General features: G+C 37.2%; 2 protein-coding genes across 4 annotated transcripts; both read right to left on the reverse strand.

Moving 5' to 3' along the window:
• Positions 1-37,846: 37,846 nt before the first annotated feature.
• On the reverse strand, positions 37,847-90,333 carry LOC132103414 (eukaryotic translation initiation factor 3 subunit H-A-like). Its single transcript, XM_059508493.1, has 8 exons — positions 90,178-90,333; positions 80,176-80,332; positions 61,486-61,653; positions 57,487-57,586; positions 51,848-51,997; positions 45,761-45,881; positions 40,130-40,262; positions 37,847-38,093 (listed from the first exon to the last, which is right to left on the reverse strand). The coding sequence occupies exons 1-8, from the start codon at positions 90,289-90,291 to the stop codon at positions 37,996-37,998; spliced, it is 1,041 nt and encodes a 346-aa protein (XP_059364476.1). The 5' UTR covers positions 90,292-90,333; the 3' UTR covers positions 37,847-37,995.
• Positions 90,334-93,093: 2,760 nt separating this feature from the next.
• On the reverse strand, positions 93,094-107,977 carry LOC132103415 (double-strand-break repair protein rad21 homolog A-like). Of its 3 annotated transcripts, none has more exons than XM_059508495.1 (14): positions 107,822-107,977; positions 106,136-106,324; positions 105,920-106,049; positions 105,723-105,822; positions 105,387-105,493; positions 102,705-102,902; positions 102,523-102,627; positions 101,781-101,912; positions 101,419-101,642; positions 99,898-100,051; positions 95,760-95,905; positions 95,504-95,686; positions 93,876-93,959; positions 93,094-93,789 (listed from the first exon to the last, which is right to left on the reverse strand). In XM_059508495.1, exons 2-14 carry the CDS (start codon positions 106,277-106,279, stop codon positions 93,598-93,600), a joined length of 1,899 nt encoding a protein of 632 aa, XP_059364478.1. In that variant the 5' UTR covers positions 106,280-106,324; positions 107,822-107,977; the 3' UTR covers positions 93,094-93,597. The 3 variants fall into 3 exon arrangements, with proteins under 3 accessions (XP_059364478.1, XP_059364480.1, XP_059364479.1); XM_059508497.1 differs by having other exon boundaries at positions 105,723-105,819; positions 105,917-106,049; XM_059508496.1 differs by lacking the exon at positions 107,822-107,977 and adding an exon at positions 107,651-107,669.
• Between the last annotated feature and the right edge of the window lie 9,436 nt (positions 107,978-117,413).

Raw genomic sequence — 117,413 nt, forward strand, 5'->3', positions numbered from 1 at the left:
TCTTTTAAGACAGTATAGCATGTGATGACTATCCATGGAGACCACCAGCACCACTGCTAATAAGACTCTGGATATAAACGCTCAAATATTGTATCTCGCTAGGGCACAAGATCAACGTTACGATTTCTCTTTGTCCGTTCGTCACTGAAGAGCATTTTCTTTACAGTATATTACTACACTTAAAGGTGAAGTGTGCCATGTTTTTCAATGTTAGATGCTTTTTTCTAGTATAATGGAGATTGGCTCTTGCCTAGTGGGCTAAGTGCTTGGGGAACCTATAAACTTAAAAACAGTAGCTGCATTAGAGTGAACTTCTCAGGGTATGCAGTACATTGAAGTACATTGTGATGAAGTGTACATCAATTCCACAGGAAATGGACAGGGAAATGTACACATCGGCCATTACACTAACAACATAAGACAAATAACAGACACATTAACCAATTCACATCTATTTTCATATTAAAGACAACAATAGATATGCATTACCAAATTGGTTTTCAGCTGTGAGTTACAAAACTACAAAAATATTGTTCATGCATTTTTTGTAATTATATTCTTAAAATGTGTACATAACACTAATGCATTAATAACAGTCAATATAAGTATATTAATAATTAAAAGCAATTACATTTATAATGTAAAAAATATATATTTTCATAGTAAACAATTTATGTATTACCAATTGTATGGGTTTCAAGTATGATGAATTATATCATAACAAAAGGTAATTAACAATTACATAATTAACATTAATTTACTAATTACATTGTCATCATATCCAATACGCCTATTCTATGTGCCTCATACAGTCTCTGTTTTATAATGTTGCAGATGTTCAAAATAAGCAATACTTCTCCTGCTGATTGTTTAGGGAGCTAAGAGCACTATGTAGGGACCCTTGAATCAGAATGCAACGACATAATTAGCTTGAGTCATCAGCAGAAGGTCATTCAACAAAACGACTGATTGCTCAATCGAAATGTTGAAATGCATCTACAGGCATGTGTCCTGGAGAAATGGACTTCATTCTGTGTTCACCTGAACTTACAACTGAGCGGACAGTAGCCTTAATCAATCCAGAAGCAGCTTTCAGCATTCATCACTGCGTCCTCCAGACTTATCAGCAGACAGATCAGTGTCACACACTATGACACATCTGCCCTGCAATACTTAGTCTAACCTCCCTGAATTTCTCCATATTAGTCCATATACAGATGCACTGGCCACAAATAGCATCCATTCTTCTTCTACGCATCCACACACATGCATGAGTTAGGATTTCTTTATTGCCATTCAGAAGCGTTAAACAGTAGACCCAACCTTATACTCTACTACACAATTAAAAGTACAATCCGTACATGTTCACATATGAAAAAAAAAACTTTAAAGAAAAAGAATAGTCATTTTAATCATTACTCCCCATCGGTGAACTCTGACCACATTGGCCAGTATGACCAAAACATTGAGTGTACCTTTAAATTAAGTTTTTAAAAAATATATTAATTAGAAAATGGAATTAAAATGTAAAAGATTTACCAGAATTCAGGTTGTGCTTCCACATGTGCTGCCACTAAACAAAGCATGACACAAACTCAGATTAGATTTTTTGATAAATTCCCTCTAATTTAAAAATGTACTTCCATATTTTAAATATGGATGCAAATGAATAAATAACATGTAAATCGCACGTTCAAGTGTTAAAGATGCAAATAAATAATAAGCATAGTGTTCAATAATTTTAAAATGGATGCAAGCAAATGTAAAAAAATAAACACATCAGACTTCCATGCTTGCATATCAGTTTTGAAAAAAATACAAAATAAAATAAAATCTTGAGTAGACTTCAATTTGGCATATTTTATAAAAGGAATGCTTACAATACAATTAAGTTGTGACAAAGTATTGTGCTGTGTTTTAAACTAAGCCGAATAAAAAGCAATAATGATGATGATAATTTATATTTGTTATTTTAAGTAAAATCAGAATCAGAACCAGAATCATTACATTCGTTCTGATCCTCAATGCAAACGGACTGCGATTAGAATTGCAGCTGTAATTTTGTGTCTTGGTGACATGTGAAATGCATACTTAAAGCAAGGTAATTAAGAGGCGGGCTGCAAGCATTAGTGAGGTATCAGCCAGACTAATGTAATTTACCTGTGTGCAGCCACTGTGACAGAACTCCAGTCCTGAAGGAAAGCTGTTGCTTCAGAGAGTGCTTCAGTGTGGCCATCTGTCTGCCTAATGGGCTATCTGCACTGTAAACAGAAACTACAGAAACACATTTGAACTTTACTTATGCCCTGAACCAGTGCCAAAGTACATTAGGATGTTTTAGTCCAAAGTAAATTCATGTTCCAGCTCCATTTGATGTTAAACAATATCTGAGTTAAAGGCTTATGGAAAACCATTTTGCTTGTGCTATCAATAGACAACCAATGCAATAATATAGATGTGCTAACACTGTACAATAAGGCTCTATTTATTGAAGATTTATTTATTTTTTCTTGCATGTCATGTGCAGGGCTCCGCAGAAGTCAAAGAGAACCGGAAACTGTTTGGTTACCACATTCTTCAAAACATCATAGTTTGTATTCAGCAGCAGAAAGAGGTTTATACAGGTTTGGAACAGGTTCAGAGGGAGTAAATGGTGACAATTTAAATTTTCAGGCCAGCAAATTTGTAGGTATAATCATTATTTAACTAGCTCACTTAAAGACACAATTTCAGGTTTATTTCAGGTTCAGATATGATCAGAAGTGATCCAAGTGGGTGAGTTGTTTACATATAATTAGTCTGTCCATTTTCACATATTTGATTTGATCTGCAGACCATTTAGGAACACAGAAGCAGACATCATCGTAACTGAGGTGTAATCAGCCAATCATAATGATCAGCCTTATATACGAGCAACATTACAACATTCAGCACTGTTATGTGTTCTGCACAGCAGGATAGATGTGAAAATAACAGGTATGTATAATCAAATGATCTATATAGTGGCTTAAAGTAAATCAGTGGGCTAATAATTTTACTAAAGGAGCTTCAAGATAGATAATAACATCAGATTAAACCCAGGCTGCATATTAATTTTGGAGACAAGGGAGCCAGACGGTAATTTCAGTGGGCGAAATGAATCACAATATAGTTCAATCAATTTTAAGCAGAAGCTACAGGATTCAGCGTTGCGCTCCCAGGTGGTGACGGGGCTGGGATGGGAGAGAATGGCAGGATTCCAATTAAATCCCCAGATATTGGACAGCAATTTTGTACCCTTGGGCAGAGCATTCAAGAGGGTGCTAAAGCACAAAGAACCCAATAACCTTCCTTTTTTTTACTTCCTCTGGTATTTACTGGGAAAAACAGACACGAGGAATCTGTTAAGTGATGTAAACATTCTGCCATATGGTATTATGGTATTATATGATATGGTATTAAATCATAATACTATAGTACTTTTTGAATGTTAGAAAAGACATTATGGGAATGTTATATTTCTGAATATTCTCTGAGCCAACCAAAACAAGGAGTAAGTATTAACAGTTATAATAATAAAAATATAAATATAATAATACTACTACTACTTATAATAATAATAATAATAATAATAATAATAATAATAATAATAATAAAAACTTATGCTAATGTCCTACAAAAAGTTCCAGAAAAAACATTCCATGAATGATGTATAAACAACATTTTTGTTCGTAACATTTTGGAAACTGTCATTAAAGACCAGACAGCTTTGGTTGGAAGAACGTTTAAACCCCTTTTGAGAGAGTGTTGCCAGAATGTTTGCCAAAGTTCTGAGAATGTTCCTTGTTAGTTGGAACAACTGAAAAATTCTGAAAGTGGTACTTGATCGTCATGTAGATATCACTGTGCTGAGTGCTATGGCATAATGTGGTTGTACCATGGTAATATTGTTGTTGTTGAAAACATACCATGTATAAACTGTGGTATTTACATGTATTTAAGGACACTTTCAAAATATACTGTGGTACTAATGGTACTGTGCATGTCCAAAATACTATGGTATATACATTTCGGTACCATGATATATCTCAGTGCTATGGTATATTGTAATTTTTTTCCATATGGTACAGCAATGATAATAGAATAAAATACTATGGTACTTTGATATAAAACAGGCTATTCCAAGGTAGTTCCAAAAATGCCACTGTATTAATTATTAGATGATTTTATTAAGTGAGTCACATACCATGGTATTCACATGCCTCTTGTTACCATGGTACTAAAATTCACATAACATAGTTTATACTGTACATGCGAAAGTACCAGAGTAATACCTTTACTGCACAATGGCCATATACTATGGTATTTAATATAGAAAATCTTTTGAAAATACCATAGTTCTACTATGGTAAATGTCCCTAAAAAATTAAGCGGCAACTTGATTTCTAGTGATTTCATGTATGCTTTTATTACCATGTATTTTGCTTGGTAGAATCTTGGTAAAGTGATTTTATGTAATATAGACAGATATACTAAAATGTGCCATGGTATTTACGTGGTACTTTTGTGTTCCATTTGAAACCATTATAGCTCCACTGTAATTTTTTGTATTCTTTTTAAAAGAATACCATGGTTCATGTAGACCATGGCCGCACTATTGTGTTTAGAAGTGAGTGTGGGTTTCTGTTCTGTGCTAAAATCTAACAGAATAACAGCAGTCCACTTCTCTGAGCCGTGAGCGAGCAGAGGCCATGACCAGCGGCTCATTCTCAAATATGTGGCGACACAATCATATTACTCGTCATCTCCATGGAGACCCTCACAGGTCCCTTTACCGCACGGAGCGGTGGGCCGCCCCACAGGCTGGACTGGGACGTATGGGGAATTAGACAGGCCGATTAGATTTTTCACCCCTTGTTTTTTTTTGTTGTTTTTTTCTCTCCCTCCCACCTGTTTTCTCCACATTGTCAGGGCACAGCGAATCTCCCAAGACCACTAGCATCAGATGCACATTCAGCTGGTTTAGTGCAGCGTCGCTGGCACCATAGCAACGCTGTCAATTAATTTAGTCGACCAGCCTTGAACTCTACAATTACTCCTGCTGCACCAGCAGATGTTCCTGCTGAGACTGAACACAGTATGAGTGACAAATGGAAGGGCTCGCCAGTCATGGCGGGCATTAGAGGAAACGCAGCACTCTTAAATCACCTCTTTTACACAACACTTACTTGACACAGAGGACAGGGGGGTCATGACCCCCGCACTTTTGAAAAGACAGCAATTGCCCCTCACGATTTTGATAAGGGAAAATGATGGGGTTATTTTACTAACAATAGCGATTTTTGTGTCCACTCCCGCCAACATTCTGGACCACTGTAAGCCTTAGCTGTGTTTATGATCGATGTGCATAAAAGTGACTGTAAAATATGTGTTTTAGGTATGGAAATGACATATTTTGAGTTTTACAATTTGGGATATGGTCATTGCACTACTATGAGCTGTTTTTGACTGGTCACTGGGCCAGTATATATATATATATATTTACATTTACATTTGTTCATTTAGCAGACACTTTTATCCAAAGCGACTTACAGATGAGGACAGTGAAAGCAATCAAAAACAACAAAAAGAGGAATGATATATAAGTGCTATAACAAGTCTCAGTTAGGTTAACACAGTACACGTAGCATGGGCTTTTAAATAATATAATATAAAGAAAACGGATAGAATAAAAAAAAGAATAGAGCAAGCTAGTGTTTAGAGGTCTTTACACATACACACACACACACACACACACATATACAATTGCATAATTAATGAAAATAAAATAGAATATAAAAAGATTAGAAAGGTAGTTAGATTTTTTTAAAGAATAGAATTAGAATAGTGAGTGTTAAAGTTAGAGGGTCAATTATAGATGGAAGAGATGTGTTTTAAGCCGATTCTTGAAGATGGATAAGGACTCAGCTGTCCGGATAGAGTTGGGGAGGTCATTCCACCAGGAGGGAACATTTAATTTAAAAGTCCGTAAAAGTTACTTTGTGCTTCTTTGGGATGGCACAATCAAGCGACGTTCACTTGCAGAACGCAAGCTTCTAGAGGGCACATAAGTCTGAAGTAACAAATTTAGGTAAATGGGTGCAGAGCCAGTGGTAGTTTTGTAGGCAAACATCAATGCCTTGAATTTTATGCGAGCAGCTATTGGAAGCCAGTGCAAATTGATAAACATATATATATATACACACACACAGTACTGTGCAAAGTAGTATTTTCACCAACCAAAAGAAAAATGGTTTTAAATCTTTTTTTTTTTTTGCTGAACATGAAGAAACAGAACAAACCGAAAAAGACTCAATCCAGAAGAACTGTGGCAATGTCTCCAAAATGCTTTAATACCTCTGTGTGGAGCACTGGCTGCTGTCAGACGCCTTGCGCAAACAAGAATCCCACTGGATTATTACATTGGCAGAAATAATGTTTGAAATGTAAACTGATATTTTCTACTAACACACTACAGCAAAACATAGAAATAACTGACTAAAAAGAATTAAAGGTAAATGTAAAACCACCGGCTCCCAGAAGATTTCCCTTGGGTCCCGCGGGGGCCCAATCCCAATGCAGCCTTCTACTGCACGCCATTTTCTGGTGCAAATTATGCAAAAACTGTGGTTATAATCACTGAGGCCGCAAAATTAATCTAATCAGGGTCTACATTGTATCTGACTAATCTAAACACTAAACTGAAAGGCGTTTTCAGCACTGACTTGAATGCCTCTGATTGGCTTTTGCATTCATAAGCTCAACAGAAACGTGTGGTTATAATGAGCAGCACTGCGCAAAAAAACCCCCCCAAAAAACAAACCCCGGTTATTAGATCTGACCCGCAGATCAGATCTAGGCTAAATGTAATTCCCCAAATTGACACTTCATTCATTTTTACATTAATCGTGACAGGAGATTTAAAATTATTTAATCACGCAGGGACAGTTTTTGACCACTTATCTTGAATTTGTGGGCATTTATGTTTATTTTGGTGGCATGTTATCCCTGTTCATTTTCGACCCTGAGTACTACCATTGTATCTTTGCAATGTCAATAAAATTGTGTATTTCAAATCCCTATATTGTTGCCATCCCTGTACCATGGCACTGTCATAGTTTTTTATGATCCACTGTTTGTCAAAAGCCGAAGTGGGACTAGAGCAGCGCAGCGGTGCTCAGCGGGCTCTCAGCACTGTTAGCAAAATGTCAGAGTAAAAACATTCAATAACATTTAGATTTTTTTTTTTTAAATCAAGGGAGGGGAAAGTCCCACAATCACCTCACAATCAGCACTAATAACTATAGACAAGCATACAGTGAGCACAGCTTGCAAACCAGAGAGCTTGGTTTACGTTCTGTCATGCACTGTAAATGACTGGTTGGGGGGGGGGTGTAACCCACAGTCTGTGCTTTTGCAGATTGAGTCTTCCTGACAGGTGAAGGCGCCCTAGCAACAGAGCAGCACTGAGTCTTTCTGTAAAGGTTTGCAAGTTTAATAATTAATTTGCAGTGCCTTTATTCTCATGAATAAATTTATTCTCATTTACACTTACATGTATACAGACTTCGTTTAACTTGACTTGCACTGAAGGATTTTGTTGTAATTATATTAATTATAATTATATCCCTTAATTTAGATTTCGCTATAGGCTACTGTGCAACATATATTTGTGCTTCAAATGGACCTCATCCGATCACAAAGTAGGATCTTTTTTTTTCTTCAAATATTTTAGTCTTGTTTTTGAACTATTTTTTGCACACTAATGTTAGATATTTTGTTTTGCGTCCTTTACAAATATAAATGTCATTTGTAAAGTAATAAAAAAAATATATATATTAAAACAATTTTCACTAAAATTTTATATAAATAACTCAAATAACTTAAAACACTGTGTAACACTGAATTGAAGATTACATTTAATTAAATCTTTTTTTTCAGAGTAAACAAAACTATTTCATTCAGAGAAGGATTATCCAAAAACAGAATTTAAGTTACAATTAATATAGTAATAGTAATTTCATAATTGTATAATATTATACACAATATTGGGGCCAGTAAGATTTTTTTTAAACTAATTAATACTTCCAGCTAAATCGATCAAAAGCAACAGTAAAGAAATTTACATTGTTACAAAAACTTTCTATTTCAAATAAATGCTGTTCTTTAGAATTTTCTATTCAAAGAAGTTTGAAAAAAAAAAAAACTTTCCCACAAAAATGTGAAGCAGCACGGCAGTTTTCAACATTGATAATATTCAGAAATGTTTCTTGAGCAACAAATCAGTATATGAGAGTGATTTCTGAAGATCATGTGACACTGAAGACTGGAGGAATGATGCTGAAAATACAGCTTTGCATCACAGAAATAAATGACATTTTAAAATACGGTATATTTACATTTTAATTATATTTCACAATATTAATGTTTTTATTAATGTATTTTAGGTGAGTATTTAAAAGACTTCAAAAGTATACCATACCGACCCCAAACTTTTAATGATGGTGTGTGTGGATATATATATATATATATATATATAGAGAGAGAGAGAGAGAGAGAGAGAGAGAGCGCATTAATCCAAAATGAAATTACTTACACCATTATAAATGATTTTGATACCACCCACATGCTAATGTGACTACATATTTTTCTTTTTCTCTATTAACTGGAGTGAGAGATGGAAAAAAAATTCTGCAGGAGGGGAAACTTTTTCATTACAGTGTCAATGATAAGTCTAAAGCTGCACTTCATATTCCTGACTAATCTGGACCATTTAGACCTATGTAGGACAAGATGTAGTCAGCAGTTTACCAGGACAATGCAGACCAGCTCTCCTTTTTTCCACTTTTTCCTTCATATGTAATGCATAGAGCACTGAATTTGTTGGCCTCTGCGTTAATATTTCTTCCCTTTTCCCTTCTCAAGTCTGAGTTAAGCCGGGTGCAGACTGGGCACTCCATTATGCCATCTAATGCAATTTTCAGGAATAATGTTTTTTTCCACTGGCAGTCTTACTGTGACATGCTCTCTGTGATGGCCGAGGACGTGGCCACACCAAAGGGGCAGTAACTGAGAACCCATGCACACATGCATCCCTCTTTCTGGGTTGTTTACACAATTATTTTAGATTATGTTTAGTATTTCATGACACATTTGTTACAGATACCTTGGTTATAGATCACGCTATTCGCATATTTCATAATAATGACAGACACAGATTTAGTTTACGTTCATTGTTTTATTTTCAAATTTGTTTTCTGCCATAAATTTCTAGTTTGGGTGCACACTTTCTAGTTGTTACTGGCATGTTAACATTTATTTCTTTTGAGTTTAAGTTCTTACGTGGAAAGAGTGGAGGGTTGGTGCTGTCTGGGACGTAGCGCTTCGGTGGAGGTCCGTTCCGATAAAGGACCGGCTGGCGTCAGTGGCTGCCATTTTGTTCTGTTGGATTAAACCATGTTGCTAATTAGCTGGGGTGCCAGATTAATTATATCTGTTTATTTGGTTATTATAATTCTATGTATATTTTGTTGAGTATGATTCTTTGGCTATATTACTTTGTGGATGACCCATTTATTCATGTTTCTGAATTTATTACTTTATTTATTTGAATTGTGTTAAGTAATGTTGGTGTTATTCCCTGTGTATGTGTAATGGACTAGTCCTTTGTGTATATAAGTTCCCCATGTGTGTCATTTGAGGGGTCATGTTTCTTTTTGTCTAGTTTGGTTTTGATTACTGTTAAGTTTGGTTCTGTTCAGTTGACCCTGTTTTTGGGCCTAGACCTGACTTTGTTTTGTTCAGTTTTCAAGTAATTTAATTTGTAATTTTGTTTGGCATTTAATAAATCATTTTCTTGTTTTTGGAAATCCTGCATTCTTTGCCCTTGACTGCTTGGTCCCTCACACTCTCCAACAGCTAATTAATTGCCTTCACGATGAATCTCACTGTCCAAAGGATCTGACAGCTTTGGTCAGCAGTCCAGCAGTATGATGACCATCTAATAAAGAGCCAATAAGAAAACAGTGATTTATGACATGCATTCAAGGAAAAGTGAATAAATAATTAAATAAACTGAGAACATATGCATCAAATGAACCCTAACCCTAAAAAAAAACCTATAAACTATTTAAAATAAACTTTTTTAATTTACTTACTCATTTGAAGTGTTTTTACTTATTTCTACTTTATAATTTAAATAAAAAAGTTTAATGATAAAGTGATACAATAATGTTAATAATAATAACAGAAAAATTAAGTGGAAAGGATAAAAAAAAATACAATACATAAATACATGAATAAAAATAAAGAAAGAAAATTAAAACACATAAAACACATAAAAATAAGTAAATGTATAACACTGCAAAAAAAAAAAAAATTGCAAAGCCTCAAGGCAAATTTTAATTTTATTTTTAATTTTAATTTTATTTGAATAAATCAATGAGGATGACAGAACATTATATGATTGATATAATGTAAAATGGCCAGGCAACATTGTCAAATTATGACTATTTTCAAATTTTAAAATAGCCTATGTATGAACTCCAATACACAATGAGGAAAAAGAAAAGACTACAAAAGAAAGGACCAAAATTAGCTCATGCAATATGATCTCATGTGATTAAGTGTGTCATTGCCATTGCTTTTGGTCCCATTTTAGGTCGTCAGATTGATAATTATTAACAATGTGCAATTATTTGGGCTTCTTTGGCTCTGATTACCGGAACGGAGAGTCAGATATCCATGCAGGAGAGTAAATAAATTCAAGATGAAGTGGTGTAGTAATCGAAAGCGGTTTATCACAGCTCTCAGATTTCTTTGTCAGAGTGAGTTCTGTTGAGCTTTGATCCCCACAATTATCATTGAGATATGTCATCTTTAAAGTGCAGTCAGCGACGTGCCGCTGCTTTGCTCTCCCTCCCAACTCCAGATCGGCTTCACATTAGAGTCAAAGCTCAGCGCAGACCTGATGAGTTCAGACTTGGCTTTGGGAGCTCCAGTCTCCAAGGACTTTCTGCCATCTCACTGCATTCATACCAGTGCTGGAAAAGCTACAAACTATTCAGAATTAAAGAAGGAGAACATACAGTAAGGCATTATCTTGGTTATCACCTTGGTGATGGGGTCCTGGATCATCTTCAAGGGGTTAATTTTGTGGTCATGACCATCTGACTGTGCATTATCCTGCTTAATGCTTGCAACAAGTAGTCATGAAATATTGATTTGCGTTAACACCACAGCTATGGAAATCAGTCATATTTATTTCTATTTAAGTAGTGTTATATACACACACACACACACACACACACATATACATATATATACATATATATATACACATATATATACACACACATATATATATATACACATATATATACACATATATATACATACATATTAGGGGTGCTCCGATCACGATCGGCCGATCGTTAATGTGCATCTCGTCAGTAAAGCCGGTTCTCTAAACAGCGGTTAATTCCATCAGGTGCGTGATTTCACATAGAGCAGCTGTTACTACACAGAGCCGTTGTTAACTGAGAAGATGCGCCAATAAACGCTGAAAATGAACGTGGATTTTCTTCTCAGTTAACAATGGCTCTGTGTAGTAACAGCTGCTCTATGTGAAATCATGCACCTGATGGAATTAACCAAGTTAATTATCTTATTGTAAGTTATATATATGGACCCATGGGTCTGAAATAAAGAAAGAATTAATAACCGCTGATTAGAGAACCGGCTTTACTGACGAGATATATATATATATATAGCACAAACACAAAATTTCAGTTAAGGTTACAGCATCAAATGTATTGATAATATATATTTACACACATAATTTGACTGCAAATGCTGCAACAGACCAATCTGTATTTAAAGATAGGATCTTTAAAAAAATAAAATAAAATATTAATAATAATAAAATAAATTTTTTATAAATAACCATTTAATGTATTGCAATATTCACACTTTTTATTGCACATTTTATAAAATAATAATAATAATATTAATAAAATACAAATTTAATAAATAAGCATTAAATGTATTGCAATTTTCAATTTTTTTGCACATTTTATATGTATCAAATTAACCCTAATCTTGCAACAATGCTGAATAAAACAAGTAAATAACATTTGAATTTACTTACTTTTTAATTTAAAATAGTTTTTAATGTTAAATCATTAAAATGTACTTGCAAATATAAATAAATAAATACTTTTTATGCCACTAAAAGAGTATCTCAATCAATGTTACTGTATTAAAAGTATTTTTTTAAATAGGATTCACCCAATTTCATTTGCAATTTTTATGATTTTGGAACACATCCAATATTCAACAAACTAACCTTGCAAACTTGCTACAACGGAAAAAAACTGACTGACTTTGTCAGACTTTGTCAAACTAACATGCATAATTTCTAAATATATTTCAACCATATTTCAACAAATTTTGAAACTGATTTTCTTTTCAAATAGACAACATAAATTTGCAAGACTGAGCAACTGTACAGCTGCCACACACAATGACTTTAACAGTATAAGGCTACCCATCAACAAGTCATCTAATCACAAACTGCTAGTTTTCTGTAAACTAATGAACTCCAGACACAGAGTAACTCCAGAAGATACTAAACATGACAGAATCAACAAACATACAACCTTATTCATTATTCATGCTTTGCTTGATTATTGTTTTGGTTCCCTCGGCTGTAGAGCTGCGTCTATACAATATAATGGGATATAAAACCGTAAAGTTGCATCACTACCTTCACCCGCAGAAGTGAGTCCCAAGAACACGTAACCTTCATAGAAACTCACCCGTGTTGCATTATCAGGTATGACAGCACAGGAGCATGCAGCATTTCTGCTTCTATTCGGTCTCCAGCCATGACTGCAGATGTCTGATTTTCTGCTAGTCTGGTTGTGTGGATGTGGCATCTGTGAACAACAAACAAACAAGCTGTGTTCAGAAAATCATCTCACCAACCTCACAACTAAAATTGTCCATATTGCGATCTGATTGCAGAATATGTGAAATACATCTGATGTCATTTTTAATTTGTATTAAACACGGTTTAAACACTGAATCCAATATTCTATATAAATGTATGCATTGACAATTCAGTTGAATATCCGAAAAACAAATAAATCAAATAACAGAGTCAAAGAGATACATCTGAATTACACCATGCAATTCTTTACACATCAATGTTATTTTAGTATAAATGATGTACTATTTTAGCTTTTATTAATATTTTCTATCAGCATTCATTTTTTATTTTCAGTTTTCTTTGTTTAAAGATGGTTTTGATGTGCTTTGTGATGTGTAGTTTTTGAGATGAATTTTTATGCCAGTTTTAGTTATTTTAGTGCATCAAGTTTAACCAAACGAAGTTGAGAAATATATTGGCAACTAGATTAAATAATTTCAGTTTATGGTTTGTATATTTTATTTTAAAATTTATTTTAAGTGATGTAAATGTTTTTATGGTTTTAGTTAGCTATAATTAGCCCAGACATGTGTCTATATTTTTAATTTAAGGAATGTCATAACAAAATATGAATTCATGTTGAAACATTCCTCTCAGATTGTGAAATAAGAATGTAAAATACTTCTGAAGTGACTTTTAATAAATGTTTAAAAGGTGAATCATATATTAAGTGTATACAAAAACAATTCAAATAAAACCAAAGTCTATGACATGCATCTAAAATACACGACCTAATTCTATAAAATTATACAGAGGCCTATTTTTTTATTGAAGGGATATCATTATAGTAATGTAATTATGAATTACACTATTTTTGATTGAGCCATAAAATGTGACTCCACTCAGCTTCTAGGTTATGATATTTGACATGAATAATGAAGATGTCTGACATGCAATTCATGGAAGTATAACTCCAGAAATTATAATTATTGAATTAAATAATCAAAATACCAGCAACAACATGCCACAGGAGGCCTTCTGACCCAGTTCCTGCAGAATACAGCTTATATGCTATGCATATCTTGAAGATTTTCCGTATGCCTGCAACACCCGCATGACCTGCTACATGTGCAGTATACAACAAATACTGCATGTGCTTGAAATGAGATTCTATTTCCAGTGTGATAAATGAGCAAGAGTAATATCAAACATCTTTTTAACAGCTCATTTGACCAAAATTCTTATATTTTAAGATAATATCTAATGAAATACAATGCACAATCACCAAGTGTCTCTTGCAGAATTAACATTGAATGTAACGGAACAAAAATATAGCGTAAAATCAATAAATAGAAATTTCAGTTTAAATTCCACAATATAAAACTGATGAGATTACCAATGCTATGTCAATGGAAAATAAGGTATGCAACATTAAAAGGTTTAATTAAGTTGATATGTTTGAATTTTTAACTTAACCATGTGTTTATTAAAGTTGTCACAATAGGTCCAATTAATTTCTTTTTAGAGAGTACTTTGAAAAATAGTAAGCAATATATAAAATGTGTAATCTATAAAAAGTACATTAGTTTTCAGAACACAACTCAAGTCAATTTAAGACTAAATGAGCCACTGTTCCACCACAAGTTTTTGAAGCTAACATGGAAATAATGCACATTAAAGAGTGAACGGTGACAGAGAACAGGCTTCAAAATAATGAAATATTAGCTACTCAATCATTATTTTTTATTGCAACATTCCATCTAGTTGTTTAATCCATCAGCAATCAGAGAACAAAATTATTCATGCCTTATTCCAAAGCCAAACACTGCGGTTTGCCAAGAATACTGATAAAGTGTGTGTACATGATGAGTCCTGCTGTTTCTGCTCTTTACTGAGTCATGTGAGACTTCCACCAGCCCAATTAAGAAAGCATGTCTAAAATTTCTTTATCTGCAAGTTGGTTAGATAAAATAAAAATAGCAGGTGGTGTTAAACTGTTGAAGGCTGAGAAACAAATTACACAAAATCAACGAGTTCAATAGATGCCTTTCAGATTTAACATCACAGAGGCTCATTTCACTGTGAATAACGTCTGAAAATCCAGCAACTGATTTCTTTTGTTGATGCTGGAAAAACATTAGCATATTTTCTCAGAGAAGAAAAGAAAGAAGGTGCCTGGACTAAAAGTATGGAAGAGAAAATCAAATAAAAAAATGTGTTGGCAGAAAGTTGCTTGGCAGAAAAGTTGGTTCAGGACCATCAAGGACTTCAAAGTCATATGGTTTGTAATATCTTGATATCTCCATGCCTTATAGTTGCATTAACCACACTTTAGTTTGGGGACCAGTTCCCATCATTAACTAACAACTATGACTTTTGCCTCAACAAACTCCTAATTTGCTGTTTATTAATAGTTAGTAAGGCAGTTATGTTTAAGTAGGTATATAGGATCAAGGGATCTCAAATATTGTTATGCAGAATAAAAAGGAATAAATATGAGCTTTTTCAGTAATGGAAATTCCTGTATAATTTGACACACACACACACACACACACACACACACACATATATATATATATATATATATATATATATATATATATATATATATATATATATATACATACACATATATATATATATACTCCCCAAACTATATATATATATATATATATATATATATATATATATATATATATATATATATATACACACATACATATACATATATATATCTAAAGTTTTGTTGTTGTTTTTGTACTGATGTCATAGAAGAACATTTCAGTTCTTAAAAGAACCATAGGATAATTTAAAAAGCCTTTTTCCACTATAAAGAACCTTTTGTGTAATATAATGTTTATATGGATGTTAAACGTTCTTAATGGAACCATCAATGCCAGTAAAGTACCTTTATCTTTACTCAATCCTGTGTGTACTCTGTCCTATACCTGGGTTACAGCACATAAATCAATACAGGGAAGTTTAATTCTATGACATAAGTATAAAAGTCTGAAGCCAAACTCCAGTATGCCTCACACCTGAGGTCTATGACTAAAGTAAGTTTCTCCGGTGTCTGGCTGAACCGCAGTGCACTGATAAGAGACTGAGATAAGTGACCAGCCATAATGTGTCGCCGAGGAAATCAATGGTCATTTATATAATTCCCTTCTACAAACTCACACAGCAGACTTAAAGTTTCAATCTGGTCGCATCCATCTGGCTGGCAATGATACAAGTTGTTATAGGAGGAGAAAAAAGTTCAAGCTGCAAATCTGGCCGAGAGCATGAGGTCAGCAAGTTCACCGACTAGGACCTCAAAGCACATTGCCATCACACAAAAGCAACACAATGAGCTCCAGAATAAGTTGTATCTGGGCTTGTCACTACTGAAACATGGTTTCACAGCAGTCATTAAATCCTTTAGCTAAGGGAATCGTCCCGGCGTACTGTATACCCCCGTGCTGTAGTAGGTGTCCAGTGATTTGTAACCAATTGATATTTCCTGACAGAATCCTTTGGGTGGTTGCCTTTAGGGTTGGTATTTGACTGATCGCATTTGGCATTGGAGTCGAACTAGAACAGTTTTTCACCCAAGGTCCCTCCTCAGTAAGCAGCACCATTCAGACTGGAAAATAAACTCATGCCATGGCCAATCTAGAAAAGCTGGCAGCAGAACATTTTCGGTTGGACTCGGGGTAGTCTTGTGTAACCAGACTTTTGATATTTGGCATAAAGTCTGCCATAACCGAGCTCTGTACGAATAAGAAAGATATATGATAGAATATCTACCAACACAGCCTCATGGAAATTCGTAACGTTTTTATATTTTGGCTTATTGGTAACAAATTAATATGAGTTTGTATGACCTTCTTTTTTATAAAACTTGTACAAATTCACATTTTTTTAAAATAACCTTCCAAAAGTTTCCTAAAGCCAGCAATTATACTACAGTTACAGTTTGTGTGCAAAATGCCATATATGGGAAAGCAATGGATGCAATACATAGACAACATTGCATTAGTTTGTAAATTACAATGTATTAGTCTCCACACTCTGAAGTTATCCGCTCATGCCGTGACATGTGCCCATCACATTAGGGGTTTCACTTTCAAATTGTAGATTTATATGCTCCATGATCTTTTGGGAAATCATCCTTTGGAGCTCATCGTCTTTGATGCGAGTTTGTGTTTTGTGAGTGCTGACAGCTCTGGTTGACGAAGCGCTTGCACTTGTTTATCTGTTTACCCTCGTCTTCTCCAGCGGCTCTGACACTACACTTTGTCGAGAGTTCAAGAGAGGATCTTGCACATGTTGTGTGTGTTTGCAGAGTCATGTGTCAATATGATTTATTCAACACAATTCAGCCAGTTGACACTAAACCAACATGGTTTTTGTACAGGAACTGGGCTGCAAGACTGTTTGGTCTTTACTTAGGACTGTTTTGCAGCATGTTTGCCTTTGAATTAAATATTTAAAGACACACGAAGCCAACAGCAAAAGAGCAAACCTGTTGTAAGAAAATAATGAGGAAACAAGTTTTAGGAAAGCTGCAGTTTTGAGGATGCTGAGGGTTTTAAGCTGAGCTCAGGACATAAACACCCCATGGCGCACGCTAAAAGTAAATCCTCTCGTTTCTCACTTGCAAACATCTAGTTTCCCTAATACTATTGAATTACTCCTAAATGTTTCCTTGCTGCTTTAGTGAAGTTATGATTAGCTGAGAGGGTGACATAATTGTGAAGTTGCATGTTAAAACTAGACTTTAAAATGAGTCATCGCTATCATACCTTCAGAAAGTCATCCATTACCATTCACATTCATCTTAGCCATCTTAAATCTGTCATTTTTCCTCAGTTCTGGACACAAGAGCCAATCAACTCAGCTGTAAATTACTTACTGAAGGAACATGATGCTGTGAAGCTGGTTGGCTGAATGCACCAAAAGAACTCCCTGTCCCATCCCCTTCAATAGTGTCAAATGATATGATTTCAAAGACATCAGACAAAGAAATAGGTACATTTCACACTTTCAGGAGCCTGGCTATAATATACTAAAAAATAAATCTAAAAATATGTTGTTACTATCAAAAAAGAAAGAAAAAACAACAATAACAACAATGAAAATAAAAAGCAGCTTAGAATTTCTATCACTGTAGGGATATATAGTACAATACTGCATATACATGCAGTATGTATACATATTTGTGTGTGTGTGTGTGTGTGTGTGTGTGTGTATATATATATATATATATATATATATATATATATATATATATATATATATATATATATATATATATATATACAGAGAGAGAGAGAGGCGATACCAGGATAACATAATTAAACAATTGTACACCATTTTGTACCAAGTTCTAATATTTTAGCTAAACAAACGCAAAGCTTCCACCAAGAAAAAAAAATAGTACACTAAAAAATGTATCATACATCATACATCTTTTATTTTGGGATTACATTTATGCTTTCAGTGTTGAATGGAAATCTTACACAGTATTACAGTTTGTCAACCTAAAACAGAGATTGTGCATTAAAGCGAGGGTAGGTGTTATGGCTCAAAATAATTTTTGTTATGCTGCTTGAAAGTCTTTTCACATCCCGATAGCAATCACTAAGTTAAGTGGTCTAAATGTATTTATATTTAGTTATATCATCTGTAGAAGGTGTAGGACCATAAAATGTACCAGAAGGAGAAATGTTTAGAGGTGGACATTAGCGAAGGGTTTTACTTTTACTCTGAGTGTTATACTTTAGAAAACTTTACTTCACAACATTCCAAAGCACAATATTGTACTTTTTACTGCACTTTGTTTCATATTAGATATCATTTAATACTTAACTACATTAGAAATCTATTACTTTCTTTTACTCAAGTAAAGTTAATTCAAATATTTAAATTTTTTGTTGTATAAAGGTGACATATAAAGGTGGTTATTTGTGTTCAGACACATTAATCACCCTGACACTAGGAAATATATGAAACCGTGCTTTGCTTCATTAAATTCTCCTCCTGGCCTGAGGATGATTTTTTCAGTTCTGAAAGTAAGTGTTTTCATAGTACAATAAACTCTTATCACAAAGATCAAGGATAGTTTGATGCTTCATGATAGGAGTCCTTCACTAAAGCACAGGAAGATGAGGAGTGCAGTCTTTGCATGCTAAAGAAAAATCATAGCAAGCTCACATCCTATGAAAGCAGAAGAACAAATGGTACGGAAACTAAATAACATTTTGTGAAAGTAGCGGTCAACTGAAAGGAGGAATTTTCTTTAATAATTTAAGTTTGGTTTGACAACCAAATTAAAAGTTTAAATGAAACTGACAGTCTTTTTCTCACCCATGTGCCCAATTAAAATCTTTCTCCTTTATTATTTAAAAATGAAAAACTGCTGTAACTGCCAAAGCAATCTGGGTTATCTCACAACTCTACTGGCCAAATAAAGTTTGAGCGCAAAATGGACAGATGGAAGAATTATTGAAATAAATAACAGCTTTGTAACCACCTTCAGCACCTCTTCTGAATCCAAAACATGACACACTTCACTTTCAGTTTACTCTGTGAATGATAGATGAGTTAATCGTCTTCATCAACTCTCAGCCAAGCCGGTCTGGAGATCCAGATCTGGCTTTCTCTGTGCTAATGCCAGGGAAAATGATTACATTCCATGCTCGTACATGAAACCGATGGAATGATACAGATACAACGATAAAGATTTTAATGGAGAGATTAAACGTCCTGCTCAGATAGATTCTTCATTTTACTGCAAATATCTCTATGGGTTATGGTGAAATGTATCTTGGGATGCTCGTCTGGCCCAGAGCTCAGACTTTAGAGAGTTTATCTGGGTAGCTCATCTCCTTTCATGTCTGGCATTCAAAACGCTTGTCTGCATCACGATAAGCTACATTCAGGAGCAGCGTTCTTCCTCATCTTACACAAACACCTCCGTTCCACTTCGGTTAGAAGTTGTGGAAAATATCCAAGGTTAGTCATGGCTTTACACAATGTTGTAAAGCTTAAATCAAATTTGCTGTTACTTATTACAAGGCTCTTTGAAAATGCTTGATTCTGATTGGTCAGTCGCAGCAATCCGAGGTCAGTTATCAAGAGCATTAGTGGTTATAGTGACCGTTTCTAATGTTGGGCTTGAAAACGTACTCGGTTACTAAACGTAACCTCGGTTCTCTCTAGAAGAGCGAACGAGTACTGCGTCTTAGCTAAGACGCTACGGGAAAGTCTCTTTTCACGAAATACTGAAGCAAAAAATTATCCTTAATTTGTATTTTTGTAAAGCGCATTTGCAGCAGTACACAGCCATAGGCGAGACGGCTCGTTCGCTCATTGGCTTGTTCTGTGGCAACTGCACAGCCTATCGAGCGCGGGCTGATGCAACATCAGACCAATAAGGGCGCTTCGCGCCCTTCTTGCCACTTCCCGCCGAAACGGGTGTGGCCCAACCTATAAAAGGAGCTCGAAAAGGCTGACTCACCTGATTTATTTCATCGCCGAAGCGAACCAGAGTAAATCGTGCGCACGGCAGAGAACGCCGTACTCGTTCGCTCTTCTAGAGAGAACCGAGGTTACGTTTAGTAACCGAGTACGTTCTCTTACGAGAGCTCTCTCTTTCTGCGTCTTAGCTAAGACGCTACGGGAACCCAATGTAAAACGCCGTGCGCGCAGGGATCACACACCAATAAACCTGAAGCAACACCCAGGATTTACAGTGCACAGTCACCTGAGGGACTCTCAGAGAGTCCAGGACAGAAAAGGGAAAAAGCCCTCCGTCCTATATCTAGCAGCATCCGTAGATGCGGCAATATGACATCACACAGCCGAGGCAAGGCCTGACCAATGTGGCAATGCGGGTCTTACGCAATACTGCCCATATAACAGTCGGCAGCGCATAGCGCTCGTGAACTCAGAATTCCCCTCAGGGCCCTGATTCGACTATACCGACAACAGCCTTGCTTGCAAGGCGGGGACCTCCAGGTTATAGAACCTGATAAATGTAGACGGTGAGGCCCAACTTGCCGCCATACATATATCCTGCAAGGAGATCCCAGTAGACCACGCCCACGACGAGGCGACGCCTCTTGTGGAGTGTGCTCTGACGCCCAACGGGCACTGAAGGCCCCTGGAAGCGTAAGCTAACGCTATGGCGTCAACTATCCATCTGGATAGAGTCTGTCTCGAAACAGCCATTCCCTTGGAACGTCCACAGAACGAGACAAACAGCTGCTCCGTCTGCCGAAAGGCAGCAGAGCGAAACACATAAGTTCTTAAAACCCTGACAGGGCAAAGAAGACTCGAGTCTCCATCCTCCCCTGACACTGGCAGGGCAGACAGGGCAATAACCTGAGCCCGAAACGGTGTGTTGAGGGATTTCGGCACATAACCGTGCCTAGGTTTGAGTATGACCCTTGAGTCATTGGGCCCAAACTCCAAGCACGACTGGCTCACCGAGAGCGCGTGCAAATCACCCACACGCTTCACAGAAGCGAGAGCCAACAAGAATACTGTCTTGAACGACAGATGCTGAAGGCTAACCGATTGGATAGGCTCAAAAGGGGGACCCTTCAAGGCCTCCAAAACCGCCGCGAGGTCCCACATAGGGACTGACGGAGGTCTGGGAGGATTCAGCCTCCTAGCTCCTCTGAGGAACCGGATGACTAAATCGTTCCTTCCTATTGACTGACCGGACGCCGTTTCAGAAAACGTTTCTTATCCAACAGCTCCTGTAGGAAGGAGAGGACCTCCGTCACCTCACAACTAAGTGGTGAATAACCTCGAGCTGTGCACCAGCTGGAGAACACCGACCACTTCGAGGCATACAGACGTCGTGTCGACGGAGCTCTAGCCTGAGTAATGGTATTTAGCACTCCCACTGCGAGATCAGCGGGTAACCGTTGAGCGCCCACAAATGGAGGGACCACAACTCCGGTTGAGGGTGCCAAATCGAGCCCCTGGCCTGCGAGAGGAGGTCCCTCCTCAACGGTACCGGCCACGGGGCGACATCTGCTAACTGCATCAAATCTGGGAACCATGGTTGGTTCTTCCAAAGAGGTGCTACAAGCAGTATTGAACATCTTGTTTCTCTCACCCGTTCTATCACCTGCGGAGGGAGGGAGACGGGAGGGAACGCATAAAGCGGGCAGCACGGCCATCTCCATGACAGCGCGCTTTCGTTCTTGGAAAAGAACGCGGGGCAGTGAGCGTTTTCGTGGGACGCAAAGAGGTCCACCTCCGCCATGCCAAATCTCTCCCACAACAGCCGGACTGTTTGCGGGTGTAGAGACCATTCGCCCGTAGGAACATTGCCTCTGGACAGCCTGTCTGGACCCAGATTCTGCAGTCCAGGGGAAGTCGTGGCCTAATGGTTAGAGAGTCGGATTCCCAATCGAAAGGTTGTGAGTTCGAGTCCCGGGCCGGCAGGAATTGTGGGTGGGGGGAGTGCATGTACAGTTCTCTCTCCACCTTCAATACCACGACTTAGGTGCCCTTGAGCAAGGCATTGAACCCCCAACTGCTCCCCGGGCGCCGCAGCATAAATGGCTGCCCACTGCTCCGGGTGTGTGCTCACAGTGTGTGTGTGTGTGTGTGTGTTCACTGCTCTGTGTGTGTGCATTTCGGATGGGTTAAATGCAGAGCACAAATTCTGAGTATGGGTCACCATACTTGGCTGAATGTCACTTCACTTCACTTCACTTCACTGCTCTTAGCGAGCGCATGTTGCGCTGAGCCCAAACCAGGAGGCGTTCCGTCAGCCTGCACAGGTTTCGGGACCCGAGACCGCCCTGGCGATTTATGTAGGACACCACGGACATGTTGTGAACGAAGTGAACACGAGTTCAGAACTATACCCAGAAACAGGATCGTCTGACTGGGGTTCAGCGAACTCTTCGCCCAATTGACACTGAGGCCGAGCTTCTCGAGGTGATCGAGTAAAAAAAACCAGAACCAGCCAGTCATCCAAATAATTCAGCACTCGTATGCCTCTGAGTCTGAGAGGAGCGAGCGCTGCATCCATGCACCTCGTAAACGTACGAGGAGCCACGGAGGACTGTAAACTGGTATGCCTGGCCCTCGAAGGCGAATCTCAAATATTGCCTGTGGTTTGACGCTATCTGTATTTGAAAATACGCGTCCCTCAGATCTATTGACATGAACCAGTCCCCTCTGGGAATCTGTGCGAGGAGTTTCCTGGTCGTAAGCATTTTGAAACTGCGTTTCATCAATTCCTTGTTCAGCTGTCTTAGATCCAGTATGGGCCTGAGACCCCCGTCTCTCTTGGGCACCAGAAAGTATCTGCTGTACAGCCCCCCCCCTCGCTTTGAGCTTGAGACACAGGCTCTACAGCCCCTTTGCTCAACAGTTTTGATATTTCGGCCCGAAGTATGTGTGCTACTTCTGTTTTGACCGTAGTTTCGACGCGCGCTGAAAAGCGCGGAGGGTGTAGAAAAAAACTGTAGCGAGTAGCCTCTCTTTATAATGCCTAGCACCCAATCCGAAACCCCTGGAAGCGCTGACCATGCATCTGCATGAATGGCTAAGGGCTGGATGCGAAGCGCGCTCTGTTGACCGGGCAACGGCGGCGCTCGGGTGTGCTGCGCATTTGAAGCGGGGAGCGCGCTGATCACAGCGGGCAGATCGCTCCTCCTCGACCCCGTCCCGGCGCTTAACCGACTGGGGGAAGGCTGAGCAGGTCCCGTGGGACTCGATATGTCTGCGAGTGACTGTGGGCTGCATATGCCACTTTCAACTCGCTGTCTGCCTGTGCAGAGCGTACGTGCACGGGCCTCGTTTTTACAGAAGCCACGCGCCGTATGTGACATAGTGTATGTAGGCACTGGGGAGTGGGCACGTTTACTATGCGGCGCGCTCGACCAATCTGTGTCGATCTTATGTGCGCGAGCCCTGTGTGCAGGGCTGTGCTTACATGTGGAGATGGGCACTGAGGAGTGGGCATCGTCACTGCATTTATAGCACCATCGGCCGTGGCCGGACGAGCGTGCACGGGTTTTTTTCTTTTTTTTTACAGAAACCACATGACGCGTGTGACATAGTGATTGTGGGCACTGAGGAGTGGGCACGTCTACTATGTAGTGCGCATGATCGACTTGAGTCGCTTTTATGGGCGCGAGCCCTGTGTGAAGGGCTGTGCTTATATGTGGAGATCGTCACTACATTTATAGCACCATCGGCCGTGACCGGGACACCAGAAATTACACCTTTTTCGGGAAATATCTGGGTAGCCGTGATAACGGTTTTCGTGTGCAGGCAAGCGGGCAACCGTACAGGCTTGCGCATTGCAAAAAACGCTGAAACAGTCACAATCTCTGGAACTGAAACAGCGGCGCGCTTAGGTGAGAGCCCGGCCAAAGCGGAACTCGTACACCGGCGCTTCGATGAAGCAGCCATCGTGTGTAGTGCCGACGCAGCGGCATGCAGCATGCGTAGATGGCTTTCCTAGGATGGCTTCGGGGCTCCCGGCCTCACTGTAATCCTCTGCCGCGGTCCCCGCGGCGCGGGGCGACAGCCGGTAGAGCGAGAACGGGGGTCTCGAGCTGCGTTGCTGAAGCTGTTGTGATAACGGCTTTTGTGTGCAGGCAAGCGGGCAACTGTGCAGGCTTGCGCATTGCAGAAAACGCTGAGACAGTCACAATTCCTGGAACTGAAACAGCGGCGCGCTTGGGTGAGAGCTCGGCCACAGCGGAACTCGTACACCTGCGCTTCGATGAAGCAGCCATCATTAGTAGTGCCGACGCAGCGTCACACAGCAGGCTTTAGATGGCAACACCGCTTTTGCCGCCGTCCAGCAGAGGCGGACAAAGGTGCGTCGCTATCGCCTGTTCCACCGGCAGAAGTGAGTGGTAGTTCCTGTTTTTAGCATCATCAGTGTGGAGAATGCTAGTGAGACAGACGAACGAGTTCGCGCTGAATATGGAGCGTTCCAAGCCTTCGCCACCTCTTCGTGAAGCTCAGGAAGAAATGAGGCGGGCTTTGAGAAGTACGCTCATCCGAAATGGAAATACCATCCAGCCGGGAACGAGAGGGGGGGCGCTGGTGCAAACCACTCGCGGCCGAGACTCATCGCGGCCAACACGAGCATTCGCCCCGGCTCCTTCTCGATGTCAGCTCGTCTGCTGGGCTTCTGAGCAGAAGGCGCGAGATCCTCGGAGCTCGCCCAGCCTTCACTGCCCGAAGCTAGCAGAGAGCGCGTGTCCTCTTCCTCCGACGCGGCCCTGAGATCGACTTCCTCGGACGACGCACCGGCAAACAGCGGGCGCTGCCCACCGGGAAGCGATGCAGGGGGGGCCGGTGAAGCAGGGCGAACCGGCGAGCTCGGTTGAGCTGAAGACGGTTCCGGAATCCGCTGGAAGCGATGCTTTTACGGCGCCTCAGCGCAGCGGAGAATGCAGGCTCAGAGAAAAAGGCCAGGCGAGTCCTCAGAGTCACCATGGCAACAGCTCGCAGTGGGGGCATCCGCCGTCAGCGAGCACGAGCGCTGCATGATCTTCACCCAGGCAGGAGACACAGATGACGTACTGGTCTCCCTCGCTGAGTGGGGCTCTGACGAGCCGCAGGAAGGCATCTTAAAAAAGACGCGAGCTCTTTTACGAGTGTGTGTCGCAGGGCGAACACACACACACACATAAAGAACAGCTTGGATATAACAGAATTGAAAGGATATAGGCGCCGGATAGCGCAGCAGGAACGGCAGTGGAAGGCGGCGATGCCAGCAGCTTCAGAATGGCTCGTCCTGCTGATGTGCTTTCTCAGACGGCGCTTGCTTCCTCCGTGATCCAGCGATGCGTGAGCTTCGCTGAAGAGATGAAAAATCAGGTGAGTCAGCCTTTTCGAGCTCCTTTTATAGGTTGGGCCACACCCGTTTCGGCGGGAAGTGGCAAGAAGGACGCGAAGCGCCCTTATTGGTCTGATGTTGCATCAGCCCGCGCTCGATAGGCTGTGCAGTTGCCGCAGAACAAGCCAATGAGCGAATGAGCCGTCTCGCCTATGGCTGTGTACTGCTGCAAATGCGCTTTACAAAAATACAAAATTAAGGATAATTTTTTGCTTCAGTATTTCGTGAAAATAGACTTTTCCCGTAGCGTCTTAGCTAAGACGCAGTACGAGAGAGCTCTCGTAAGAGAACTGGACATTGCTTTTAAAACCGGATCACAAATGAGATGCTTGTCAGTAAAAATAAGACGCCTATCTACAAGCAATCAGTTTCCTCACTGCTAAAATTTTAAATTGTAGATGGGGAATTGTTTGAATACATCACATCATGAACAAGACAAACGATTATGAATTCACAAATCATACTCAGGCGGCAGACATTTCCTCAGCCAGCTTTCCACAGATCTTTTATTATGTCCCTGTATGTGGGCAGAGAAAAATCATGTAACTGTGAGAAAGGAGACAGATCACTTGAGTTTCTGCACCTCTTGCTTCAATGCCCATTTGCATAGAATTATACAGTTCTCAACTCAACTGTTGCGATGCTCTACACAACCCACATGGTATCGCCAAATGTCCCTCTTTTTTCATGTTGCTATATCCAGGGGCGGATCTAGAAAAATATTGATGGGGTGGCGAGAAGGAGCAGTTCATATAAGGAACAAGTGACCATACCCCATAAGCACCACCACACTCACTAATGCATGCAGTATGCATCAACATGTAATTAAGAGCATTATAAAAGGTTCAGTGTTATCAATATGTCAATTTATTATAAGAAACACAAGACTTTAATAGCCAATGACATTTACAGATGGGGAGACTCAACTGATTTTCTACTGTAGTGTTAATCACCATCTAACTCAACCAGTCAAAAGCTACATTTAGCCTTAGATGTTATATGAATATGGTCCCTGAAGCACAGGTTTTATTAGCTGACAATAATAATAAATAAATAAACATTATATTGTTTTTGAAAAATTTGGTGTTATTGTTTTGGCAAGTTTAAATTAAGACTATCTATGAAAACTTGTGTGATATTCCTTTAAAATAACGTTTTAGTATATCTTTTTTTTAAGTATATTTTACTGTGCAATTTCTTAATTTCTTAAGAAATTATAAAGGCTGTGTCATCTATAGCAACAAGGTGGTCAAAAATGAAAGATTAAGTGAATATTTGAACTAAATGTTTGGTCAGTAGCCTAAACAAGGATTTGATTGTCCTGTAAGTGTAACAGCAATTACATTTGGCTCCCTTTGCAGGCATTTGTAATAACGTACATAAATTGATTATTTTGTATTTGCCTACATTATGTATTTTAACAGTGTTATTATTAACCAATCATTATTGCCTCATAGTTTTTTTTTAAGTCATTTTAAAGGCTATTGATGGCTTAGGTCTGTTTTTATAGCAACAACAACAAAAAAAAAAAGATTACAGTATATTAATACTTTTTTGTAAATTATTATTTGAAGTAACAAAACCATGGTTAATTTGCAGTTGCCATGGCTACAAGAACGATGATTTGTGGTGTTATTGATAAAACCATGGGTAATTTTCGTAAGGGGACCTGATAAAAAAAACTTTAACAGGAATGTGCCTGAAAGTGATAAACGGGCATCGTTTTTATCCAAATGATTTATAATTTATTTTAATATATATTAAAAATGTATAAGGTGTGCATTGTAGCTGACACCTGAATGAACAAATTACAATTGTTTTATGACTGCAAGTCTTTCTTCTCAAATGCTACTGAGCTTCAAATTTGCCTTTGAGCCCATGTGAAAAAGTAGCATAATTTACATATGATTTACAGTTTATTTTAATAAATATCAAACATTATGTTCAATTATGCATTATAGCTGACACCTAGATGAACAATTACAGTTGTTTCTATGACTGTAAGTCATTTTCCTCAAATGCTACTGACGTTAGAAAAGTGTATACCAATATCGCATGTAACTTTAGAGACGTTCCCTAAATTTGAGACTCTCGAACGTCCAACGTCAAGCCAACTTTATGTCCTTTTCTTCTTCGTCTTTTTGGCACCAGAGGGATACATCCTTTTTGTGACATTGCTTATCATTTATTACAGTGACGCGCACTTGCGCGCCGGCGCGAATTGTCAATGCACACAAGGTGTCTATGCGCAATTATTCATTCATTCATTCATTCATTTATATCACTTGTTTAAGTTATTTAATTGTTTAAAAAAAAAAAAGGGGGCCCCAAGCAGCCGCTTAGTTCGCGTATGCCTCGGGCCGGCCCTGGATGTTAGAAAAGTGTATACCAATAATATCGCATGTAACTATAGAGACGGTCCCTAAATTTGAGACTCTTGAACGTCCAACGTCAAGCCTTTGGACTTTATGTCCTTTTCTTCTTTCTCTTTTCGGCACCAGAGGGATACATCCTTTTTGTGACATGGCTTTTCAAAAGGCTTAAATAAATCTCATGCTTCCTTTCTAACGAAATCTATTATAAAAAGTATCAGGCCTTACTGATCATGCTGTTGGGGAACAAAGTTCTGGGAAACAGATATATACAGTAAGGTGTTTTTTTTTTTTTTTTAATGTGGAAAATTACTCATACCATGGCAACAGATTTCATACATACAGTCCAATCTGATGTTATTTGACATTTAATACAGTAAGGTCATTTTAAACAGAAGGTTATCTTGAAACCTAATGTTCAGGCTCATCTGAAAACACAGTTCAGCAGATCCAACAGCAGCGCTCCCAGACAGAATTGGCTCTTTTGACCACATGTGACCTCTCCATTATTCAAATGCTGTTGTCCGGACTGCAGTAGCCTCAATCATACACATGCAGCGAGCTAGAACACCACAGATACGCCAGCACAGGATTCACACAGTGCAGTGGAAATGAGTGTCTGCCATCACTATCAGTCAACACAATGAAAAGAGCACCATACATTACTGAGGGTTTATGGTCCTTCGACTCTGTGTCAATGCCACAAAAACCTCCAAGAGCTGTTTTATTCCACCTTGTGCCTTCCAAACTCTTGCTTATGTTGAACCCTGGCACCGGCTGTCCCAGTAAGCCGATAAAGCCATCTATCATGTTTTGTCAACCTTAATTTCAACTGCCCGACGGAGACGTGACAAAACCGCAATTCCCAAAGCACTACTCAATGACCTCAACCCAAAAACATTGTTAAATAGTATGTGAAATTACTGTTTGTGCATCTCAGCGTACTGAAGAAAAAAAACATGATAAAAGGCCAAACAAATATATGAGCTCAAAACTAACTCAGACTGAGAGCCTGGTTGAGTACATTTTCAGCAAATATATAAATATTATATTCAGCAATTATTCTTTTAAGCAAGTATGTTGCAAAAGCTCTTCTGAGGAGTCAAAGAACTTCAGCATTATTCAAGATAAGAACCACCAACATAGCATATAGAATCACTAAAAGAAATCCTAAATATGGCCTGGAAATGGTTGAAAATTAAATATTGAGCTCTTTTATCACTATGTTAACCTCTTAATGAAATCAAATTGATGATGGAAATCAAGGTGCAAAATGATGCCAGTGAACTTTATGATATCTGGCCATTATTAATATTCACCAACCTCTAAATAGCTCATGAATCTCTACGTGAGCTGGAGGGAAAGGGCAAATCATTCCTGTGCGGCTTCCAGCTCGTTTGATCCTTTTATTCAGAGTCAAAGCCGAATGAATAGTCGCTTTCAGCTGGCACTGATTATCACAAAAGGAAATTAAATAAAACGCTTGCTGCAACTGATCCCCAGTGTTGGGCTAACATGTGACACATGTAAGAAACTCATGTTACAGAATCTGAATGATGGATGCAATAAATAGATCAAAAGAAAAAGTAAAGACATGGTAATACGTAATATGAGTTAATACAGTCTGTTTTCTGTACTTTTAGACCGTTACAAATTGTATTTATATTCAATGGTTTTCTAGCTGTACTATGTTCCCACTAAATGTTTCAGTACATAATGAGATTGATTTTCTAACAGCACTTTTATTTAGGCAACACTTATAAATTAAATGCTGTCTACATAGGAAGCTCAGTTTATTTTGGAAAAGCATCTCAGCCAGCTTTTATGGTGAGGAGAAGTAACAAACCACTGTGCTCTTGCTGGACAATTTGAAATTCACCTCATGCTATAGAGCCCTTGGTAGTGCAGCGTCATGCTGCCGAGGGACATGCAGTAGATCTGTGGAGTGGAACAGTGCGAAAACTTCTCAAAGTTCAAAAGATAAAAACGTGTACATTGTTTCAGTTAAAATACCTTCTTGCAGCTTAATATACAGAGATCATCTGAAGGTTGTCCATTCTGTTTTTTCAAAGTTGTAAATAAACTAGATTATAGAAGAAAAATACATTTCAGTTTTGATTTCAAAATTTCCAGTTTAATTCAATGCGTTTCTTGCTAATTTCTACAACAATTATTATTTTTTTTTTTGGTGCAAGTCAACAGTGTCATTATTTCAAGTCAGTTCAACATAGATTCAAATTAGTTCAATAACAGTATTGATGATGCAAATTTAGTGTCATTATCCAGCAAAATTAAATTCATATTTTATTCTCACCCCGTAGTATCAGTGCAGTAAGATACTTTAGTGACCATTTAATTTAACTTTAAGGAACACATTAGAAACACAAAAGAAAAAGCTTAATTATCTTGCTAAAGCTTTATAATGAGACCTAATGGTTTGTAACTTTTCCCTTCATGGGCTGTCAGAGCTCCAGTCTTTCATTGCATGAAATGTATAATCCGTTTGTAAATGGATGTCTTAATACTTGTCCCATGTGTTATAGTACATGATTTGATCACAGATGGTTTCAAACAAGGATTCAGCTTGTAGTCCTGGATTAGACCTGTATTTGAATCAACAAACATCCCATTATGTGTGAATTATCAAATTTATTTAAAACAGAAATGTTTCTACGTGCATCCCCAAACAGAATCCCATTTTCTGAACACTTATCAAAACAATGAGCCTTTGGGATATCTGAACTGAAAAGTAAAAGTGCACAACTCCTCAACAAACTGCATGACTCGAGGTCTTATACAACTGTTAAAAGTGATGTTTCCTTTTTAAATACCACTCTAAATATGTCCATTAGAGAATATCTGCCGGCCTAAATCAGTATATTTGGGCTCTGTGTAATTAGATCATTAGTTTGTTTGTGCTGTACTTCATAAGGACTTTTGGCAGCTCATTTCTGAGCGAGAGCCATATGGTTCGCTCATTGAGCATTAAACATTCCTACTGGCACAAAGATCAGATTCTGACAGATAATTTGTTTCCAGTGTAACAAGGTTTTGCAGCAAACATCTTATTTATGAGGTGCGATAAATATGCGAAAGCCCATCGAGATGCAGCTTGTTTATAGGAAAGCAGAGTTTTCACATACACATGTGCAAAGTCACTTATGCTATCATGAAGAACAGCTCAGAGCTCTTACTTGAAGGCCACAAGAGTGGAAAAAAGCAGCTATTCCAGCTCTGAAAATTGGGTGAGAATTTATTCCTTAGTTCCTGAGGTAAGCAATGTGAAAATGCTGACACTTCGGGAGAATTTACTGACCTCCAAACCTTGAACGAGTTTCTCAAACTCAAGGTTAACCCGCACAGAAAGCATCAGTCTAAATCACCTGCAGGCGTCTGCAAAAGCCAGCCTGGGTCATCCGCTGCTTCTCTGACAGGAAGAGAGAGTAAGTGGTCTTGAGCTGTCTGCTCAAAATGTAACAAACACATCAAGCTTTTAGTGTCACAGCTCATTCAGGGGTATCCTGGTCATAGTTAGGCTACTGGCCAATTTGTTATTCAGTGGCTGCTTGGAATGCAGCGTGACACCAATGCCACCGGTAATCACATCCACTGGGAAACCTCAGGGTGTCTGCTGAAGGGAAAGAAAATTATTCACCATAAAATCAATTTTTTTATAATTAAGATCCTCATATGGCTTTTCAATGAATCTGTTCATGGGAAAATATTTATAATATAGCCTACCGACAAAAATATATAAAAACAGTAGATATTTGTAGATATTTATAGACATACACAAATTCATGTAAGAACCGAGAATGGATGAAGAAAAATCAATTAAATACATTTTTGGAATGGTTCTAAAATGGGCAGCGTTCTATCGCACGATTCCAAAATTGAAGTCGGAAATTACGAGATCGTGAATGGTATGGAAGGGAATAAACGCCTATTTATAGATCACCAAAATATCAAATAATATAAAAACATTATATACGAATAAAGTAAATATGTATCCACATGCACTAAAAGCGTTTAAATTTATATAAAAACACTCTGACTGACTGACGACAAGAACGAATCAATGAATTGATGTTTGGAACAGTTCAAAAATGGGCAGCGTTCTATCGCATTCCAAAAAGGAAGTCGGAAATTCTGATTTCATGAATGGAATGCTGCATCAAATAAGTAATAAATAATGCGGCTTTTTACATGTAGCCTGCGTAAAATATCAAATAATACAGGCTACAAACTGAAAAAAAAAATAGATGGAGCTTTGAAACTGTTGAGAAATCGACAGCGTTCAGTCGACTCGCACTATTCCAGAGTAGAACGAGAAAACAAAAAACGGTTGCTGTGAAGTGGGGTCAGCTATAAAGCCAAGTCAATCATTGGTTTATCCTCTTTATCAGCCTCTCGCAGCTGACGGAACGCTTAATCCCACAGGAAAGGACGTGTGGGGAAACACTCGTCATAATTATCCACCCCGGAAAGGCTGTATTAAGCGGCTTGTGCTTTATGACGCTTTATATCCCACAACAAGCGCGCGAGAGAAAAAAGCACCGCTTTCTTCCTTACCGGCATTCATCCTCTCGTGGATCCCGACAGGCCGCAGAAGAGAGTTTAAGCGGTGTTGAACGTTACTGTCTGGAGGTATTGTTATCAAACGGGTTAAACACAGTGAAGATGTAAGCCTGCATCTCTCAGGCCACTGTATTTTTATTTATTATTTTAATCGGAAATCTTTCGTATTTCATCACGCAAATCCTTCATTCATCTCTCCCACCCACACCTTTGCTAAATCAATATTTTCTTTAGGTTTTGAGGATTTACAAGATTACTTTTAGAAGGGCGGTGAGCACTCTTCTCGTCTCCTATGGCCTGCTCATGGAGAAACTGCAGTTGCCATGGCAATTTCAGAGAGGAAAGGGAAAAAGTAAGAGTCATGACTTAACAGCGAGATAACTCGTTTCATTTTATTAAGCCGAGGCATTGTCCATCATTAGCCTACTGACAAGCTGTTTTGAACAGCGTAGCTGCTGTTTTTAATCAACGCTACAGATTTCAATAGGTCGCGGTAACGCGGGCTCGAGTTTGCACACAGAGAGACGCGCGACGAAGAACTAAATGCTGAAAAGTGGGCAGAGCACAGCCAGGCATGTAACTTTACTGGCCATCGGGACTACTGGGAGATTCCCGGTGGGCCGCGGTCTGGTTGGGCCTGTGGTTATGTATTTTGTTTTAATAATCGCAAATATATTCGTAATTATATTGTTGTATAGTCCAATTCCGGCCTTATGTGTCTCTCTCATGAAGCCGCATGATGCTTTTTTTTTTTTTTTTTTTACGTTAGTCACAATTTATTTAAAACATTACAAAAAGCAGTAGGCCTAGGCTATAAAGAACAGATAAAACGACGCGTGCGCATGATGCTGATGCGAGCTGCGAGACGTGACGTGTTCACTGCTCATTGGCCAATCAGAATCAAGTTCTAGCCTTGAAAAGCGGCCGCTTTACAACTGCAACGAAACTCAATATGTTAAATAATAAAATATCTAAGCGTAGGCCTAAAGGAGGGACCGAAAGTTGAGAGAGAGAAAACGACAAGCACTTGAGGCAGATGCCACCAAATATGTCAAGATAAATAAATTATTTGCTGGAAGGCAAAAGATTTAAGTGAAGACGTCAGCAGGGCGGGACTTGACTGCTGAGGTGAGACAGAAATGTAATGATACACGTAAGCTACTGCATTGTTTTGTTTCAAAAAGTTAGGATATTCCAGCTGTAATATGCCACCACTCACTGATCTATATAAATGACATTTAAAATTCTCAGCTCTCAGGTTCTGTCCATTTTATTACAAAATTCAGACAATACGTTTTGGCGTTAGAAAATGTGACGTGACAGGTCGCTTTAGCGCCTCAGTTCAAGTAAACCGATCATCTGTTACTTTCTGTTTAAAGATACAGTACAACTTACCGAGATGTATATATGCCTCATAAATAACAATATCGATCAATCAGTCATCAGTCAAAACAGCAGGAGAAAAATTATGTCACAGAACGTTACATTTACCTCAAGAAAGCCATTTAAAAACCATACCAGGTTAGTTGAGAAAAATAGCCATAAGAAAGTAGTATTTTGCTAAATGTGTGCACTATAGTAGGGGGGCCTACATATTTATTATATTTTCATCTGTCATTAAATAATTGTTATTATAATGAAAACTGCATTATGTTTAATTATTTTTAACATTTAATAATACCAGCTGATGCTCTATGTCTCTGTATATTTACAGCATTTATGTGAGATATATTTTTTCAATTTGTAATCAATTGAGAAAAAAATCCCTTAAAGTGCCAGAGAGAAGCCTTATTCCTACTGTCGGTCTGTGTCATTAATGTGAACAAAAGACAAAGAGAAATAACTCACTGCTCTTTAATAGCACCTTTAACAAGGATATATATGTATGTATATGTGTGTGTGTGTGTGTGTGTGTGTGTTAAGTGAAGTATTTTACATTTGATTATGCAGTATCTCTACCTGAAAATGGTGCTATTTATGATCTTTTTTTCTTATTTTATTACTGACTGTTCACTTGTCTTCATTAATGTTTGAACTTAATAGTTAGTGTTTATTGTGGTATTGAAATTGGAATTGTGAAATGAGATTGCAGCTTATTTACAGAGAAAACAATAGCAATTTTATTTTTATGTATTTATTTTTGGCAGGGCAAGTACAGTTTTGAACCCTAGTATTGAGCTCTGCATTTGAATATATAAGCCAGTCGACTTCATGATTTTTTAAAGGCCTTTGATTATGTTAAGAAAAATTTAAAATAAATCACTACACAACGTTCTTTGTCTTAATTACTCTTATTTTATTGTAGATCAGTGGTCTTTATAAATCGCGTTTACTGTAGATCAGTGGTCGTAATATAGCCTACTATAAGCAGCCAACAGGTCAGAGGTAATTTGTGTAAATTAATATAAAAAAAAACAAGTGTTATGTTGCAGCACATGAAATATCAGCGGAAATTGTGTACCCTAAGCATTAATATTTCTATTAGAATAATAAGAAGCACATCAATTAAGACCTTTAGATATTTAAAATAAAGCCTGATAAAATCATTTGCATTTTCTTTGTTTATTATTTTAATAGTTTTTTCTTGGTTTTGATAGTAATACATTATAATCAGTAATTTTACATGCAGATTAATGTATGTATAGACATGTAGTGTGTGTGTGTGTGTGTGTGCGCGCGCATGTTTACATGCATAGTGGGCCGGGCTGGATGAAGTCCAGGGCTGATTTTTTGTCCCAGTCCAGCCCTGAGCACAGCGGAGATAGAGGGGATGAACCGAGGGCGGGGCTGAGCGGGTGGGGCGTGAACCTGAGACCCGCAGTGACAGATTGATTGACAGTTGCTGTCAGAGTCGCTAAAATGGAGAGTGACTGTAGTGACGCAAGTATCTTTGCAACAGAGCGTTCATTTGAAGTAGAGGACTTTTCTCCTTCACCTGAAGTGGAAGATGTCGAGGTGTCCGTGGCCTGAGCCATATCAATTCGAGCCGCTGGCTCAAACTGCGGTCTTAACTCCCGCACCGCGTCGCTTTTCAGCGCGAGCTGTGTGGAGAAGCCCATTTCCACCTCCATTGCGTTGTAGAAGCAATCCCGCGTAAAATGCAATTTGCACACTCCAGCTCTAGGGGGGAACTCGCGGTCTTCCAGGCCAAGGGCATGCAACCACTGGTGCCTAATTTTAAAGTCTGCTGGAAAACTATGCAGTCCAGCAGTGCTATCGCAACCAGCAACACTACACCTACATACCATCCTGACCACTGTACTAAATACAGATAAATCTACACTGACTTGAATCTATCCTAATTGATGCAATACTATGCTACTAACTAACTATGCTTCTAACAATACTAACATTACACTAACAACTATGCTAATTAACTACATAGGCTACAAAAAATAATCTAAATAACTATATAATTGCTATGCTAAATAGATGCTATAATAGTCTATCCTGGTCGTTTTTCAATACTCGCAAATCCAACTCCCTGACTCACTAGTGATTTTGACGGAACAAGATGGTTTTATACTGCCAAGGGCGCGGTATCTCGTACCAAGGGGCGTGGTGAGCTGGAAACTGCATACGTCACCTGGCACCGCTTACGTCACTTGCCACCGCAACATCCAATAGGAAAAATCAACTGCCGTAGCCACCGTTTAACCTGAAGAGGGCAGCATTCAGACGTTTTTACACCATATATTGTAGAATTAAAACACTTTATATTCCAATGTCAAAAAAGTTACTCGAATCAATGAACAGCACTAATAAAGCCCCATTCTTACAGTTCATTAACTTAAAGTTGGTTTAGGGTTTAGTTACTCTTTAAAGATGATTGAGAAGTTCTGCATGCAGTCCCGAAGTTTGTTTGGACATCACATCCTCACGACTAGCTGATGTTAGAAGCATCATTACTGACAACAAAGTTTCATACAAATATAAAAGAAAAAGAAATATATATATATATATAGATGAATAATAAAAGAAAAAAATATATAGATGTTGCTTAGCTGTTAACCACGGCTTCTAATGGATTATTGATTTAATATAGTAAATTATATTAAAAAGACTCAAAAAAAATTGGTGAAACTATAAAACTGAAAATATCACTTGTACAAAAGCAATACAAATATTACATTTATTTTATAACACATCAATATATTTAATCATGTTCATGCATTACAAACCTAAGGGTCTTATTTTGACTGAGAATGAATAGGATTAACTATGCGGTCCAAATAGAAACTCCAATATTATATATTCTGAACTGAATCAGAACACATGGGTAGTTATGAATGGGCATCAGAGAAATATTTTTGCCTGATGGTATAGTTACTACATCATCTTAACAGCACTGACTCCACAAGTGTCTGATCTAGGATGCTTTACAGCTGCTAGTTTTCCATTGGCATGCTGCCAAGCTAAAAAGAATCCAAAAGTGTTTCATAGGAATAGTATATTAATAAACAACATTTCTCCTGACTTCTCTGCGTAGTGCCATTTTTCCAACTAATTGTAATGCATTCCGACATTGGCTTCTCTGCATAATACTGCAACCTACCTTTCATGTCAAGAGCCCACCTATAATGCTTTAAAATGCACAGAAACAAACTGCTTCTTGCCAACTAACTGAAAGTGTCTTTACAACTACAGTTTAATCGACAGCAGATGCATCTTTTCAGCGACCTCTGATCTCACGTAATCACTCTTCCATTGTTTGAAGTGACATGAAAATCTTTACATACCAAAGACCACATTTAAACATTCTGCAGCCCGGCTCCCGAGCGGATAACATGCTGTGGAAGATCATAAGCAAGAATTGCACTGCTGTACGCCATTCATAGTGCACATAATTATTTGTGATTAAAGCCAATCCAACAGCCTCATTAAAACACCTTAAACCAGAGCCATTGAGTGCACAAGCCCAGTGTTAAAGCAGGTCTGAAAGTGAAATTTGAGAAAACTTCAATGATATTACCAGTTTATTTCCAGCTTTGCCAATTAATCAGAAAGCAGGATTCTTTGGCACATATGCTTCAACTTGGATAAAAAATAAACATCCAAAAAAGACTGGAATGAAGATGCATACATCTTTATTGTACAAATGACAAAAATCTGTACAAGATCTTCCTTTAAGCTCATTGTAATGGTTTTTGTTAGATGTTAGAGATGGGAAAAGGCAGATGTTTCGCTCGTATCCCCGTTTCGTCAGTCCTGACGTCTCTCTAGCTGCTGTGGCCCTGCAGTCCTTCTGCCATGAACAGTTTACCGAGGTTCTGCGAGGTGAACTCCTTAATGTTCTGACAGTAGTTGTTAACTTGTCCTTGTGAAGAAGCAGAGGGAAACAAATTGATTAGATACAACAAGAACAAACATTATTGATTATTCAACTGGAGTAAATAGCACTGTCCACACAGCAATGGTCTGAAGAAGCCAGAGTTTGATGTCAAGGACTTGGTGTATAATAATGTTCTCCATCCTGGTCCTGAGGGGCCCAAGCACCGCACATTTCTGGTCATTTTGGAGTGAACATTTTTTCTTTTAAATATATATATATATATTTTTTAGATAACTGCAATGGTACGAAACTTAGTAAAGGCTTTGGCACTTGCTATGTGAACACACAAACGTGATTAGACATGGACATGCTTAGTAAAGTTTGAACGGTCCTGAAAAAATAAAGAAAAATCACTCCTTGTGGTTTCATCTAGTGGAAACATCTGGTACTATGCCCAAACAAAAGGTTTCTGCAAGCTCATTTTTTGAGATATCAACTTAAAATTTGCTTTAAATCAAATGTTTTACACTTTAGCAAAATTCTGTCATGTATCTTCTTTGAAAAGAGACCAAACTTAAGTCTGTGCTTCAAAGCATTCAATATATATGACAGTTTAAAGGTGCTGTATTGTAGGATTGACACTGAGTGGTTGAACTAGGTATTGGAGTCCAAATTCAAAATATTGGAGGTTTTTTTTTTTTTTCACCTGGCCCTTCCTGCTCAGACTTGACAAGCACAGGTTGCTAGATTGACGACATCAACAGGAACGAGCGCACTTGATGGTGAATGAAATTAAATGTATTGTGTTTTCCGCCAACTGGCAACCCGGGATGTCGAAATACAATTGGGTAAACTTGCAGAGTGGACAGGTTTCAAAAACCAAAACAGAAACTCGCATTCCAGCACGGAACGCACATTTTCAAAGGAGAATAAATGACTGTAGCATTGTTATTCAGAAAAACAAGTATCTTAACTTAACATATGGTATTTTATGCTTTAGTAGAGTCAAAAACTTAAACCTAAAATTTTAATTTCCAACTTAAAGGTGCTGTATTTGTGTTCACAAATGGCACTTTTCCACTGCATAGTACAGCACGGCTTGCTTTTGGGGGGTTTTCCCACTGTGTACAGTACCTGGTACTTTTTTCAGTACCACCTCGACTTGGGTTCCAAGTGAGCCATAACGTTACCAAACTGTGACATGTAAACCCTGCTGATCACTGATTTGCTGGAGAGAATTGCCACTAGCTGCTTCATGAGACACTAGACCCGCTAGATTAAATCAGCACAGCCAGCGAGGAGTGAACACAACACCAAGCCAAGCTGTACCGTGCAGCGGAATAGTGCCAAAAGCGGTTACTAGGTAATAAATGGATTATAACTACTTTAAAACAATAAAGCACCACAAATCCCCTAAAGTACAATTATATTTTGAGGAAGGAGGATACCAAGGATTCTGTATTTCTACACTGCAAATTTTGCTTATTTGACATGTCAAGGTGTTTTTAACTGGCTAATAAGAGGTTTTGTGATAATTGTGAGAATGACTTGTAATGGCCTTGGTGCATCAGATAGATTCAGAAAATTGCAAACAAATAAATAATGATTTGCACTGTATGCGGAGTCATTGAATTTGAGTTGCTTAATATCCAGATCATAAAAAAAGAAAGAAAGTTATATTAATGATTAATTTGTTTCTGTAAAGTATATTTAACAAAATTATAAGTTGCCAATGTTTTAATTTTTTCAATTTTTTACAATATTGACAATGCAGGTTTTAAACAAAAAAAAAAAATATATATATAATATATATATGGGAGGGGGGGGACTATTGACAACCTTAGTACTTAATCATCCCCTTCAGAGATGATGGTTGTCAGATACAAATCTAACTGCAACTCCATCGGGATAAGTACATGGTGAAGATTTAAGACCTGCAGTTATTCCCATTCCCATTTAAACGGATCCATTCATTGCTGAATGGATCAATTCATGCATCAATTCTTCTAGACATAGGACTATAAATTTCCAATGGCCTGCAGAATAGGCTGGAAGAAAAAGCCGTTTAACCCCCTGGATACCTGCGATGAGGAGCGTGTCCATGCGCGGAGGCGCCTGCGGAGGTTTGAACATCTTACTGATGTCTTCTTCGGGTAATGGAGGCTCTCCACGACTCTGCCGCTGGGTGTTTTCCTGCTGCCTCCTTTGGAGATACTAGAGGATGCAGAAAAGAGAAAATGAGCTAAGAAAAGGTAAAAAAATTAAATCAACTGGAGAAACTTGGGAGTGACCCAAGTAGCACCAACAAGACAAAAGGTTTTTAAAAGATGAAAAAAAAAAACAAAGTCCCAAATAAAGTCTAGAACCAAAAATAAAATAAATATGTATACAAAGGGAATGGATAAATAAAAACAAATTATAGAAAAGAAAAACGAGAAACATAAAAGTACTTAAATGTAAAGAAAAAGAATACTTCAAATAAATAACTACACCAAAAATAAACAAAGCAAAAACTGAAATAACAGCGCTAATCAAGTAAAATTAATAAAAGGGTATAGGTAATTATAAAGATAAATAGATGAGAAAGAGAAGAAAAACAATACAACTAACAGAAATATGAGAACAACAGGGAAATAAAATGATAAAATTGTTTACCCTAACCTTAAATAGAAATTAAAGGAGAAATAAAAAGAATAAAAAGGACCGTTAACTAAACTACTACTAATAATAAAAAAAGAAAAGAAAAAAAAGGTACAAATAAGAAAGAGAATAAAAGAATGAAAAAGGATAAACTAAATGAAATATAGTAGTAAATAAAAATAGGAAAGAAAATGAAAAAAATTAATTAAATAGAAAAATATATAAAGTATGAAGAAACGGGATGTGGAATATAGAGAAATAAAAAAGAACAAAAAAATTATAATAAATAAATTACATAAAAAAAGAACTGTGAAAAAAGGTTAATATATATCATTTTAAATATTCATAGAAGGTTATATGAAGCATCTTTTCATTTAATCCACAGTTTAATTTTTTGTATTTTTTTTTTTTTTAAATGTGCAGTAGATACATTTATGTACGGGATATTCATGGAAAAAAAGATGAGGAATCCACATCCTATTTGAGTTGGTGCGACTTTTGTTACCGTTGAGGATACCAGCCATTTCTGTTTAAATTAGGCATATGATTTAGGAATGCAAACTGCCAACACAGCGGCAATTCTCTTTGATATAAAATGGTGATTGATGCGGGTCATTTGGTTTATATGGTTCACCCGGGGACCGGCGAGCGCAGGGCTGTGTGGAGGCGGAGACAGGAAGGATATGATCGATGACAACAGTAATTATGGCAGATTTCAGCGTGCTTGATATAGGAGCCGTTGTGGTGACCTGATCGTGACCAAGCTGCTGGGGTCTGGCCTCATTTACAGCGCCGTTTGAGGGCACCCTTTAGATTTCTTTGAAAGGATCAACCATCCTGTCAAACAGGAAGTGCTAGCGATCTAATAAACACTGAAATCTCACTGGAGAAACATCCCCCTGACTGCAGACTGTGTTTTGTTCTGGAAGAAAGCACTGTTTTTCAAAGTGCTAATGAGGCAAGAGCAACAGGCAAAAGGCGTAGAGAAAAAAAAAATTCAATATTTCACAAAAATAAAATCATTTATGCACCATGAAGCCATTTCAAAACCAACCACGACTTTAACCCAAATGGAGAGGTTAAGTAGACTGTCTCAGGTACTCTTTTCCATCCAATGAAAGTGGGTGGAAAAATGGTTTTCAATTAGACAAAAGAATCTAGATATTGATCATTTTACAGTGCTATTGTAGTATTACGTATAAGCTATTATAGCATTTATTGACAGTTTAATTAGCTTTTATTTTTATATTTTCATGTTTCATTTTAGTTTTAGTATTTATGTGCTTTTGTCTTTATTAACATTTCTATTAGTTTTTTTTAAATTGAGAATATTGTTTTAATTGATAATTTTATATCCGTTATTTGTATGTATATACTACAGTATTTATCAAGATTTTTAATTAGCTTTTTTTTTTTATATTTTCAGGTTTCATTTTATATTAAAGGGTCACTCCACCCATTTGCATTAAGAGGTCCATTGTTAGAAAACCAGTCATACTATTGAATGGTTGTGCAACATTCTCTCATTTTCCCCTGAGACGAGAGAAATCCACTATTTACCTTTTTCAATTCCTCCTACAATGACGCAAAAATCGTCATTTGACGTCATTGTAGGAGGAAGTGTAAAAAGGGTGGATTTCTGTAAAGACTACAAGCACAAGTAGTCTGCCAATAGGGGGTTGTACCTAATGCGCTAACAGACCTATCACAGATCAGTGCCCGTGCGTTTGATTTCACCGGGAGAAACTTGGAGAAAAATACTGATTTTTCAGACGGATGCATTGGGGAGGATTTTGATTTAGACGAAGTTATGTTAGAAACGGATGTTCGTGGCTACCTTTATGAGCCACAGTACAGCGACGAGCAGCTAAAAAAACATGAAAAGCGTCAAACTAACACAGTAAAACATGGTTGATTTACATCGACAATAGCAAACTTATATAGAACTTTTAGCTAAGTGTCTAACGTTACATTATTACGTTACATACTAACTACTTACTCATTTCTTGACAAGTGTAACGTTAGTTACTGAGGCAGACACATTAAAACAACAAGCGAGCAAACATACAAGATATTTAGTTCGCAAACAGAAAAATCATAGGAGATGTGTTTCTTTACAGCAGACGACAATGTCAGTGTGTGTTCTCAGTAGCCACTAGCTGCTAATAGAGTCTAGTCAGAAATAACATTACCTCCAGGCAAATGCGTTTAGTGCTGCTAGAGCTGGTGGTTCCCGACGTTCCTGGCTTTTCGTCGTCATCATCTGGCAATGAAAATACTGAAGGAATTGCGTTTTTCAAAAGCGCGGGTCTCTTCAATCCTAGGGGGTTAGGCACATAATCTTCGGGCTTGAAATGTAAACTGCACGCCGTCTGATTTTTTAGTGCTTAAAGTGTTGTGTCCTCACCGAACTTAGGGTTATTGATAACGTTAGCCCGTAGCCACTTTTTGCACAAGTCCGTATCTTTCGGGAATCTGTGAATACTTACTCCGGGTATTTTCCTTGTTCTTGAACAACATCCCGGTACTATGCAAGTGCACACCATTTTGTCACAAAAACAGTAATTGGGTCGTAAAATAACTCTTCACAACAAATTGTGCCAAATAATTTACAATCGGTAGCGTAGAGGAGTGTTCAACTATAATCCACATTGATGGGCGGAGAAGTGGGAGTGGCCTGCGGAGCTGAGCATTGCAATGCACTATGGAGATTGTTGTCTACAGTCCACAAGCTCTAAAAAGTTATTTTCTGCCTTTTATAGGCCCAGAAGGACCAAAAAAAAAAAAAAAAATGATACTATTCTACTACATATATGACCCACTTTCAATACAGATTCATGTCTCCACGGGTGGAATGACCCTTTAAGTTAGTAATTTTGTTGTAATTTTTAATTTTGTCATTTCTATCTAGCTGTATTTTTAATTTGAGTTTAATTTAATAATTTAGGTACTTCAACTTATTGCATTTCATTTTGTTGTCAATGCAACATTTCTGATGCAGTCAAGCAACAAAAAAAAAAAAAACCTACAAACAAAACACCTTCAAGCACCATAAAAGTATAATTCTCAGCTTTTGATGCTTTTAGGACCAAAACTTACTTTTCCTTTAAATTTTTGCCTGTTCCTTGGTTTAAAACTATCTAATGGCTTAAGTCTTGAAAATATAATGCACACATTATACAGGCCATTTCTATGGGTTTTTCCTCATTTTTGGAGCTTAACAGTCATTCACTTTCGTTTGTGAAACAATGACTAGCACATTGTGAAATATCTCCTTTCAGACCACACACAAACAGAAGTCATTTTGGATGAACGATCCCTTTAAAGCCTTTAGTATTTTAGCCAGGCATTTCAAACTAATTTACATGTTTCACTGAAGTGCTTTTTCTTTACTCATTTTTCAGCCCAAGACCATCGCTGATTTTTCTATTTTACTATAGCCAGAGCATTTCTGTCTAGGAAGAGCAAGCTCTCCAATGTAGAGAACAAAAACAGAAACTTTGACAAATGTGCACTGCTTCGGTCATATTCCTACCGTGTCAACATGTTATGATGGAGCGACTTGAAAAATAGGGTTCTGCGTTATCTGATTTCAAGGGTGGCCTCTCTTCAAATGATCCTGTTTTACTTACATGAGGTCAGATTTAAAACAACTCCATACAAAATGAACCCAGAAGCGTCCTTTATTTTCACGCTCCTTTTCAGTTTTCAGTTGGTGCTCAGAACTCATGTTTACTCAATGCCTGTGATGCAAAAACCTGAAAATATCAAGGTCATTTTGGCTGATCTGTCAGCCTGGCGAAATGGATCAAATTATGAATCTGAAGCGGGTAAGGATTGTAAATTGGATGGTCCTCCTGAACCCTAAATAACCATCTATTGTACTACACGAATAATTTCAAAGATGGAAATGACATTAGTTCGATTTTTTTTTTATCGCCATATAACTAGTAAGTGAACATAAGGGAGACTTTTATAATAATTTCACTCTTTAGGTTTGACTGCATGTCATTTTTATCATGTCCCCAGGTGCTGAACTTACGTCTAACATGAAAAGCAGGGAATTTATTAAGAAATACTCCCAGAGTTTCTTCATATTTAAATTAGAACAGTTTCAAACAAAACTTTCTTGGGAATACCATTTTAATTGCTCAATTTATAGCAGTGTCATTTTTGTATTGTCTATAAACTACTATAGCATTGTCGAATATGTAGATTTAGCTTTGAATTTTATATTTTCAGTTTAAATTTAAGTTTTTGTAATTATGCTGTGTGCTTTTGTGTGCATTTTTTCAGTATTTCTATAAACGTATGTGTTTCTTTTTTTTTGTGTTGTAGTACTTAAGTCTTTTGTTTCAGTTAGTTGAGGCAGCATTTGCCATTTTAAGATTTTTAAGTCTACATTTGTCATCTAATTAGATTATATTTCAATGAATGAAAACAGTTTGAATAGGATTTGGTTAATAATAACAACAGTGATGACTTTTGGGGATTCCTGCCTCAAAATCACTTTCTAGGCCATTTTAAATTTTTCTTTAAACTACAAAAGCCAATTTAAACTGCATCATCTTCTAGGAAGTGACATCATTTTGGAGAGAAACAACTATTACCATTTACTTTTGCTTGTAAATTGTTACTATTCATTATCATCAATAAAGTTTATGCATCTGAGCTTGACCAGACCAGACTTTCTGAAAGTCACTAACAGAAATGCATCCTTAAATTACTGCATTATTGAAATGAATCCATATGCATGATGCCGCCTTCATCTTGCATTGGCTTTGTTGGTTTTACTTTCAAAAGTATTGATTACAAAAAGCAGTTTTCAAACACAATGCATTAATATCAAAGTTCCTGCATTTCCTTCAAGAGTGCATGTGCATCCAATCAACCTCTTCTGGACCTGCGCTCTTATTCCCAGGCATGTAATTAGACATTTCAGCCACTCTAAACAACGACTCGGGCTGAAATGGCACTGCAGTATGCACTTTAAAAAGCCAATTTAAGAGGGAATGGTGGTGCATCAGATCGACACCACTGAGAAAGAACCGGACGAGAGAAAGCAAATGTACCTGCTGCTTCTGCTGCTGCTGTTTGCTGAGGTTGCGGCAGTATGTATTGTACTTGTTGATATCCTGGCTCATGTCATCCACGCGGTCCATCAGCAGCTGAAGGCTCTTTTCCAGGTGGTTACTATGGCAACAGAATGACATAGTTTAGTCAAAGTTTGCGTAATAAACGGCTGACTGCACATCAAAGCGCAATTGCTCCACATTGATCTTCAACTCAATTAAAAACCCAAGATGACAGTAGCATGATGTGTCTGATAAGGATGACTATCTGCTCTGAATTTACATGGATGGAGGGAGACGTCTAATTGTAGCATGTGCCGATTTGTGAGGGGCCACCAAGTATCTCCATCTAAACCTTTGCCTGATAGATCGGCTCTGTTCCAAAACCTATTAAGCTGGCTATGTAGGCAGCATATTAGGAGGCTGTGCCAACACAAAATCTGTTCCAAGTGCAACATAGGTTGCTTTTGGACAAATTCTAAACAATTGCATGCATCCTTCATCAAGAAAGAAATTCCCTAATGCATTCCCGAATTGTTATTCCACCAAACTTGAGTCAAGTCTGCCAAGCTCTTTATGTGAAAAGTGCTATTTGCATGTTAAATGAAAGTTTCTGTCCATGTAGAGTGTGTGCAGGTGCAATTTCATTAAGAGTGCGGTCTATATATGCAGTATAAAACAAGACAAGGCTCATCAGGGTTTGGAACAGAGCCATTCAACCTCAAATGTAACTCCCCAAAGGCCAGGTGAATTGCTTTATTAAATCAAGATTAGGCTTTCCAAGAAAAGTCATTTCCATTTTTATCTGGGGATAATGTGTAATCACACAGCCCTCCAAAAAACATTCAGGAGCGTTAGGAAAAAGATGACACCAGCCACTGAAAACACTTTGAAGATAGCAGCACACTGCTGCAAATTGGATTTCAAAAGTTAATGATGCACTGTAAAATTATTGTAATTGTCGCCAAAAAAAATGACTATGCAAATGGTAAATGGATAACAGGAAGATTTACTATATACAGCGAGAACTGCAACAGGTGTAATGATATATTCATGTAATTTGACATTGAAATACTGTTACATGTGCAATTTCTGAAAGTAAAAAGAGCAAATCATAATTTACAGTGAACCCTGTGTGATGGCTCACATTTGATGGATTTTCATTGAAATAAGAGTTTCTTCATTTTTTCCTTATCAGTTATGTTTTGTTATACATTATGTAGTTAAATTATTATTTATTACCTTATTTTAGTGTGGTGTGTTATGATGGCGTTTTGTATTTGTATGACACTATGCACAGTCTTTTTATTAGTATTTACACTACTTGTGATGGACTTTGTTTTATCATGTGGCTTTCTCTCTACTGCATTTTTGATGTGGTTGTCAAAATATTTTATATACCGTTTGTCTGAGGCTCTGGATTAAATATATCATCAGGAGCCATGTATCAATTTTGTCTTGACTGTATATGCTTTTGTTGACTCAAAGTGACAGTAGCCACTGAATTGTATTTTATGAATGAGGATGGCCTAAGGAGGAGTAAATTAACAGTAAATTTTTCGGTGAACTACCACTTAATTGGTTTTATTTTTTTTTTTACAATAAAATGTTATCTACACTACTTCAGTTACTAACATTTTTAAATGATAAATTTATTTTGTTTTACAATACATTTCACAGATTTTTTTTAACAGTTTAGAACAAAAGTCAAGATCTAGATAAGATCAATGAAAAAAAAAATACATTTTAAAAGAACAGTCAACTAAGAATTAAAAATCTATCATTGAATTACCCTAATGTTATTCCAAACCTTTCTTTGACTCTTTCTTCTGTGAAACAGAATATCTTAGCCACTCTTTGAAGGGATTGAAGACATACAAATATCCCAAAAATGGTTCATATGACTCATGTGCTAAATTCCAATACTTCTGAAGTCCTACAAAGATTTGTGAGCAAAAGACCACAATTTAATCCATTAAATCACTGATTGCTCCTCTAGTGAGCGGTAATCTATTGTGAGCAAATCAGCTCAATCATTCAGGGTGAACTGTATCAGCCAACTCAATGAAAAGAGCCAACAAACAAGCAATGTTTCGATGAGTGCACCAAGGAGTTCGAATTACTTTTAAGCTATTGTATGTCTTTAGAATCTAGTGAACAAGCACTTCTGCACCCTTTAGCCCACATTCCATTGTGCTGGTCACTTTTTCTGTGCAATTACAGTCTTCCTCTGTTTCACAGGAAAAAGCAGCACTTTGAAATGACATTATGGGCAAGCAAATGGGGACAATTTTCATCCATCATTACATGCTTTCAAGTCTCTGTGTTTTTGGAGTGACACATCTGCTCTATAGACCTATTGGTATTTGCCAAGAAAGGAAAGGGCATCTCTGTACACGAGACGACCCAAATTACATGCTGAATACATTATCATTATCTGAGTGCTGATGGGAAGGCTGAATCATTTCACCAGCAGGGCCTATTAAACACTAACTCCTGGGATGTTTTGAATTACAAATGAAAGACTTACTCAAAATGGCAAAGATTGTGCCGACTTCTAAAGCATTAACTATAAAGACCAAAACACCTGCTCGCATCCCAAGTGTTTAGTCTATCAATTAGTCTGATTCGGAAGAGAGGCCTGAACAGCTGTGTCTGCTGGGGGAGCATAAACAGTCAGAGAAATGACATTTCCAGTTCCTACCTTCATTAAAGAGGACTAATCAGAGAGGGGGAAAAAAAAAATGGGATTTCATACTCTTCTTTCGAAATAAGAGAGATCAGTGTGCTATGTAAATCAGAGTTGGGTGATATAGCCAAAATCTTGATTAGGGCTGCAACTAACGATTATTTTGATAATCGATTAATCTGTCGATTATTTTTACGATTAATCGGTTTATGTACTTATATTTTAGTTTTTCCATTTTTCCCCCAAGTAAATTATTAATAAATGGTCTTTATCATTCAGCATAGATTTAAGAGATTTTAACCATTTTGCACTGTCATATCCTCATCAAAAATATACCTGGAGTTGTTTTATTGTGTTTGAAGGAGATTTCAAATAATGTTTTCACCATGGCAGTCCTTAGAGCTCCTAAAGTAGTTTAACATCCTGAACAAAGCTTAAGGAATCTTTCAGAACATATTTTCACGAAGAATAAGGATAAAACAGAATAAAATTGCAGTGCATTGTATTTTATTATTTACTGGGAAACAGCTTTATAGCTTATGCTGTGAAATTGTAAACAATCCTTCAAAAAAAGTGCCAATGGCATGAAACCTGAATGGAACTCACAATTTAAAGTAAAATCCATCAGAAGGTTGTCCAGAAAAAAAATAGGACACACACAAAAAACCTGCTGTGTGAAAAAGAGCAGTGAATACTTAGAAAAAAAAGTGCATTTCAAATATCTACATTTACCTCTCTCATTCAGTCATAATTAGGCTGCACGACTGAATTTTGAACTGGTAAACGACAAACTGATCACAGAACATGTTTGTAAAGCTTTAAATGTTAACTGTTAAAAAGCAATGTTATCAGCTTTTACGACTAAACATTTGCAAACAACATTGTACTGGAGAATCTGCACAAATAAAAGTCTTAGGGGCCGTTCACATATCGCGCCTAAAACGCGTGGAAAACGCTAGGCGCACCGCTTTCTCCTTCTTTCCAAAGCGCTCGCGCAGAAGCGCCCCTGAGGCGTCTGCCTTTGCTAAGCAACCTCCTTGCTCTCTCCTTGAAGACGCGGAAATTTCAGCAAAGGATAAATGGATTTGTAGCACAAAAAAAATCGCTTGCAGTAGCTCTGCTACTAAATTTATTTCAAAATGGAAATCCATATACAACTATGATCAGCTGTTCCTTTCATCTTGACTGAGCTTTTAACGTTGTTACGGGAAAGGATGAAGCTGATTGGTTAGTTCTTGTCACATGACCCGCGGTGCGGTTGCGGCATTCTGAAAAGTTTAAATGTTTTTAACTCGATGCGGTGCGGTGTTGGAAATAACGAACTTGAGCGCGCAAAAGACGGGATATGTGAACGTCCCCTTAAACAGTGCAGTAGTGCAGAGTTTACAGGTTACTCTTCTTTTTTAAAGGCTCAATGTAAAGTACTCCCAGTCTCCCACATCCCGCTAAATGCTGCAGAGACGCTGTTCGGGAAGCACGTGACATAAAACGAGGCCAGCTATTGGCTATTCGCTACTTCTCCTGTTGTACTGGCTGAGTAAAACCTCCGGTGGCTCATTACTGCCACACTTTGGTCACTGCAGATTTGAAATATGCACGAAATGAGCCGCTTACGGCAAATAAAAGTTATTTAGCAACGAATCGATGACTAAATTAGTTGACAACTATTTTAATAATCGATTTTAATCGATTAAATCGATTTGTTGTTTCAGCTCTAATCTTGATGTTTTTCACCATTTTGATACAATTCTATATATATCTCGGCGTTTATCTTTATGCTCTGAAATGGGTTGAAAGGGTGATTTCTTTGCAATCAGAGGAACCAAACAGCCTCAATGTGTCTAATTCACAAAACTACACTGCAGTTAAAATCCAATTTAAAAATAATCACGGCATGTTTTCAACACTAAAACACTAAATATACAAGAAAACACTACTGTTCAAAAGTTTGGGGTCAACTGTTTAATGTAGTTAAACAGTCATGTGAAATTATGATTTAAAATAATTATTTGGCAAAGCTGAATTTTCAGCATCATTACTCAGTCACATCATCCTCATGTGATCACATGATTTTCATTTACATGCATTAATAAGCGCAAAAAAAAAAAGAAAAGAGTGGTGGCTTAATTAAAATCCCAAAATAATTAAATTTTAAAAAAAGACTGAAAAAAACCCAAAAACAAAAAAAAAAAACAAATCTTCAGAATGAAGTCACAACCACTAATTAACAGCCACATTTGCATATCAACGCAGACTCCGTTTTCAACAACCTAAAAAAGACATTACTTCTTTTCCAATGCAAAGATGTCAGACTATCACAAGACATCATAATTTACATACAGAAGACTTGAAGGTACAGTAGCAAAACAATGTTTATTTGTAGGAGTCATAAAAAATGCTCATGCAAAATTAAACTACAACATTTTCAGTGGAACAAACCCTGGACTTCATAGAGAGAGTGAAAAAATGCTGTAGAATACGCCTCTTTTACAGACACTAATCTTTCCTTTAAATTCAACACGTTTAATATAGTGTCCTTAAAGCTACTGGTTATATTAGTAAAATAAAAAAGAAAAAGGAAAGAAAATTCATTATGAACGTAATGGGGCTCATTTCTGGGAACCGCTCTCCTGGAAACCGACTCAGTCTGTAATAAAATTCAGTTGAATCTAACTGGATTAGCCAAATTAATTTGGAAGAGAAGACTATTTGCAGGAGAATAAAACGTTTAGCTCCAGCAAGAAGCATTAATGGACCCCAGACAACGTCATTTTAAGTCAGTTGCTCTCATCTGGTGGGCCATTGGTCTGTAATATGGGGAAAAATTATGTTAAATGAAAATAATTTGCAACTAACCATATAACTGGGCACAATAAATGGGCTTATAAACTGACATCCAGTCAAACTCTACAGTATTTTTGGCACAGATTCCGCTATCACTTGGTTATATGGTTAATATTAACACAATATTAAGCATAAAACCAATTAAGAAACAGCTTTTGGTTATACTGGTTAAATGGTGATATACTAGATGCAAAATACACATCTAAATCCGAGGTGTGATGTTTGTATTTGTATTTGCCTGAAAGCAACTAAATTCAAATGTTAAAATAGCTGGAATGATTCACATTTGTAGCATTTCTCTGCTCCCAGACGGCTGGTTTTTATAACGGTCTGGTCCAGGCAACATGCAAGTCTCATTTCGGGTGTCAAGATTAAACTGTGCCGTCAGGCCTTGTCAGTGAGTATTGCATTTCCACGGTCAACTTCCTGGGCGAAACAGAGCCATGGCAGAGAGGCTTAAAAGACACGGATTGACGAGATAAATCAGAAAATAACAAATCTTTTCCCAAAATTGGTGCTTTGAACACCGAGTTCAGGACAGGGTTGATTCTGACCTGCTTGACAGATTGAGCAGCTCGTGCTTGTCAGCCACCGTACTCTTCTCTTGCAGATCCAACAGGAGCACGTTTATGAGATGCGAGTTCTTGATGACGATGGGGACTTCCTCGAACATGATCTCGTAGCCAATGCAAGCCTTCTTCAGCCTGAGAAAAACAGAGGAACTGTGCATCAATACCAACATATTTATTAAGAAAATACGGTTTCAACAAATATACACTACCATTGAAAAATAGTTTTTAAAATAAATGGATACTTTTTTTTTTAGCAAAGCTGCATTTAATTGATCAAAAAGGGACATTTGTAATATGTTACAAAATATTTTTTTAATTTCAATCCGGTTCATTTAAAATGTAAACTTTCCATTTGTTAAATAACTCTGAAAAAATTATCACATAGTGTTGTTTTTGGCAGCCTGTTTTAATTTTAGTTTTAGTCTAATCTTTGTGTGAAGCTGCCATGTCAGCTTTTTTTTAGTTTTAGTCATGTTCATATTCTTTTTAGTCTAGTCAAGTTTCAGTCAACAAAGTCTGAGCATTTTAGTCTTATTTTAGTAAGAATTATCCATGACTATTTTCATCTAGTTTTAGTCTACGAAAACTGATGCCATTTAGTCAAAAGAAAATTTTATTTTAGTCTCTTTTTAGTAATGCCAATATAGTTTAAGAACCTAGCAGTATAGATGAAACCAAACCTTTCTTTTAGCTAAACCCATTTCAAACAAGGTTTATCTTATTATATTATTGCTACCGTATAGACTCAGGAATACATGCACTCCAGACAAGGAAGACTCTCCGATTTGAATTTACATTTATTTTACCAACCAAACATGTCAGAAGTACACACGGTCCCTTTCTCTGTGTCACACTTAACTTTGTTTGTTGACGTCTTCTAAATCAGCGATTCTCAATTCCAGTCTTTGCGACCCTCTGCTCCACACATTTTTGTATGCCTTTCTTATCGTTTCAGACGTTTGTTCTATTCGAACACAAGTGCCCTGCGAAGTGGGCATCACAGGATATTCATCCATGATTCCAGTTCGAAGTAAATGTATATCTTCCATTCAAAGTGCACTGAAGTGTGCGAGATGTGAATTTAAACTATTTATTATTTACCGAGGTATATGCTGTCACACTTCCGTGTGTGAAGACATTGCGCAGCACAAATCCGTGAATGAATGTTGCGAAGTGAAGTAAATTTAAACAGATTTCCCCTGCTCGGGGAGTAGGGAGTAATGAATACCGTGTAGAGAGACCATGTCAATGGGAACACAGTTCATGCACGGAACTCACTTCTAACGAACTGATTATCTGAATCAGGCGTGTTAACAGAGACATACAAAATGTGCAGAGCAGTGGGTCTCGAGGACGGGAATTGAGAACCGCTGTTCTAAACAATGCTGCGAGTGGGGCTTGAGGAAGTGATGTCGCCTGCGTCTGGCACAGTGCAACCTGATGCAGCCCCTGAAGTGAGACACAAGAAACAGAAATACTGCAAAATAATAATAATAATAATAATAATACTACGACTAAATGAGACAAAACATTTCGTTTAGTCTTGATTTGTCAATGAAGAGACATTTTAGCATAGATTTTATTTTGTAAACCACATTTAGTCTCGTATTTATTCGTCGACAATATTGCATTATACATTTAATTAGTCATCGTCACATGACCAGCTTTTACATTGCATCTCGTTTTCATCACGTGATAAAGGTTAGTCGACGACGATATTTAGTCCATTTTCGATGACGAAAGCAACACTAGTATGACGGTTTCCACAAAAAATTAAGCAGCACAACTGTTTTCAACAGGGATGAAAAACGTGAAATCACTGCACTCAACCAATTCTTAGCAAGTGTAGATCAGTAAAAATCATGATTACTTCAAATAAAAAAAAGCATGATCCACACTCACGTGTAAACAATGTTTTTTGGATTTTTTGTCATCCAAAAAAAAAAAAAAAAAAAAAAGCACAATTGGATCTTCAGGATCATATTGATAAATCGTTGATAATCAGAAATATTTTTTGATTTTTAGCTCAGTTAAATATTGATTCAGACGTCAGGTGAACAATGTGAAGGCAACTATAAAACACTAAATAGTATTACCCCCAATTGTAAGTCACTTTGGATAAATGCGTCCGCAAAATGACTAAATGTAAATGTTTAAGACGACAAATCACAGTTCAGTTTGCAGATATTAAAATTAACTCATCACTACTGGTTACATTTTAAATACTGTATGCGCCATTATTTTAAGAAAAAATAAAAGTGTCTAAATCTAATCTACAACATTAACAATATGTGTAGCAGCAACTCATAAAAAAAAATGCAAATGAAATGTAATAAAGTTGGGCCAACTATTTCTTTTAATTAAAATAAAGTTTAAATGAAATTGATACATTGATGAAGAGATTAGTTTATGCTTGTTGAATTAACATTCAAACATTTAAGTAGAAAAATTAGGCAAAAACTCACAAATTTTTTTTTTTATATAGAATTAATTTTAGACATTAGCCAACTTGTTAGGCATAGCCATGAGACAGTTTTGTTACATCCACGGCATGCCCAAAGTAGTTTTTTTCTTCTCTGATTCACATTAGCAGGTCCTCAACCCATGCACTACACTTTACCTCAATGGTAAGCCCCAAAAAAACTAACATGCCAGAAATTGTTTTAAATACAAACAGAAAAAGAGTATTTTGTTCGATACATGTTTGCTTTTTGATTACAATTTGAGAAGCAGTGTGCATGCTTTTTATGCTCTCCTAACATACATCATACATACACCGATGTAATAAGTAGACAGAAAACAGAGACCCTCCCCTCGATTCAATCAATGCAATTCAATGAGAGACACGTTATTACCAGGTGTAAATGGCGATCTGTCTTTTAGATGACCACTTGTGTCATCTCATCTCTGGAGCAGTTAGAGGGGCACTGGACCCTCTGGCCCAGACCACTATCTGTCATTTCAATGAGCCTGTATGTTCTGCAAATCAAGCTGAATTGCAGAAAATTATGGAGGAGCTGAAGAATAGTTGAGGAATATCAATACTGCGCTGCCTCACAGACCCTGAAAGCAGTTTTAGATTGATATTCTCCATGAATCTGACAAGCGATTTGTATGCATCTATCATGTTGACCCAGCCAGCTATGTTCACTAGACAAATAGAAGCTTATTTTCATAATCAATAGTGTTGCTCTCCTTAACTAGTTGAATATTCAAGCAGCGGACTGGAATGATGTGTGCCAGCCTGAGAGCGCTGGCAGACGCCAAGGTCAAAAACCATAAGAACATGTCTGATGTCAACATGAACCAGTGTAGCCCATTTTAAATCTTAATCCGACCTGTTTCTGTGTGAATACAGGTATTTGCAGACAGATCAGTTAGAAACAAAAAAGCAAAAAAATGTCTCTCTCTATATATCTCTATACACACACACACACACGCATACTATTAAATATTTTTTAATGTTTTATTAAATGTTTATCATTTGGTTCATTTTATTTTGGTTGTGTGTATTTTTGTAAGTTTTAGTTTTTTTTGTCTATATAGTTTATACATTTTTATTTCAGTTTTAGTTTTAGTATATGAAAATAAATAAAAATGAGATGAGCTGTTTTTCATATTGTATAGTTTATACACATTATCTAACAATAAAAACAAAAAGTTTGTATTAATTTTCATTAGTTTTAGTTTTTTTTTTTATTTTAAACTAAATTAAATTGATAAATGTTTCCTTGGTATTTAGCTGAAATAAGTCTTATATTTTAATTTAACATTTTATTTCAAGTTTTTTTTTTTTTTTGGTTAAAAATTTTTAGTTTCAGTTTAAGTGAACTATGATGATAACACTGAAAGCATATTACTTTATTTTTTTCTTTTCTAGTAGATTACATAGTTTATATTGATCCTAGGGCTGGGCGATATATCGAATATTAGCGATAATATCGGAATAATTTTGACGACGATTTACAATTTGAATATATCGGGAATATCGAATATTTCAAATTCAAGCATACTTTCCCAAAAGAACGCGCCGAATGTCCAAAAAAGGAACCTGTAACTGCTGACTGCTCTACGCCCCTCTACTACGAGAGCTGTAATGATAGCGGTTGCCAGATAACAAGAGTTTAAATCAGAGCTCCAGTGTTACAAGGATACATTTTCTGCCTGGTGTTTGCTTATTTTAAGCAATCTGGCAACCATGCGCATGTGCTCACTCCTCATTGCGGAAGAGCCGCAGACGATAATCTGAAAACACTAACAAGCTGGAATTGAGCAATCTAATGAAAGCGTCGTTCAGCCGGTCTGTGTTCTGTCGTGAGATCTTAAAATGTATTGTTTGCATTTGTGATCGCAAAATAAATGCACTTACTCGACCGCTGATGTTTGAATAGAGAAACATAGGCTATGGCCATTTGGAATTACTATTGGGGAATTTCACTGATATGTTTACCAGTTTCCATAATATAGACAGAGAGAATGCAAAAGTCTTTGGTATTCATTTATATATACATTTATATATAAGAAATAGCTATGTGCTTCAGCAACTAGCTCCCCATCCAAGAGAAACCACAGACAGTTGACAGACTTGTGTTTTTAGCTTAAAAACTTGTTAAAAAAATTTAAATAAAATACTTATCCCAGTTGCATAGTTTAAATTGTCAATTGCATGCACTAAAAAGTTGACAGAATGCACTTTCTGTAACTGTTACTTAATTTGCACTGCTTCAGTTACATATAGGCCTACATGTATTCATTTAATAAAAAGCAGTAAGTGATCTCTTGGTCTAGATTTTTTAACTGCTTAAATTAGCTGTTTAATCTAAATAGTTTTTTTTTTTTTTTAAATGGGCAAAAGAAAATCATGTTTTATTTTTTATTATTTAAATGCAAACAGAGATATATATCGAATATCGTAAAAATTGACTATCGAGATATCTTTTTTTTTTTTATATATATCGCCCAGCCCTAATTGATCCCTTGAAAAAAAATAATTGCAAAAAACAAATTTCACATTACCAGAAAAACATCGGAAAATACTTTGAGTATATAGACAGATCACCCAGATCTAGTTGAAAAGGGCGGTCGTTTTAATGAAAGATTTAAAACGTTTTGGAAAAGGGTTTAAAGATCATGAATAGTACACAAGCTCTGTAACACACATTAATAAAGCAAATAGGATTGGTGTTGACTTGAATCCAAGAAGCCTCTTTACCCGCAGCTAACCCTACAGCGCTTCAGTCCCCGAGCGAAAGACATTATATCGCTGTTTTTCTCCTGATCGCTCAGACGTCACTGCTTTGCTGATACATGCCCCCATTAGGCTCATGTCTAGCAACAATTCAAAATCAATTACCATCTGCCGAGAAGCCAGCGAGGTTGTAAACTCTGTGCATTTGTTTTTTTGGCAGACAGTGCTGACTACTCCTTTAAAGACGCCCCATCATGACGAATAAAAGCCTCTCACTGATGGCTCCTTCTGAGCAGGGACGCATTTCTGTTTGTGCCCATTAAAGAAGGCTCCCATTAGCGACAGATTAATGGAAACCGGAAAAGGAAGCAACAGAAGTAAAAGGATGTGGAATGAAGCACGTAAGCTGGTAAGAACTGAACCAGAGTCTTACCCCTCTGGAGTGAAGTCTTTCTCCTTGCAGATCTCCATTAGTTTAGGGGTCAGTCTGTAGGCCTTCAGACAAAGAGAGCCTTGCGCCGTCTTTATAGGATCTATGAAGCAAAAAAAAAAATTAAGCTAGATGCACATATACTGAATGCTTTCAGTAGCATTAAATCCCAAATATAATTCTGCATGGTTCAAAAGGAATCATTTCTTGAGCAATACAGACTAAAGACTCCATCAGTGACCGATACTGGGGCAGAGCGATGTACCTATAATTCGGTTTCATTATATTTTAATCTTTCAATGACATTCAACAAATACTACCATTTAAAAGGGTGTTCAAAGGGAATCACATTTTTAATAGGCTTTTTTCTTTGACTTTTGCTCACAGAGGAAGCACTGAATTGAACAAATACAAAACTAATGCTGTAAATGATAAACCCTGATTGAAACAATGGCTTTCCATTCAGTCTTTACCTGCACACAGCATCACTCCGGTCTACTCAGAAACCGCTGTGACCCCTCATCCTAACAGAATGATGGCTAATTTGGCACTACAGAAACATTTCTTATTACCTCAGCTCTGTTCAGAATGGTTCTGCGGTTTAATGAAGTGTGGAAATGGCTATACAATGCCTTTTTTCAGCTGTTGAAATATTGAGCACACTTTTCTACAAGTCCAATTTTGGTTTCAAAAAGAAACCGCTTTCCCTAGAAACTCAGCAGGCTTTTGTTGTCTGCATCTGCAGTCTCGTATGAAGAAAGATGACTGGATTTAAAAAAAGTGAAGTGACATTCAGCCAAGTATGGTGACCCATACTCAGAATTTGTGCTCTGCATTTAACCCATCCGAAGTGCACACACACAGAGCAGTGAACACACACACACACACACACACACACACACACTGTGAGCACACACCCGGAGCAGTGGGCAGCCATTTATGCTGCGGCGCCCGGGGAGCAGTTGGGGGTTCGATGCCTTGCTCAAGGGCACCTAAGTCATGGTATTGAAGGTGGAGAGAGAACTGTACATGCACTCCCCCCACCCACAATTCCTGCCGGCCCGGGACTCGAACTCACAACCTTTCGATTGGGAGTCCGACTCTCTAACCATTAGGCCACGACTTCCCATAACCAGGACAGAGAGAGGAGTGGACAACCTAGATGCACAACAATAACACGACATATAGATCAGAGTTTGCAGTTTGAGAAACAGGCGCATTTCAGGTCTTCGGCTTGCAGTCTGACTGAACAAGACACTAAACTTCAGCTTGATCTGAAGACGTGAAGGCTTAGTGATGCTGCTGGCCTTTTAGGAGTTTCAAGCTGATGAGAATAGATGCAAATAAAAGATACAAAAGATAAAATAAGGAATAGATAGGAAACATTTAAAATGGGTTTATGGATGAATCTGAGGTGTTGAAAACCAGTTTGATTATAAGGTCTGTGAGAAACTAACAATGCACATGCCAAATGAAGTGCTGCAGAAAGCATGGGATGAAACATCAATGGAATATTAGGATGCATTTCTCTGCAAAAAAAGATGGAGGAAAATAGCATGCATGTACATGCATGCATCATATTTAAATGTAAACATTGACCGATGGTGCCAATTTGCAAGAAAGATGTGAGAAATTCACACAGAATGTGAAATATTTTTCTAGAAGCAATAGCGACATTTTATTCCATACATTACAGGATACAGATGTGCTTGTGTGAGCCAAAACGGTTCAAGAGTCACTGAGACCACTGTGTTCAGCTGTCTGCATAAATAGCCAGCCCATCCACCCATATAAAGAAATAAAACCTATTATAACTTATTTTCAAGAAAAAAAATAATTTATAAACCATATCATCGATTTAAATAAGTGATATCAAAAGTTACTATGCTTCACTGGAAGATGCTAAATAACATTAAAACATTCGATAATACATTTCTATATAAAATAATAATAAAAAAACCTGTTAAAACTAGTTCACCTAACGGCCAAATAAATTGTGCATCAAAATGATAATATTTACAATGTGCTTAAATAGATCAAGCAAAATCAAAAATATATCATCCAGCCTTAATGGTAACGGTGGTGCATTTTAAACCACCAAAACAGAAATGGGTTATTTTTCGAGATTGTTATTAAATATGAGAAGCACATGATGATCACTGAATAATGTCTTTGAGAAGAGGAAAAAGCTTCGATAAGCAGTACATGCCTTTAATGGTTCATCTGAAATGGGAACAAGGTGTATAACATTTAGAGAAATGTCACAGAGTTAAGCGCCATAAAACAAACGCTTCCATCCAGTACCTACAAGACATTTATATTCACTGGCCGGATAACCAATCTCAGGCACAAGGGGCAGGAGGTCACACAGAGAAGCCTTTTACCCTTCTTTCATAAAGAAATCATGGAATGCAGGTGCTGTCAGTTTTCATAATCAAGCTGCGCCGACCACAAAAGCTCACCTTTGCTTTTAGTAAGAGAGTTGTATTGAATTAATGTGCTTGTCAGAGAGTTGTCAAAGGCTTTGAAATGTACACATGGTCCTTATCAGAGCGGTCACTCACATCCGACCTGCAGAGGGGTCCTGCGCACTTCTTAAAATGTCCATCCTTTGCCAAAGGTACGTCCATCTAGAGACATGGGTGGCCATTTTAAATAATACCATAATAAAACTGAAGCCAATTCCAACAAAAGGAAAAGATTTTGGAATTGAAGTGCGGCATTTTTTTTTAGATTTCTAATGTTTAGATCTAGCTGAAAATATATAGAATGGCACATGCAATGCCAAGGTCATGAGTTCGAATCACAGGGAATGCATGAAGTCATAAATGCAAATAAACTTGATTTATATAAATACTAGGATAAAAGCATCTACTAAATGGATTAAAAACAGAAGAGGTGCATTAAAAGCACCTAAGATTTCACAATGCATTTCCTGTCAAAACGGTTTTCTTAATGATCCGATCTGCTAAATTCACACTGAAACGGTCTTCACTGCAAGACTTCTTTCCTTGGTAGGCAGAGAGATGTAAGCAGATTTTTATTTAGCCTTTAATATATCAGCTTGCATTATTGATGGGTATAAAGGGGGCATGATTAAATATAAAGAATGGCACGGCAGTGTGACAGCCGGAGCTGTGAACCGTGTGTTGAATACAGGGCAGAAAAATACTCCACTTCCGGAGTACACCCTTCAACCAAAACACGGTCTGGATGCACTTTATACTTACACATTTGACAGATGCTTTTATCCGAAGCCACTTGCATTGCATTCAAGGCATTCATTGAAACAATGTAAAACCAGACCTCATTTACAACAACTGAGCTTATTCACCCTGTTAGAATTGTTCCCTATCGCCTACATTGTGCACCAGTTGTCATTCTCTGTACAGGATGTGAACAAGTGACTGATCTCTGCCAACACTTTAGCATTTATTTATAGTGCAGGGGGAAGGCGCTTGGGATTCTAGACAGCGTTTGATTGGTCAGAAGATTTGATAAGATGAAGTACGATGTGACGTGGAGTCGTTTTGCAGAAGAGATGAACTGCAAGCTTTGAATGATTATCTTCTAAATGCAAACAGTCACTGTTTTGGAGCACACTGCCTTATAAATAAACTCAAGACTAACATATTGATACTAACACCCAAAATTTTGATTTCATGGGGACTTTAAAGGCTAAGAGTGACTCATTTCTCTGCCACTTGATTAGACCGAACCACAAAGATGAATTAAAACACCCTGTCTTTCAATGTTACTCTCAGGCTGGCACACATCATTCCAGACCGCTGCTTGAATATTCAACTAGATGTTACTTAATTTTTTGTCCAAAGACCACCAAATATTATTTGTATTATATATATTATATATAAAACACTTGAAAAGAATTATATTTGCACATTTTAATATCAAAACAAAGGTCAAATCCTGAACGCACGGCTGATTCCAGCCTGTGAATGAATGCACTGTGTGTATCTTGGGTTATTAACTAATGAGACTCACCATAAATAAGCACCACAGACTCTTCGATTGCATGCTGGTAGCTGAACTGTGAGTCCAGCAGGGCTCGGCTGACAAAAGAGCCGTAGTGCGTGGACTGATACCAGCCGACGTGAAGATGGTCGATGTTCACATGCCGGAGACTCCTCATCATCTCCATCTGGTATTGAACTGGAAAAGATGAAGAGAAAATAGCATGAGAGAGAAAATGAGCTTATATCTGCTTTATGAGAACTGATTGTGCTGGGTAAAGAAAGTCTGACATTTCCAGGGCCGTTTATTAGTCAAAGCAAAAAACTTTAAGCTGGTCCATCATGGGAGAGCATAAGAGTGAGATACTGGAAGAACAATGGCTGGGTGGATTCCCAATAACAAATTTCCCCAGTGCACATTCATTTGACCAAAAGCACAATACTGATGTGACTTCCCAACGCTGTTTGATTGATTAGACATTATTTGGAGATATAACATACTCCATTATAACTTGCCTACATCCAGTTATCAACTGTAGAAAAAATTAATAAAAAAAAACATTAAGTGCAAACAACCATAAAAATCTACCACTGATTACTATTAAACAGATTTTTTTACATGTAAATAATTTTTTTAATAAAGCTTAAAAATATCAATAAAATATATAATAAAATTTTTCTTTATATATTGTATGTATATATAGTATATATATATATATAGTATATATATATATAGTATATAGTATATAGTATATATATATATATATATATATAGTATATATATATATATATATATATATATAGTATATATATATATATATATATATATATATATATATATATATATATATATATATATATATATATATATATATATATATATATATATATATATATATATATATAGTATATATATATATATATATATTAGTATATATATATATTAGTATATATATATATATACACATACATACACACATATACATATAAACACACATACACAAACATACACACAAACTTATTTATATATAAATAAAACATATGATACATTTAAATAAAAACATTTGAATTAAAAAGGTAGTAAAATTGTGTTCATAGTCACACACTTATAAGAGTTTAAAAGCAGAAACACTAAACTTATATCTGTTAAAGCACTTGCATTAATTCTTCCTTCCAAACAAGTGTTACCTGAGCTGTAAAGTTGTCAAACCATGCTTTCAGCAATCAGACTACATTTCTAGGCAGATAAACTTTAGTTATGCAGATGCTTGCCTTAGCAAACAGCGCTAATAAACCTTAGCAGCACACCTCCCATGAACACCACATCCTAATCCGATATGTCTCAATACAAAATTTAGGTGCACTGGCTGTAAAAACTGCAAGCCTCTGCAAGTTTGCTCGAGTGATCTGGCACAGCCTGACAGCAGAAAAGAGAGAAGAAGGGCAGCAGATTATGGGGAGAGATGTCAGCTCTTCAGAATGCCGGGTGAAGAGGGGACAGTAGTGAACTTTAACAAGGATTTACACAGGGACAGCTCACTTTCAGATGGAGGAGCATGAAAGTCACATCTGCAGGAGAGGAGAGAGGCAGATGAATCAGTCTGAACTAACGAGGCAGACTCCACACCACGACTCAGATGTAGCTGCTTATAAATAAACCCTACTGGAAAGCAAGCAAATGTGCGTGCACACTCCAGGAGACAGTGTTAAAGAGAGTGGGAATCTTTTGGATGAAGTTGATTCAAATCCATGTGCTGGGGAAAGTTTAATTGCCTGTTCAAGCTTTTCCAGGCAGTTGGTGGAGCAGGATAGAGAACTGTGGGAAGAGGAATAGTCAGGTCGCCTCCTGTTGAAGATCAGGATCCTGACATGCCACCCTGAAACTATATGGGATCCAAGTACCCCTGGATGAAAGCAAAATAAAAGTAAATTGCCTTGAACAACAGAAAAGTTGTTGAAGCGCCATGTTTTTTCTCCAGAAAAAAGATGGGACCGATAGTGCTCTACTCAAATGCAGATCTATTTCCAGAAGGCTGGAAATAAATAACTGAAATGCCCCTGTAGACCAAGGCTACACCATATATGCTAATTATAATTTCACAAAAACACAAAGACTTTCAATAATTAGGCAGATGGATTTATTTATTTTTACTCACGTTAATGTGACATTTGAGACTGCCGCTCTGAAATGATTTAGACGCAGTGGAATAGGGGAAAGGGCCACTCCTAGTGTCGCACACAAACTTGCTGTTGGCAGACTATTCCTGCTTTTTGTTTTCGTTGCAGTCACTTTTGAAAATCCTGACTCGTGAAGACAGGTAAGTGCTAAATGACCTCGTTGCACAATCTGCGAGTTGTGGATATTCGTGTCTGGTTTGAATCCAGAAGGAGCTCAGATCGGTCTTGTGAAAAAGCAAGCTGCAGGCTACCGTCAGATGCAAGTTCCACTAACTGTGTTTGCAAATTAATGGGGATTACATCATCCACATCACTTGTGTCCACTGAAAATGGATAGTGAATCCAGGCACTACCAACTCTTCGGTCATTGGGAAAATAATCAGAGAATTTCTGTATTAATCTGGTCAGGTGGTCCCGGACAATTTTCTGTATGTCAGTGCTGATGTGAGGGAATTCCTGCAGAATATCAGTAAAGTTAGGAAACATGTCAATTTTCTCCTGCAATCTCTTCTCCCACAGTTGTGGCCTAACGGTTAGAGACTTGGACTAGTTACACGAAGGTTGCCTGTTCGAGTCTTGGTGCTGGCAGGAGTTGTAGGTGGGAGGGAGTGAATGAACAGCGCTCACTTCCACCCTCAATGCCCAAGTCTGAAGTGTCCTTGAGCAAGGCACTGAACCCCAGTTGCTCCCAGGCGCTAGATCTATAGCTGCCCACTGCTCCGGCTGTGTGTTCACTTCTCACTGCTGTGTGTGTGCACTTCGATGGGTTAAATGCAGAGCACCAATTCCAAGTATGGGTTACCATACTTGGCAAATGTCACCACTTTCACAATACCAACTTCCGTTTGAATGCTTCAATTTTGTCAGCCATCAAGAAAAATTGTTGTTTCTCCCCTGAAAGGATAGATTTAACTGGTTAAAGATATGAAATGTATGCCAGTTTTACAAGAAATTCAGCCCCTGTATAATAACAGCTGGTCGCACGATTTAAAACAAGTGGGAAGTGAGAGCCATGCTTTCACTAGATTAATTGTTTTGACAGCAATGTCCATCACCTCATTTAAGGGCACTGACATTTCTTTGGCTGCAAGGCTTTCACGGTGTAAAAAGCAGTGAACCCATGTCGCCTCAGGTGCTCAGTCCAAAATGCCTACGCAATTCAGCCCTTTCGGTGCGAGATAGCCATCGAGGCAAAGGAAACACTCCTCTGCGGTCATCAGTGTTAGGAGCTCATTACACATCAGTAGATCCTCATGTGTTGCACCTTCCCAGTTGTATCGTACAAATTGCAAGTAACAATGCTTTCTTTGAAATATGTGGATTCATTGATTTGAATGGAAAACAAGTGGCTTGCTCGCACGGGATACAAAGGTTGCGTTTCAATATCATAGCTCATGTCTATAATCCGCCTGGAGACCGTGTCATTGGAGAGTGGGATTTCTTTTATTTTGTTAGCAGCCTCCCCTAGTACCTCACGGCACACGTCTGCACCACATGGGATAACTAGCTCTTCACTGATATTAAATGATTTCTTAGCACGGGCGATATGGCCAGCAGCCAGATAACTTGCCTTCAGGGTGCTTTTTGAAGCTGTCGTAAGCAACACAATACTACTTTGCTGTCTTTTAAGTAGGACTCACTTAAGCCCAAGGTTTACTCCACAGGTTTACCCACACATGTTGGATATTTAGTCTGTAGGTGACGTTCAAGTTTGGATGGCTTCTTGGACTCCTTTGCTAAAACCTCACCACACTCAACACACTCTGGTCTTTCCATCTGAAAGTGAAAGTGATGTGACATACAGCCAAGTATGGTGACCCATACTCAGAATTTGTGCTCTGTGCATCTAAAGTGCACACACACACACACACACACACACACAGCACACACTGTGAACACACACCCGGAGCAGCGGGCAGCCATTTATGCTGCGGCGCCCGGGGAGCAGTTGGGGGTTCAGTGCCTTGCTCAAGGGCACCTAAGTCGTGGTATTGCCAGCCCGAGACTCGAACCCACTCGAACCTAGGGTTAGGAGTCATTCTCTCTTAACCACTAGGCCACGACTTCCCCCTAAATCTGACGCAGTGGATCCATATTTAATATAGTCTGGGTAGTACTTGCATTGTTTACATTTTGCTGCTTTGAAGTGGAAGGAGTTTCTGAATCTTCTGCTTTTTTTCCTTTTAAAAAAAAAATGCATTTTTCAAGCTAACAGGCCGTGGCTGCGTACAGTATAGTAGGTCTGCCATAGCAATGCATTGCAATCGCTTGCGCTATCATTACCAAGCAACAGGGTAAATCGATGCTAGCATGCGTTACATTACATAAAGAGTAGGACCTTGTCCAATAAGCCATTCGCAGCAGCGATACATTGTGATTGGACAGTTAAGGCAATAATCAGAGCCATTGCTCGGGCAATAATGATTCAACATGCTACATTTGAAAATACAATTCGTTTGATCAGAGTGCCCGTGTGTACAAAGAAAAAAAAAATCAAGTCTAAAAGTGTTGTTGGCTTGAGAAAAAAAGCCATATCAGATGAGACCCCTTAACTGTAATATTTCCCAGTGGAGACGGAAATCTCAATCTAATCCATGCAGGAAAGCATGTACAAAACCCAAACATAATGCAAAACATTGACTTGCCTTAAAAATCACAGCTGCTCTTGTGCCGTAGAGCCATCTTGATAAACGCACAATAAAGTGGAAGAACTATTCTTCATTTCCATTCCATGCTTCAAGCAGCACTCTCGGGACTCAGCGGCAGATGATATTCCTCAGAGGAGAGAACTTCCACTAATCATGCAGAACGACTCACTGGTGAAACGGTTCCTTGTGCTATTCCACGTCCATCCAATTCCACTCCTCTGAAGGCAAGTGAATGGCAACCAACACATCCAGCGGTCGGTCCCGGGGCTGCATGAGTGGAATAAATTCAGTACAAGCGTTTGCTTTGGCAAATTCAAGCGTGCCCACCAGACCTAACAACTAAATTCATCACCGCTAGGTCCTGACAGGCGAAGCAGAATATGAATGAGACACTGAGATGTAATTTTATCCAAAACTCTTGGTTGGCTTTCTCCAAGCGAATGCACAATGGGGCGACGTTTTAAAGCACTAGATTGAAGCAAAACAAGCGATTCAAATCTTCAAGTCTCAAAATAAAAACTCTCATGGTCACGGTTCTAGTGAGAGACCGCTCTGCCATAGTAAACAATCCCTACAGTGCTGTAAAAGCTGATAGGTATGAGGCAATACATTCAGCACAAGATGCCATTTGCATTCCCATGGAAGCCTCACAAATGACACTTTCTTCATATGAAACCCTTTAAAAGATACCCATGCTAAATGAGGCTAGGATGAGGAAACATTTACACAGCTTTTTCAATAATCACCAAAGAAAAGGTAAAGCATGAAACACTGACTGTGTTGCAACAATGAACAAAATGGCTTTTACATCTCCAATAAAACAATGTCTTTGAGGTGAAAATCCGGTAACTAATGTGGGATGCATATGCAGCAGTCGTCAGTTTCAAAACAAAATGAAAAACACTTCAGCGCAAGGGTGCTCCCTTTGCATAAATGCCTTTTGAACGGGTATTTCATGGTGATAACTCACTCCCTTGATCTTCACCGAAAGCACAAGTCTCATTTAAGCCAGGCTAGGATGGAAAGCTGGGATTGAAATGCATTGCATCCCATTGTTGCAGCGGCTAAAGGTTCTCATTGTGGCTGTATAAATCAAAGGCTTTTGCACGCAAGCAGCACATGAGGGTCAAACACCACCCGACCCGAATTATTTGTTAAAACACCACGGGAAGGAACATTAATTTCATGATACATTGGGTTCTGCTGTCAAGCCTTGAGTATGAAACACATGCCACGTAGGACACAAAGACCTCATTACCTGGACGTGCAGTGACATTTGATTTGTCAGTGACTGTGCGGGAAATATCTTTCCCTGGCTAAATCTGCCATTAGGCCAACACAGGCCTTCTATGTAGAGTGACAAAGGTAATGAGATCGTGTGAGGCTGGAGAATAATTTATCGCCTTTCGCCTGATTTCTTAGCATCAGGACAACCATGAATTTCGATTGGCAAACAGGCCCATCAAGCATGAGCGCAATAACTGGCGTCTGGAAATGCACGCTTTCACATCCACCACTTCTCAGGTCATGTACCGCTCAAGAACACATTGTAATTCATCAAGGCTTGGAGTTTTGCAAATGGATTGCTTATTATTGGCCAGGGCTGATAGACTGAGCCGTAGGCTAGAAAACATGAAGTATAATGCCAACATAATTTCATTCAACTTTTCTGCAATCCATTAGCAGCTTGGACTACCAAACAGAAGTGGCATATAAAAATCAAATATCAAGGGCATGTTTTGCACCGCAGGTCCATCTGTAATGTGTTCTTACACGTTTCCAAATACTCACAACACTCATCTGATTTACAACCAATTCGCTGTAGTGCAAGAACCAGCTGAGGAGCCAGAGCGAGGCAAGATGTTCTTGATTATTTCAGATAGGAGTAGCTGAACATCGAATTCCTTGAATAATTTGCATAGATTGTCAACTACAGGCAAACCAACAGCAATAACCTGTTTGGGTTCAATAATATAGACCATATATATAAATTGGGGGAAGGGGGGTATGACTAGAATAGAGAAAGAAAAAAAAAAAGCTACCGGAGGCGACCACAGCCACTCTGATCAATGCTTGTGTTTATTGCAGAACACTTCTGAAGCAGCTCTTTGAGCAGCTTGACTAAAAATAGTATTTTATGATTGGTCACATCGTGGAGGAATAAACAAAACCTCATCGGGTAATGGCAACATAACACGCTGATCGTGGGCTGCTTTTAAATGAACATTTATAAAGCAAAATATCTTTGGCCATATTAGCCTACTCTATAGCATTAACACAGGCTTTACTCCTTTTAAACTTTATTTGGAATGTCACCATTTCTGTCACTGCAATTTCCCGATCAGATGAATGAACAAATACACACACAAAATTGCCTGCCTCATGAAAAGTGAAAATATTAATAAATAATTTACTTAATATTTGCATCATTTGTAATTTATTCTATCCACCCGCGAACAACCCACAAGTAATGATAATGCATTTTTTACTAACTGCGCTGCATTTTATTCAACGAAACAATCCTTTTGGAAAATCTATGTGGTGGTCATTTTTGATATAGTGACGAGCCGTCACAAAAAACTCAAAGTATAGGAAACACTGAACACACCAAGTCAAATGACCATAGTGATAAAATAAAAGATGTCACATATTACACAACCTGCTGCTAAAAAGGTTGGTTTTAAGTATATAGGCTTTTCTGTAAAAAAAAAAAAAAAAAAACAAAAAAAAAAAAAAACCTTTGCTCAGAAACTATTTAGTTCCAGTTGGAAAAGTAATGCATCAAACCAGAGATTTTAATAAATCATTTAAGATGGAACTGCAATAAGAGTTTGACACTACTGTATTCATTGTAACGCAAAAAAGTTTATAATATCCATTTATTATGGTTCACCCAAGACTTACAACCACTACGCACAGCTTCATCTACACTTACAAATTTGCAGAGCCCAAGATTCATGCCTCAAATAACCATAATAGCCACACTAACGATAAGACAAATTACAACCATATTCAGCCTGACAAGTAAATCCAGAACCTCTAAGGATGATCATCATGAATTCCAACATCATTTTCCTCCCAGTGAACCTTAAGAATAAGTCACAACCATACCGAAAGACAATGCCACGGCTCCTACAGGCAGCAGCGGTTACAAACAAATGGATAGAGATCTGCATTATGCATTCGTCTCAGCCTTCCAAAGCTGCAATTCTCTAATTTGATACAGCAGTGTGGCCTGCGTGATGGTACTGCAAAATGGGCAATCTGAAACACGGGCTTTATCCCAAAAAAGAGATTAAACCAGATGATTTGAAACCACCACTGTGCACGTTCAACCAACAAAAGGTCAACACTGGGCCCTCTGACACCCACCATTCTTCCATTTGGAACAAGATCCCTCCCATTGTGACAATCTACTGCGTCACTGTTTCCACCCAGCAAGTCTGCCAACACCAGATGAAGCTGCAGTATGGCAAAAACAGGATCCTGGTTCATTAAGCACAAACCACAGCAAGAATTAACAGAGACAGCAGGCCAACAGCATTTCCTCACTCTAGAGCATTGTGGACATTAGTCAGAGTAAACACCATATTTAATTTATGAATAAAAATGAATCTGTGAGGGACAGATGTGTGTCAACCGCTTAGATACCAAAAAATCTGTTCATCTAGAGTTGCAACCAGAGTAGTGCAAAAGTCATTTTGAAGAACTGACTCCTACTCAATCAGTCCGAATATGAACTGAATTGGCAACAGGACATTCAGTTAGAAACAGAGTACAAATGACAGGAAGAGGAATTTCCTGGAATACAATTCAAAGAACTGACAGGTGATCCATAAAGTTTGTACACCTCGGTGAACAAGCTAAATTATTAAATATGATGAAAAACAAAGTAAGTACATTTCAACAGATGACATTTCTAACCTATCTGTCTAGCCTGAAACCGATGACCTTTTAAACACTTTTTAACATTTTCCAAGACAACTTTTGAAGTTTGTCTTGACATACATTGCTTTTTCAGTTCAGTTTTATTTGTGATTAACATTTTTCACAAGATGTAGTTTCAAAGTAGCTTTACAGAAAATGCTTTTTTCAGTGTCACAATTGTGTTATTCGGTTTAGGTTTTTGAAATTTGCTTTAATTCTAACCTATTAAACTCAAAGACAAACTGAACAAATTCAGGGACTGAATTTGAAAAGTAATTCCAATTAAATTTTAAATGGCGCAATGGCTCAATCCTGTTTGCCCCCTTCCTACGTTTTTAAATGATCCACCATCAGTGTTAAGTCGAAGAATTAGTAAATCTTTTAAAAATGAGTCTCAAGACGTTTGGTTCCATTCGGTTTTGTTCCACCTAGCCGTTTTGCACATGTTAATGTACATGTTGGGTCCAAGTTCACCTTTTCGAAATCCTAATCCTCAACCAACTGGAATGGAAGACGTTTATATGTCTTTATCTTAATTTTATGTTGATTTTTTTTATCTTTCAGGTCAAACATTGCATAGATTCATCTGTATTCTGAAAATGTCTGTCAAAATTGAGTACAAGTCCACTCGAGTCCATAGAGTTAATTTATAATTGAGGTCCAAGTATCCAAAATTTCCAATGTGTCTAACAGAAATGTCACATGTCCAACCAAAACATGAACCTGCAGCCAGCCAAAAGACCAATTAGTTGATTTTGAAAAGTGGTTTTGTACATCCTTAAATAAGACCCAAAAATGGCATCCACCCCAGGAAAGGTCCCCAGTAGATGCTGCATGTCAAACTCATTGTGGATTCAACAGTTGATGGGAAGATAATAAAAGCCCATTTTTCATGAGACGGCAACTAGAAGGCATGAGTGCTGGTGCCTGAAGATGGTCTGTGAGGAGAATCCTGTGGGGCCGGCGAAGTAAAAGGAGGGCGAAACACAACAGCTTGAATGATGGGATGTATTTGTCAAATGAAGGGTTGCTGCTTTGGTCGACTCTCGTCCCATTAGAGCACAAGATATTGACTTGTATAAAGCAGGCTGATGTTTATTTTGCCTGTCTGCTTTTCTGCAGTGGTGGCAGCGCTGCATCAGGGTGTCAGGCACTCACAGGGCTCTCTTAACTAAGATTAATTGCAACTAATCGTCGATGCATGGTGGAACACGGAACAAAGCGAGCCTCAGATCCTATTATCCAGCTGCTCGGGAGGAGAAAATTAGCTAGCTTGCATCGCTGACGCGAGGGGAGTCGTGGGAGCTCGTTATGTTGTTTGCTTCCAGTCACACATGCATCTGTCAATAAGACAGCGAGAAAACACTAGCACTGGCATGTCACCATGACAGTCCCTCTGTATTTCATGCAATCCCCATCCCTCCTGCTAGCTGAGAAAGGAGAACAGAAGAAAATGTATGTGCTCGCTCGCTCCTCCAAACGCGTCCTGGTGCACATCTGCAAATGGTGGATGATTTCATATTTCACACTTGTTCTGCAGAAAGAATGGCTGGCGAGCTTCTAACTACCGGTAGGATTTCAAGTGGTAGGATCTACAAGAAGATTCAATATGACTTACATTGGCACAAGGACGAGCGCTCTGGCATGCTAGGATGGAAAGGGAATTGCTAGTTCCTCATTGTTTGATGCAACAACAGGCTCAAAAAGGGCATCTTTTCACATCTGCAGAAGGACTGTATCTTATCTGGACTTTAGATGGGGACAAACAACAATGGATCACATGGTTTAACATGAACGTCATATTTCAAGAAGTCAATTAAGCGGGAACCTATTTATTTTACACAGTAATGCCTTCTGGCTGCCTGCTGGATGAAATATGCCAGATTATAACAAGCATTAGCCAACTGTCATTATAATTTTTACATTATAATGTTATTATTAGTTGTGTGTTTGGCATCTTTACTACTAGAAACTGTGTTGATGTCTATAAACATTAAGTTCAAGTTTATTCGAAATTCAATGTTTACAACCATGCTAAAGTATTACTCTTGGAACAGAAAAATGGTTTAGTTTAAAAGGGTTTTAGTGGTCATGATGTCATTAGGGAGACAATGAAGGGTAGTTGAGCATCTTTGACAAAAGAAAATCAAAGAAAGATTGCAGCTGTCTGGATGGAATTAAATTATCAAATTGAAATTGGTCGAACTGGATGAAACATTTTAAAATTAGGGTTTCAAAAAAAAAAAAAAAAAAAAAAAAAAATTCCAGGATTTTTTTTTTTTATATTCCTTGGATTTTTTGGAAAGATTCCAGAAATTTACAGAACATTTTACACCCCTTTGCAACCCTATTTACAATAACGTTAATTTGTTCATTTAATATGCATTGTTACTCAAATGCTTAATTTATACAAAATTATATGAACAGCCATTTTCAATGCAAGATCAAATATACATGCAGACAAATAGGCTTCTTTGAAAATTACAAGAAAACTATAAAATGTTACAATCCTACATAGTTTTCTGATGAAAAATATTAACATACTGAAAAAAGATTACTTAAAATTAAAATGCTTAATTTCATTTAAAAATACAAACTGAAATTCAAAACGCAATTCAAAATGTAACCGACAGCAAAGACGGCGTCAAATTATTTGAATACTGAATTCCTATTTTATTTGAACACTGAATTACGATTGGTCCATTTAAACACTTGACCATTACACTGCAAAGAAGTGTCAAGTTTTGTGTCGATTCTCATACACAGTTGAAATAATACATGACATTTTTTGTCAGCCAGAACTAAAGCCTAAAATCCGAACTTCCCTAAATATTAACACGATTCTTCTGCTTCAACACAAGCACCGTCATTTCCTTCTGGAAATGCAAATCTGGTTTGTAGATTAATTATCCAATGTGATACGATTTTGACATGTCAGTTCACAGCCTTTCATAATCTGACAGATGGCACTTAATTCTGTTGACGTGCTGGCAAAGTGCAACTTCAAGTGCTCTGCTGCTGTTCAGCTGCAAAGCTAATTTGGAAAATACACTGTCAATAGTGATTGGAAAAAGTGGTGGCAGGCAATCAATTTTTCAGTCTGCAATGATCCAACTGAAGCAAGAGTTGAAACGCAAATTCTTCCATTTTACAGTCTTATGAATCAATCTGCAAAACATGTGGAGAGGAGAGCAATTTAAATTATACATTCGGTTTTTTTTTTTTTTTCATAAAATTACTGTCTGTATCTGGATCATTCTTTTTGTATAAAGGCTATTTAAATGGTTCTTAGGCATTTTAAATGTCATTACATTTAGACTTCCTAAAAAGAGACTGAAAGACCCCTTTCAAAAAGCAGTTTGTACCTGGTGGATTTAGATCGGAGCAAACCTAGAAAATTCATAAAAAGGTCCATGATTCTTCCAGGCCCCAAAATAATAAGAAATCTTATGTCTACAAGCCATGTTAGCTGTATGAGCAAAGGGACACAAGAGTGATAGAAAAATATAGACATCAGTGGCACCCTGGGAAGTGACTTCATGCCTTCCATCTCTTCCCTTCATCTGACTCTGGAGTCACAGTGGCGTGATTCCCGGAAGATACTTGCTAGTCACTGAGGCTGATCTTCCTGCACTTGTGATTAATTATGCCTTGGAGAGAGGTGCAGAGCAATCTACTAAAACCGTGGACAGGACACATTCAGTGGTGGCATCAGGGACCATTAATAAATCAGACCATTTAAGTAGAAGATGGGAACACTGCCAGGGTCATGATGGCGGGCCACGTCCCCTGAGAAACCAAACGGGAAATGGATCGTGATTCCTCACTGATTAGCTTACCCTTAAGGTGTGCATTAGAAGCCAGTTGTTCAGGTGTCTGATTGTTCTCAAGGTTTCCCAGCCGGTGGTTCAAGAAACCTCTAGGGGTTTACAGTGAAACTGCTGGAGTTTCATCAGATCAGTCAAATAAGAAAGTCAAATTCAATTCAATTTGAAAAATGTGGGTTTTATTTAAAAGACAGACATGACTTAACTTGAATCAATATGAAGGACTTAGAGTGCCACTTAAAATGTGCAACTAATTATATAATTGCATTGCCAAATAGAATCTATAGTGTTTTCATTTATTTTTTATATATAAATGTATTCACTACATTTGACTGCATTATTAAAAATGAATTAAACCAGTTTCAATTACATCTATTTGCCATTTGAAATGCTTCCAATTAATTCAGTAGCAAATCATGAGCAAACTAGAAATGACGGCTTTGGGATGTTTCCAATAAAGACGATTAAAAAAAAAAAAAAAAAAAAAACCTTTTGACTAACTCGAAGGACTAGGAAAGACATTAAAAATTCACACATTGGAACCAGTAAAACAATAAATGTTGTCTTCAATCATTAAAAAAAAAGAAAAAAAAAAAAAAACATACACACACTAAAATTACCAAAACCATAAAGCAAAAGAGAAATAAGAGCTAATAACTGAAATTTCAAAATATTCATAAATACTATAATCGTAGATAAACTATACTTTAAAAGAAGTTGGGAACGAATTAAATACAACTTAATTGCCAAAAAAAGTGATTAAAATAGCAATTTATCCCTTTATTTTGCATTTAATTAGTAAGAGAAACATGAGTGATTCTTTCAAGCTAGAAATGAAAACTTGAGTAGTTTCTAAGTAAGATCCAAGACTGTCATCTTACATTTTTTTTAATAAAAATATGCATCTTAAAATATGCTAACTGCAATAAAAAAAATAATAATAATAGACACCGAATTATTTTAAATTAATACCACTTAAAAGGTTTCAATGCCATGGCTGCATAACCACCTCAGAGCATGCAAAAATGTTCAATAATTTAACAATCCATTGTCAATTATTTTTCATATACCATTACAAAACTACTCATAATTTAAGAGTTTAGTCAGACGCCCACATCAGTTCAGAAACATTTAGTAAATCTCAGGAGGCACTTCAAGCAACTGACCTGACCTAACATGTCAACACGAGTTGGATTTTATTTGGTCAGGTTGATTACAAATGGGTGAACACACCTGCCCTGACATGTGAACAGCACAGGCCAAATGGAAAGTTTGTTAGATTCAATGTGGAGAGGTGCGGTGGGCTAGATAAACTTATCTAAAGTCCACATTGTAGGTCTAATCTTAGAGTAGTGCACATGGCTGGCAGTGCCTGTGCCCCTGTAGGGTCCCGCTTAATCGATAACCACTGCACACCTGAAGCTTTCAGCCTGTAGCCTCCACATCTCACCCAGCTCCCACGGCGTGACGCCCCTCTGTCATCTCTCACCTCCCTTCACATGAGCTCAATGAATCAGCAGATGTCAGAAGAACCCTGGAAACTTGAATCAAGTTCAGGGTCAATGCTTTCAGCGGTGTGCGCGGATATTCAACCAATAATCAAGTGCACTGCATCAATTCTTCCAAACGCTCACGCTGGTGCTGGGATGAACTCCACTGTAATCAGTCTGCTCTCGGACTGTTTCCACATCAGTCTGCCAGACCACCAGCTGAACACTCATGAACAGGGCCTAAAACTCTAGACTAACATATTCACAGGTTTGAAAGCCTGGAATCAAAATTTGGGACATCTAATAGTTTAACCATCCTGGTGTTAAATTTTTTTTTGTAAAAAAATGGGTAGAACTTTGTGTTATGGGTCAAATAGACTCACATTGGTTTATTAATGCAATTTGCCAAAAATGAAAAACACTAAACCTCTAATATAGATTGTCAGACTAAAAATATAAAAACGTGAAAAATTCCCATCTGGTTTTATTTTGTTTGTGGTCAGTTAGACTAATTTTTGTTCAAAATTAACTGCAGTATTTTTTTTTCGCTTGTCATAACTATTTGTAGTGACCAGCTGCACACTCAGGTGCAAATAACTATGGAGAGTATCTAACATTATTTGTATTGGGTGTAAGCAGTATTTATCAGGTAGTGCTTTCTGACTTTTTTGTTAGGTCTGGTTCTTAAACTCTTGGGGTAAATGGATTTCTCAGACTTCAATGCAGAGAAAAAAAAAAACACACCAACCCAACAACCAGTAACTGTGAAACTGTGAGACTGTGAAACTTGGAAAAAGAAACGGTGAATGCTCCATGGACGATTCAGAAGACAATTCCTCAGTTTCATGTAAACTTTGAGTTTGTTTTTCATATTTTGTTTTTCTGCTTTTTACCCGACTCTGTCTTGATCTTTGGCAAATTGCATGAAATCCAATGAGGGCTTCAATTTGACCCCAACACAAAATTCATAAAATCTATACAGCCTTTACAAAACGCATTTACATGTTGCAATTTTGCATGCAAATTAATGACTTTAAATGATAACTATTTTACAAACTTTCAAGAAGAAATAAGCAGTTTAACCAGTATTTCAAGCAGTTTGAAAGTCAGATGTGAGTCAAACTGACCTAAACACAACAGGAGGTTAAAACACATTTTTGTAATAGTCTAGCAAATAAGTAAATGTCAAAATTCAAATTCATCCTGAATGAAGTTGTCACTGAGTAGGGGTTACCTAGTTTCAAAATGTTTGATTGTACTTCCTGATTAACTTTTACTTTGCACAAATTAAAGAAAAACAATTTATTTGTTTGATAACTTGCACTTATGATAACTTAATAAAAAAAAGGATTAAACAGTTGAGCTTGACAATGTCAGTGACATGTAAACCTTCAGAAAATGCATATTTTCTTACATTTTTATTCATTCAAAAGTGCCTCATCACAAGAAATCTGACAGAGCCAATAATACAATGTCAGACATAATAGAAAATAATATTTGCTAGAAAAGTGAAATGCGGATTTCTTTATTATATTACATTATACTAGAATGCAAGAGGGCTTTTGAATACTTCAATCTGATTGGCTGACAAACGTTCAAAAGGTGTACAATTATTTTCAGGAAAAAAAACTAAAAAGTACTAAATATAATTGCACACAGAAACATGTTGTTAGCAATACTCTGAAAATTTTATCAGTAATTGTAGTGAGGTAATAACAGCGCTGTTCTTGAAACAGAATCTACGATAAGGCTACAAAAGTTTATTTGATCTAATAGACCCTACAAAAAATAAATAAAATTAAACATTCCCAAAAACCCTCAGCCAATTCCTCTGGTCTTCCATTTTTAAAAGGACCACAATAAGAGAAACCCAATATTGTCACCTGTGAAAAACTTATGAATTCTGAATAACCAACAGAGTATCAGGAGCAGACATAAGAAACTTTCCCTCGGCATTCTTTAGACGGGCAATCTGCCTCAATTTAAGCTGCACATCCAAATCCCATCACTCATCATGCACAGACAGAAAAAACACACTGTGTGCTTGATAGGATGGACTGAGTGATGAGCCGCAAGTGTGGTCTATGAGACGGGACTTACCAGGCAGCTCACGTCGAGCCAAACTACATAACCACACAAGACAACATTTTTATTTCATGTAGGGAATGTCAAAAGTACCTGTATTTTGGGATCAAGTCTATACTAAAATTAAAACAATAAAATGGAATGACACTAGTCTTTCTACAATATCTTTACAACGAAGCACAAACAACTGCTTTCAAATAGCTGCATGCATTCAGCAGATGACCGATAACCTAATAAGGAAATACAAAAGCACCATCAAAACAGCAGAGAGTTGAACTTGCATTTTCATCAGTTCATTGGATAAAAAAATAAAAACTTTTGAACACAAAACAATATTGGAGCTATTTATAAATCGTCTTTAAAGTGGATTTTAATTGGTCTGTTGTGTACCGACTAAGGAAGCTCCGACCGATTGGCTTCCAATCGTTATCTGCCAATAATGACTTGGGGAAGTTTAATCGGCAGTCTCTAAAATAATGGAAAATGGAAAGCTGAAATAATATCAACATTAAAGTACAATGAAAAGCAAGCATAAAAAAGGAGGTGCGAAGCAATTTTTTCTCATTCAAAACAAACAGAATGCGAAAAACACCTGAAATACCCCTTAAAATGAAAAACAAATAATATCATGAATTAAATCAAATAAAAGGCATAAGGGAAAGTATGCATAAATAAATAGGACATGACATGCGTTTACGCTTGCATTACTTTGTGCTTTATTGCAACATTCCACTAATCATTGCAATGTTTAATGAATTTTGTCTATTAAATCCCACCATATTTGTGACAGGTTCACTTTAATTGTTAAACGAGTGGGTTCACTAGCATAATTTATTGCAATATCAAAATTAGTACGGAGAACAGAGAAGTTTTACTGGTGGCATCTACATGAATTCCTAATGTTGAGAGTGAACAGCCAGAGACCTGCCTCTTGATCTATTGGCTTTGCAATAACGAAGCGCATCCTTGTGGTAAATATATGAGCAAGATGTACAGTACCTGAGTTCAGGCCTGCTCTTATCACCGCAAGTGTATCTCTGGATCCACATAACAGGCATTGCTGTATTGATTCAAGCCACGGCAGCATTAGGGAGCGATATTTCTTGCGCCGGCTGAAGAGATAAAGCACGTCCTTGGACAGCATCACCGGTTTGGTCTCTAGTGCTGCTACATCTAGACATCTATTGCAGCTTGTTAATGCTCAGCTCAGCCGAACGGTTCAACGCCGCTGACAAGCAGCACCTAACGGCAAGGTCATTCACTCAGTCAAAGTGTCAAGGATGGGGCCTGACCTCTCCAAGACGCCTGACGCCAAGCCGATAAAGGTCCAGGAGATAATTACAACCACCACTGGACCAGGCCAGTGCAGAAAACTAATAAACACTTCCTGTCATGGACAATACAATACTCCAGCTGGAGAGAGAAGACAGCAAGAAGCACAAAGCAAGCTACAAATAACTGCAGAATATCCCAGTATGATACGAATATCACCGCAGGGGTAGAGATGTGCAATTTATTAAAATGATCAAGACTATTGAGTGCATCAATGAACTGTTTAAAAGCTTAAATTAGTCAGTAACCAAGCAGCCTGATCCAAAGATACATGATGCACAAATCATACAAATCATAGTTAGAATCAAAATTATTGGAATGACTTTGAATTCGCTATATGTTGTGCAAATACAACCCAACATGCCATGCAAGGCTGTGCAATATGGCAAAAACTAAGCTTAATCTCCAATTTCAATTTTTAACTAGTCACCTTTGAACTACTACTAGATTTTCACACAACAGCTGAAAACTCATCTCTTTCAAAGCTGCTTGACTTCATCGTAAGAAAATTAATAAATTGTCTCTATTCATTTATTCCTTCTCTTTCTAGCTTGTGCTTTAACTTGATATTACAAGCACTTCCTGTGTCTGTTTGCCTCTTTAAGAAGAATCGCTTTGTGTCCCCCAATTTTAAGTCGCTTTGGATAAAAGCGTCTGCAAAATGACTAAATATAGTACTAATTATTATTTGTTGTTATTATTAAAATATATTTAACAAATACCAGTTTTAAAAAAAAACTGTTTTAGACCGCTTCATTTATAGCAATGGAAGAGTTGGTGTGAATCAAACCGTTGTATTGAAAGTGACAGCTTTATCGATTACAACGGGAGTGTTCCAGTTTTACCGCACTGCTTGCTTTGTGCAATTTCTTCCAATATGAAGAGTTGTTTTCCATGTTTCTAAAAGGATCAGAGTTGACGTTTTAGTCACAGTCTCGATTTAATTATGTATAAAACAGCAATTCATTAATTCAGGAACACCGCTCGAAGCTCGTTTGTGTTTCGACAAAATAGTCAACCCACATAAAGTAGGTATTTTAATGCCAATTCTATTAATCAAATTGAATCGTGATTACACTATTAAAAAAATACAAGTGAAAAGCAATTCCCCTTTCCACAGTTCTCTTGCCCTGAAATCCAAATAATTCCTCTCTCGCCGCTTCCCAGAGCGCCGAGTGCAATCAATGATTAACTGTCCAGAGAATGGAGCTCTGGAGATTGCCGTGCACCTCACCTTCATCGAATTCGACATCATCTTCAGTGTGCTGGGGGAAGGGGAAGCAGTTTGTGATCTCCAGACTGTCCTCAACCACCAGTCCAAGCAGAACACCCTGAACCACCTCACTACCCTGGCCCTCCTCCTGGTAGTGCTTAATGATCTTCAACACCACCTGCAGACACACAAACACACAGCTTGATCAGGAACCTAAGAGGAAACACTTCTTGCAAAACCAAATTTGGGATGGTCGAAGCAAACTGAATATATGATGCAATTTCTCCCCCTTAAGGTGTTTAAAGTGTCTTTGCGTCACCTTTGCAGAAGCAACAGCGGACAGAAATAACATTTATATGAGTTTATTGCATGAAGATTTGTGAGGTGCAACCAGGAACACAACTGCATGGGCAGACACTTGAAAGAACTGGTTAGCATTTAACTAGGCATGCAATAAAAAAGGCAGATTTTCATACTCTACTAGACTTAAAGCACATGAAAGCAACTAACTGGTATACTTTCCCCAGATTAATTAAAGTACAGTAAGACAATTGTTTTGTATTCAGTCTTCTGAAATGTTTATATATGCAAGAGGAATTATCTAATTAAATATGCACTGATTTGCATGCATAAAGCCAGGATCAGAATTTGAGTTGACTTGACATTGGAGTTTAAAGGTTTTTACAGAGGAGATTTTGGATCTCTTTTTGTCACTCCATAAATCACTACCGTCAATATTCAGAGAGAGAACAAAAACACATACACTCATGTTTTTAGGAATAAAACGTGTCAAATGATACATGAATAAACCTTTCTGAAAAAGCTTTCAGATTAAAGATATGAAAAACTATAAAGTCTCGTCTATTTAAATGCTCATAAATAAAGAATTCTGACTCTGTTCATGAGAGAACAGCCTTTGAAAAGATATGTACTGTAACTGAAATCAACATATGCAAATAATTGAACTGCAACACAATACTTAGTGCATGTCGGATGTTTTCGTTCCACAAAAAGGAATATTTGCTTTAAATGGGATCCTCTGCAGTGAATGGGTGCCGTCAGAATGAGAGTCCAAACAGCTGATAAAAACATCACAATAATCCACAGCACTCCAGTTCATCAGTTAATGTCTTGTGAAGTGAAAAGCATCATGTTTGTAAAAAATCCATCATTAAAGCACTTTAACTTCAAATCATCACTTTCTAATCTACATCGGATATGGCCTCAAGGGGAGTACATTTTCAGCAAATTTCTATTCATTTTGAAAGCTCTGAATTTTGCTGACCCCAATCAGACGTGTTTCAACATTAAAAACACATTAGAGAACAAGAATAATCATACGTTTTGCACATTTTTATGCTTAATTAAGATGCAGTAATCAGCAATCCATCTCAGCTGACCACTTGTTATCGGATGAACCGAGACGGATGTTCATTCCAGGTTTATATGTTCACCCATGTGCTTTAGACAGCTCGAAGGAGAATATTAATGTGTGCAAGCTTCAATTTAAAGCTTGGCAGAGAGGGAATACATCGGTCTGTGCTCAAAACAGCCATGAATGTGAAGAGCAGGCATGTTGCTTTAAAATACAAGTTGGAGAGCTAAATGGCAGATTGCTCCTCCATCTTAACGTGGTACTCTGTGACCACTTCTAGCAGAAAAAGATGGAGAAAGACCTGGGGTTAATGGAAGAACAAATACACTCACTCTCTAATTACGCCGTCTGTACAGCAGCCTCTCTGAATACCAATCCACTGGGGGTTTTCTTCCAAGTCCTACAGATGCAAGAACTCATCTTCGATCCCATTGAGAGAGCCAGTTCACGCTGCCCAAGGCCTGATGGGATGTGTTTGTTTTTCTCAGAAAGGACACAGCATTTTATACTGCCAATTTCTGATGGCTAACTAAAGTGCATCTGTAATTTCATACAGAGTAACGAATCAGGAGATGCATTTAGAGCGTACAGATACTGCACAAACGAGGCGGAAGTCACATATTTACTGTTATTTCAGCAGATAAGAGTGGGACAAACCTATTCCAACCTCAAATCACTGCTATAGACAACCTTTGTTTTTTTTATACATACATACAGACACACACACACACACTGAAACATGATTTTATGACAGTAGGTTGCATTAATTTTTCTCAAATGCTTTATTGGCTCACCAAAGTGGACAGAAGACATGCTTCAACATCATCTGACTAATCAAAATTTTGCAGAATCTTTTAAAAACACTTCTGTGCTTCTCGAATGCCAAAACATGTCCTGTATGTATGATTTAACTTGCAATTTTAAAGTTTTAGTGTGTGAATATTAATAGGGTCCTGCAAAAAGAACTTCATAAGCTTGAGAAAGTGTCCAGTCAAGCATCTTATTAAATATTCATGAGCCAAAACCTTTACAACAGTAGGATGTCCATTTTAAAGCTGATCAGGACACACTTAACATCATTCTGTCAGTCAGCAAGTTATGCCTGCTGCGTAAATGTCATGATATAATTGGTATTCAATAGATGGATAGATATATTTTATTTTTAAAGAGATTAAAACCTACTGCAAGAATGCTCTAAATTAATAAAAAAATGACTAATTTATAGTTACAAAAAAAAAAGTTTGAACAGAATACTGAAAAAAGGCAGCAGTTTTTACAAATATGTGAAGCAGTTTTTTGACTGTTTTCAAAACTGATAAGAAAAGTTTCTTGAGCAGCAAATCAGCATATCAGAATGATTTCTGAATGTTCATGTGACACTGACTGCAGGAATTATGCTAAAAATTCAGCTTTGCATCACAGAAATAAGTTACATTTGAACAGAAGTTCAAATAGAAAACGGTTATTTTAAATAAATCAAAATAAATGCAGACTATAAAAACTTCAAAATCTTATTAACCCCAAACTTTGGAATGGTAGTGTGTATATTAAAGTCAACAACCACAAAATAAACCCACACGTAGAGCAGCTTTACTCAATGAACATAAAGCACTGCAACTGACCAATCAGAATAGAGCATTCCAGAGGGTGGCGTAACAAGGTGTAATAGAGTTTAGATCAATCATTTTTGTCATTAAAAGGAATCATAAAGGCAACGACATCATTAAGTTGAATCGTAATCATTAAAAACCTTACGATTCCCCATCGCTCCCCTCCTGTAGCCTGAAGCTGCATGGAACAAATCTGCCATCATTTACCACAACATTCATAAAACAGAGGCAATATTACACACAATTCTCTGGGTGCGAGTAACATGTCAAGCCCAAATGAGCGGACAGCGCTCGCCACATCCCAGCTGTAAAGATATATGAAGCATTTCACGGTGGCGCGTTGAATTAATTATAGATGGACTCCCTGTAAACAAATTCATAACCTTTGGCTTTAAAAACTCCACACAGATGGTGGTCAGACATATGGTGGGAGTCCATGGCACCTCATTTCCACATGAGCCAGGGGCTCTATATGTTGCGTTCCAAAGCTGATTTGTGCCTTTTGAGGGTTTGTAACAGGCTTTAAGGTCAGCAAAAAAAAAAAAAAAAGCTGTAAAGTCAATACTCTCTGAGCTGAGTCCTGCCAATCTGATCTTTTCGAGTCGAGGCGTCGTGCTGGAAGAATTGTGAAAAAGCCCATTCCCCTAAATTATTCAGGAGGGATGTCACACACCTGCTTCCTCAAATGAATGGAGCTGCGCTTGGTTGGCCAATACAGTCAGTAAAACACAAAGCCAGCGGCAAAGACGACGAAGCGCAGTGAAACACTCCATACGGCAGAGAGATGCGAGGGAATACGGATGTCACTAATTGCCTGAGCAGTTGTAACACATAAGAGAACAGGAAACAGCAGCATCCAACTTCCTGTTGTTCCAGTCTTAGGGTTTGAATCATCACTCATTTGATTCAAGGCAATTAATGACTGATTAAACGACTAAACATGCTGTTTTAGAATGCTCCACTCCTCACGGATCTTAATTGTTTAATATATATTAACATATTAATCTACTGTCATTAACAGTTATGTGAGGCACTCACTGGTTAAATCTTATGTGCCCTCCAGAAGTTTGCGCTCTGCAAGTGAATGACGCCTTGTGGTGCCATCCCAAAGAAGTTCAAAATCACTCACAATCCTTTTCCTGAACTGTGCCCAGCTCACATCCAAAAACACACTTATTTGGAGACATTCTCGAACAAATCCTATGCAGCGCTGCCAACGATTTCCTGATGAAGCGGGTTGATGTGCGTGGTCTCCCTCTTCTCTGGTCAACGCGTGCACGTGTGCAAAAAAAAAAACCCCAGCCGTAACTTGTACCAACCCAGGAGGATTTTCAGCACAGATATTCGCAGTCATTCTTCTAAATTATTTTTTCCAACTTTGGCCATGTTTAACATGAGAATCCATTTCTTTAACACTGTGAGCAACTCTGAAGTCATTATCTGGCTCGGCGTTCATCTTCAGTTCTCTCTTCACAGCAGTTCAGTCAGTGTACTGTTTGAGTAAATGAATTACTCCGGGATATAGGTTCGTTTGAACTCAGATGGAGTGTCAGCCACATTAAAAAAGTTAACAGCTCAAGTCATTTGTGGATTAATGCGTATTGGAGACACAAACAGTTTAAAACAATTCAGTTCGATTTGGTGAACTGGTTCAAAAAGATCCGGTTACAGCGAATGATTCATTCGCTAACCGGATATGACAAACTGCTTTGTTTTGAACTCTCTCTCTCTCTCACAACAGACATGTAAGAGAAGACAATGCTGAATAAACTCGTAGTTTTTGTTATTTTTGGACCAAAATGCATTTGATGCTTCAAAATATTCTAACTGACCCTCTTATGTCACATGGACTACTTTGATGATGTTTTTCTTACCTTTCTGGACATGGACATGTTACAATGGAGGGACTGAGAGCTCTCGGACTAAATCTAAAATATCTTAAACCGTGTTCCCAAGATAAATGGAGGGGTTACGGGTTTGGAACGACATGAGGGTGAGTTATTAATGACATAATTTAGATTTTTCAATGAACTAACCCTTTAACATTAACCAATTGCCTGTGCAGCCATTCTGACATCAGCTGAAAAGAAAACCATTTAAGGCAGAGCTACTTTTAACATTTTGACACGTTAAAAGTTCTAGTCCGCTTTATGCAAAAGCATCTCATAACAACCATCAGAGAACAACAGCGATGCCACAATCAGCTCATATCCTCCACTGACTTGCCCTGAACCCCGTCAGTCAAACAAGGCATCAGCGCGGGCCGAAGGAACCTCAGGGGGCTGGCTTTTTACCATGGATTCAAAGCGGTGCTCCACACCCCCTGTTCTCCTCCTCCATCAGCTGGGTGTCAATAAAAGAATACTTAATGAGGGCATGCAGCATGCGTTCCAGCTGCAGCGGTGCTTTGACTCCTGTTCACGGGGCCAGCGCAGACTACACAGCCCCATCAAAGCAGCAAAACACAGCCTCAACACTTCATCTAATGATCACCTGTGAACTCAGGAGAATTGCACGCTTGCCAGTTCTATTTTTGATAGGCGCTTTTGTTTTGCAATGACTAGCATTCTCTCTGCGGCGTATTGCGAGTGTTCTTTCTTGCTTTCAAACTTGCCTCAGCTGAGGGGTGATGCAATAAACGCGCTAACACATTCCCCACGGATCACAATGACGCGCAGACATAGCCTGATGACTGCAGCTTTGGTAGGACGAGGCCTATGATCCATCTTCATAAAACAATGACGAAACTAAATCTCTAACAACCGCACACTAAACCGCCTCATAAAATGAACAGCCTTTGACAACATCATAACCGAACAGTTTAACACCAAGCTAACAAATGAGCTCATACTTCAGATTTGCAATGCTGGGAGGAGAAACCTGGAGAGCTTGAAATAAGGCCTAGCAGTTCACTTTTAAGTAATAGTAATAGTTTAAGTAAAGTAATGTGGAATGTCAAATAACTACTGGAAACAAAAAACTATATTTAAAACAAAATACTGAACTGATTATTGCTGTAACTTTTTACTCTTGTTCTTTTGGACAAAATGTATTAATAAAATAAAAATAGATTTTTTTCACACACAAAGACGGGATAAAATATATAAAACATTCTTAGGGCAAGCATTAAAGGAAAAATTCACCTAAAATTTAAATTGCCATCAGAATTCACTCATTATTTACAGATAATCTACTGTAAATCTCATTTGTGGTTCTCAAACAATCACGTAGCAAGTGAGAACCTATTGAATAGTTGAATAGAATAATTTAACAAGTGCAAATTAGATTTAAAAACCCCAGTTGAGAGGAATGTGATTGAAAAATTGCCATTTTTTATTATATATTTCAGTCTGTTCCTCTCACAAAGCTATTTTATGTCTTAAGACCTGAAAAAAAAAAGCTAAATATTTCAAAAGAGCAACTTTTTGGGAGCTTGAAGGAATTCATCCAGTCTCTTTATTTGCAAAAGAGCAGCTCTGACTCTCTGCTTAATATCGCCTTTTGTGCTTACAAAAGAAAACACTATGGCAAGTATTTAAACAGATGCAAGCGACTGTCCCATCAAGGTCAACCCACATCCAAAATGCACCAACTACAGCGGATAGTGCCAGGATGTGCTTTTCTTGAGACGACTTCGCCCTCTGTTGGCAGTGATGCATAACGCAGGCCACTGCCACATCTGTACTGCATCAACCTCAAACTCAGACAAGCTCTTTAATTAAGCAAGCCCTTCAGTTCTACTGCACACCAGGAGATAAACAACAGACTGTCCGCATGCATTACGCTGATGATAACTGGAGGGTTTAGACCAAATGCCAAACTCTCTACAATCTTCAGCCTTTATCTACCGGGAATCACTGGTCTGTATAAGTGAATGCAGGCTAATGGGGTAGAATGACTTCCAAAAACAATTCCATTAAGCAACTTTTCCACAATGAAAATCATATTCGGATCATATTCATATATTTCAGCCAGACGATCAAAGTGAGCCTTAAAATCAATAAACGATGTACTGTGTTGGTCTCAGACCAGATTCATTTTCAATATTTTAAAAGAATGTTGGTAACAAAACAATAGCAGGTAGCACCTGATTTCCATGGTATGAAATAAAGCAAATATGGAATACTGTGGAAGTCAAAGGTAGAGGTCTTGTATCGGTTTTGCCAATTTATCGGCACTGATAGTTGATTGCTGGAACAATCGTTTATCGGGAAAAAATCCATGCCGATAGTTTTCCGGGTTGCGTCCAGTGTTAATTTTGACACGAAATTTTAATTTAGTTTTAGTCTTAGTCTTTTGACTATAATTCTTTTTAGTTTTAGTCAAGTTTTAGTCATCTGATTTGTTTTAATTTTAGTCTTATTTTAGTCGACTAAAATTACTTGGTATTTTAGGACTAAAATCAATGACCAATTTACTAGACAATTTTTTACCGCTGGTATTCAAAAGCTTTTATGCAGCAACAAACGCTGTCATGATGTAAATGTAAACAATAACTAGCTGCCAATTGACCATCAATAAAAGAAAAATAAAGTTAGGTCCAGGACCTTAAAGCTTACAGCTGAGCTGAACAATAAGTGCAAACATTTTTAATTTAAAGTAAAGGTTTAATAAGTTGGCAGCTAGGTGGATAAAAAAGATTTTATAAGGTATTCATTTATCTAGCAATATTGTATGTTTTAAATACTACAATATTGCTAGATTAGTATGTATAATGATAGGATGTGAACATTCACGTTTTACATGACTAAGCTAGAAATATTTGTGATATTGTCAACAAGTAGAACATTATAAAATATACTAAACATTAGTATTAATCAAATGTATGTAGCATAATATTACGTATTAGTATGGTGCTCTCATCTAACTTGAAGGGGCTATTTTACAGTACTTTTCAGTTCGTAATATTTAATGCTGCAACATCTACGCACTGCAGTCTTCCAATTTTGCTTAGCTCAATAAACAATAGAACATCGTTGTGAATTTACCTTTGAGAAAATGTCCGGGTGGCTAGTCTGTAAATGTCTTTTAAAATTGGTTGTGTTCTTGCCACGAATGATCGCTCCGCATGCTTTACACTTAATTTTGTTTTGTTCGTCGTCAAACGTGAAGTGAGCTGTGGACATTGTGTCGCTCTTTTAGACATCACCTCTTCGAATGCCGTCTTCCCGGGAGCTCAGTCAAAAACGGAATACTTTCGCTTCACGTCTCAATAAGTCAGGCTCTGATTGGTTCTCTTCTCTCATGCAGTCTCGCCTGTTCGGTTTTGACGGTTCTTTTGTTCATTCCTCACATCTCTCCCGTCTGCTGATTTGATTTTCGTCACAGTCTATTTTCGTCTCGTCCTTTATTCATTGACGATAATGTCAATCAATTTAGTCATAGCTTTAGTCTCCATCAGTGACTTTTTTAGTTTTCGTTTCCGTCCACAAAAATATATTCGTGACGAAAATAATGCCAAAAATATTTAGTCAACGAAATTAACACTGGTTGCGTCCATTGCTGGAGTGGCTGAGAAGGCTCGGTTTCATTGTACAGTGCGAGAGCGGCCTCTAGTGATTGAAATCACCGACAGCACGTGCTGTTTGTTTAGACACAATGCTGCACACTGAACAGAGCAAGAAAATTAGTTTTTCTTGCTCTGTTCAGTAGATCCATTTTAAAAACTATCAGTTAATTAATCGGTATCGGCCAGTGTGCTCCAACCTAGCTATCGGTATAATCCACTATCGGTCGACCTCAAGTCAAAGGGAACCAGAAACTGATTGAAACTTACAGAAACTGGTTACCAATATTCTGTAAAAGGTTTTCTTTTATGCTCAGCAGAACAGGTTTGGAATACAACGAGGGTTCGTAAATGACAATTTTCATTTTTTGGTGAAATTTCCCTTTGCTAATAACACTCGAACGTGCTTCCAAGAATATGCTACACTGGTTGATATCTTAATGAATAAATAAATATTAGTGTGTATTATCATATAAAACTAGAGTACACTACCATTCAAATGTTCAGTTTTTTTTCACGAAAATGTTTATTCAGCAAAGTGGCATTAAATTGATCAACAATAAAGACTTTATAATGTTACAAATTATTTCTATTTGAAATCAATACCTTTTTTTTTAACTTTGTCAAATAATCCTGAAAATTTATTAGTTTCCAGAAAAACAACGCAGCACAACAGTTTTCAACATTAATTACGCAGTCGGTGTCTGGGAGTAACCTTAAACTGCTTACAGTTACGTAATTTAATTACTAAATAAATGTAATTGTAATCCGTTACAGGTACAGAGAACAAAAAATACAATTAAATTAGTTACTTATGAAAATATTAAGGGGGTTACATAAAAATTTTTCAGACACCCACATAGAGATTTAATTGCATCAAGCACTGAGCAGCACGTAAATTTATTTTTTTACTCAGTCGGTTATTTTACCATGTAGTCTATTACCTTGGAAGGTGTTTGTCTTTCACACATTCAAATGCAGAAATTCTCTGACTTTTGTGTCACCTAATCCTCTTTCACCTAATATGTGACACTGGAGCACAAAACCAGTTATTAGCAGCACGGCTATATTTTTTGCCAACAATACATTGTATGGGTCTAAACTATCGATTTTTCTTTTATGCCAATATCATTACGATATTACGTTAAGATCATGTTACATGAAGATATTTCGTAAATTTCCTAACGATTATATATCAAAACTTAATTTTTGATTAGTAATATCAGAGACAGTTTAAAAGGCCCTGAAAGGACTTTGGTAATATGCATTGCTAAGAATTCATTTGGACAACTTTAAAAGCAACTTTCTTAATATTTTATTTTATTTGCACCTTCAGATTCCTGAAATACAAGTAGCTGTAAATGAAAATGTTAAGGGGGTTACATTTACATTTTTCACAAGCCCATATTTCTTCAGATTAGCTGCGCCCACGTTTTCAGCGCGCTTTGACACAGTGAAGGCTGAGCTTCACCTACAACAACCTGCAGCTGAACACAACACGAGTCTCCGACAAACTAAACATAAGCACTCACCAGCCCATCGATCTGGATCTGTTTCACCGGGGTCTCCAGCGGACTGGAGCCAGAAGCAGCGGATTCTTTACGGCTGGCCATTGTCTGATGAAGAGGGAAAGGGCCAAAGCACATGCACGAAGCTTTATCCGGAACGAAGCGACTACTTCCTGTGTGAAAACTTAAGAAAAAGACGTTTACCTTGTCAAAATAAGAGTCGCGATTTATCAACCTAAATGAGTGATTAAAACGTTTTTGTCCTAAAATTAAAAGCACTAATAGTGCATTGTGATATTAATCACATAATAATTTAGCAGCTCACACTATAAGTTAACTGACCACATACAGCACATTGGCTGTATTTAAAATAGAGTAACTAGACTACTGCGTAGTGAGCAGTGCATACTGCATACTACAGGTACTTCTCAAAAAATTAGCATATTGTGATAAAGTTCATTATTTTCCATAATGTAATGATAAAAATTTAACTTTCATATATTTTAGATTCACTGCACACCAACTGAAATATTTCAGGTCTTTTATTGTTTTAATACTGATGATTGTGGCATACAGCTCATGAAAACCCAAAATTCCTATCTCAAAATATTAGCATATTTCATCCGACCAATAAAAGAAAAGTGTTTTTAATACAAAAAAAAGTCAACCTTCAAATAATTATGTTCAGTTATGCACTCAATACTTGGTCGGGAATCCTTTTGCAGAAATGACTGCTTCAATGCGGCGTGGCATGGAGGCAATCAGCCTGTGGCACTGCTGAGGTGTTATGGAGGCCCAGGATGCTTCGATAGCAGCCTTAAGCTCATCCAGTGTGTTGGGTCTTGCGTCTCTCAACTTTCTCTTCACAATATCCCACAGATTCTCTATGGGGTTCAGGTCAGGAGAGTTGGCAGGCCAATTGAGCACAGTAATACCATGGTCAGTAAACCATTTACCAGTGGTTTTGGCACTGTGAGCAGGTGCCAGGTCGTGCTGAAAAACGAAATCTTCATCTCCATAAAGCTTTTCAGCAGATGGAAGCATGAAGTGCTCCAAAATCTCCTGATAACTAGCTGCATTGACCCTGCCCTTGATAAAAGACAGTGGACCAACACCAGCAGCTGACATGGCACCCCAGACCATCACTGACTGTGGGTACTTGACACTGGACTTCAGGCATTTTGGCATTTCCTTCTCCCCTCAGCAGTCTTAGCCATAATTGCGGTTTTGAGTAATGAACCAGGCTGGGAGTTTTTAAAAGCCTCAGGAATCTTTTGCAGGTGTTTAGAGTTAATTAGTTGATTCAGATGATTAGGTTAATAGCTCGTTTAGAGAACCTTTTCATGATATGCTAATTTTAAAACAATAAAAGACCTGAAATATTTCAGTTGGTGTGCAATGAATCTAAAATATATGAAAGTTAAATTTTTATCATTACATTATGGAAAATAATGAACTTTATCACAATATGCTAATTTTTTTAGAAGGACCTGTATTTACCATAATCATTTTAAACAATAGATAATACGCAAAAGTAAACGATTGAAACAGTGGTATATTGATGTCAACCGTCATTATGCTGCAGTTATCGTCACTTAAACGGAAAAAAAATATTTAGTGTTTTGTTTTAAAATAATAAAAAATAACATTGCATTGTGGGATAGCTACAAACAATATTGATAAGTCTGCGAATGGATTAAATATAATCGAACCAAAAAATGCCATGGGGGGGGGGGGTTCTTTTTAAGATCTGAGTTACAGACATCCATCCAAACAATAACAAACAACCCATTTTATAACTAAAACAGACAAGTTCTATGTTAAAACTGAATACCACAGGGTTACACATTTTCCATTACAAAATGCCACACTTTTCCAGATTTGAATTTCCAAACCTCTCAGTAGATTTTCAGACCATGTTAACATAAATGGTTAATAGAGAATAATTTTCAGCTTTACATTTGGTATATTCAGTCATATGTAAATATTTTTGTCTCTTTTTTTTTTTCATTGATTTTCCCAGTGACAACATAAAGAGCCCCTAAAATTGCTCAGTGTGCATTGTCAAATTTGCCAAGGTTAATGGTTTCTCATGCTCTGACGCTATGTAATGTGGTGCTAATAATATCCTGAGAAAAAAAAGTGCAATATAACCTGCATATTTGCTTAATGAAAAAGTGCACCTTTGACAATCACTAAAGAATCACTAAACAGCTGCCGTGATTAAACTTATTGTACAATAAAATTATTTTGATTTATAGAAAACCAAATAGGCACAACAATCTGGAAAGGCTAATATTTTTCAATACTCTTTCTTATTCCACTCATATTTTTCCAGACCTGGAAAGCACTTAAATCAAATTCCATACTTTTACAAACTTTGTTGGAACCATGACACCAATAAATACAACATTTTAGATAAACTAATTAATAACACAAAACCCATTTGCATTACGCCTACACACCACATGACCTGGTTTCAGATTTACAACTTGTTCTTGCAGCTAATCAGAGGAATCTTCTGTTTTTTTTTTTCCCAGTTCCAGTTCCACAAACTCACGAATCCTCTCATTATAACGAAGCAAACAAGCATAGACACGATGCAAATAAGCGATTCACTGTGTGAGAGAAAAATGGCCACCTTAATTAGTATTCACTTAAACAGTCTACATGAGAACTGTCCATTGCTCACTCACTCACTTGCACACACCAAAAAAATGATTTATGCTCCTCAGTGGTAACTCAACCTCATAGTAGTTAATTCCATATTGCAGTTTAAAAAAAATTCCGTGGCTCTTTCTGAAAAATGCTTTAACAAAAATAAAAGGGCGAGGGGCTACCTGACAGCTGACCTAGGATGAAATTCATATTTTTTTTGTTAAACACCATAAATCTCAATCAATACAAATACTAAAGAAAAATGGTCAGAGGAAAAACAAATTCAAATCAATATCAAAATTTAATCACAAGTGCATAAAAATTCCAATTGTATGCAGGAGTTTAACAAATCTTTAAAAATCATAATTGCCATTAAAAGAGAGATACAAAACATTGAACTACTGTGTTGTTAAATCCACTTGGGTTTCAAAAAATAAACCTTTGTCTCTCAAATGTGACATTATTAAAAAGTTAAAATGTACACATAACTAACTCTCTACTACAAATGTAAACTTACTGGGATAACGCTCATGAAGGAAAATAAAAACAGAACAATCAAAAAAAAAAAAAAAAAAAAAAGCAATTCGTGAAACTGAAGAATCCCAATGGTTTCGACAATATGGAGGTCCAACATGTACTACCAAATAACACCTATGTAGGTACAATGTCTTCATGATCTCCTTTAAAACTGGCCCCAAAGGACAAAAACTGATACAAAAAGCAACAGTAGCAAAACAGAACTATTAAATACAACTACAAAAAAATAAAATAATAAAGAATATGCATCTATACAATATGGAACCGCGGTCCTGGCGTGGCGATAATGTCACTGTACGGCTCGGTCTGCGTCAGCTCGATGGCCTGCTGTTTCTTCAGCACCAGGAAGCTGTAAAACTTGGCCGCAGCCTGTTTGTTGTTGTTGTTTTTGCACAGCTCGAGCAGGCTGATGGACTGGGCTCCAGTTTTAGCCACCACGCGCTGCCAAAACACAGAAGAAAATGAGGAAACATGCTTTGAACACTTTTTTTATGAACCTATACATATCTCATGGTCCAAATACAAACCTGGAGACCGTGAAGCATCTGCTGAGTTCTCTTGTTCCACCGGCGCTCCTCTTGATCCTGGTCTCCTCCTTGTCCCTCCTCACCCTGTTGATGAAAGCACATTGAACAATTATCAATAACATATAAAAGAAGAAAACAAAATTAAAACTTTTTCCCCCCTCACACAATTTTTACTTTTTCTTGCAATTCACACAAAAAAAAAAGTCACAATTGTGAGAGATAGACTGACTTTGCTTGCATTTTTCCCTCCTTTTACAAGAATTGTGAGATATGTAGTCAAAATTCTGAATTTGGACTTTTTTCCTCTCAGAGTTGGAAAATAAAGTCAGAATAGCAATATATAAACTCACAATTCTTAGGGGAAAACATTCAAATTGCAAGTTTCTTTACAAACCAATTGCAAATATTTTTTCTCGCAATCAGAGTTAATACCCTATTTAGAACTCTGACCTTTTCTCTAAATACTGACTTTTTATCCCCACACAAAAAGGTAACTGTTATGTTTTAACTCATAATCCTGACTTTTTTCATGAATTGGGAGGAAAAATTCTGAATTGTGAGTGATAAACTCAGAATTGTGATTCTATTAGTGTTGTCACGGTACCAAAATTTCTGTATTCGGTGCCGATACCAGTGAAAATCCACGGTTCTCGGTACCAATTTCGGTACCAATGCAAAACACAAAAATATGCTAATAAAAAAAAAAAAAAAACATTTTATCACTTAAAAATAAAACTAATGCCATTTTTTATACTTATTTACAATTGTGTAAAAAAAAATTCTACATGCAATATAATTATGAAAAACAGTAAACAAGTTTCATCCAAATTTAATTAGTTTAATGAAATTTAAAAACATTTTATTTTTTGGTAAATTAAGGGGATTTGCTATTAAAATTAAAACATGGATGAAATATTGTGTGATTTATTTCTTTAAAAAATAATTTTAATTTTTAATTTTTTTAATTTTATAATTTTTTTCAACAGTAGTAGCAGTATCACATACATTCTACTAAATAATAGTAATATTTCTAGCACAATGCATTTATGTAAAAATGTGGACGGGCTACTTTTATTTTGACACTGGTTTTACTCAAATTAAACGGTAAAATGCTTGTGAAGTGACTCAGAACAGTTCTGGTGATGTAGTTTATGTATTTATGTCCAGTCTATGTAGTAAACAAACCCGCACATCTCTGCCATTCATTCATTCACACAGAGACGCGCAGAACACAGATTCATATTTTAACCAACTTTTGCGGCTTAACATTTACAGATACTGGTCCATATGGAGATTTGATTTGATTAAGTTATGCTAACTTCAACAAATTCCGTGACTGTCTATATTAAAATGTAAGTTTCATTTTCATGACTGAAATCATAGCGCTGTATGCGTCAAGAAACGGGTTGACCGGGTACTCGGTACCACCGGTACTTAAAGAAACCTGGTCCCGTCACATTTTCATTTTTTTAGTACCGACTTGGTACCGAAGTACCGGGTCTTTTGACAACACTAGATTCTATAAGAAGTCACATATCGTAGTACGCTACATATTTGTTTTGATGTGATAGTAATTGCAGAATCAAAAGGAGACATTTTCTTCCACCTGTCAATGACAAACGTCTCACCTCTTCGTCACTGTCTTCCTTGTCTTTCTCCTTGTTTTTGTCATCTAATAGGTCCAGCTCTGGTACCAGTGCCGAGAGGTTAGTGCTGTCCTCAGGAGGAAGATCCACCTGGGGCATGTCGAGCTGTTGGGAAAGTATTGACTGATCCACGGGTTGAAGCGTCTGATCCAACACTCCCATTTGCTGGAATGACAATTGAGCAACATTAGGCTTCATTCCAAACCCTTAAAGCAGCATGATTGTCTGACTGTCTTACAAGCAAAGCTGCATCCTTCTCAAGCGTCTTGCGCTTGGCTCCACGCGGGCGAGATGGAGGCGGCATCATGGACTCGTCCAGAGCAGTTCTGCTGCCCTCCATAGAGGAAGCCTGCAGCATACTGGGCTCCTCCATGATGGTCTGATCTGTAGGGCACAAGTAGGAGACTTTCACTTGAGGCTTTCAAATGACTGTGACAAACCATAAAACCAATAAAAAAAATAGAGTTTTTGTTACTTGAAATAAAATGTAATGTTAACTGTATATAATAAAAAAAAAAACTATTTCAGCTAGTTGCCATTTTTGTTAACATTAAGTTGTACTAAAACTAGAACATTAACAAATACTATATGGATATTTCAATAAATTACAAAATGACAAACACACGACAATATGAAAGTGAAAGTGACGTGGCATGTGGCCAAGTAAGGTGACCCATACTCGGAATTAGTGATGTGCATTTGTCCCATCCAAAGTGCACACACACAGCAGTGAACACACACACAGCGTGGACACACACACACACACACACACAGCGTGGACACTAGAGCTGAAACGATTCCTCGAGTAACTCGAGTTACTTGATTACAAAAAAGCCTCTTTTAATTTATTTTAAATCTCACGTCAGGTTCTTTTGCAATGATTTTTTTAATGTGACACAACGCGTTTACGTCACCCACAAAGCGGAAAGAGACACAAGCGCTGCGTCCGAAATGGCATACTGCAAGGAGTCAGCAGTGTTTTAATTTGAGGACGCGTGCAAACGTAAAGAGAACGTTGTGACATGTGTCCATTGCAAGATAGAGCTGGCATACCACAACTAGGGCCCTATGATTTCCGCGATGCAGAAAACGCGGAATCCAGTCATAAAAACGGAATTTACAGTTTAACGCATTGCACTTACATCAAATCACGATATGGACTAATATCTGTAAATATTAAGCCGGAACAGTCTATTTAAATATGAATCCTGCATGTTCTGCATGTCTGTGTTAATGAATGGAGCAGAAGCTCGTCTTCATTCATTAAACACACGGAAGCGCACGTGAAGCTCCGGTGATTTTAGCGTCTGCTGTCTCAATAAATAAGGACGTGAACACATGAACAACATCTCCAGAACTGCTCTGACAGTCACTTCATGAGCATTTGACCGTTTGATTTGAGTAAAACTAGCGTCACATCACATACACAGAACTGTAAAGGTACGTCAATCCGTCAAAATAAAAGTCTGGTTTAGTGTAAAAACAAGTATTTGCCAGATATGTATTACTATTGTTCAGCAGAATGTACATATACTACTACTACTACTACAAAAAAAAAAATATCAAACACTATTTTTTTTTTTAAAGTTAAATCACACAACATTTCTTCCATGTTTTCTTTTTACTAGTAAATCCCATTTGTTTAACAAAAAGTTAAGATTGCTTAATTTTCAAAAATTAAAAGATAAATTAAATTAATGTTTTATCTGTTTAATGTGCATCTCAGAAAATGCTTTATTTAAAACCCCAACTGAATGGCACTTAAATGCACTTAATTCATCTGTCAACTTTATTGTAATTGTTCACAGTACAAGTACAGGCAGAGAAACAATGGGTAATAATTAAATGTTTTTTTATGTATGCATTGCATTCTATGCATTTTAAAAAATAAAAATATTTTTTTTCTAAAAAAGGAAACTTAGTTGTTCATTTTTAGAGACCCAGGAGTCTTATTTTCTCTTGCATAATTAATATTGCACTTTAATTAAGCAAAAACATATTTTATCCGATTACTCGATTAATCAATGGAATTTTTTGTAGAATACTCGATTACTAAAATATTCGATAGCTACAGCCCTAGTGGACACACACACACACACAGCGTGGACACACACACAGCGTGGACACACACACACACACACACACACACACACACAGCGTGGACACACACACACACACACACACACACACACACACACACACAGCGTGGACACACACACACACAGCGTGGACGGACACACACACACACAGCGTGGACACACACAGACACACACAGCATGGACACACACCCAGAGCAGATATTATTTGGGGACTCAATGGTTTACAGGTAGATGTATTTGAAATCGATTTTTGTTTTTTTATGTGTTTAAAAATATTGTTATTATCCACTGTAAACATTTTTAAATCTTTTTAATTTAACATTTTAACCCACTTCTATTTTCAATTTTCTATTGCATTATCATATGTTTTCTAATTACTACAGAACTGTACTATTAGATCTATTTTAAGTCCGTATTACTTAAATACGTTTTCAACATCGACTGCCCCAGTTTATTATTGTCTCACTTTCACAGCACATTAAACATCACTCTCTTACTTGATCTGGACAAACTGTGCATCAATTGAAAGTTTAAAGACTCTAGCTTCGATATTTGACCAATATTCTGATAAAACATTGTTGCAGTGACAGTTATTTAGTCATTTATGTCAGGAGTGCAAAATAATAAATCTGTATTATGCCACATTTTGAATAGAAATTCACCACTCATTCATATTCAGTCACGTCAGCAGCGGTTTATTTGTGTTCACATAGACTCACTGAACAGCGTCAATAAGGATTTATAGACCAAAAATGCATATCGGCGGAGATATATGTATATATTTACTGATGTTTACTTCATATTTCTTCAGACAGAATCGTAATTTCGATTCATTTTCCACTGATTTACGCGATCTGATGATAAACAGCCCCTCCCAGCGATCTCTGTGTGTGTGTGCAGAGCTGGGAGCTCGTGTGTGTGTCAGTCAGACTCCGATTGGTCCTTCTGGTTTTCAATCTTAGAGTGTCATAACCGGACACCGCCACATCGTGTCACATGCTTCCTGAACACTTCCTGGCAGTTATCTGACCAAAACAACAGTGATACAGCTCTGTACACACGAAATATCAGAGTAATAAACCCGCGATTACGATAGTAAAGTTTGGTATGAGATTTTCTTGAGATCTGGGGCGTTTTTATAAAAAAAAATCTAAAATGTACATCTGAAATGCTAATTTTGCAGTGATGTAAAAGGCTATAAATAGCATATTTTTACAACAGTAAACGACCAAATTCTACCCCTGATCGCTAGAGGAAGTTATTATAAACACTCGATCGGGGTTTAAAGTGAGTTTTGAGTAAAAGTGTACTAATAATTTCATAAATTGTCTGATGTAGCTTGATGCTAACGTTAGCTCTAATGCTACTAATAGCAGGTGCATTTCTTCTTCATAATGCATTTCTGTCACAATAATTCACGTAAGGTCGTAAGGAAATGTTTTGTTGTATTTTTATAGTAAGACTTTTGATAAATAAGGGCTAAATGCATACTGAGATTAAAGCGAGATTGCAGCTTTGTGTCTTTGTAAAGCCTGAAAAACCACAATAAAGGCTAATAAAGGTGGAATAAAAACAATAGAATAATGATAAAAGAATAATGCGGATAATGTGTCATACCTAGCAGAGGTGTGAAAGACTCGATTGGTGAGAACAATAGAACCATGAATCTGAGATTTTTTCAAAGCCAACACACATACAGGGAGCAGTGTGTTTACATGTGAGATTTTACAGAGATGACAAGTGCCATAAATCAATCAGATTAGCCTTCTCTAAAAACACACATGACATGGCCTTAGAAAATATTTCATAAAATTCAGTTTTACAGATTCGATTATGAAATTTTTAATTAAGTTTTGGAAGACTTTAGCTACACTGTGTTTTTAAACTCATATCCTACATCAACAATTTTTAAAATACATTAAAAAAAAAATATGTTTTTAATATTTTTATTTTTATGTTTGAGCTTATATATCTCTATTATCATAACAGTCTGTGTGATTCTGATTCATGAACAGTAAACTTTGAAGTGTCAGCTTTGTGAACAAACGTTGATTATGTATCTAGTCAGTAAGAATCATGAGCAGAAACTTTTTTAATTTTGGGTATGTCATTTCTGTCTCCATGACAAAAATGGGGGGTGACTGGTAAGGGGTTAAACATATTTTACTTGTTTACACCCATCACTCACTTGTGGTCCCCAGACCCAGTTGAAAACCCGTCTGTTAAGCTACAGCAGTCTTTCTTATATAGCCACTCAACAGAATGTCAAGAGCTTACCAATGACTTCACTCCTGTGACCCAGCACCTCCTCTCTAGGCACTTCTGGGTTCTCCAGCTCCTTCAGGAAGTCTTCCAGGCTGTCGGCCTCTCCTCCCTTCCTCCTCTTCCTCAGCTCATCAGGCACCACTGGAGTCAAGCAGCGAGTAAACATCTACAACAGACACATTTCCAGGGGTTAAAGCAAAAAAAAAAAAAAAAAAAAAAAAAAAAAAAAAAATCTTTAACATTTGAAAGGATACTTTGGCAAAGTTATCGCTTTCTATATTCAAACAGATTTTTTCCCCCATGAATATATAGTTGACCTGAAGAATGAAAGCTATTTCAGACATTAAATAGTTCACTTAGCTCATGAGATGAGACAAAATAAAGAAATGTTTCACTAGAAAGAGGCAATACTTTAATACTATTTTTAAGAATTTTTGAATGACAAAATATTTGTCTTTTAATAACAAAGTAAAATGTAGTTAAAATAGAATCTAGGGCTGTAACTAATTAATATTTTGATAATCATGTAAACTACTGATAATTTTTGACAACTGAGTAGTCTGATATTTTCTGTAACACAGACCTAAGTGAAAGCCAGTCTTTAGTATGACTATTTATGTATAAACTAATGATGAGGCAATAATAATTGGCTCAAATAAAACATTAAAACCAAGTAATTACATGGTTTTATTGAACAACTGTTTTAAATACCTAATGCAATATCCCAATACATAATATGAACATAACCAACTGAAGTTATCAAGTATTATAACAAATCCCTGCAGAGGCCGCCAATGGCCTGGTGATGGTTCACTTTACAGTGTGATTAAACTATGTTTAAATCAATTTAATCTTAATATTTGGCCACATGTAAGCTCAAATTTATTTTGAAATGGTGATGTATAATAAATGTCACATTTAGAAACAGGTTCATGTATTCTCCTGTGTTTGCAAAGGTTTATAAATTATTTACATAACAAATGTAGTGAGATAATGCACACCGTTTTCCCAGATGAACATTAAATTACCGATAAGTCACCAAGAGATCATGTGTGAATAGGGCGCATTAAAAAATCCCAGTAAATTTGGTCTGGCGATCATATCGTTCTTTTGGTGATGACATGATTACTCTGAGCTGTTTACAAAGCGACGCTGCTTTTAAATATTTTTTTCTATCTAAATACGCGCTAAATTGACATCTTTGACCATTGCGCCTCGCAGCTTTTTGTTGCACTTCTCCATTCATCAGGGCTGCGACTCTGCAATTGGATACTATTATGCATGTGTCATGTTTATAAGAGCAAAAAAATCTGATTGGCTAGTAATATTAGTTTGGTTGAGAGTAAAGCTGTGCTCCTCTCATACCATTGGTAGGCAAACTCATTGACTCTAAAGTTGATGTTTTTTTAATTTAGGACTATATTTTTCCAGAATCCAAACGCTGCATGCCGGTGCCAGAGAACTTTATGTCCTGCATTTCCCTTTATTTTAGCCCTGAGACTGATGTTACAGTGACTTAAGATCAACCATCACCTTCAGCAGTCGGCCGTTCCAGAGAGGCTGTGCAGGCAATGAGAACAGCTTCTCTACACCCCCAGTTTCCTTCCACATCATCAGTTTCTTAGTAGGAGGAGCCAAATCCAGCGTGGTGACTATATCAGAGTAGTCACTCAACTGAGCGCGGATGGTCTTACTGTCCAACTCCTTCAGACTGTCCACAATGAGCTTTCTCTTTCTCTTAGCCTTGGTCTCTTTTACTGAGAACACATCACAAGTGTTGCATTAATTGATATTCAGGCAACAAAAATCTAAATATAGATAGTTGAAACAAGCTGTTAGACTGAGATTTGAAATTTGATCATTCAATTCAATGTAATGTTTTTGTTCATTTTTACCAGTAATGTCGATGGGTTCAAGAGCAAAAGCTTCGTCTTCATTAGGTACCAGAGTGGTCTGTTCTGTCTGGTCTGTGGTGTTGGGAAGAGGCTCCACTGGTGCAGAGTCTGGACTGTCAGGACCGACAGCAGCTGAAATGATAATGTAGACACGTTATGAAATTAAAAGACTTCACACTTGTATTTGCTCTTCATATTTGTTTAAAAATGCAAAAATTTTTTAATGCATTTCAAACACTTATTTCTTGCTCAATAATTCATCATAGAATAAGTTACTACACCAGTTTATTACACTATTTTTACAATATCCTTGTTCCTTTCTTACTATAGTAATAACAGTACAAAATGTATAATTACAAGCAACTAACCCTTAGCCAAACACTTACTTAATGTAAATGTAAAATATTTACATTAAATGTAACCAAATAGTTTACAATCTTGAAAAAAGTGCTTGAAACTGTAGGATTAAGTAATGTTTTGAAGTTGTCAAGAAATATTAAATATTTGATTTGGATTAAACCAATTACTTGGTTATCAGTGATGATATCAAATATTTTCATGAAAATTAGATTTTGTAACGTAGGCAATTACCACAGACACAAACATTCTTGATTTATATATTTCAATAAAAACTTGATATGGCAGGGACAATTTCAATAAAACATTTTTACTTCATAATTCACATTTCTAGTTATTTTATAGAGACAAGATATAACTAAGAAACTGTGCAGGATTTACGTACGAGAAAAAGCATCAAAGTCGTCGTCATCATCACCGTGGTCTTGAGGCATCATCACACTGTCTGTGATAGTAGGAGGATCATCGAATATACCACCACCATCCTCCACTGAAATTGAGCAGACACAAAGTTTAGTATCACATCATCATTTGAACACTACACAAGTCAAATTAATTGGAACTTACTCAGAATTCCACCATCACTGTTTTCCAGGTTGTTGTCCCCAAAGTCGTCATAGTCAAGGTTGGTTGATTTCTCAGGGAGCTGAGCGGGACCAGGCTCAGCTTCCATGAGAAGAGTGGCAGCAGAGGATCCATGGATGATGTCCACCTCGAAAGCATTCTCTTCTCTCATTATCTCACGGTCATCCATGCCAAAGTCACCTGATATGACATTACCAGCATTAAGAGAAGTAGAACATTGATCAGGTGACTCACTAGAATGAATAAATACACTAGAATTAGTACACAGACTGCTCAGATGGGGCATCCAAGTATCACAATAATCCAAAAGACTACAGTTCATCAATTAAAGGGTTAGTTTGCCCAATTTGCAAAATTATGTCATTAATAACTTACCCTCATGTTGTTCCGTTTATTTTTGGAACACAGTTTAAGATATTTTAGATTAAGTCAGAGAGCTCTTAGTCCCTCCATTGAAACTGTGTGTACAGTATACTGTCCATGTCCAGAAAGGTAAGAAAAACATAATCAAAGTAGTCCATGTGACATCAGAGGGTCAGTTAGAATTTTTTGAAGCATCGAAAATACATTTTGGTCCAAAAATAGCAAAAACTACGACTTTATTCAGCATTGTCTTCTCTTCCGTGTCTGTTGTGAGAGAGTTCAAAACAAAGCAATTTGTCATATCCGGTTCGCGAACGAATCATTCGATGTAACCGGATCTTCTTGAACCAGTTCACCAAATCGAACTGAATCGTTTTAAACGATTCGCGTCTCCAATACGCATTAATTCACAAATGACTTGAGCTGTTAACTTTTTTAATGTGGCTGACACTCCCTCTGAGTTAAAACAACCAATATCCCGGAGTAATTCATTTACTCAAACAGTACACTGAATGAACTGCTGTGAAGAGAGAACTGAAGATGAACACCGAGCCGAGCCAGATAATGACTCATTCACGAGTCAAGAACCGTTTCTGTCAGACGCGTCCGATTCGAGAACCGAGGAGCTGATGATACTGCGCATGTGTGATTCAGCGTGAAGCAAACCGACACACAGAGCGCTTGCACTGAACTGATTCTTTTGGTGATTGATTCTGAACTGATTCTGTGCTAATGTTATGAGCCCAGGTAAACCGAAGGCTTGCAGTCATCGGCAATGACGCCATTATGTCGAGCGCAAAAGAACCGGTGAACCGTTTTCTTCCACCGGTTTATTGAATCGAACTGTCAGAAAGAACTACTGATGCATCCTGTTCTTGACTCGTGAACGAGTCATTATCTGGCTCGGCTCGGTGTTCATTTCTCTTTTCACATCAGTTCAGTCAGTGTACTGTTTGAGTACATTAATTACTCCGGGATATTGGTTTGTTTGAACTCAGAGGGAGTGTCAGCCACATTAAACAAGTTAACAGCTTAAGTTATTTGTGGATTAACGCGTATTGCAGACGCAAACGGTTTAAAACGATTCAGTTAGATTTGGTGAACTGGTTCAAAAAGATCCGGTTACAGCGAATGATTCGTTCACGAACCGGATATGACAAACTGCTTTGTTTTGAACTCTCTCTCTCTCTCACAACAGACACGGAAGAGAAGACAATGCTGAATAAAGTCGTAGTTTTTGCTATTTTTGGACCAAAATGTATTTTCGATGCTTCAAAAAATTCTAACGGACCCTCTGATGTCACATGGACTACTTTGATAATGTTTTTCTTACCTTTCTGGACATGGACAGTATACTGTACACACAGTTACAATGGAGGGACTGAGAGCTCTCGGACTAAATCTAAAATATCTTAATCTGTGTTCCGAAGATAAATGGAGGTCTTACTGGTTTGGAACGACATGAGGGTGAGTCATTAAATGACATAATTTTCACTTTTATATAAACAAGGCAATTATTTAAAGTTCTTTATGAACCACAGGATTACTTGTAAAAAAAAAAGATGCAAAAAAAAATGCAAAAGGCAGCAAAACTGAATGTTTCTGTCAATGGTAAGTTTTAATTTAGATTGTTGGTAATAATATAAGAAAAGTAGTTTAAATGTTTTTCTTTAGCAATTTGGCATAAATCTAAAGGTAAATGCAAAAGTAAAAAGCAGTGAATAATTGATGAAAGATTGTATTACTGTACTGTGTAAAAATGGAATCACATTTTTGAAAAAGCATTTTAAGAAATGATGTTTGGATTTAAAATAATGGATACATGTAATGTTTGTGGTTAACAGCCATGAATCAGAAGCAGATTCCTGTGAAAGCACAGTCCGTGCTGCTTCTGTACCACACATGGACTACATACACACTGCAAACGGAGTATGTGTGAACCTCACAAAATCAGGCTTGTGCGGTGTAATATTCTGTGCAACAATTACATGATTGTAAAAAAATCAAAAATACAGTGCTTGTTCAAACATTCAGGTGAGATAAATATATATTTATCACTATAAATAATTCTACATGATAAAAAAAAGGCTTTAGAAAGATCAGCATCAGTGATCGGATTGGCAGATACAGCTTTTTGTGATCGGCCTCAAAAATCATGATCAGAGCACCCCTAGTTTTAATATAGAAAATAGTTTATTAATGTATTTAAATGGAAGTGCACAAAAAAAAAAAAAATCAACACAAATGTATTTCAGACCTGTTGGGAAACAATGATAAAAACAAAAGCTTTTGAGTTTTTACCAAAGTCATTGTCGGCCATGAGACTGATGTTTCCTACTTCCTCCCTCATGGTGATCTCTTCAACACGGCTCTGGTTCAGGGTGAACTGCTGTGCTACATCTATATCACTGAAATAGAGGCATTATATCCATAAATCATGAACGCAAAGTCATACTCAGCAGGAGTCATTTAACATGGAAGAATTTCACATAGATGTTTTTAAAATTCCAGGACCACTGTGAAGTTTTATACAGCAAGCAAAGTGACACCAATTACACTATAAATATTTCATATACTGCCTAGGTCTTAACATACACCTAACATTTTGTGTTAAAAATAACGTCAAGCGTTTCTTACTCCAGATCAGGAAGGGGCTGGTCAAAATCGTGGAACTCCTCTGGTAAGGTGATGGCGTTGTATGCAGCCTCACGGTTGTCTTCTGGCAGATCAACGACTCCTACAAAACACAATGCATTCTAATAAATACAGACAGTCAAACCCAGGTGACTTTGAAATCTACAGATTTCATTGAAATGTGCGTTCAGATTCACTACCTGGGCGGAAAGCCATTTTAATCTTGATAAACGCTTCATTACAATCAGCCAGAAGATATTTGGCTTTTCTATGGTAGATCCTCACCACACCCAAGAGAAGATGGCCAGATGTACGCAGAGCCATTTTCACCTATTTTAACAGTAACAAAACAGAATTCACATATGCATTGACACACACTATCCAAAAGAAAACAAGAAGCAGCGTTAAAGACGTACCTTTGGTGAAATGATGCTTTCCACGCTGCTCTCCAGGTTGCATTCAAAGACGTGTGCTTTTGTCAGCTTCTTGTCCCAATGGGCCGCCAGCCAGATCTTGGCCAGCGGCCCACGTTTACTGAGGACAAAGTGGGCGTAAAACATTGCCCTGGTGTCTGGTCAAAGCTCCCCGAAATCTCTCTGCTACACCTGGAAAGAAATACAATAGCATTCCTTCAAAACTTAAGACCATAGTAATGTCTCAAAACCTATGCACCGGAAAATGACCACCTAGGCAGCAATTTAAAGGGTTAGTTCACACAAAAAAGAAAATTGTCATTAATGACTCACCCTCATGTCATTCCAAACCCGTAAGACCTCTGTTTATCTTCGGAACACAATTTAAGATATTTTAGATTTAGTCCGAGAGCTTTCAGTCCCTCCATTAAAGCTGTGTGTACGGTATACTGTCCATGTCCAGAAAGGTAAGAAAAACATCATCAAAGAAGTCAATGTGAGTGACAGTTAGAATTTGTTGAAGCATCGAAAATACATTTTGGTCCAAAAAAATAAAAAATTACTACTTTATTCAGCATTGACTGTTGTGAGTGCGTTCACGATTCTGCTGATGTATGACGCTGCTGACGTGTTATCTGGTGCGCCCAATAACAAAGAAAATATGTCAGCAGCGTCATACGTTACCAGCGTCACTGCAGTGTTGTGGAAGAGAAGACAATGCTGAATAAAGTCGTAATTTATTTTTTTTTGGACCAAAATGTATTTTAGATGCTTCAACAAATTCTAACTGACCCTCTGATGTCACATTGACTACTTTGATGATATTTTTATTACCTTTCTGTACATGGACAGTATACCGTACATACATTTTCAATGGAGGGACAGAAAGCTCTCAGATTAAATCTAAAATATCTTAAACTGTGTTCCGAAGATGACCGGAGGTCTTACGGGTTCAGAACGACATGAGAGTCATTATTGACATAATTTTCATTTTTGGGTGAACTAACCCTTTAAGCACCATTGGCAGCTCATTAGTTTTGAGATACAGAATACACGAGAATGATATAATGTATAATTTATACTGCACAACCAGCCAACGTGTGCAAGACTCCAAAAACACAGGTTTAGATTTAGCTGTAAAAATTATTCACTTAGTCGGAGTTAACTTACTAGTCAGATGTATTACTGTATAATAGCATTTAAAAGGATTGCCCGCCTTTACATCAATATTAAAACGTGAAGGCGAGGTAACGTTAAAACACAGTTGCCCGCCACCAAAACGCTGTATTATCCCATGCAAAGCTTTCAAAAAGGTCGAATACACGCGAAATATAGCAAATGCATTAATAAAGAGTTCAATCATTTTTCACCCAAGCGTTTGGCTAAGTTGTTGATTAGCAGGCTGCGCTACTTAACCATAAAATAACCGATAAATATATTACTTCTAAGCTGCAAGTGACAGTTTATTTTTTCTGGTTCATGAACAACGAAAACAAGCTAGAAACCAATAATAGTTACAATTTTAACGATACCTGCAAAGCCGAATTATTTTCAAGCAATCGTTAGCAATTAGCATTAGCCAACTGTTGATTAGCAACAGCACGCAAGCGTCAAATTTCACCCTCCCGCTCATATATTCCACTTAACAAGCATGTTTATCCGGAACAACACACATTTTCCGAAACGTACCATTCAAAATATGTTATCCGTGTTGATTACGGTAAGTCTATTCTCTCCCCTCCTGCGGAGAGAAGTTAGCAACCGTTTCCTCTCATTGAATCCGACAAAGATGGCGCGCGCTCTCGGCGGGATGTTTACAGTCAAAATTTGGGGGTGGGAGGAGCTTTGTTAGTGAATGAAAGGAAGTGGCTGCAGGGGGGCTGGTGGTAGGAGGGGCTTAACTGATGATTGACAGGACTTGGCTGCAGTGGAGCCCAATGACAGCGCGCTGTGCGACTGGCAGAGGGCGGTGTTGTGTTACTAAACCAGTACTGGGTTTCTATGGTTTGTTTATTAGCTGAGGCGTCACAAAAATGAGCGACAAGAAGTCGAATAATTCTATAGTTCCTAGAATTCAGTCTCTTTTGTTTGCATGAACAGATGAATAAATGTACATTTCATAACTTTCTCATAAAATGTTTACATATATATAAATAAAATAGGAAATATTAAAAACCCAAAATAACCCTACAGCTTTCCCTTATACATAAATTCATTATATTTAGTCTTTTATCCAAAGCTACTTACAAATGAGGACAATAGAAGCAATCAAAATCAACAAAAGGGCAATATATAAGTGCTGAGAAAAATCTTGGTTAGCTCCGAAAATGTAGATAGAAAAGAAAAAGCATAAATGCTAGTGCTAGAGTCTTTTTTTATAATAGCCTAAATAAAAAGAAAACAAGAATAGAATAGTAAAAAATATTAGAGAATGCCGCTGTTAGAGGCTCTTTCTTCACAGAGAAAACAAGTAAGAATAGAAATAAAAATAGAAAGTGCAAGAATTAGAGGGTCTAGTGTCGTGGCCTAATGGTTAGAGAGTAGGTCTCGCAATCGAAAGGTTGTGAGTTCAAGTTTTGGGTCGGCAGGAATTGTGGGTGGGGGGAGTGCATGTACAGTTCTCTCTCCACCTTCAATACCATGACTTAGGTGCCCTTGAGCAAGGCATCGAACCCCCAACTGCTCCCCGGGCGCCGCAGCATAAATGGCTGCCCACTGCTCCGGGTGTGTGTTCACAGTGTGTGTGTGTGTGTGTGTGTGTTCACTGCTCTGTGTGTGTGCACTTTGGATGGGTTAAATGCAGAGCACGAATTCTGAGTATGGGTCACCATACTTGGCTGAATGTCACTTCACTCACTCACTTCACTTCATCTTCTTCTTCTTTTTCTTAGAATTAAAATAAAGAGTGTAACAGTTAGAGGGTCAAATGAAGTTGGAAGAGATGTGCTTTAGCCGATTCTTGAAGATGGGATTGAGTTGGGCAGGTCATTCCACCAGGAGGGAACAGTTCATGTAAAAGTCTGTGAAAGTGATTTTGTGCCTCTTGTGCAGTTCACTGGCAGAACACAAGCTTCTAGAGGGCACATAATTCAGGTAAAGGCAATAGTCCAGTCTGGATAAAACAAGAGCTTGAACAAGGAAATAAGCAAAAGAAAATGAAAAATACATATCATAAGCCTATTCTCGTCATCAACATATGAACATGACCCTCTAACTATATTTAAACTGATCGATGTGCGGTCAGGAATAACTGATTTGCGTGCAGTTTGCTGGAGGCTTTGATTGGCTTCTATTAAGAAAGATTTGACTCGGTTACCAAAGTCTAGTCATTAAAGGCCTGAGTCTCTTTCATGGTGCTAAGCTGATTTAAACTGGGAGAGGTGATTAAAGAGCATTCGCCGTACACACATGAAGCTATTCTCTGCCATTGAACTACTTGGCCTTTGATACAGAGACTAAATCAATTTAAGGTCTTTGCTAAGGCACACTGGAATTTTCAGAGGAAACTATTTTAGATTTCACTGTAGAAGGCCCTGCTTCTCATTAGAAATGCATTGGGAATGCAATTCTTTATTGAAGCACCATAATGTGAATTTGCATAATAGTCATGAACATTTAAATGTGTATGCCCTAAAAACATATATGTGAACGTAGACTGTTCTAGCTACACGAGTTTGATTTCATGCATTGCATTCTCAGTAGGAATAGTTCATTAAAATAAAAGAGATTTTTGTCCAGAAGAGACTACTAAAATGACTTAATGATGGGTTTTATTTTATTTTATTATTATTATTATTATGATATATATTTTTTTTTTTGTACATTCACGTAGCTTTTCTCACAGCTTCACAAGACATTAACTGATGGACTGGAGTCGTGTGGACTACTTATGGATTTCTGTCATGTTTTAATCAGCTGTTTGAAATCTCATTCTGACGGCACCCATTCACTGTAGAGGATTCATTGGTGAGCAAGTGATGGAATGCTACACTTCTCCAAATCGGTTCTGATGAAGGAACAAACTGTTCTACATCTTGCATGACCTGAGGGAGATTACATTTTCAGCAATCTTTCATGTTTTGGTCATCTATTCCTTTAAGAAATTAGCATATTTTAGGACAGCATTTGGGACAGAGGCTTGACAACAGCTGACCAAGATGGCCGCAGAGCGAACTGACTCATCTAAAATGGCCTTTGGTATGCCTCAGAGTTAACAAAACCCTTACGTGCTACAGGTCGATGTGTACAAACCCCTTGCCCTCCTCTCATGTCTGTTTGGCATGGTAATGAGAAAAGGTGATGGCATTACTTAGCATTTCAGACGTGGTTTGTATTCATTGGGAACAGCTCTGAGAAATGGGACTAATCAAAATGTGCAAATTAACACTCCAAGTGAATTGATTCCATTTTATCCAATTGAAATTCCAAACAGGCTCAGGTTCAATTGAAAGATGTGCTAGCCACCTAGGGTCACAATCTCATATTTAAAAAGGTGCAAGATATCAGCATGACACGTGGTCTGCATTTTTAGCTATTAAATGTAAAATCTCTGTTTTACATTTTCCATTTTCAAACACTGAATTTGAACATGTTTGTCGGCATCAAATGTGTCTTTACTCATGAATAAATATACTGTCAAACTGACTTTGTAGTAAGGCCATACATGAACATATACATTAACTGGCTGATCCATGATTCTGAGTCACATGACATGAATAAGATGGGGGAAAGCCTCTAGAAAATCATTAATTTACAATTTACAAGTTTATAAAGTTAATAAAAATTTTATTAATTAAATGCATTTCTAATCTGGCGCATCTAACAATTTTAAGCTGATTTATTACCATTTTCTATGGTTGAAACACTGATTGTGCGATTACATCAGAGAGCTTACATTTCACTAGTTGTATTTCATATTTTAAATGTGTCCTTTTTTATGTTTATTCTGTGCTATAACTAATGGAAAACATGATCAATCCCATCAATCGGGCTCCATTTTGTTGTTTGAACAGAGGCAGCATTAGTGACAAAATGATATTTTTAATGTTTGAATTTCATAAAAAAAACTGACATGATTTGAGATGTTATATGACATGAACATGAGACAATATATTTGAAAAAAATAAGATGACACATTATCTCCCCCCCCCCCCCCCCCCCTACAAATGGCACATTGCGAGTCAGGAATTTCATTATTGCCAGGGAGAAGTGTGAATATTTGGAAATATCTGACTGGGAAATTTAGTATTTCAGAGAGCTTTGTGAGAAATGTGGCTCAGATTATTTGGTTTTAGGAGAATTTAATTCCAAATGTTCATTACTGAGACCTTTAATTTCAGGCTTTGGTCATTTTCTCAGTAGAAAATATAAGTTAAAAGAGACTTGTTTAGACAACTATATCCAACCTTTTAATGCATCAACATAATTTATTTTATTGTTCTCAGTTGCAGATAAATGTGTGAATCTCAGCGCAATATAAATGAAGCTCAAAGTGCGCGAAGCATAAGAAAGGAGACAGAAATGGAGAGAGGAGGTTCTGAGCATTTATGTCAGATGAAAAGACTCTGATCTGAAATTCATCTTGATCAAACGTCTGTCTTTTATTATGTGAACACATTGAAATTGTCAGATGTATTTGCATATAAATGGTCTCCATGGCCTGCTGTGGGACTGCAGGGCTGGCAGACCTGATGGCAAGGCAGAAAACAGTTCATTTCTTTTCTATTTTATTATGTATGTAGCATTTCAGAATACCTTTTTATTGGCATTGAACAAAACATTTGTCATTAAGAGTGTTTTTCGTAAGTCAAGCATTCTTAATAGTATAGAGCACTGTAGTGACCTTTTTATTTTTATTTTTTCAAATCTCAAGTTCCCAATGTATTTTGTTGTAGAATAAATATATTGAGCATTTGTTAAACAAAGATCTTATTTTATTTAAACAAAAACCCAACTGACTTCAGGACGATTGTTGAGAAGAGGGATGCTGTTACTTTTCTAAGCAATCACACTTACAATTTTCATTGAAAATGAAAACAATCAATCAGAAGGCCCTTATTAATTGGATAGCAACACCCTGGCAACCACTATGTCATAGTGGAAGTGAATCTTACATGAGCAATACTACATTTTCCGGACAAAAAGTAAAATTCTTCTTATATTCTGGTTGAGATTTACTCGCTTCTACAGTAGTTTAACCACGTCCGACTCAGATCCTATCAGATCCCTCATTGTCTTGTCATTGGAGTCGCTGCGTGTATCAGCCTGTTCATTCTGCAACCTCCAAATGCAAACAGCACATAGAGATTAGATGAAGCCTTTAGGAATTCACCACTGTTGATATGATGCTGTCAAGTAAGCAACTAGGGAAGATGGTATTAACATGCCTTTGACAGTCAGATAATTTCTACATCAATTAAACCTCCGTATTGACGGATGACTGTGCAAAAGAATCTGCAATAGATTTTATCTACGGAAAGCTCTAGACCATCCTAGATGTCAGAGGACTAACACAAAGGCACGTTGTCTTTACATCTTTCCATTTGCTTATGTAGTCAATCATATCTAGGAGGGATTGTTCACACAGCACAGTATAGATCATTGCAGGTGTTTGCTTGTTAATTGTATCTCGTTTCAGTTGTTTTGATGTGCTCATGGCACCATGTAATGCACTTTCGCAATAGGTTAAACCTCGGTTGAAAATGAATGACATGCACTTGTGTAAACATCCCTAGTTAAACAACCATTGAATATGAATGTCAACTCAAGCGAAGTGTTATGGCAAATTTTCACATCAGATCTGCCTCTTTGTTAAGCAGTTGGAGCGTCAATGCAGACTATTCATCACTCCATAAATATCAGCAAACTCGGTGAAATGCTTTGACAAACCCGTGCTCTTAAGTGTTGATATATTTCCTTTTTAAAAGGCTTTCTGCTGCCAAAGCTATAGTGAGCTCTGAGCTGCCTATGTAAACAGCAACTTAAAGTAGGCTATGCAATCCCAGAATGTGCTGTAAAGAGCTCAGTAAAAGTTCAATGAAGTTCAATTAAGATAAAATTAACTATTTTACACAACATCTATGTGTGCTATACATTGGAGTAGCACTACACTAGTTTAGCAACAAGTGAATTTCAAACTCAAATTGATTCACAAGTAAAGACAGCAAATAACACAAAATTTGGGACATGTGTTGTTATTGTTAACTAAAACTAAAATTATAACAATAATTTTTTTGTTTTTAAATAAAGCTGGAAAACAAAATATAAATATTAGACGAAAAACATGAACTTAAAAAACTTAAATTAAAATAAAAAATATTGCCTTGGTAAATAACTGAAAGAAAATAAGCCGAGGTTTGAGGACAACTCAATAAATAAATAAAACCTCAAAAAAAAAAGACACTGAAGTCTTTTGAATATTTATTTTCTTGCAAGAAATGGAGACAGGGTGCGGCCCTGAATGACACTCATGCATATTCATATTCAATATTAAGATATCCAACTATGTCCCCAGATGTGTTTCTAAGTATTTAATGCAAATTATTTCTAAGAATCTATGTATAAAACAGCATTTCTCTTCCAACACTTGTCTTGCACACACACACACACACACACACACACACACACACACACACACATTAAATAGATTTCCTCTTATCTCAGCTCATTGAAAACTCAAGCATATTGAAGCTAACTGAATTGCATTGCATTTAAAAAAATAAAATAAAAATGATTACCTCTGAACATCTTTTATGTTTGCAGTCAAGTAGCCTGTTTCATTCCTTGTCTCAACATTCAGGTGAAGTATGAGGAAATATTAACTCACATTGTAACATAGCAACCATCCCATCAGCATTCACTCTGAGTTTGACACTTATTTTTGTTCTGGCTCATTTGCTATATTATTAATGACAGACTCTTTCACTGTAAGTCAAAGAATATCTGATGAAGTATTTGTCATCTGTGTTCCTTCAGCAATATTATCAGACTTCAAGCAATCTGTCAACTGATGATCCATATGTTACATAAGTCATTGTTTCCCCATATCATATATCTGCTGGAGTCCTGTGTGTTTCTGCGTGATAATTGATCCAGGAATGGTAAAGTTGATATAAACCCATTTTTATGGTACACAATCAATAATACTCAATTTACCATACACCAATAGACTGAACATTTTCGGTAAAGGAAAGGAAATGAACTCAATGAACTGCTAAATATTCCTGGAGGGAAAAACATGAGAAAGCATTCCAATGTACACGTGTACTGAGCAAGATTTTTTTTTGTGTTCACATATGTAAAGATAGAAGATAAAATATGGCTTCTTCAAGTTTTTTTCATCACATAATCAATAAAATCAACATAAGGCATTGAAATTGCATGTTTCAAGTCTTATTGCACCTCTTTACAACTTTTCTAGCACTATATTAGACAGGGTGAGACCAACATGTAAAGCGACCAATCAGTTTGCTTTGTTTTAATTCCAGTTAAAAAAACTAATGCTGTTCACTTTATTTAAACAAATTCATTTTGAATTAACACCATTGTATCAGGTTTCTCATTCAAACATGTTTGTAGATTCGTTCAGGTTCATTTTTGGATCAACTCAATGTTTTCATTTAGAAAAAAAAGAAAAGAAAAATTAAGTAGCTCAAACTAAATTTTACAGCTTCATCAATCTTTCCACGGGGCTGGATATGGCGAAAGAAAATGTGCAAATAATGTTTTATTATGTTATGTTGCTATTTTACAATTAGACATAAAACTTAATTCAGTCATGTCCAAATAACTTTGATCATGTTCATCCAAAGAGGTTTTGAGTTTTAAATGTTGAAATACACTCTTAAAATAAAGGTTCTTTATTGGCATTAATAAATCCATTAAGAACCTTTAACATGTGACCTTCTTTTCTTTATAATGGAAAAAAGTTTCTTTTGATTATTAAAATGTTCTTCACACGAATACAAATAATGGTAGAGCCGTTCACTGAAAAGTTATTTGGGGAACCAAAAAAATGGCATATTTGCAAAAACACCCTTTTGGAACCTCTATAGATTCCCCAATAATAAACCTCCACAGAAATAATTTTGTTCATCCAAAAGTAAAAGGGCCTGAGGGTAGGGTTTTGGGGTCTTTTGTGTTCGTCAGACGGTCAGTAAATGGATTGTGGTGGTCTGTGGGTGTGAGGCTGAAACTAAAATCTACAAGTCATGTCAACAGCCCAGAGTGGCAAAAGCATGCTAATGATACTTAATGATGACGCCGCCACTGGATATAATAGCTTTTTAGATTCTGCAGAGGCTGTTGGGGAATTTAAATGACCCTGCATTGGTCATGTTGTTTTGAGGAAAACTTTCAGAGCTACAGAGATTAATTCTGAGCCTGCATTCTGCTCAACAAAGGGCTTCATTTAATTATTGATACACCATTACATTAACTTTCTCTAGACTAAACAAACGACAACAGAATCTTCTTACTCTTCCAAACAGTCAGTCTGTGCATGATAGGTGATAAATAAATCTGCAGGGTTAGGCTAGAAGTTTTCAGAAATAATTGTCAACATTGATATTTATGCTTGAGAGTTCATAAAAAACATAATATACACTGATTCAAGACTGCATTTATTTAAGTGTGTGAATGGGTGAATGTGAGGCAAATTGTAAAGTGCTTTGGATGGCCATGTGGTCTGTTGAAAGCGCTATATAAATGCAGTCCATTTACCATTTTACCATTAATCAAAAATATTGTGAAATATTATTACAGTTTAAATGAATTTTTTTCTATTTGAAAATATTTTAAAATGTAATTTATTCCTGTAACGCAGAACTGAATTTTCAGCTCTATTACTTCAGTCCACAGTGTCACGCAATCCTTCATTCTGATTTGCTGTTCCAGAAACATTTAATATGATTATTAATGTTGGGATTATAAATGATATATTTTTTTCCATATTATATTATATGTAACATTATAAATGTTTTTACTATTACCTTTTAACAATTTAATGCATCCTTGGAACTATTTATTTCACTAAAAGTCTCTCACCTAAGTCAGTCATTGATTTGTTCCTTTTGTGCAGCATATGATTTTATCTAATCAAAATCTAGTCACATCTTTATTGAAAAAAACTTAAATAAATATCCCTGTAAGATCAATGGATCAAACTCAGATGTCACTTGTAGATAAAATGTAGATAAACGTTTAATTAAATATTTTATATTTCTATTATGAAGCTGCACAATGTATTGAAAGTTACGTATCTTAATCTGAAAATCAAATCAAGTCCAGTGTCATTGCTATTACATTAAATAATCACATTTTACCATATCTATTCTGCAGAACCTAAAATCAGCACAGAAAATTTAAGAAAAAAGTTCCATCTGTGCCAATCAAACATGTTCAAAGGACCGCATGTGAATATAAATCTGAATTGCAATATTTTGCAATTTGATCACTTTGATCACTGGCCGTTTGATCACACCCGAATACGGACACTGCTCCACAACGTCCGAGGAATGTGGTTTCAAATGCCTCCTTTGCACCTCCACGTCTCAACTCCCTCTCTTCTCGGACCCCTGCAGATGTACAAATAACACAAAGAAACATTTGATGACCCCGACAATTATATTTCATTCAGATAAGATCAGCCAGGAAGAGTCTGTCTGACCAACACATAAAGTGACCGATCACTCTTAAAAATAATGTTTCTTCATTGGCATCTGTATGGTAATATGGAGCTAATATTGCATGTTGTAATGGACTAAATGACACAGAGCAACACTGGCTTTAAAAGAACTAATAAATCAAAATTAGGTGCAATTATGGCCTTTAATAAAGCAATAGTTCATTCAAAAATGAATATTCTCTCACTATTTATTCAATCACATTACAAAACTCATATGTTGTTATGGAAAGGGAATCTTCACACAGCTCTTCTCCTGTCAAACTGTGCTCCATCTAAATATTTTTGCCAACATTATTATTGTTAAATCATAGTTCAGTCCAGTTTCTGGAAATAGGAGAGTCCATTCTGTCTTTGAATATTAGAACTTTGTGGCATTTGTACCTTAGTGTGCTCTACCGTATGTAGAGTTATGCCACTGAAATGTATACAAGTTAGAAATGTCAAAATCTAAAAAATGGACCTTGGTCTTGTTCTGATTTTAAATAAATATGTTATGCATATGTCTAAAATTGATTAAATTTAAGAGCAAGTCATGTTTTAATTGTAATATTCAAATGTTTGACAAGAAAAAAGTTTACACTGTCTTCGTTTTGAATA

The sequence above is a fragment of the Carassius carassius genome, chromosome 24 (genome assembly GCF_963082965.1).
Source record: "Carassius carassius chromosome 24, fCarCar2.1, whole genome shotgun sequence".
In the NCBI taxonomy this organism is placed as follows: Eukaryota; Metazoa; Chordata; class Actinopteri; order Cypriniformes; family Cyprinidae; genus Carassius; species Carassius carassius.

Bases quoted from the DNA above. Each gene is read 5' to 3' on its own strand.
- LOC132103414 (XM_059508493.1), bottom strand. From the start codon at position 90,291: ATGTGCTTTGGCCCTTTCCCTCTTCATCAGACAATGGCCAGCCGTAAA. The intron at 80,333-90,177 runs GTGAGTGCTTAT...GTGTGTCTGCAG, and splicing joins AGATCCAGATCGATGGGCTG to GTGGTGTTGAAGATCATTAA. The intron at 40,263-45,760 runs GTACATTTGCTT...TGCATCCTCTAG, and splicing joins AGCAGCAGCAGAAGCAGCAG to TATCTCCAAAGGAGGCAGCA.
- LOC132103415 (XM_059508495.1), bottom strand. From the start codon at position 106,279: ATGTTTTACGCCCACTTTGTCCTCAGTAAACGTGGGCCGCTGGCCAAG. The intron at 106,050-106,135 runs GTACGTCTTTAA...CTGTTAAAATAG, and splicing joins AAAGCATCATTTCACCAAAG to GTGAAAATGGCTCTGCGTAC. The intron at 105,823-105,919 runs GTAGTGAATCTG...TGTGTTTTGTAG, and splicing joins TAAAATGGCTTTCCGCCCAG to GAGTCGTTGATCTGCCAGAA.